General features: G+C 37.2%; 7 protein-coding genes across 8 annotated transcripts in view; 2 read left to right on the top strand and 5 right to left on the bottom strand.

Moving 5' to 3' along the window:
- The window catches only part of LOC135712944 (serine-rich adhesin for platelets), a 35,121-nt gene extending 3,195 nt beyond the window's left edge, over window positions 1-31,926 (bottom strand). Inside the window, exons 1-8 of one of the 2 annotated variants that reach the window (XM_065236042.1) lie at window positions 30,772-31,926; window positions 21,183-21,608; window positions 14,391-14,581; window positions 14,206-14,331; window positions 13,639-14,147; window positions 13,382-13,582; window positions 12,765-13,310; window positions 1-2,719 (exon numbers count right to left, since the gene is read on the bottom strand). The exon at window positions 1-2,719 is cut by the window's left edge and continues 3,195 nt beyond it. In XM_065236042.1, coding sequence (XP_065092114.1) covers window positions 1-2,719; window positions 12,765-13,310; window positions 13,382-13,582; window positions 13,639-14,147; window positions 14,206-14,331; window positions 14,391-14,581; window positions 21,183-21,285 — 4,395 coding nt within the window. In that variant the 5' untranslated portion in view covers window positions 21,286-21,608; window positions 30,772-31,926. Of the gene's footprint in view, window positions 2,720-12,764; window positions 13,311-13,381; window positions 13,583-13,638; window positions 14,148-14,205; window positions 14,332-14,390; window positions 14,582-21,182; window positions 21,609-30,558 lie in introns of both variants that reach the window. The other variant, XM_065236043.1, reaches the window with a different exon arrangement.
- A 12,893-nt stretch (window positions 31,927-44,819) lies between these two features.
- On the bottom strand, window positions 44,820-109,546 carry LOC135712940 (ABC transporter G family member 20). The gene is made up of 12 exons (XM_065236038.1): window positions 108,784-109,546; window positions 82,761-82,890; window positions 64,697-64,841; window positions 57,134-57,430; window positions 56,813-57,032; window positions 56,337-56,728; window positions 49,583-49,817; window positions 49,052-49,416; window positions 48,899-48,987; window positions 48,570-48,746; window positions 45,817-45,903; window positions 44,820-45,750 (listed from the first exon to the last, which is right to left on the bottom strand). Exons 3-12 carry the CDS (start codon window positions 64,804-64,806, stop codon window positions 45,539-45,541), a joined length of 2,184 nt encoding a protein of 727 aa, XP_065092110.1. The 5' UTR covers window positions 64,807-64,841; window positions 82,761-82,890; window positions 108,784-109,546; the 3' UTR covers window positions 44,820-45,538.
- Window positions 109,547-124,067: 14,521 nt separating this feature from the next.
- On the bottom strand, window positions 124,068-125,564 carry LOC135712936 (uncharacterized). The gene has a single exon (XM_065236034.1). The coding sequence runs from the start codon at window positions 125,562-125,564 to the stop codon at window positions 124,068-124,070; it is 1,497 nt and encodes a 498-aa protein (XP_065092106.1).
- A 5,671-nt stretch (window positions 125,565-131,235) lies between these two features.
- LOC135712941 (protein FAM50 homolog) lies at window positions 131,236-132,542 on the top strand. The gene is made up of 3 exons (XM_065236039.1): window positions 131,236-131,315; window positions 131,380-132,294; window positions 132,356-132,542. Exons 2-3 carry the CDS (start codon window positions 131,435-131,437, stop codon window positions 132,537-132,539), a joined length of 1,044 nt encoding a protein of 347 aa, XP_065092111.1. The 5' UTR covers window positions 131,236-131,315; window positions 131,380-131,434; the 3' UTR covers window positions 132,540-132,542.
- Window positions 132,543-132,909: 367 nt separating this feature from the next.
- Window positions 132,910-134,290, bottom strand: Rpn7 (regulatory particle non-ATPase 7). The gene is made up of 2 exons (XM_065236035.1): window positions 134,268-134,290; window positions 132,910-134,204 (listed from the first exon to the last, which is right to left on the bottom strand). The coding sequence occupies exon 2, from the start codon at window positions 134,173-134,175 to the stop codon at window positions 133,006-133,008; it is 1,170 nt and encodes a 389-aa protein (XP_065092107.1). The 5' UTR covers window positions 134,176-134,204; window positions 134,268-134,290; the 3' UTR covers window positions 132,910-133,005.
- Window positions 134,291-140,470: 6,180 nt separating this feature from the next.
- LOC135712939 (abscission/NoCut checkpoint regulator) lies at window positions 140,471-142,054 on the top strand. The gene is made up of 3 exons (XM_065236037.1): window positions 140,471-140,639; window positions 140,704-140,861; window positions 140,924-142,054. Exons 1-3 carry the CDS (start codon window positions 140,592-140,594, stop codon window positions 141,717-141,719), a joined length of 1,002 nt encoding a protein of 333 aa, XP_065092109.1. The 5' UTR covers window positions 140,471-140,591; the 3' UTR covers window positions 141,720-142,054.
- On the bottom strand, window positions 141,808-143,879 carry Nop56 (Nop56 ribonucleoprotein). The gene is made up of 2 exons (XM_065236036.1): window positions 143,623-143,879; window positions 141,808-143,470 (listed from the first exon to the last, which is right to left on the bottom strand). Exons 1-2 carry the CDS (start codon window positions 143,623-143,625, stop codon window positions 141,971-141,973), a joined length of 1,503 nt encoding a protein of 500 aa, XP_065092108.1. The 5' UTR covers window positions 143,626-143,879; the 3' UTR covers window positions 141,808-141,970.
- Between the last annotated feature and the right edge of the window lie 300 nt (window positions 143,880-144,179).

The raw sequence follows: 144,179 nt of genomic DNA, 5'->3' as shown, positions 1-144,179 counted from the left end.
GGTTATGTAATCATCGCCAAGTTTCAACTTTCCGTCCTCAATTCGTCGGATTATTTCATCCGTTTTAGAGCATCTCACTTCTTCTGGAATTTTTATTGTTTTCAAAATCTCAGCTTGAGCATGTTTTATAATTTTTGCTTCATCATGATCGCGTACGGAAATGTCATCAAATTTAATACTGTCAGAAGAATGACTGGATATATCTGGAGACTCAAGCTTTGGTTGCAGCAGCTCATCGATCTCATGGCGACTCTTTCGCTTTTCAGCGTTGCTTTCGGCGGCTGCTTTAAATCTGGCCAACTGTTCGTCGGTCTTTTTGATTATTTCTTCAGTCTTAGACGAACAAATGGTGGATTTCGCTTCAGGGGTCACCGAATCTTCCAATACCAATCTTGTAGGAGATTTTTTAGCTATAAACGGAGTTTCAATTTTTATGCGTGAAATTTGTTCTTCTGATTTCTTAATGATTTCCTCCGTCTTGTTAGAAGGCTTTCGATCCAGCATTACTGTGCTAGGCGCTTCGTCGACTTTAAAATCTATCAGCGACAGACGTTTTTCAAGTTTCTCCAGTACGTTTCTGTCGGTTCTGAACCGTGCTAATTGTTCTTCGGTTTTCTTGATTAGTGCATCCGTTTTAGACGGAGTGGCCGATTGTGTATCCACCACAGTAAATGCCGTTGATTTTCGTGATTCGTCTGGAGATTTTGAGCGCTCTTTAACATCTGCGTTAATTGTTTTTTTAGTTTCAATCGCTTGCAGTTTGGGTTCAACGGTTTTTTTTGACGATTTGTCAGACACTTGATCAACGGAATTTTTGGGAGTTTCTTCGGGTTTGCTGGTTACTGGTATATTTTTTTCTTCTTCTGGAGTAATTATCTCTCGGAAGTTGTCTTTTCGTACGTAGTAAGTGGGTTCCGGATCCTTGAAGCGAGCCAACTGCTCTTCAGTGCGCTTGATCACAAGATCGGTTTTAGAAATACCGAGCGAATTTGGAGACTCGTCAATAAGGCATTCATTACTAGAGGAAACACTTTTAGGTTTAGTTGAATTTTGCTGCTCTGTATCAGTCCTTAGTGGAGAAATGCTTACTTTCTCGTGGCTGGACTCATCAACTGTTGATGCAGTTTGTATCACTTCGCTTGAGAGTATATTAGTAGAAAATGTGATCAAGTGCGAGGGAGATTCAACCTTATCGATTTTAGGGATCAGTTTTACTACTTCGGTATTGACCGGTGTGGTGATCTCAGGTAAGCTTTTAGCATGAATCTTCTCCAATAACTCATTGACCTCTTGTGCTAGGTTTAGGTCAATAATTTCATCATTGTATTGTGGACTTGAGGACTTTTCATCACTTTGCACAAATTGTTCTTCTTGCTTAGAAGTTTCCGCTGTATGGCTATCATCTACCTGATTGTTTTTCCTGATTATTCGTCCCAAAATTAATGAGTTTTCTTTAATAATTTCAGACATTTTATTACTCTTATAAGCATTTATGTCCACAGATACGAGGCCTTCCGATGCGGAGCGCTTCGAAATGTCTTCAAGGTACAAATCATCTCCTTTAATGGGATCATCCATGGAAAATGACTTCTCTTTCAAAAATTTTACACGGTTTGCTAGATATTTGTCCATCTCCTCAGGAGATTCTTTGGGTGATGGAGCTATTGTATCTGCAATTTGGTATATATGTGTTTTATGAATGACCGGAGACTTTTCCGATGGAATTATTGAGAGATTGGTATTTGGTGGTAGTAAGGGAGAATCCTGTTGAAGACTACTTCTTACAGGTAGCTCTAAAACGAACGATGAAGACATTGATGATCTATTGGATACATTTGTAAAGCTATAGTTATCTAGTTTTGATGTTGCATCACTGTGGTCTAGAACACTTTCTGTAGTATTAACTAGAGATTCACTAACTTTTCGTTCCTTTATCACGTTCAGGTCCAGTTTGTTAGGCCTCTCGGCTGCGTTGATTCTTTCAAATAGCTGATTTGTAACGCCTTTTTCATCTACATTGAATGATTCTTTATCCTTCGAATCGGTGACAACGGCATCAACGGTAATTGTGTTCTCGCTAGGAATGTTGTTAAGGTAGTCTGAGTAGTCCATCATGGAAGATGGAGTTCTCAGGGGACTGATAGTAGACATACTTACGTAATGAGTAATATCAGGAATCGGAGACAGTTGACTGGTACTGGTGATAGCAATTAAGAAAGATGTATCGCGTTGAGTGCTTAGTGCTAGTTCCAATGGTTTGGTTCTAGCTTTCTCTGGACGTTCCGATAATTCTATGATTTGGCTATCTAACGTACTAATAGTGGGCTTCGTTTCAGTAGAGCTACTTTGCGTCTCAGAGTGACTCTCTTCAGCGATGTCCGGTAATGTAGCTTCAATTCGTGGTATATCAACTAGAGCAGGGAACTCAGTATAGTGAGCATCCTCGGAAGTCACAACCAATTGATCTTCGCCAGGCACTTCTTTGATACTGTCAGGTGTTAATCGTCGTTTCATCGGTGAAGCCTCCAAGGACGATGCACTAAGTAGTTGATTATCATCATCGCAAAGCGAAGTACTAGTGCTAGAGTCAGCGTCAGATTCCTCACTATATGAAGAAGATTCACTACGCCGTTTGGCTCCGACAGATGAAGATCCAGTTTCTGACAGGTTGCTGATTGCAGATGATGCACTGGATGATTTTTTGAGCTTTGGAGAGTCCCTGTAAATTTTTAAAAGTCATAATTATTATACAACATTTTGGGTGTTTACGATGAGACATTTACTTATATACTCAATTAACATTCTTGGCTAGAAATAATGAATACCACAGTGAAAATTCCTTACGCTAAATTTTGGGCTACGCTGAATTGTTGCAAACCGTTCTGAATAATCTAAGGATGCGTGGTTCAAATAATAGACGCCCACATTCATCAGGATTCAATGGATTTGTGTTGAAAGTCTTCCTAATAAAGATAACCTAAACTAACCTGATCTGGAGTGCCTCTGTGATAATTATCATGATTATGAAATGAAGCTATTTAACATTATTCAAGGCAGGCATTTGTCACCGGTAGGTTGATTATTCAAAATTTTATTTCTGCCATATCTCCGTAACCAAATGTTTTATCGAATTGAAATGCATTAGTGTTCTGTGGGAGATAGATACAATCAAAATAGAACTGGTTGCTCTCAAATTAGTTCATCCATTACTGAGGAAAGTAGGTAAGTTTTACAGTTTTGCTGCAAAATTTCGTTTTTTGGATATATCTCCAGAACCTAATATCCGATCGGGATAAAATTCAATAGGGTTACATGGAAGATAAAAACACCATAGAACCGGTTGCACTCAAATCGATTCAGTCATCGCCGTGAGTAGTTCTGTTTTACTACAAAATTCCACTTGTTTGGTCATATCTCCGGAATTAAATGTCCGCTTGGGATGATATGATAAATACAAATAAAATGGTATCAGTTGCACTCGACGCGATTCAGCCATTGTCAAGAAAGTTTTATGAGGAGCACTGATTTACTTAAAAAAAATCACATTTTTGGGCAAATCTCCGGAGCCAGATATCGGGATAAACATTTGATAAGGTTTTACAGGAGTTCAACAAACACACACTGTAACTTGTTCAACTTAAATCGGTTCGGAAGTTGCCGATAGAATTTAGTGAGTAACACGCAAGCACACACATCATACACATTGATAACAAAATTCAAGGTTGTTAGAATAGGTTGTCAAGTCAAGGTTGTTAGAATAGAACGAACGGAAAAATTGAATATTTGTTTTTTATTATGTTTTAGCTTTGAATGTTTTTTTCTTCATATCAGCGACTCCCCAAGCAGCACACTTGTCACTGAACAGTTGTGGATACGTGTATGCAACATATTTCAGTAACATTCATTGCTTGGGTCCTTACCAGTCAAGGGCAAATCCATTGTTTACGTTACACTTCAAGAAGGGAGGGTGTTGGCCTACCCCATTAGGCCAGCGCGCTCACCTTCAACGTCGGCATACATTGCGAACCAACAGCATCGAACACCACCCGGTGGCCGCTCCGAAAACGACAGAGTGACAGGTTTGAAGTACTGTCACCATTGGTGAGTAGATAAAAAGACAAAAACAACTACAACGCTTACGAAAGGTAGCCATAGAAATGTTCATAGTCAAGTGTAAATAGTGTATAAATAATTAAACTAGTGCTTAATACCTAACAGGTGTTCAATAAAAAATGAGATTTTTTTTCAGTCATATAGCTAGTAATTTTTTTTTTTATTTTCAACGAATTCAGTATTTTTTATTAAAAACATAATGTTTATTCTTCAAAAAAACGTCAATGAATATTAGAAAAGGGGCCCTGGTCAGCCGTACGACGCAACTTAGTCGCGATTCTCTCACAAGAGCGCTGGACGGCACTGAAATCATTCTCATTTTTTATTGAACACCCGTTATATCAGCTGGGATTTGATACGCGTTGCTTGCTGGTGAATTTGTGCTACAATGAACAATTGCACTAGCCGTTGATACCGGACCTACCTCTAGTAAACTACATGCTAGACTAAAACTAGATCCTGGACTAAAAAGGGATATATAAATGAAAATTATATTATGTTGAATTAAATTCAACAGCGGGAGGTGCATAGAGTTCTTTAACATGCTCAGCAATAGGTGTAGGAAGCACGCGGCAAAGGTAAAAGTGAGGGTTGATTTTTCTTCAATTTCTCGTGACATAGCTAATCCCTTGCCGAAATGGTACGGAAATAGGTTAATGATGTGATATTGTTTATAAAAGCTGAGCAGTGCGTGACATTGATCGAGTCTCTTTATCGATTTGCTCCTTTGTTAATAACTTTGCTACAAGGTCGTTTCTTTTCGTGCTTTCCGTTTAATGCGCTAGACGATAACTGCATATATCGAACAGTGCACTGCAAATGGATGAAAATGTCTTTTCGTGGTCGTGGGGATGCAGGGAGGAGGTCGATAATGAAAGTCTGTCAATGTTGCTTGGGACATTATGCAGTGTTCAGCTTGTATTATTTTCTTTGTTTTATTGCTAATATTTCGGTTTTCTCTGTTTTCCCTTTTTTGTCATTTTCTATGTCATATTACAAACCATATCCTCTCGGATGCTGAGCAGACTGTCATCTGGAAGGATTGTGAACGCTCTGAAGCTCCAGTTTGAAGACATCCCGGAGCGAGGGTCCATCATTCTTATGTCAGATGGCAGGATACGTGATCACTCATGATAAAGTACACAAATTTCTCAACATTAAAGACGGGTTGGGTCGCATAGAGAGTTCATTAGATATAAATTGCTTTGAAACACCCACATGAACGGTAACCATAAAAAGTACCTAACAACCTATTCGGGTTATCCTAACAATACATAACAAACAACATGGAGTCATTTCGCGATATGTTGATGGCCCATATAACGGATCCCGACATAACCGTTCCAGGAAACACGCAAGAGGAAAAAATCAACGTTTTCCTACATAATCTAGCGACGACAGCAGAATGGGGAGGTATTGAAACACTTATTGCCGCATCTCAAATGTGGCACAAACGGATCGACGCGACGCGGAAACATCATGCGTTTAACCAAGGAGCCGCAATCAATAGTCATAATAATCGCCTATAGGCTCTCGGTACCGACAAGGATGAATCATTAGACTGATGCAAAATTTGAAAATTTCGCTCTACAGTTTCAAAACATTTCAAATCGAATGCTGATCAACCTTCTAAAATTTGCACTAATTTTTTAAGAAACTGACAAGGCACAAATCATTTGAAGTTTCTATGGAAATTACTATAGGAAAAACAAACTTTCTATTCATTGTTTTCTAGCCTTTTCCCATTTTGCACTGTCAAAAAGTTCTATAACTATTCTTATAGCAAATTTACTCAGCTACAACTTTGCTTGTTTTTCAGCCAAACGACAAATTAAATAGTTATTAATTGTTTAAGAGATTGATAATCTTATGGCATGATTCAGCAGCTGTTTTGTGGGCAAGACTGTATTCTGCAGTGTGGCATAGTAGCCATATTTTTTGTCCTGTATTCTACGCGCCGTAAACACCAATGTTGCCTGCTTAACAGTTGATTGAGCATAATCATAAGACATCAGTGACTTGAATCATTAATAACTTTTGTTCCTTAAATTTTATCGAAAAGTGGTTTTCAACAAAGTTGTAGCGGAAATTTCCTACAAGCACAGTTATTATTTTCTATAGCAGAGTGGTATGGTGAATTGATAGATGGATATGAACGAAAAAGTTGGATTCTCCATAGTAATTTCCATATAAACTTCGAATGGTTTGTGCCAAGTCAGTTTCTTACTAAATAAGTTCAAATTTTGGAAGGCTAATCAGGACCCGGTTTGGAACTGTTTGAGCACTGTGGAGCGAAAATTTTAAATTTTGTATCAGTCTAATGAATCATGGCCGGAATCATTACGACAGTGTGGTACAAAAGTTGAATGTTAATAACATTCATCCCACCAGCACACATAGCACAACTACAAACCGAACCTTCAACGTACCTCTTAGCACTATAGAAGCATGTCAGAGAAATCCTCTCAAATAAGCTACCACAGCGGAGTGATTGAAGGACCGAACAATGACTCATCCCAACAGCTAGAAAATAATATGTTCAAATTCGCGACCTGGAACATTAGAGGATGTTCAATGAGTGAAAAACGGAACAAGTGGATGAAATACTCAAACTGGCAGCAATCCAAGAATCGAGATGTCCTAGCTGCTCGATGACAATAGAAAATTATATATGGTACAATGTCAACAACGACGATACCACGCGTCAGCGAGAAGGAGGAGGAACAGTCATAGTGATCGATAAAACAATCCATCGGGAGAATATATTCATTTCAACATATATAATGGAGAATCCGCTGCCTTAATTCACATACTTAACTTACCCAACTAATTGCAGAACAAAATAGTAATGTTTTCAACTTTTCACACCTAACCTAAATAGAACCTCGGAACATGACTTGCCCATTTACATATCTCATTTCTAGGTGATTATCGGAGACTTCAATGCTCATCTAGGTATACAATCTAGGTATACAGAGCATAAAGGATGACGATAGAAATTACATTGATCCGAACCTACTACACCAAGAATGCAACACAAACGGTTGGAATTGAAGAATCTTCTGCACTGTTTGAAGTTGAAGGAACGTATTCCAAATTACCCTCAGTACGAGTCACTTGACTTAACAGTAAAAGCGAGTCACAAATCGATCACGTGTTAATGAGCATTATGAAATACTACAAACATCCAGAGGTTAAGGCATTTGTTCATCCTACCAAGCTGAGTGACCACAAGGTGCTCATAGGAATTCAAAAAGCTAAAAATCCGAATTTAAGTTCAACTCCCGTCAGTTCAACATCTACTCGCGCTGAAGCGAAGCGTCCAAAGTTCGATGTGGATGCACGCAATAACGATGAGGAAACTAGAAAAAAGTATCAACGAGCTTTGAATGTCAACATAGGTAGAAAAAAACCTAGCAAATTGGATGAGCACCAATGAAAAATGGAAAGCATTATTGGACACCATCACAAAGGCCGCCATGTCAACGTTGCAAAAACCGCCGTCACCAATGACCCCAAGAAGAGACAAAGCATCGAAAAACTACGTTGAGGTCCATCAACAACTCCTGATGGATAGATTCATCAGCACTCTAAGGAGAGAGTGCGAAAAAGTACGAAAGGAAAAGCGGAAGGCATTCGAGCAACATTTCGACGAAAAAGTTCAACAATTCTTGGTTGAAACAACCAACGATAATGATAATAGACGGAATTAATGATGTTCCTAAAGAGTGGATGAATACTCTGCAAATCCCGATTCCCAAAATTCACAACGCTCAGTGATTACCGATGCATCACACTTTGCTCGGTGGCATATAAGTTATACGCGAGAATTTTACTTAGCAGACTGGAACAGCAGCACCAGCCATTGCCACAATACCAGATGGCATTCCAGCAGAAGCGCAGCGCTTGCGAAAAAATCTTCGTTCTACTCAGGATTCTCGACGAAAGATGGCGTAAGGGAAACCCAACCATCTTGGTATTACTGGATCTTCGACAAGTTTTTGACAGGATTGACATCTCAAAACTTCTCACGATTCTGAAATCCATGAATGTATCGGATGCGCTGATAAATCGAATCATAAAAGCCTGTATCAATAAGCTTACTTCCATTCAGGTTTGGAAACCGTACTCCGTCAATGAGGAAAAACCGAGGAATAAAACAAGGATGCCCAATCAGCCCAGTATTACTCATTATTATACTGCATCATGTTCTATCCACGTTGAAAGAATTCCTACCGGACCTGAACGTGGACGAGATAGGACGAATTGCGTTCCCGTTTATACTGGCGTACGTGGATGACCTACTGTTTATTTGCGACTCAACTGAAGATATTGAGAAGATTATCGAACTGCTGGAACCTCTCCTAGCTATAGGACTGGAAATAAATCAGGCCAAGTCAAGGGTAATTGTCAGATTTCATCAAGATAGTGATAATCGGGCCCCAGATTTGCAGCGTCAGTTCGGAAAGTACACATTAACAGTGACAACCAAGATGCGATACCTAGGGGCATATATCACCAGGAGCCTTACGAGGAAAAAAAACACAATCGAGCGCAACAAGAAGGTGTACAAGGCGTTCCACTGCCTATGCAGCTTTCTTAGGGATCATCCGTTAAGATGGAGCACTACGAATAAACTATACCACGTGCTGATTACTTCAGTGGTGAGTTACAGCATGGAGGTAGCGACATTACGGAAGCGAAACCGAAACTCCTTAAGGCGCATGGAAAACACCATGCTTACCGCTCTCAAATCGCTTAGTACTTCAGATCAGGTAGAGAGGAACGCTGATGAACGAATGAGAGACGACAATCGATCGAGAATCGGAATAACGAAGAAGAGAATCCCTGCCAATATTTTGCTGTTCGCGAGCTAGGAGGATACACAATAATTAACATAATTCGCATCGCCCAACTGAATTTCATGGGCCATGTGATAAGAAGCACTAAGCTACAAGGTCGCAGGAAAAAAGAAGGTCGGAAGACCATGGAAGACAAGCGCCAAACAAGACGTTGCTCGTAGTGGGCACTTGTTGGAGTATTGGAAGGACATTGGTAACGATAGAGGAAAATTCGAAGATGTTACCAAGTGACTATTTCATGAAATGATCCAATCAGAATACGAAGATGACGATTCCTTTTCGGATACAGACAGCGAAAATGATTTCCATATAAGCGAATTCGAAGGTTTACTGATGGGGAGGACGAAATCTTCCAAGGATTCGTTGGCGTATGAATAGTGAATGAAGAGATGAAGGATGTAAATCAGTATAACACACTACAGAATAATAACTATTAATTATAATGACTTGAAGTCACAATTTTATAAATTTAATTCTAATAACTAAATAATTAAAATAACTAATAGGGTTTTTGATCTAATTTCCGTGTTACTAAGGACAACCCGTGCTTTACCTCTCTTTTCTGAACGAATTTAAACCAAAAATGGAATATTTCTGTCAAAGATGACTTCTAAATTTATCCACCTTTCCATACGTACCGTTGGATTTGATAAAGAGTCACAAATTGTAGAGATATTGTTCAAAATCTAATACTGCTTCTTGATTCTAAATTCGTTCTACGAGTTTCAATTCCGTCCTAACGCATTGAAACGCCATTTGATTTTCTTCGTCCTACGGATAAACGTAGAAAAAGGGGATTCGCTAGGAACGCTTCTTTTGTTTTGAGAACAATGATCATAAATATTCATACAATGCGCTTTAACAGGATTTATGTTGTAGCTAATGAACTAAAGCATCGGAACAAACCTATTATTGATTTGTGCACGGTGAAATCATTGATATTATTGATCTTTTCTGATCGATAGAACGGAAATGGGCGATTACGACGAAGTAGCGCTCTACCCTAATCTCTTTCAATCTCTTTTAATTTCTCTTTCATTGGCGGTGTGATGTAATCAATGATGCGCAAACAAAACGAGGCAATTTCACACAAAACCTACCTAAACCTTTCCCTTTCTACAATCTGAGCAGCTGGTTCACCACAAGTTACCTCGCAGAACTTTTTTTTAACCCCCATGGATAAAGATGCTCGATTCGAACGAAATTCTCATACAAAAAAAAATATTTTTTACATGAGAATTTCGTTCGAAACGAAATACCAGAATAGGGGTGGCTGTGTTGCTCACTCCTCTCCCCTTCTATGGTGTATTATGGACGGTGTGAATATTCACATCGGTGACATGGCCCCTGACCCCCTTGTACATCATAAAATGAAAATGAAAATGAAATTTCTCGTGACTTAGCTAATGGATCGCCGGTTTTAGGTTTATTCTCAATTCTGACTCAATGTAATTTAAATTTTAGATTCTCATATTATTATCTCTTCAAACAGAACAAATACAGAATTTAAATCATAGTTTCGAATATTTCTTTGATTTTATCCATTAAGTCGCAATAATTTATTACCTCATTATCTTAAAAACTCTGGTAGAAATATACTTCAAATCGAACTATGTGATTAATTAAAATCCACACTAAACTGACACTTCCGTCTACATGCTCCATTGAATTGAAGTCAACGATGGCCGTTCGCAATGCATCTAATGATTTATCCTCTATATTCTAACAATTTCTACCGGTATCGGTATTTTTTTAAAGAAATCTCATCAACTGAGCTATCGTTAAAACATTAAATTTAATTTAAAAACCTTCTAAGAGGAGAACCAACCCAATGCTGAAAGTCTCTATAATAAAAGAAATTAACTAAAATTCTAAATTGGCAGAATTTCACAAAACCTCCCAAATGTTCAAAGATATTTTTAAGTTCGGGGCATTTCGTTACATTTAAATGTATTGCTTCATGGAACTTCGGGATAGAAATTCAACGCAAATTCTAGTAGCACAGTTCGAGAAACTTCATAAAACATCAAAAAAGTGCAGGAAGCTTCGTAAAGGTTCATCATACTAATCAGATGCTTAGTGAACTTCATAAAAGTTCAAGTATTTTTGGAATAGTTCAGATAACTTCTTAGGGCTTCAAAGAACTTCGTATCAGTTTTGCAGAAATCCTACTTTTCAGACCTTCCTGGAATTTCATTTAATTTCTGGGACCTACCCAGATGTTCAGGAATATTCGTACAAAATGTTGAGGTTCTTCCCGTATGTTTGAAAAAGTCCATATATGAAATCTATGAAATCTTAAGCATTAAGAGAGCTTAGCAACATATTTAACTTGGGTAAAACTATTTTCACAGAATTCCAGAAGTCTTCAAATTTGGCAACCCTGGGGCAGGTGGCAATATGTAACTACAAGGACTTGAACTTGTCATTCTCATTTGAAAGACATTGATTTACAAGTTACAAGTTCTTGTAGAATTCATTATGCTACATGAAATTTTGAAATGCATTATGAAACATTGTACCAGAAGACGCTGTTTGGTTGTTACGGCCTCATATCTTTGCATCATTTTCTGGCTAAGCCTATCTGTGCCAAATGCGTTTCCTCGGAAACGAGCAGAATCTTACTGAGTGACCAGCAATTCGGTGTTTGTCCTTTTTGCATAAAACATGCGTTCGTTACTGCCATAAAATAATTTTGAGAATTTTGTTTTATTGTAAGCCTATAACTGTGAACCAGTTTAATTATTCGCAACAAATGAATAATTTTCTAAAAAATGATAAAACTGTGTGTGTCTTCTACGAAATACATGAATCTTTCTTTCATTTGAAAATCAAAAAACGTTCGAAATGTTTATTCAGAACACCAGTGCTGCATATTGCACTATGACATAGTGGCCTAGATTTTTTGCCCTATTCGATCAAAGTCACTTACACCCCTTTCCTTCTAACCCTCACATATTTTACGGGCATAAATATTAAGTTTTCGTGGTATGCTACTGGATTTAAAGATTTGCCATCGATTCCTAGTACTGACTACTTCAAACTAGGGAAACAGGCTTTTTCAGTAACCAAACGAATCCTTGCTAACGAGGAGGCGTCACATCTAAATCTCAATTCTAGATGCTCGAAAAATCTCATACTAGCCAATCAATCTACGAAAAAAATTCTTACAATTCTCGTATCTACTTGCATCGTACAGAAAATTGTCAGAATCAACATCAATCTTCTTTCTGTCTACTCAGCGTGCGCGCAGCTAACCACACCAAAACAAAATATATCCTGCATCATAGATAAAGTTGTACCCCTCGCTTGCTAATAAGTCCTCGGGTTGGGTGGACCGAGGATCAAGCTTGCAATTGATCATTACAGCTAAAATGCTATTTTTCGTAATTATGAAACTATGAGATACTATAATCACAGACAAACAGACGTAACACTTTGAACAAGTTTTTCTTGAAAACATAGTATGTCAAAACATAAGACCTCAGTAACGGCATCTCTCTGGCTTCTCGCGGAAAACAAGAGTGCTCGCTAATTCGCAAACAATATTGCAGAAAAGTTCTATAGAATGTATAGAAACGTCAAAATGATCCGATGCCAGCGCTGCGGCGAGTAGTTCGCGGAACTGATAATATTCAAATCAACCGTTAAATTCGTGAACGAAGATACACAATGAAGTGTTACGTTTGTTTGTCTGTGCTATAATGGTAATTTTTATTTGTAAGAAGCAAGAATAGGTGGCAAAGTTTGTGCATGACATAAAAAAATTGTCAATTATGTTTTACTTACGGTTTCACAACTTCCAAATCATCTTTTGCAACTGGCTTTTTGTTTTCCTTCTTGGTATCCTTCCACTTCAAGCTACCTCTTCGCTGTTTTTCGTCCATATCTTTCCAGTGCAGTGTTTCGGTTGGTTTCGGAGACTTTGGGGCGCCTGATTTGGAAGACTTGCTAGCCTTCTGCGGTCGTAAAGGAGGCACTGCCCCTTGTGGTGGTCCGAGTCGTTTTCCTTTATTGCTGAGTATGGCACTTTTACCTACCAAAAGCTGATTGACCTGTAGCGAATTGCTGTTCTGTGGACCTGAGGTTGGTTGTCTAGCCACGGCCGCTGATAAGATGATATGTGCCTGTCGTTGTCGTTCTCTTAGCTTATCGTATTGCTTTTTCAAAAGCGATATATCGAGGTTAATCTTTTCCCTCCCTTCATTTGGCCCTTTCAAGTTTGTTGGTATACCAAGAGATGCTCTCCTGCCGGAACGTAGGCCCCAAGCAGTCGCAGTAACAGCCAAACGAGAATCCTCATCAGATTCACCTTCGTCATCCGAGTAGAATATCCTAAAAGATACAAAAATAATACTAATCTTTGTACTTCAGCTCAGCTACAACTTTTATATTATATTTTTCACCTGAGATTGGACGAGTCCTTTAGTTGACTGATGTTATGTACATGCTTTTCCCTTAACTTATGTAAATCTTGTATTGGACCTATATCTACAATTCGCTGTATTAGGCCGTTGCAGTCGATTAAATTGCCATTCACTAGTTCCGTTGATAATGCTCCCATTTTGCAGTAGAAATCGTCAGCTGTCTTCGTGACTATGATTCGGCTGTAGAATAAGAGTATAGTTTAGATTAAGTATGGATAATAAATTACACAAAGTACCCTTCTAGCAGGCCCCAAATCGCTAACGCCGTGCGTAGCAGCACATCACTGCCTTCTATCAGAATAAGATCCCAGATGCGCAGCACCGAATTGCTGGGTAGGCAAGTGCAAAACAACGTAAGGAACCATTGCATTGTAAATACATTCGTTAATGGTGGCTCGAAAGCTCCTTCTGGTCCTTGTAATTTCTGCAGGTGCCGGGCTAGCTTAGGTAAACGGGTACCTAATAGGTCTCGAAATACCGCCATGTCAGCTTGCAGCCCTCCTAATGAACCACAAAAATATCCCGGCGGAAGCAAACCTTCTATTAGCAAAATCATCACTTTGATGGAATCTGCTTCATTTTTGTCCATAACCTGCAGTATGAGTGCGCCGAGCATATTGAATCCTTGACAGTACCCTACTTCGGGGTTGAACCTGGAATATCCAAGCAAAACCCGTTTCAGCTTGGCCTGGTTGATAGTACCTGAAGGCCCAGAACATAAACTGGATCCCGTACGGTGAAGATCCTGGTGATAAATATAAAGTAAAGCTCGGTGCTCACAATTCACGAACATCTTAAGTTACCTTCACAATTTGAATTCCTAGCTCCTCATCGTCTTCGTCCCATTGATCAGTCAAATACTTCTCTCCTTCCTCATTCCAATTGATTCCCTTAGATTGAAGGTATCTGTCCGACAACGCCAACCATAGCTACAAAATGATATTTAAAGTAATATTACTGAGACCATCTTTCCATTGGCGAAAAATACCTTACGACGAAACTCAGGTGGCATACCACCAGGTAAGCGTGCCACCATTTTCATTGCGTGAAGCCACTGGTTGAAGTCGGATTGAGTATCCGGGATTCCCATCTTCTTTAGATTATGATCAGATGTTGATGTTGATGGAGGAGGTGGTGGTGGAGGTGAGATACTTAGGGGTATTTCATCGGATTCAGTTACTAGATTAAAGATGGGAAAGTTCGAAATAATTTTAAGATTACTGATTGCTTGTCATGTTTGTAAGATGCAGACTTTTATTTTATTTCTTGACCCTATTGATGGATAACAAAGTACTTGCTTGTCAGCCTCAGCACATGCAACATGATATTGTTAGGAATAATTTATTCTGGATCCATTTAAATAGAAAAGTTTGACACAATTTGCTTAAATAAATAAAAATATACGTAGGTATGATTCATAAATTAGACATACAGTTTGCAGGTTTGGAACTAAATTTCAATTTTCGCCCATAAATAGAAAAGGATAGGAATAATTTGAACACAGAACTTATTGTACTGTAGCACCCCTAGTGGTCGGTTATGGAATGTATTGACAACAGTTAATTATGAAAGAGCTCCTGCTGTAAATTTTATAACGATTCGTACTGATTTAAACAGGTTATGCCACATGGAAGACAGGAGAAGACAATTTATGTTGCCGACATCGTTGAAAATACGACGTGGTTATCTCCTCTTATCGGGAAAACGCTAAAATTTGCGAAAAAAAGTCACGGCACTAGGATATGTCCCCGGTAAGTGAAGTTCGTTTTCGCCGACAAATTCGTCTGGAAGCTGATGATCTGGCAGTAGATCTATATATGTTTATTTATTGTTTCGTCTTCGATTTAATCGTACATACTACTCTACCTATTCTTAATCCTATTTTTAAATCATTCTTAGAAATCGTCAAATCATAATGATCATAATCACACCAACGTCGTTGAAATCTGTACCGCGAAAACGACACACGGAAGTTCTACGAGAAGCTAAATAGTTCGCGCAAAGGCTGCGTACTGCAAGCCGATATGTACAAGGACTTGCACGGTAATCTTCTCACGAACGAGTGTGAGGTGATTGAGAGGTGGAAGGAGTACTATGACGAGCACCTCAACGGTGATGCAGCAGAAAACGAAGGTGGCACGGCAACAAACCTTGGGGCACGCGCAGAAGACGACATGCTTCTGGTCCCTGATCTTCAAGTAGTTGAGGAGGAGATCGGTCGGCTGAAAAACAACAAAGCAACTGGTGTAGATCAAATACCAATTTGGGAGGAGGAGATATTACCGGAGGAGTGGATGAAAGGTGTCGTATGCACAATCTACAAAAAGGGCGACAAGTTGGATTGCTGCAACTAGCGCGCGATCACACTGCTGAGCGCCGCCTACAAGGTACTCTCCCTAATTCTATGCCGCCGCCTGTCACCATTTGCAAGAGAGTTCGTTGGGCAATACCAGGCGGAATTCATGGGTGCCCGCGCTACCACGGCAGGTTCTGCAGAAATGCCGCGAATAAAACATGCCCACACATCCTTTGTTCATCAATTTCAAATCCGCATACGACACGACACGATGGATCGAGTGATGTGCGTTGTTCGAGTATCGGGGACACTCTCGAGTCCCTTTGAATCTCGAAGGGGGTTAAGGCAAGGTGATGGACTTTCATGTCTGCTATTCAACATCGCGTTAGAAGGTGTGATCAGAAGGCGGATTGGAGTTGCCATCAACGCATCAAAAACAAAATACATGAAAGGAAGAGGTTCTAGGGGAAGACAATGTTAGCCTCCCACCCCGAGTTCAGATTGACGGTGACGAAATCGGGGTGGTCGATGAGTTCGTGTATTACGGCTCACTGGTCACCGCCGAAAATGATACCAGCAGAGAAATTCAAAGACGCTTTATAGCTGGGAATCGTGCCTACTTTGGACTCCGGAGGACGCTCCAGTCGAATAAAAATCACCGCCGCACGAAGTTGACGCTGTTTAGACCGTATACGGCCACCAAACCTAGAATATGCTCTTGGAGGACCAATACAATCATGTCGAAAATTTCATGTAATTTTTATGACCACATAAATAAACAAATGCAGTAAATGCATTGTATTAATGATAATTTTGTCCTTTTTAGCAAGTAATATTACACCATATTTTCGACATGATTGTAGTGCATCCACTTTGACGTGATATCAAAATTATTTTTTTGCTGTGTAGTTAAATTAGTTTTATGTTAAGTAGTTAGGGTGTACAGTGTGCTACGAACACACTTTCTTAATTATTATTTTCTTGTAATACGTTACGCTGAGCATTCTTAACACAATAATGTTTATTTACTTTTCACGATACACACTATGAAAAATTCAGATACATTTCGACGCTCTGAGGCTGACATATACGAACGTCACTCATGACGTAAAATTGAGACATAAATATGGGAAATCCAGTTCGATCAAATGAATTTTTTTTTATATCTTTATTAAGGAGACTTTCAGCCGGTGGCTGGCTCGTCTCCGATATATCAAATGAATTACTTGGTCACGGAGCATTTAATTGTATATGGTTTTCTCAGTCTAGGGTAATCCAAACAGTCAGTTTTGCATTTCCCTTCATGTTACATGATATGTTTGTTTAAGTTTCAACTTTTACGTCAATGTTGAATTCCGTAACGTGTAAATTTTGTTTTCTAAGTGTGTAGGTAGTTGGTTTTTACAGCAGCGATGTCACATACACATATTTTTCTCTAATGATACAGATTCATTGACAAATTTCGATACAGAAATTTGAAAAAAAAAAATAGATTTACATAGATCTGCAGGTTTATACAGTTGTTTGGATTTTTTTTTAGAAAAATAAAAAAAAATATGGGTTGAGCTCAAAATACAGATGGAAAATGTGGCATCACTGTTTGATAGGTAAATTTTGCTTCACTCTCAAACACCTTTGGCTAAAAATCTCGTTAATGCGGTTTAATAGAAAAAAATCAAACACCGACTCTAAATTTCACCCGCTCTCAAAATATGAACGTAATCACAATAATTTAAGTGTATCTGGTCATTTGGGGACAGTAAGTAGAGAGGGTCTAGTATAAGAGAGAAGCTGATTCAAAACAAACTGCTTTGGCAACCTATGCCTAAGTTATTTCTAGGAACACTGCCAATGCAATCAAGATAGGCGCTGCTCGATTGGCTCTGGCTTTGACATACATACTAGTGTAAAGCATAGTTAATGATTTAATTGGCGAGGTTTTAAAAGTCTTGTAATCAATGGTTTTTATAACAGCATGAAAAAAAAAATGTGTGGTAACTTAACCTGGAGGTGACACCTATTTTGTTTCGGCTGTGACAAATCCAACTCTTAAGGCGAATCTCTAAGAAAGCCTCAAATTTCAAGAGCACACATGTAAGTATCTGCAAAACAAACAAAAGTGAATCTGGAGCTCCATGTTTGCTGTAGTGCAGCAAACAAGGAGTTAAAATTTTATCATTGCAAATTTTGTGGAGCTCAGATAGACTAGGCAGTAAAAGCACGATATTACCAAGCCGGATCATCATGTAATTCGTAATCCAGATAAAATTGTGTTATTTGAGTAGGTTTATAGAGATCATTTTTTTACAACTTTTTTTCTAGTATTTATGACACTTAACTTTACAAAACATTTTAAGTAAAAAAAAACTCGATAATATTATTAACGCTATGCTCCAGGATTTAAAGAAACATGTCATTTTGAGAACTTTTTAAATTTTAGTCACCAGTTTCTGTATATTCAAGATATTTGCAATAATATGAAAAAATCAATTTTTGGCCCATGATCACCCCGACTGGTGGTATTGTGCTTGCCATACAATATATACCAATTCATGGATCGGTCGGCATAGAAAGCTCTCATTTAATGACTGTGAAAGCGAATCTAGAACACTAAGAGCGAGTTTATTTTTATTCAGTTCCAACCTGGATTGGGTATCAAGATTGCTCTATGGTTATACAAAAGAACATTCGGTAAACAGTGGGGACTGAAACCAAAAATGATCCATGACATTTACTCGGCAATTGTGAAACCCAGGGTTACTTATGGTGCATTGGTCTGGTGACCAAAAACAAAAGAGAGTGTTGCTCAGGGAAAGTTAGAAAAACTGCAAAGGTTAGCAACTCTCTCAATAACAGGTGCAATGAGAAGTACTCCATTTATATGCTACCATTGCATCAATTTGTACAATTAGAAGCCGAAAAGTGTGTTCTAGGGATTACAAGGTCAACGAAACTCTTTTAAGGAGACCATAGAGGACATCTTAGGATTAAAAAAAAAACTGTTAGTATCAACTCTCTAGTAAGGAACAACGAAGACTGATGGAGAAAAGATACAATTTCAATCGCCTTTTTCAAGTATTTGACCCTGGGCGTAATTCATGGCAATTTGGCGGTCCGATTGTTTTTTAGACAGATGGTTCAAGATTGAACAATCAAGTGGGAGCAGGAGTAGCTGGCCCAGGGATAGACATATCGGTTCCTATGGGTAGATGGCTAACTGTGTTCCAAGCTGAAATCCAACCAATTTTAGAGTGTTCTATTATATGTTTGCGTAGAAACTATAAGAGTTCAAATATATGCATAATGTCCGACAGTCAAGGGTCGGCAACATGTACATCAAAACTTGTCTGGTAGTGTGTTCAATCACTTCAAAAATTTTCTTGTCATAATCAAGTCAACTTATATTGGGTTCCTGGTCATTGCGGGATTGATGGAAATGAATGAGCTGATGCACTAGCAAGACTCGGATCTTATCATAAGTTCATAGGGCCAGAGCCCTTTTGTGGCTTATGGGCTGCATCTTTTAGAATGGAGCAAAAAGCGTGGAAATCTTCAAAAGTGGAGGAAAACTGGAAGAACACTTATTGCTAGGCAGTCGAAGTGATTCGTCAATCCAAACATTTCTGTGACTCACAAAGTACTGGAACTTTCTTAAAAAGATCTTAGTATATACACAGATCTTATAACAGGTCATTGTCCGAGCAGTTATCACTTGAAGCTGATTGGAAAACTTCAAGATGATGTATGTCGCTTCTGTGTCATAGAAAAGGAAGACTCGGAACATTTGCTATGCCACTGTCCGACAATTATCAATAAAAGGCGTAAGATCTTCAACAAGGGGCTGATAGAACCCTTTCACATTTGGAGAACAACTCCCAGTACGGCAGTGCACTTTATTCGAAGTGTAATGCCTTGCGGGGATAATGCTATTAGTCAAAAAATGGCGATTATCCCTAATAACAGTGATACGGCATCTTGATATAGCTAAAAAAGGGAAATATATCACAATGGATTAGTAAAATGGTCGCAGTGATGAAAATACTCGACAAGGATTAAAAAAATTAAAGGGTTGTGTCCTAGACACGACCGCAGTATGACGTAAAACCACGCAAAATTGATGTTTGTCACGCATTTTTGACTACTATATTTATTATTATGAATGAGGCGGAGCAGAACGTTTCTTTTGTGCAGAATATGGAAAAAAGGATGGACTTTGGATGTTAATCCAATTGCATATATAGAGGTACCAGATATGTTTACGGTCAGTTGTTGGTGATTTACCAACATAATATCATCGGATCGGAAGCAATTGTTTTGAATTTTTTTACTTTTATTTTTACTTATAATTGTAGTTTGTTTAAAATTTATTTCCCAAAAAAAATATCGTCAAATTCATGTCTTTTTTGAGCTGACGTTATAGACGGGGGTAAGGGGAGAGGGATATTTTGCATATCCAAATTAGATACTGTTTTATATCTTTTCAGGTTCAAGCAGAATGATGTGCAACCAAGTGGTATTCGTTTATGATGACTGGGTTTGGGGAAAACGTTTAGTTCATGAAAACAGTGATAAAATTATCATTTGCCCATTTTAAAAAAGTTTTTTGATTAAAAATTGGAAAATAATTTATTTCAGCAGATTTTTTAAGTAATATTCTATCGATTGGCGTATTTGGATTTTAATTTCATCTTTAAATGACAAAGTTACAAGCGTTCAAAACCTAACACTACTTCACCACACATATTTTTTTATTTGTACCCCAGTATAGTCGGCAAAGACGTAGTTCTATGTCAAAAAAGATTGGGTCTGCATGCTTTCTGACAAACGGTAGTTTGTTTGTTTGTTTTTTAAACCTACCTCAGATTGAGTTACGGTCGTCTGAAAAATGGTTCAGAAATTAAGATAAGGGGAATTAGTTGCTTTCAAGTAATGTCAGGTTTATGGGAGTATTAACCTTTTGGAAAACAACGTGGAATCGTTTTTTTTAAGAAAAAAATATTACATTTGTACTAACTTTGTGGACTTAGAATAAGAAAAAATTAAAAGTTAAGATATACTTAATTTGTTAAAATAGTTCACCGCAAACAGCACTGTAAACCATTGTTGAAGTGCTAAAAACACTAAGTTGAACCGGAGATGAACCAGCGTTTGGTTGAAAGTGTCCTTAATAAAGATAACTAACTAACTAACTAAGTTGCACGCAAGTATAAGTTTCAATACAAGAATGATAGGCCAAGAGGCAAACAAGAAGATATTTTAAAAATGTTATGCAAATATCGTAACAAGAACATCATAAAATAAAATAGAATCAATCGTGAATAGAACATTCAATGTGTTTCAGCTTGTCCGCATGCTGATCATAACAACATGTTTTGTTTAGCTGTCATTTTAATATTATTTTTAGCTTTCATGTCTGATATCCGGTGTTAAATTTTCATACCGAATGACAACCTACCTATTCATAAAAATAATTACGGAACCAACCTTGATAGCAGTGAAGTGTAGCAGGTGTATTAGTGTCGTTTCCGTTGCTGCTAGTATTTCCACCTACAGCAAGATTTTTAAGTGTGCTAAACAGTGAACTCATGTCAGGAGAATCGAAAGTCACTGCCGTTGTTTATAGTGCGTTGAATCTGCCGAAAACAGCAACCGCTTCCAAAAGTTACTGGAAGATGATGGGAGAACTTCGAAATCCAACTGATACCGATACGTGATCCTACTATCAATTGAGCTGGGTAGGTTGTGATAATTTGGATGTGGTCACTGAAGCTCTCAGTTGTGGAGCAACTTTTCATCATCACATCGTAAATCATACCGTTATGATTTTTCACCAAAGCAGCAATGTTTATGTTCGTGCTGGTGCTGTAGAGGATTTGCTTCCATTGGAATCGTTATTTTTCACCTATGTGCCTATTTATTCGCGAAAATTTAAAATCATTCCGTAAGCGTCAATGCTGCCGAAGATAATTCAATCTTTCGTGTAACTCAATAGCAAAGTACAGATGATATGCATATGGTGCAGTAATGATGAATTATGGATTGAATGGCAGTTTGATTTGTTTTTCCCAATCATAATGATATTCAGTTATTGCAAGCTTTAAATGATATCGATGCTACATACGAAAACATAATTTAGACTTAAATGCAAAAAGAAAAAGACAATAATACATTTTCAGTTGAACTCAGAATGAAATGTTTATACAAGTTTTATTATAACCAGCGTAGACGTCTCCGGTATGGTATGCCGCGTCTTTACTAACTATTTAAACTATCGGGTGGTCCCATCATGTTGATGTAATTACCGGATCAGAAATGGTTTGTATGCACAATGTTCTCCTTATTATCGCATGGCCTACAAAAAACATTTGTAGACATCCAGAGAATATTTTTCGATTATGGTTTTGTGAGTTCAAATTTGAAACAACAAGAAGAAAAACGATGGTTATAGTGTTCTGTTGTGTCTCCCGGATGTCTGCCGTAATGGAATCAGTCTATCGACCTTCCATGTGTTCCTCTGTGCTAGAGCAAAATAAATAAGAGCCACATAGAGAAATGGGATACGGACAGCATAGAACGTGTTTCGTTTCGAGATATGACTCATCTTTTCTGTTTCCAGACAGCTTTCCTGCGGTTCAAACTTTTCAATTGCATGTGCTGTGCTTTACAATGCTTTGGTCGATATGTTTGCTCATAGTTCGGATTGCAATATTGGGTTCCAGTGGTGTCGCATTAACCTCAATATTCTTGTGCACCAACTCTCAAAAGGAATACAAATTTCAAAATATTACTAGAAATTGATACATCTCATCTGAAGAAGCATATTATATCTGTTTTGCTACCAATCAAATAGCATTAGATAAGGTAAAACAGCAAAATAGGGTTATCTTCCATTTAATTCCACTTAATTAATTTTGGTATCCATGACAGATACGTATTTCGACTACAATGTGCAGTCTTCATCAGTGCCATTCCCACTAAAGAACTTATCAAAATCTAACCCCCTTAAGTACTCATCCCCTAGGTATAAAAGTCAAGATCACAGGTATATAAATGAAACTACAATGTGTTGAATCGGAACCTACCTAACTAATTAAAACCAAAGATTTAAGTAAGCTAAAGGAGAAAAATCTATTCAACTCTCTAATAAGGAAAATCCCAAAGGCTTGGTAGCCATCATAATGAAGTAATGAAATTGGGTTGTTAGCGGAATGCTTTAATAAAACAGCAAAATAGGGTTATCTTCTATTATACCTAGGGGATGAGTACTTAAGGGGGTTAGATTTTGATAAGTTCTTTAGTGGGAATGGCACTGATGAAGACTGCACATTGTAGTCGAAATACGTATCTGTCATGGATACCAAAATTAATTAAGTGGAATTAAATGGAAGATAACCCTATTTTGCTGTTTTATTAAAGCATTCCGCTAACAACCCAATTTCATTACTTCATTAGATAAGGTGTTGAATTTTTAGTAATCAATGGAACACAGTCCTTGCTACGTTTTATGCCCAATTGATAGTTACAAGACTGACGAGATGAACTAGCCTACACAGCAAAAAATAAATTTTAATATTACATCCAAAAGGATTCACTTCATTCATGTCGAAAATTTCATGTAATTTTTATGGCCACAAAAATAAACAAATGCAGTAAAAGCAGCGTAATATCAGTTCATGCACTGTATTAATAATAATTGTGTCCTTTTTGGCAAGTAATATTACACCACATTTTTGACACGATTGAAGTGCATCCACTTTGATGTGATTTAAAAATTATTGTTTTGCTGTGTACGACTAAAAATCTCAAAAATAAAATTTAAAAAAAAAGTAACGAGATTTGGGTTGACCACCGCGGAGAAAACGCGATAGTTTTCCATGTGATTCCTATTGAGAAGATGTTTTAAAAGAAGCTTTCAAAAGAAGCGTCCTAATAAGATTCTAAAAGAAGCTTATTTTCGATGCTCATTCTAGACGCCTGCCTGTAGCTTCGCTCCTTTGACTAAAAAAGGGCAGGACAGTAAATCTGAGTAGCTGATCAGTAAAAGCGTGTTTTCCAAGGTTTAAAGAGCATTTAATTGATGTAACATAAGGTTTCCATAGTTGCCGATTTCTAATCTACATCCGTTGTTCTCTAGTTTGGAATGCTTAAGACTAGGGTTCTGATGAATGGGCAATATCAGCTCCATTGTTTTTTTTTTCCCAAAAGAATCCAATTTTGATTGACAAAGGGTCACGCATTTGGGGGTGCATCCACTCTCCGAAGGGTATAAATAGCTGGAACTAACAATTCGAATTAGTTCCTTTCCATAATGGCAAGAATGACTACTGTGTCAACACGGAACACTTTATAATTTTTCTATAGTTATGGAGTAATATGACATGTTCTAAACTAAGGGCACGTTTTATGTCCCGATCAGAGAATAAACGGTGTTCAAAGCTGGTGCACAGGTAAAAAGTGAGGCTAAGCTAAGCCGCTGCTAGATTCAAAGGGAAGATGTGCTTCATTAAAAAAAAGTACTTGCCATCTAATAAACCGCCTTTCAGTTTGAATCCTAGCCTTAAAATATGAGCCTGTGCAAAAATGGTAAAGATTTATGAAGGTTTAGAAGTCACGCAAATGAAAAACGTAAAAATGTAGCAACATTAAATAACTCAGGAATCAAATGAAACTAGTTTCAACCTGGGCAGAATAGTGCAAGTCGGAGTTTCAGGCGATTTTCACATAAAACCCCACATTTTTAAGCGCCTCTCAACTGGACAGCCCCTTATTGGTTTTTTTATAAATAACATACTCAAAGTTACATGAAAAGCAAAGTTAAACCAGCAACCCATATGAGAAAATCAAAATAAATAAATAAATAACTTGAACTCTTCGACTCCCAAACTAGAATGAAAAAGATTTTTTTTTTCAAAATAGTTTACCTCAGATTCAATGCTTATCTTTTTTCAAATATTTTCATACCGTTCTATCTTTACATTAACCTGTTGGTCACGCTACGTTCTGCTGCAGCACCAAAAAATCAGGATTTAATTTTAAAACAAAATTTTATTGATAGCTGTACTCTACGACTAGTGCAACTTAAAGTTTGTCGATTGAGCGTTCTATAAAATATGTTTATAAGCTTTTAGGGAAAAATATAAAATGGAAAATCAGTTACTTTTTACTTGCTTGCCTACCGATTCGACACAAAATTTAAAACCAAAAATTGAATTATTCATCGATATGTTATGATGAAATAAACCATGACAAACGGAAACTAAAATCCCATCCAATAAGTTAAAAAAAACATAGGAACTCTGTTTAATACCCCGTTAACATTACAGCGTATATCACGTAATATACGCTGTCTTGCAATGAGCACTCGTACATCTAGTTTTCACTGTAAATCCTATGTATGAGTGCTCATTGCAAGACAGCCTATATTACGTGATAATCTCCATGATGCTAATTGGTTCAAGTTGATCACATCCTTAGAGGGTGCATCATATCAAAATGCCAAAAAAGTAATTCGATATTTCTAATGTTTAATAGAAAATATTAGCAATTTGCTATTGCAAGCAACCAGCTGTTGAATATAGCATCTCGGTTGACCAATTCGGCTTCATACAACATAGACGAACACCCACGCCATGTAAGACAATGCATCACTCACTCATCACCGACATCACAGTGATCGTCACCGTTGTCATGGTTTTCTGATTGCTTTGTCAGCAACATGTGTTCTGTTATTATTGGTTTCTCTTCTGCTCTGTATCCTGACGGTAGCAGTGATTGAAGTGGGTATTGTTTTCTATGGATACGTTTGTGTGGGCAATTCACATTTCTTTTTGAATTAAAATACGAGATGTTGCAGACAACGCGGCTCTCTATGAACTGTAATCGTACGGTTAGTGATATCAGTGTGAAAGGCATATTGTGGTAAATTATGGGTTTGGGTCTTGCTCTAGACAGTAAAACATTTCGTGAGTTTTTTTTCAATTATAATCAGTACCTAGTCGATGTTTGGTATGTACATTGTAAGTACCTATATATCAGTGGTCTAATGGTGCAGAAAAGCCTTAAATTCTACTGTCGTGGTCTTATTATGTTTTTTTTGACAGATATTGAATGCGCGCGAATTCCAAAGCGAGAGAAAAAAGAACATCATTTAAAGAGTCCAAAATAAATGTGATAGCCTATGTTGGCAAGTTGATTAATTTTGGTTTCCTCCCTAGATATTCTACTTATTCACTACTGAGCTTTGTATCAAATTAGTTAATTTAACGGATGTATCAATCATGTCAAGATTTCGCGACAATTCTATACTACATAAGCTCAAAAGCGTTTGACGAATTGTGTATCACTTCTGCGTTAGCTCCGTAGACGTAGGCGCGTTGAATTCGACATGCACCAAAACCGCTTAAGGGACAACCTCGAATCAGTAAACCGTAAACTCATACATCTAGTTTTCACTGGAAATCCTATGTATAAGTGCTCATTGCAAGACAGCCTATATTACGTGAGAGAGCTAAACATCTTAATTCCGTAAGATACGAAAATCGCGCAAATTGCGAACACCGCGCGAGACAACCTTAGAGAAACTACACATTACTATCACTTAAAGAGTGCCACCAAAATAAATGTGATAGCCTATGTTGGCAAGTTGATTAATTTCGGTTTCCTCCCTAGATATTCTACTTATTTTACTATTGAGCTGTGTTTCAAATTCGTTATTTTACCGCACGTATTTCAAAATTTCGCGACCGTACCGAACTACATAAGCTCAAAAAAACTTTTGAAAAGCTTTACCGAATTGCGAATCACTTCTGCGTAAACTCCGTAGACGTAAGCGCGTTGAATCCGACAGGCGCATAAAGTTAAACATGCATCAATACCACATAAGGAAAGATCGATTCACGTAGGGATTAACATTGACTGCTGTTTAGAAATGTAAGTACTTGAACAAAAAGAAATAAGTTAACTCAAATGCTTTAACCGCATATATCAGAGATTTCGCGTATTGATAGAATAATATAGTAATCAAATACAATAAACTCAGGGGAAAACAACAACTACAAAAGATTAAAAGTTATTAACTGTCAAATACCTCTAATTTTACTTATTTCCTAAACTATTTCTCTCCTTGTAGATCTGCTTAATTCTATTGGTTTTCTTAATAGGAATATTTATTCTACAACTTTGAAGGTTAGTTGCCTCCCTAAACAGACCCCCATCCTAATTCTTTTGGTAATCCACCTAATGTTATTAGACTTTCTGAATTTTCTTATTCAAGTTCATTTGATGATTATGATATCTCATTAGTCTAATTTAATAGATAATTGAAATCTCCAATTCACCTAATCAATCATAACACATGCCTTATTAAGTACTTGCACTTGTGCTTGTAATCTAAAATTAAACAAATGTTGTTTGTTTGTTTAAAATTAAACAAATGTAAATGTTTCAAGTACTTTCGACTTTGACCTATATGTATTATATCTTAGTTTGACCCAAGTGACACCTTCAAGTGACTAAAATACTTCACTTTGAAGTTAGTTTCCTAGCTGATTTTTAAATTGTATAGGGTATATGCTCCAACTACGCTCACACGCTTTCACTATGGGTATGTCACAATAGAAGCACACCACAGTGGAAATCTCGAGCCATAGTTCAAACACTTATCCCAAATCAAAATGAAGCACATATAAGATTAGTTGCAATGCCATGTACAAAAATGGTGTTTAACATTGTTCCCTGAGTAAAACCTCAATGAAAACAACAACGAAAGCTTGTCACGCAAGTAGAAGGAGAACTGTTGGGCACTTTCTGAAAATTTCAATAGTATAATTCCCTTGCAAACCCAAATAAATCTATCTGCGTAAACATAAATAAAATAAGAGTGATTTGCGGCAAAACCCGCCAGTATCGCACCCAACGTCAGTGCCTATACGTAAGCGTACTACAACGCGGCTCTCAAACAAAGGAGTAACAAGTGTGATACTATCACTGCTAGACTAGATCTTTGGTTCTCTCATGCAGTGGTTTATCAGAGAGGGGAAGCTTAGTAATCCCCAACACCGCCCAAAATCCTACCGTCTCCAATACTCCACTATTAAAGCATGAAATTAAGTCCGCCCATATTTCTACATACAGTACCGGAGAAAAATATATAACATTCCGATTTTTTCCCATTCCAACCATGCAAGATTAGGCGTTATTAGATGAGTCTACATGAAGTTTGAGCAATTCTAGTTAAACGTTTTGTATGTGACTGCCCCTTTTTCACACTGTTATTTCTTGAAGTAAAAAGAACCTAATTAACTGAAATTTTGCACATTTGTAGTCAAAATATTGATGCATATCCTCAAAAGCTAAAGGTTATTGAAAAAAAATACGAGGTTATACACTTTTGTCCGGTACTGTAGATTTACCAATAATCCAACTATGGGTAAACGTATCTCAATTATTTTTTCATTTGAATGAATTTTGGTCCCGCATGGTATTGAGTAAGCATTTTTCACGTCATTCAGTGTATGGTCTATTGTCACACATAAAAAAAAGTCCAAACATTTCCGCAACTAGTTAATAACTGGTTAATTTAATGCAGGATTTTTGTTTTTAAAAATATCACCTTTCATGATGACAAGCTCCAAACCCTGAATCCAGTCCAGTATCAAATACAAATTACAATAATACCGCTTGGAGCATATCACCATTCATAACAATGAAGCATCTAATGAACATAGCCTTGCAAGTTGTCCATTCAAAAGACAGGAAAATAATAATAACGTTAACTTATCGCTTAGTAACTTCAGTGACGCAAGCCAACCTGTTACGGAAGGAGGTTGCAAAGTATGTGTTTGGTACATAAAATCTGTAAATTTCTTTTCCTGAGTGTTGCATTTTATGATCGCAGTGTGAGAGGGTTGAAAAATCGATGATTGCGACCCTCAGGAAGCAAAATTGACAGGTTTTATTTGTCAAACAGGAGTGAAACATTTCGCCAAAGGTCAATTCTCCAAATCAAATATTCGCGGAATGGGTCATATAGTCGGTGGACAATTCCAAGAAATATATTTAGCCACTCAAAATCCTCCTTGTAAAGATATTTTTTTCCGTGATTAACATTATACAATCTACAAAACCAGGATTCAAAAGATTCATGAGATTGTTTTTCCTTCTATTAGAAGCTGCATTTCTTTCTTAAAAAATTACTTCATGAAATTCAAAAACTGTAGGAAGTTTTCCCTTCTTTAAATAAGAGCAGTTCCTCCTAAATGTACTTTTCTTGTATGTAATTCTGAAACCCAGCATTTGTCTGTGTGAAACTATTACTTTTCCTTTTTTGAAAGCTGTACGCTCTTTTATAAAAATGTATTCCATCAAAATGGAAAGATTTTATGATTTTTTTTCTTCATTCAAACATCAACAGTTATTTAGAAATTTTCAATGCTAGTAATTACTTTTTCACTAGTATTTGAAAGTTGTAAATAATATTTACATTTTTTAGAAGCTGCTCGTTCATTTCTTTAAATTTCTTTCATCAACATTTACTGATTCATGATACTGTGCTTTCTTTTAAACATGAGGCGTTCTTCAAAGATTCGTTAGTTTTGTGAACACTTTTGAAAAGTTTTATTTAAAAGTTTGCTAATAAAGCTGATCCTCGTTCTTTTGATTAAATTTTGCATCCATTTAGATAGGAAATTTTCCTTCTTTTAAACATGAGTAGTTTTATCTAGTTCTATTGTTTATGTCATTTCTGACCTTGTGGATGAAACATTAATTCAGACTTCTCTGGAAAAGTGTTGGTTTTTTTTTTGCATGGCTGCAGTTATTATTTGGGTGGAATGTAGAAATACCCGAAGAAATACCCTTACTTCGCTTGGTTATTTATTCGTTGTCGACATTTCCTCTTGATTCAGCTAAGTTAGCCACTAAGGGACCATGTACTTATAACGCAAGATTTAAAAAAAATCCAACGTTGTCTTATTAGGGAGGCAGGGAATCTTAGGAATAGCTTACGAAATCATGAAGAATAACACGATGAATACCTAGGATAGAAAAATCCCTAGAAAAATGTAACGTAATAAGTACATGGTCCCTTAGTTGTTGTTAGTTTATTTTAATAAAAGAGTTCATAATTGAAATTCGGTGACATTTTGTTTCGGTAAAATGATCTATTTTGCGAAATGACCTTTGCCGATATTACCTTCGGTTAAATGACTTTCGTTGAAACGGCCTTCGGTGAAATGACCTTGGGAGAAATGACACAGCCCCATTCTGAATTATGTAAAATGAGTATTTGCAACCTTGCCGCTGGCGATAAAAACGTCTCAAAATGCAATAACTGTCGAAGAACTTGATCAAATTCGTCACTCGTACAGGAAAAAGCTCCAGGAATCGAATGGATCAGAACATGCACAGATATGTGCAATTTCAAAGCATTATTATTTGATCCCTGATATGTATTTAAATTGAACACCACACATGGTTTATGTTTATCATCACGATGAAAAGTTTCGAGACTTTTACAAAATAGGGTTTTATTTGACGAAAATCATCAAACCAAAACAAAAGATGAAACCAATTCTATTCGATAGCAGAGAACTTTTCCTGTAAAAACGACTTATTCGATCAACTGTCCGCAGCAGGAAAAGGTGTTATTTAATTTTGAGACATAGTTTTGATTTTTATCTAAGTATTTTTGTTTTATAAGTCGTCTATGCTTCAAAGCATAAATATTGTAGAATTTTGACCGCGGAACATATATAATTTTTATTCAGGACCATTGTGCATTAGAAATAAATCATTTTTATAGGCATGACAAAAGCTCAAATCAATAGAGTTCAGAAATGTTAAAAACTAAATGAAATACTACCGTCCATTGTATGCTGCTTTTGATTCCGGAATGCGACAGATGAATGATTGTTGTCTATGACGTTGATTGATACGATTGACTTCGATGAAGCTATGAGTTGATACTTGTCTGCGTCTCTTGAGGCGAATGGGTGGACGAAAATTGATGCTATTATGATAAGGGTGACTTAACGTATGTTGGGTTAGCCATAGGATTAACATAAGCACGACTAACACTTATTTTATCACTTGGATCCTGTAATATTTCTCAACCACCCTTTTTGGTTTGATCTAAATTGAGTTTGGCACTGTGAATTGTGATGATTGTTGGCGATTTTCTGTGCTAGCAGTTTGCCGAATTGGGAACAGTGGGCGTTGGGTGGTGGATGGTATAGATGGTGGTTTGTCGTTGTAAATATTACGTTCTACACATGACTTTATTTTCACGGCTCTTCCTCAGACACCTTCAGTGACACTAGTGAACGCGGCAATTTACTTATACACTGGTGCATTTTTGGAGTGACATTTTTCTCGTATCACGTATACTGTGAAAACTTCGCCACAAAGTGACAACATTCACCAATCTTCCATTCTGTCTAGAGCACAGGAAATAATTATTGCAGAATTTTCTTCGTTGCTATTTTTGAGCTACATATATAATTTAAGGACATATTTTTACATGCAATAAATTCTGCATGCATCTCCACTACCACAACTGCACAGGGATGAATGGCAATATGTAATTAGATTCCTCATTTGTTATTTGATGCAGCAACACCAATCTAATTATTTTCACAAATCGCTTTTTTCGCGTTTTTCCACTGCTAAGCGCATTCCAACACAGGACTCAATAAACACCTATTGTTAAACATAACGAAACATCCAGACAGAAGCACCTTTTCACTTGAACTCCAACTCGCTTGAGTTGTTCAAGGATCGATAATTGGTATTATATTTTCGATGAGGTAATTTTTCTCACATACTTCCCGATGCCAAAGGTTGTTTTTCGAGTTCAAGAGAGGTCGTGGAATCTTTTTCTACATGGAAATCCAACATTTTCTTCAGTTATTTCACATTGTATCCAGTTTTGCATTTTTTTTTTCTCTTCTAAATTACATACTAATAATCCAAAAGATCAAAATTGACTAGCTAGTAGTTTTTCAACAAGATTTTTTCATTTGACCAGCTTTCAATTCACTTTGCGCTATACTTTCGCCGTTACAATTGAAATTAAAACAGATTTTTTAGAAATTTATCCAGTTCACAGGAATTCCATTGTAAGCAAGTAATTTTCCTTGTAGGTTTTTCCCATTCCAGCTGTTCCAATTTACAAAGGCTCACTCTATGTTTTACGCGCAACACGGAAGAGTGAATTTTGTTCACGTCCATACCCGACCGATGTTGATGCTCTACTGACAGGAACAGGAAAATTTCCATACAGCGTCACTATACTCTGAACATGAGCCGTGAGAATGAATGTTTGATATGAGAAAAATTAGGATTGCTTTTCTCGTAAAATTTCGGCGGGAAATTAAAAGCTATTTTCGTCGAAATCGGACCAGCCACATAATTGACAGCCGGCGCCGGTGGTGTAGTGGTAAGCGTGTTTTACCCCAATTTATTACCCCAATGGGTCTGGGTTCAATCCCAGCCGAGGTCGATGGGATTTTTCTGAGGCATAAAAATATCTGGTCACGTCTTCCTTCGGAAGGGAAATAAACCCGTTGGTCCCAGCCCATGTGTGTTTGAATGGGTGCGATATCCTACGCAGGTGTGGAAGCTGCCTTCCTGCACATTCGATTGCCGTCAATGGATGGCAATCGATGTCCGTTCGTGATTGGCACTAGATTGCGGAACAGACACCGACGTTAAATAAAGGAAAGTAGAAGAAGAAGATATAAGTGACAATCATCGACGCCAGGATTAGTGGTTTTCAACATTTTTTGTTCCATGACCCACTTTTCTAAAATTGATCACCACCGTTCCCCTTCAACAAACAAGTTAGATAATTAACCATCAGGGTATCACAGGTGATCCACAACTTTTCGATCCGTCTCATGTTTTTCACATTAAATAGTCAGTACTTATTGAAACTTCTCCGTGTGCTGATTATTCTCGTCCATATCCCTAATAAACAAATACCATAATCGAACTGTATCCCGGATGGGTAAACTTTCCCACAAATGTTTTGGATGATACCCCGAACACGTCGTCAAACTCACTTTTATAATTATTTTTATTAGGGATGTGTTCTTATTTATTTGTCGTCAATCAGCGTATACTGTTTTACAATTCTTGCTTAAACGATAGTTGTTACAATTTCCCAGTGCTTGCATAACAGCTATATTTTATTATTGATGGCTAGCCAACCTCGTAAAGAAAGCGTACGTTATGTAAACGTATTCGCAATATGATATCAATTCAATTTAATTATTAATGCTAAACAAATTTCTATTCCGCAGTGAGCGAGTGGAAGCATAAACATTGCTATTTTCCTAAATCTCTGGGCTGTTAACTCTTTGAGAAATTACATCGTTTATAAAAGTAATCATTGTGAACTCTCTTCGCTTTTTGAGCTCGTCTAAATTAATTAGCATACAACGCGTTTCATAAGATAGAAGCGGAAAACTCATCCAATCTAACTTTCTACAAGCAAATAACAAGAACTGCTTTTAATTTAATTTAGTTATTTATTTCCATTTCGTCAGCCAGTGTAGACTACATACAATGATTATTGCAATGTTTACTTACATACTATGCATTAATTCTATTCTGTTTTAGCTTAGTTTGTATTTGCTGCTTGGACATAGTGATGTCAATAGTTCCGCAATGCAAATTATATAGGTGCATCATTCGATTGATTGGGCTATTTTTTGCAAAGTTTGTTCTGTACGATGTTTCTGAAAATAAATTCCGTGTTCTAAGATATCGACAAGGTGTGTGAACTGATTTGATTCCGTTTTACATGTGTTTAATGATGTGGAGCCTAAACTATGCTACAATATTCAAGAAGAGGCCTCCCATATGCTACGTAAAGTGTTTTGATTGTGTAAGGATCATTGAAGTGCAAACTAATTTTTTTTTAATGAACCTGAGCATGTTGCTTGCTTTGTTGATAATGTTATAATAGTGATCAGCAAAAGATAACTTGGAGTCGAGGATAACACCTAAGTCTCTGACTTGATAGCACCTTTGGACTGTTTTCTACACCAATAACGCTATAGAATTGCTGTTTTTAATATGTAGTTCTAACAAATGTTTCTTACACCATGTGTAGAAGACGTCAATTTCATGTTGAAATATTCGAAGATTAGGTGCTTTAGCTATCAGTTTCATATCATCAGCATATAGAGAAAAATGAAGATATTACAAAATGTGTTCTAAATCGTTGACAAATAAAATAAACAATAATGAACAAAGATGTGAACCTTGTGGCACACCAGATGTTACATTAACTATGGTAGAAAAATTGCCTGTAAATCTTAACTATTGCGTCCTCTGTGATAAGTATGACTCGATCCATTTCAGTAGACTAGGATTGAAACCTAATTTGGATATCTTAAAGAGCAAGAGAGGTATATCATCTCTGTAAAATGCTTTACTAAAATTAGTGCATAGCGTTTCTACATAATTTCCTTTATCCATTGAGTTTAAACAATATGACACAAAATGTATCAAGTTGGTAGCTGTAATTACCAACTAAGTGGTAACTGTCAATTATGCAATCATTGAAAAGCAATTAAAACACTATTTACTATGTGCATAGTAAGCTAATACACTATTGTAAAAATACTAGAGTCCAGTTAAATACAATGGAAATTCACGAGGGTGTATACGTTTAGCCGACTACGATGCACTTATACATAGCTTCATTCACTGTCTCAACAATACTAGAGTCTATTGAATTGTAATGAAGTGCACGCATTTTTTCTAATGGTTCTAAACCCCTATTAAATTTATAAATTTAAAGTAAATTGGAAATCAGCGCCTGAACGCTTTCAGCTAGTGTTTTAATCTTTGCATTGTAGCATTGCAGAAAAGCAGTGAAGCATTGCAGAAAATTCAGATCCGAACAAAAAACTGGCTGCGAATGGTAGCAATATTACCATGGACCAAGTCCAAGGGAGACGAACTAAGATGCAGAGAAGGTTTTGATTTTCAGTCGAGAGATGCGCGCGTAGATAGAAAGAAGATTTATGAAGATTTTGAAGATTTTCTGCAAAATGATGGAGCATGATGAAAGTAGATGGATCTAGAACTAAATTAGAAGCGAGAATTAGCAGTAAACTTTCGTAGATTGTTTCGATAGCTTGATACTTTTGAAGCCGGGTGTTTCAGAAAGTATGTGCCTGGTTTGATGTTGAAATAAACACATTGTTTTTCTTAAGGAGCTTAATTTTTTTTTGCGTTTAAGTGTTTTCTATAATATTATCTGCTTGTCTGTGCTATATTCATAGCTATGGTGAACATAATGTCTATTCCCGTACTGGATTTTTTGCTTTTCCTGTAAGTTGCTGCAGCTTTCTGTAAGCTGCTATAAGAAAATACGGGAACTTACATTTGCTTTTTGCTGTACTTAAACTTACAGAAAAGCAAGTACGGGAATAGACCTATAAATACTAACAACACAGACAAACAGACATAACGCATTGAATATTTTTCACTGTAAAACATCATTGCTTAAACACTACTGCCATCTAATCATAAAAATACAACAGAAGAGTAAAAAAGTAATAACTATCTTATAAACAATGTGTTCAAACTTTTGCGCGTCACTTTGTCTCATGATTCGAAAGTTCATTTTCTTTATTTCATGATTCAGAAATTCACCTTATAGCTTTATAGAAATGATAACAGAGTTCATCAGTGATACTTTCATTGATAATATTACAACTCGAGAGAAGCTATCAATGCATGAAAATACTATTACTGCGCATGCGTATGTTTTCATGGCATAAACAACAATCGATACCAAGATAACATATTTTCCGCGTTGGGAGTGAGAAGCGGCGTTTCCTGATTATGACAGCTGTCGTGGTCTAGAAAATGTTAATCAGGGTGACTGCGTAATATCCGTGCAACTATATTTTTCTTTTAGTAAAGTTTCAGCATTTTAAATATTAAAAAAGTGGGATAGGCTAGAAGTATCCGAAATTTGTACACTGGGTAATTTGAAGTAATAGCCTAAGGCACCATTACCACGGTCATTTGTGGAGTTTACATGGATTTACCTTAAACCAATTTTAGAATGATGAATCACAATTACGGGTTGAAGAATTTATGATTATATTTTATAAATTTATAAATTTATAATTTATTTTCTATGTACATATACGTTTCAGAGCTACAGCTTGAATTAAAAGATTTAAATTATTAAAGATTATTATATAACAAACCTGTACACTGTTGTACACGCGTTAGGCGGTGTCGAGTTGGTTCACGGCGAAAACAATAATGACGACAATACGGGCCAGCGGTGTTGTACGGTCACGAAAATGATGGTATTTGGACAACGGGCCACTTCTGGCCAGAAGAAAGACGTGGCCAGATAATTTTTCGCCTCAGACAAATCCCAACAACCTTGGATGGGATTCAACCCAGACACACGCATAACACTACACCAGCGGTCTTCGAGGCATCTTACACACTTAGTTTTTTCTACCGAGGTCGGCTGTGCAAATCTCGGCAAATTTTTTTTTACTGAGATCTCAGCAAACATTTAATTTGTTTCCAGAGATTTAGCTAAGCATTATCCGAAACTCAGCAATTAAATGTCACTTTTGCTGAGATCTCAGTAAAACTTATTTTTGCCGAGATTCGCACAGCCGAGCTCGGTAGAAGAAAAAAAACTAAGTGTGTATGCCCGGTTTACATACGTGCTGGTTCAGCACTGCTGTAAACTCATGTTGATAGCTGCTAAATCCTGCTTACATTGTGCTGACAATTTTTTAGTACAGTTTTGTACTCTGACACCAGCACATCAGTACCAATGTAAACCGGGCATTTTCGGTAACCCAGACGCCAGGAAGACAGCTCCCACAACTGGAACCTACCTATCGACCCATCAACTCAAGCACCTGGGACCAACGGCTTTACTTTCCTTCCGAAGAAAGACGTGATCAGATATTTTATTTCTCAGAGAATTCCGGTGGCGCCGACTGGGATTGAGCCCAGACCTTTTGGGGTGAGAGGTAAACACGCTTACCACTACACCACCGATGCATCTGTTTTTGTCATTGCACTATGTAGCATTCTACTAAATATTTGTATTTGTGTCAGGGAAAATGAGGCAGGGAGAAATTAATTAGTTTTAATCTGCTAAACTGTCTTATATAGTGACTCGACAAAAATCGAAAATCCCCAAATAAAAATATCTATCGTATCAACCAATTACCAACCATGACCAATTAAACCATAAGAAAGGCAGATAACATCCTTTTTAACAAAGTAAAAAATAGTACAAATCCGTTGAAATTAACCGCAGATATAACAAAAATAGTGAAAAGTTTGATTTTGGTTTGGTGTTCTAAAGTTAATAAAGTATATCTAGATGTAGCATCAACATAATCTGAACATTTCTCGATTACTTTTTCAAAGGGACGTATCAGCTTTTGTAAACAATGCATTTGATCGTCAATTTGACGTAACTGTTAGCTCGTCCACGCACACTTCCCCTATCTGCTGGTAGTGTTAACATCCGTGGGCGAGCTACCACTTACATCAAATCGACGATCAAATGCATTGTTTACAAAAGCTGATTCTTCTTTATGGTCGAGAATAGATTGTCCTGGTCGTCTGGCTGGCTACAATACCTCTACAAACAAAAAATTAAACCAACGATTTAATAAGTAAAAGAGGATTGTGAGTTAACGATGACTGTGATATTAGACAATAGAACATGACAATGGAATTTAATGAAAATATAATTGCATTCACTTTGAGAAAGTTAATTTTATAGATTTTAATAGTGATATAATTATTATCCTACGTAACAATATTTTTTTATGAGAGTTCTGTAGACTATGATTCAGACTTGTATAAAGCTTGCAATGTTACTTGGGATGGCAACACTGTACAGATTCATTGATAACTAAAAAAATCGCCGAAATAATTAATTAATGTTCAGTTGTTTAACTTTCGTTTAAATTTTACTGAAATCTGTTTTATTAATCTTTCGACGTGATCAGGTAATAGGATTGTAATAACACTATAGTACGTATACACACTGCAGTTTGTAATTAGTGTTGGCAGTTTTCTACGTCCTTCGACCATTTGCAATGAATTTTATAGATTTTGCCTATTAAAATAAAGATCCTCTGATTTTATGTAGGGTAAGATGGTGTAAAACGCACCTCTGGGGTTAATTCTCCCTGATAGTTTTCATAGCTTTCGATAATCAATTCATGATTTTTAAAAAGCCATTTTCCTCCAGGGATGCATTATGGACTTTTCTCCCCTAACACGTTTTTTGAGAAAAAAAAACTGGTTTAAATTCATACGTATTTTCAGGGACTTTGCCTGCTATCTCAAATTGGATTTCTGCACCGACAAATATGCCTAAATTTTAAAGAATATATTTACCTGAATCGTTGCAGGTAGTTTAACGATTTGAGTTACGTTCACTTCACAAGTACTGGATTGTAATATCTTGTAAGTTGTCACATTTGTTATGGTTGCTTTTTTTTTAAATAATCGGGGATGATATACATTGTTTAGCACATAGCATTCTCGCGTCTACGCGAAAGACGGTGCTGTAATGTGAGATATTCATAGCGCATAATGTACTATAATAACTCACTGCACTACACTCCAAAACTATGCAATTCCGATCTACGTGAAAGCTTTCGTTTTACTTTTCACGTAACATGTCTGTAGTCAAAATATGTTAGTCAACGTGAACAGTACGGTAAATTTTACGTGATTCCACTTATTTTCACGCAATGTTTACGTGATTTTACTGATTTTTTTTAAATTATGTTTTATGTTTTATGTTTTATGTTTTGTTTTATGTTTTATATGTTTTATGTTTTATGTTTTTTTATGTTTTATGTTTTATGTTTTATGTTTTATGTTTTATGTTTTATGTTTTATGTTTTATGTTTTATGTTTTATGTTTTATGTTTTATGTTTTATGTTTTATGTTTTATGTTTTATGTTTTATGTTTTATGTTTTATGTTTTATGTTTTATGTTTTATGTTTTATGTTTTATGTTTTATGTTTTATGTTTTATGTTTTATGTTTTATGTTTTATGTTTTATGTTTTATGTTTTATGTTTTATGTTTTATGTTTTATGTTTTATGTTTTATGTTTTATGTTTTATGTTTTATGTTTTATGTTTTATGTTTTATGTTTTATGTTTTATGTTTTATGTTTTATGTTTTATGTTTTATGTTTTATGTTTTATGTTTTATGTTTTATGTTTTATGTTTTATGTTTTATGTTTTATGTTTTATGTTTTATGTTTTATGTTTTATGTTTTATGTTTTATGTTTTATGTTTTATGTTTTATGTTTTATGTTTTATGTTTTATGTTTTATGTTTTATGTTTTATGTTTTATGTTTTATGTTTTATGTTTTATGTTTTATGTTTTATGTTTTATGTTTTATGTTTTATGTTTTATGTTTTATGTTTTATGTTTTATGTTTTATGTTTTATGTTTTATGTTTTATGTTTTATGTTTTATGTTTTTACGTGATATTGAAGCAACTTTACAGGGTCTAAAAAATACAAAAAAAAAAACATTTTTAGATTTTTTTTTTAATGAAACGTCAAGCATTTCTAAATTGCCATTTGAACATTTCGTTGCCTCAAATATTTGATCAGGACCATTCAGATGCAATATATGTATGCGCTGTCTTATTTAGAGTTATGATATTGAAATCTGAATAAATACAATTATTTGTGCAGTCTTCGCATGATGTAAAATAGTATAAAAATACCTTCTAGTTTATGCAGTGTTAGTGTTAGGAAATCCAAAACTGAGAGCAACTCTTCCTCTAATGACGTCGACGCCATATTGAATAACTTTTTCATTCATGTAAATCACGTAAACCCATTTCACGTAAGCACTTTGAAGCTCTAGTGATGGTATGTTTTTCAATTTTACTACCATCACGTAAAATTGAATTTGAAGTAATCGCTATTTGATTTTTCACGTAGGTTGAACGTGTATACTTTGTGGAGTGCGCATGCTTATCACATACTTTTTACGTGAAATTCCTGTAGAATCAATCACGTAAATCATATCAAAATTCCATTTGACATTGATCAGCGGTACGTGAAAATGATTGAAGTGGGGTGTTTAAGGGGCTACGTAGCATCAACGCGAAGATTTTTTGGAGTGCATTCACATAAGCAGAAATTTCTGTGCGCATCTTGTTTAATTTTGAATAATGGGCACGTCTTATTTATATGCGCACCACAGTGGATTTTTAACACGCAGAATTGACGCAGACGCAAAGGACACTTAAAAATTGAAAAAAAAAAAATCGTAAAACATCAACTGTTAGCACAAATTTTGACTTTTTCTCCACAAATAATGTTTATTGATTTTTATGCAGAAAACATATGCTTTATTCCAGCAAACAGTTTCCTATGCACAAATCACATAATAATTTTGTGTTTTCAGAAAAGTTTGCATTTTTGATAAGTTTTCAAATAAAAATGAGTCTAAAAATGGTAACCACTATGTAGCAGTCTACTAAAAAAATTAAGGGAAAATTTACTTTTTTTGTTATTGATTCAGAAATTTTAAGAGTTTTTTTTTATTCAGTGTGGATTTCATTCTCAAACATAATTGTGATTCGATTAGCAGTTTTCGTACTATGATTTATTGAAAAAATATCAAATACACACCTTGCTTCATTGCCCCAATCAAACAATCATGGAGAGTTTCATGGAACTCTGCTGAGAGGTTTTTTTTTTGTTTTTTTAGGTTTTTGGTCTAGAACTGCTTTAATTTTTGATCCACCCTTTAAAAGATAGGCTTGCATTTTATAGAATGTACCTAGCTGAATCGGTACATGAATGTTGATTTTTTGAAACACGCACAATTGTTGAGAAAATCGGGTGTAAAATATCAAAAGTACGTATTTTCATAGGCATTTGTTTTGGTTGCATTTGGTTGAAGGGTAAATTTTTTTGCCGACTAGTGCTATTATAAGTTAGAAAAGAGGACAAAAACCGAGTGTTGCCAAAATCAAATTTATTAATTCCAACGTTTTTCTTTTCTTTTCTTTTCTTTTCTTATGTAGGAAATTAGAAAATCACAGAAATCTCCATGACACAAAAATAATAGTTACCATTAAACAATATAGGGGAAATGGATGTAATGTCGGCCTAAATTTCCCTAATTTGGGCCCATACATAAATTCAGCAATCGACTAAATTTTCAATAGCGACCAAAAATATCCATTAGTACCGTCCCAATTACGCGTTCATCTAGATAAAAACGATTAAAAGCAAATTATTAGCGATGGGCCCAATTTTAGATCCATAAGCCAACATTAGAGCCATTTCCCCTATAGCTACAGATTTTCTTTTACAATCAATTGTAATAATCATTCTACGCAATTTACAATCTCTTGGTAGTATTCCCGCTTCTATATTTTTCGATGAATCAGGCTTTACAAGCTCAAAATTAAAATTTGTGTACGTTCTCAAAGAACACTAAATTTAGGACCAGGTTCTAAGGAGCAAAGTTTCAGTTGGAACGTAATAGCTACTAGTAATACTAGTAATGAAGAAGATACTACTACTACTACTACTAGTAATGAAGAAGAAAACTGTCGGATATTTACAGCGTCAGACTAGTTCGACCACGATTTTGTTGTATACACAATGGGAAACTGTACCCATCCCATTTTCCCCTTTGTTAGAATCGATATCCAATAATATAACGACATACTACACCACAGTTCTGTAACCATTCATAATATTGATGATTGTAAACTTCAATTCTTAACTACAATCGTGATTTTATTTTGACCAATACATGCTTGGAAAGGGTTGGAATGCGTGGGTGAAATAGGTTGAAGTTGTTTCAGTGAATGGATACGTTAAATATTTCTTTGTATTGCTAGGTTGCTATGGATTGATGAATATTGTCCTGTTTGTTTGGTTTCGAACAACCGATCGTAGTAGCTAGGTAAATTTATATAGGAGACGAAAAGGAATTTTCCAATCTTTTGAACGACCAGTTCCCCTCGGAAACCCAAACAAACAACATCTAGACCAAAAGAAGAACGGTGCCTCTCTGAGCTCCGCAGAGCCAAAAAATCGAATGTGGTGGGAAATGGATAGCGAGAATCAAAAAATCAGTCAACACGAAATCACCCAGTCGGACATCTACAAGGATTTGAGTATTCCGAAGCATTTCGAAAGCCCTTGTGAGTTGTTGTTTATAATTGCGATGAGATTGGTCTATTTATATGTGATTATATCATTTCGACAGATCTTTTTAAAGGCTACGGGAGCCAGAAGGATAATCCGAACCCAATTTATCGAACATCGAACTCTGATTACGGATACTATCCTCCTTGTCCACATACTGTTCCCCATAAGTAAGCAACAATTCGAGACGGTACATTCATTTATTATAACTAATTCGATTTTCTTCTTTGTTTTTATCAAATATAAGGTACTTCCCAAAATCGCACAAGTTTACCGGTCATCTTCATCAATGCGGAATGTTCCGTAATTTCTCCTTGAACACGGCTATGGATCGTCCTTACTGCGATTTTTATTGAAATCGATTGTTGGACTCACCTACATTCCATTTTTTCCAACATTTTCGAATCATAAATAAACGTATAGCTGTGTGAAACTAAACACACTGTTTTATTTGTATTGTACCCAATATAAAACTGTTTCTGTTTTTTAAAGGCTTCAATGAGCGAAATTCATTTCATTACAAGATATTATGAGTGGAAAAATTAGCGTAGCGGGAACCGACATTTTTTTGTTGTTCGTTATATATAACGCGTTTGCTGTAGCTTTGTCGAGCCGATATTCATTGTTTAGATTACAAAATTACTTAAAACTAACGTTAGTAAAGCGGGGGTTGATTACTCGTGGCTATCTCGATATTAGGGGTAACAAATTGTAAATGGATAGCAGGGTAAGGATTGAGAACACAAGGTTTGGAGAGCAATGTGCTTTTGATCTCAAACTAAGCGACATACTGATGAAAAAGACAGACATGGGGGTACACCGATGGGCAGCTAACAACTTGGGAGAACACAAGATGACACTAACTACAAAATCCTTAAATCTATCCGTTTTAAAAACACATAAATTATATTCCAATGGTCGAGATCTCGGTTGTTTTCCTCGGGCCCTGAGGTATACGGATAACTCGGATCTAGAAACACAATGGAGGGTGAATGACCAAAGCACGTGGTCGATCTCGTGATAACCACTACCACAAGCGCACAAATGCATGAGCCTCGACATGACATGTATAAAGTCACGGCTCATGTTCAATTGAGAAAAAGTCCTCAAAGGTGATTTGTCGATCAAAGATATAGACTTTCATAGCGCCCACTCAAGCCAACGAGTTCGCTTTCTCGTAATTTGGAATAGAGCAATGAGATGGGACCTAGACTAAAGTGATGGTATAAGAGCAGCTAGATAAAGTACTCAATTTGGCTCGGATTTCGGTCAGGAAATAAGAGGAGTGCTTTATCGTCCTCATTGAACGAATAGCCTCCAACGAGCTAAGGCTATCCGTAAAAATGAAATATTTATCAGAGGGTAGTGAGGAAATTTGCTCTAATATTTTTTATATCACGTCAAAGTGGATGCACTTCAATCGTGTCAAAAATATGGTGTGATAATACTTGCCAAAAAGGACAAAATTATCATGAGTACAGTACATAAACTGACATTACGCTGCTTTTACTGCATTTGTTTATTTTTGTGACCATAAAAATTACATGAGGTTTGGAGGTTTGGATGTAATATTAAAATTATTTTTTTACTGTGTACTGCGTAGAATATGGCTGCTAGTTCCGGAACCTATACGGCAAAGGGTTTTTTTTTCTCCTGTTGATATAAGGCGCTATGAAATTCGTTGAATACTCCAAATCCAGTGGAAGCGTTTATAGCTGACCCATCTGTGAAAAAACTCCTATTTTTACTGACATGGTGGTACTTGTTTGCAAACATTAAGGAGACAACCATCGACCGATGGTGATCTGGTATTCCACGGATTTCTTGCAACATGGTCAGAGCAAAATTTAAAGAGGAACTATAAAAGTCTGGGAGGCAAACACGATTGGAATTGTACGAAGAAGGGCCAATCTTCAGCGACATGTAATCGTAATAGAGACTCATGAATCTTGTTTGAGGATTTCTGTCGAGCAGCTTCTCAAAGTTTTCTATTACCAAAGGGGGTCATTACTTCACAACGGATAAGAAACCGGAAGGACAGTTCCGCGAAGCAATCTGTGGAGAACACCCGCGAGTACTTCGTGGCTCATCGTATGCGTCGAGTGCATAAAGCCAAGCGCGATTCGGAGGCAACGGTATTGAACCCGTTGCAGCTTCAGGATGTGTGTTTTTGTCGCGGATTGAAAGCAGACGCTCCCCGAGCAAAGCTGGAGATCAAATTGAAATCAAAATTTGCTGTTATGATGTAACTAATTACTCCAGTTGATCTCATTTTGGTTGACTTAACGGTTAACACAGCATAAATGAGAGCAAAATTTTACACTGTGAATCAAACGGAAAACTAATCTGGCTTTCAATAAAATCAATTTGATTACTGATTTTGCATTCATAATGTTTAACTGAATACGGGCGTGGCGTAAATGGTTAGTATCCATGCTTCTCACGCTGAAAGAGTTAAGCTCAAATTTCACCCCGGCCAAGTCATGAATGACGTAAAATGTGTAAAACAAAACAAATAAACAATAATCGTTAGTTCAACGGTAGATAAACTTGAATTAAATTTCAAACAAGACGTTAACAGCAAAACTTCAAGTTAAGTTGCTTTCATTTAAAAAGTTTTGACTGCATAATGAAAGCACAATATGATACCAGACTTATGTCGCGACAATTGAAATCAAAATGAGTTTTCATTATGATAGGAACTGCAAACATTAATATCGATTTGCTTTCATTTTGTTAACCGACTTTGCTCGGGTCCGTACTCTAGAACCGACAAGATGGTTGTTCGGTACAACCTGATCAGATCTTCTTGAGATAGTACAAAATATGCTGTTATATTTTTTATTAGGTTTATAAGGATTTTCTTCTGAATATTGGAAAGAAACTTCGTTGAGGTTATTCGTTTATTGAAAAATATTAGATCTTCAGTTTTATACAAAAGCATAAAATATAAAAGACACTGTAGTTAAAAGGATTTTGGCTGTTTCCGTAGACCTACTGGTATTTGTTTTAAAACTGTTTCCCAACTTAACCACACTACTAGAATGTTCCCTATGGATTGTAATCCAGTAAACACATATAGCGTGTCAAAATCCCAATGACACCATATCGTGATCCATTGTTGCATCTTCGCTTTGAGGTTTGCTTGTTGCTCTGCAAGTATGCATCACAAAAATAAATTACTTTCATCACAATACAAAGCTACTATTATTCGCATTCATCCTTTATTGCAAAATAATATCTTAAAAAATTTCGGTATTATAAATAACAGACTTTCAGAATATACCTTACGTAAAAGCTATCACATCGGTAGCAGCGTTGATTGCGTTGCTACACTTATTTTAGAGAGATTGTATAAAAGTGATGGTACTCATTTGATGAATTTCTTACTTTTCAACGCGCTGACCAATTAGAAGCCTTATTGACCTGAAACATCCAATTTCTTGCAAGCAATCTCCAATCTAAGCATGTTTTTTGCATCTTCTCGATTGAACAACCAATCGTGTAACTGCAATTCCTATGTAGTACCTATTTACAGAGCTAACAAAAGAAACAACTAACTAAAATGCTATTCATTGAGCGGAAAGGTTATGGGCAGTTTGGACCCTCTATTTCTTGATTTTCAATCCGATAAAGCAGAGTAACAGTAGACTCATTATCCAGATACCAATTGCTCCATAGCCCATATAGACCTGGGAGTTTGTGATACTCCATCCTTTGGAAAGCACGTTACGCACTGCCATCGAAGGCACCGTAAAAGGGAAACAGTATGCCACGTATTGCAGATAATGAGGCATACCTTCCAAGGGCCATAGAATTCCTAAAATACAGTAGAAATAAAAATGTAGATCAATAACTTTTTTAACAGGAGCTCACAGATTCTTACCGCACATGATGATCATTGGATAGAAGCTACCTGTCGCCATAAAGTTAGCCGTAGAGTGTGCGTCGCAAAATATGGAAATTAATAACCCTAAATAAAAGTATAGAATAACATTCAGTATAGTATTGTAAAGTTAAGGGAAAGTTATAGTACAATATGAAGCTATGACATTTTGGGGAATGATTCAAGCATTCACATTAGATTATATATAGTAGAATTCTCGATTTTTTTTTGTATAAATCAGTATTAAGAAACTGCTGTAATATATAATTCAATGCATTTCTGGGCTAAGGTGTACGGAATTTCTTTTATATCGGCTGATTTTTTTTATATGACCTTATCATATTCACTTTTACACTACGTTCAGACTTTAGTTGATATTACGTAACATTATGCAATGTGACAAATTTTCACTGGAAATCATGTGTTTGACTTTTAATATCAAAATAGCCTGTGTACACAGATAAAAATTCTGAATTTTAATTGTGATGTAAACATTCATTGACGTAAACTTGTATTTAATTTCATGCAACCGAGCAACTGGTAAACAATCTTGTTTACAAAGATGGGCTTTTGTATACAATATTTGCTACATTGCATGAAATGTCTCAGAACTTTACATGATTTATAATGTAAACTTATATGATATGTGACGCTCCATTTATGTGCATCATATTGAACAGGAATTTACACTACTTTTTCGAACTGTGTAACGTAATATCGATGTATTGATATGTATAATATATATATATATATAATAATGTAATAATAATCTGAATGTTATATTACTCACTTTTACACCGTTCGAAAAATTCATGTAAATTTCTGCGAGATATAGCGCACATAAAATTAACGCCAGATATGGCATAACTTTACGCAATATTTCGTGTAAATTTAAGCGTCATATCGCATAAATTAGCAATATTGTATGCGAGCTTGTAAACGATTCCACTGTTTATGCCAAGAATAGCTCAAAATTAAACGAAGGGAGATTTTACGCGATAGTTAAAATTCTGAATTTTTTCTGTGTAGTAAAAATCTGGCATTAACTACATGTGTGTATACTACCCATAATCGCATAGCAGTCTCATCTTTGCTTGATTTCATTTTCAAATGGAATCGATATGCGATTATGGTAGCATATTTCAACAAAATATGCATGCTTGTTATCAAATGGTATATAACTTCCATCTAATAGCGGATTTGTTTATTATTTTAGTTTCAACCTGCATCGGTATCAAGGTTTTAAGGTCTGCTTGTTGTCTGACAAAAGATAGGTCGATCATTTGTTTTTTTTTAATCTGGCGTGAGTCGAGGTTTGCACTGACATAAACTTCTGGTTCGCATGGGTTGGAACTGAACCTGACGAATAAACAAATTCGCCATAAGAGGCAGTGATAAATCCCAATGTAATGTATATGAGGTAACGTCTACGTCTATATCTCTTGTACAATATTTTACACGATTTTTACACGAAATGGAACGTTTCTACTACAGATGACTTTCTAAATGTATTTACCTTTCCATATGTAGGATAGTGAACTATTTCGGCCTAATCGCCCATTTTGGGCTTATCGAGCAAGCCGTTAACAAGTCAATTTTGTTCGATGCTTCGCTACCGAACGAAGTCAATAAGAGCGCGTGATTTGAATGTTTGTGCCCATTATTCTCAAAAACAAAAGACGCGCACCGACCGAATAAATTTTTCATCCGACTTTTGATTCTGTCACAGCTCAGTGTTCGGATTTTGATTAATGGTTTGTTTTTTTTCTAATAGTTTTGAGTAATTTTAAGTTCCTGACATGGACAATACGGATAAAACATAGAAAAAACTATATGAAGTGACTGTGATACGAAGCGTATTGTGAAATGATAATTTTATGTTGACCGTTAAAGTTTCTCTAATGCTTAGGTGTACACAGCAAAAAAATAATTTTGATATCACATCAAAGTGGATGCACTACAATCATGTCGAAAATTTCATGTAATTTTTATGACCACATAAATAAACAAATGCAGTAAAAGCAGCGTAATGTCAGTTCATGCATTCTATTAATGATAATTTTGTCCTTTTTAGCAAGTAATATTACACCATATTTTCGACATGATTGTAGTGCATCCACTTTGACGTGATATCAAAATTATTTTTTTGCTGTGTATGGATTTCGGTCCAACACGGTAGTCCTTCCAAACAAGTATCGAAACATTTAATTTTTTTTTGTGGCACTGGCTGCGAAAATTCTAACACGAGCTTTTGACGCTAGAAGCAGCTTTTGGTGCTCCTCGGAGATGAAATTTGTTCTCTGTTATTAGATATGAGAGACTGTGGAGACGTGTTCCATTCGATTTGCTTTTGAGTCTTAAGATGGCCAATGCAATGTTCTGGTGTATACCGTATGCTTATTTTGCATCGATTGTCTGTAAATCAATTCACAGCAAAAAATAAATTTTAATATTACATCCAAGAGAATTCACTTCAATCATGTTGAAAATCTCATGTAATTTTTATGGCCACATAAACAAATACAGCAAAAGCAGCATAATGTCAGTTCATGCACTGTATTAATGATAATTTTGTCCTTTTTGGCAAGTAATATTACACCATATTTTTGACACGATTGAAGTGTATCCACTTTGATGTGATATCAATTTTTTTTTGTGTTCTCCTTAACGTAAAAAATGCATCTAAATTGTGTATATGCTGTATCTGGTTTCCTTTTGTCATTGTTTCAATGTTGTATGAATCGCGTACTTACCATACAGCATTCCAGCGAAGCCCAGAAGCATCAGCAGACCGACAACCGTGATGTTGCTGCCGTGATTCTGTGCGTCGAATATGAACGTAGCCAGAAGAATAATTTCAATGCATTGGATTAGCATAATCGACGTTTGCGTAATTATATGTGCTAACAGCAACTCGAGGGCCGTGATACCTGGCGTTGGTTGTTGTACATGTGACGACGGGAAAGCAAATTGTAGCATTTATTAGAAAATTATTTTTCATCTAACGATGTGAGGCGTGTGTGCTAGTATAAATTACACATGGATCATGTACATATGTAATTTGCAACTATCTCAGACCTACCTGCTACTAATGTTCTATCCCATACTCCCTCTAGTCGATCGGTGATAAATATCGTCGCGGTGATGAGGGTGGCAAGAAAGAAGATCATTCTAAAAAAGAAACCATTGCCGTTAATAACATTTTCGTTAGTTTCGAACATTTTTCAAAACATACGTCATTACCACTCCTGGTGCCATAAAATCAGTAAACTGATCGTTGAATGTACCGTACAAGGGATCCTCAAACTTGATTGGGATGTTTGCCAACTGCTTCGGAAGATGACAATCGGTCATTACTCCCTCGGCGAACTCCTTGTATGTATCAATTAGTTTCTTTTCGAGAAAGAATGTCACCTGTTGATCCGATTTGTCTAGATAAACCTTGATTTCTGAAGTGTGGAAGGATCCGGCGTCCGCATCTCGCACGTTGTCTCTCACGTCTTGCAATGACTCAGTGAAGTTGTCGGCAAAATAAATGAATCCCCAAATTTTCCCATTCCTGGCTGCCTTATAAGCCTCGTCGTATGTATCGTAATACTCCTGTAAAGAATCGTTAAAATCAATCTGATAAAGACCTCAGTTGCGCTTTGCGTAGATTCGCAAGCGTGATACGTGAAGCAAACTTCATAGTTCCGAGTATGAGATTTCTGCTGCTTCGCGCATAATTTGAGCTTCGAATTCAAACGTATTCGAAACGTAACCAAACCTGTATCGCAACACTCCGATTCAGATGATCCAGAAACCGGCAGGAAACTTTGTATAACTCGCAATCGTAATCGTCATGATAGAATGTAGTAGTCAGGGACCTGTTGAAGCACTCCTGTATGTTGTTAACCTCGTCGTTGACAATGCCCAGTCGAAGATCTTTTGGATCACCACCTATCGCTACATAAAAACTTACCAACTGAAATATGGGGTAAAGGAACAGAAAAACCATTCCACTGCAAGAATATTGGCAGAAAAGGAGATAAGTGTGTGTGTAAATTTTCAACGGATATGGCAGGATATGAAGGGATAGCATAATGGAACGGATGCAAGCTGATTCCGATGAATTACCGAAGGATGAAAAGGTAGAAAGTATGACAAATGATGTTGTCCTCGGCTACGGTCCAGGCACTGATTGAGAAGGTAAAAGTTGTCCACATACGATGTCAGTCTACTGTCTATATTCAAAAAAAAAACCGCCACCTTCGGCTAATTATCTTTCCAGCTTACGGTAGTACAATTCATACTACAATTTATTGTAAAATTACAAAGACGCCAATTTGAAAAAATTACATCATCCAAAATGGCTGTTTTTGTAAAAATGTTATGAGATTGGCCCATAACACACAATTATGCAAAGTTTTTTTTGCAAATCAGAGAAGGTCGAGTTTTCCGATTCATCATTCGCCGTGGAATGCTCAAATTCCTGCAATTTTGCTAAAACTTGCAAGAAATTTAGAGAAGAACTGTTTTGAATTACTTAATGAGTCTTTTATAATACATATGTTAAACATTAATGCAGTAATCGATACAAGCCTTGTATCGTGTCCGCTGTGAGCATTGCTTGCTGCTGCTGCTGTTCAAGTAACGTACAGAATATCGGAGGAGAAAGCATTTTTCATAACGTTAAAGTCAAATTAATCTTTGTTATGCATTGACGCATAAATCTAAAGATTGAATAGCTATGTGGATTAAAATTACAGTGAAGGTTCGATTATTAATTTATCATTGGTGCAGGGGAAATGCGGAAAAGTAAGTGTGTAATCTGGGAGAAATTTGCTGTAAAATAGTGTCTCAACATGTGCACAGGAGTACACAGTATACTTAGACGAGAAAATGTAAACTTTCACTTTGGATTAATTTCCTCTTATTGAGACGGGATGTCTTATTTAAGATTGAGGGGCACCAGAGGAAGGCCCGGTTGCAGCCAGAAAAGCAAAAAGAGGACGGAAAAGAGAGCGGCAGCAAATCGTACGGTGGAGTGGTGGCTGGAGGGGCTTCGCTGGATAACAACGATAAGGAAACAGAGAAACAGAGGTGGTGTTGCTTGCGGAACATATAGTGAACACGGGCCGAAGAACAGTGAAGAGAAAGTAAACTGTACCCAGAAACAACACCCAAGTAACATTTTTTTTTGTTTTATTGAAGTTTTATAGCAGTTGTTATAACCAAACTATAAAACCTTCACTGACGACCACATTGCTTTAACAACCTCCTGTTTTTTGCTTTCTTTTGATTTGTTTTTCGTCGATCTTGTTTTCCGTATTGAGTACCAATGCTACCGACGCCAGGGAGGCAGCAGCTCCCACACCTGGACCTTACCTATCGACCCATGAACTCATAGACCGGGCACCATTGGCTTTACTTCCCAAAGGAATACGTGATCAGAGATTTTGTGCCTCAGATTGTGATTGAACCCAGGCCTTATAGTTTTAGGTTTTATGTCAGTTTTATCACACTCTACACGTGGTTGTTAAAAATTAAAGCATAAAACCTCCTCCTGGTCGAAAAGTTTTAACAACCTTTTGATGACTATCATAAAACTATATTACAACCGCATAAATCGCTCCTGAAGAAGTTGATAAAACATCTTCATTCCTTCATTCGTTAAGTTATATTTAAGTTCTACCTATAGCTAGGTTTGCTAGTAAGAAATGCTTTCAATACAAGGTTTAAACCCGTGATGCCAATACTGGCCATCTCCAACCGGATTTAGTGAAACTATCTGCGTTGTTTTAAGAAGGGTTCGTGGATCCTTCGGAAGTGTATCAGAAAGCCGCTTGTTCAATATTTTTAAGAGCTCCTTATGTTATATGAGGGAGCGCATAACTGTAGAGTTAGGGCCGGAGGTTCATATTGGCGATCGTCTCATCTATATCGTGTTCAAAGGCACTGAAGGGGTTTTCATATCATGTATCTGAATTGATTTTTTTTTTTTTTTTTTTTATATTCATTACAATTTTCATAGTATTTTTTGTTATTGTTGTAGTATATTTCTTATCTATGGATCTTAGGCCTCTGATAAAGATGATAGTTGTAATGAGGCTTTAATGAAGGTATAAGAGTGCTTCAAGTTTTATATCTGTCATGAAAAGTATGCCATAAAACATAATTGCATGTTTTGTTCTTGAGTTATATACAGAACCACTATGAAGTCTAAGTTTTAATTTAGTAGTCATAAAACAGTTTTATAGACGACTTCTCGGTCTGATTTTATGACAACCACACACAACCGTAATACAACCACAGGCTTCAAGGGATGCTATGATAAAACAATGATAAAACAAATATAAATCTTCCAAGCATTTAGATTGTTACTTGGGCAGCAACTAGTATTTAAGCATCCGAGTACCGTGTATTACTACTATAAATGTTTAATATCAGGCTGGAGAAAAAGTGGATAAAGGACGACGAGGAGGCAAGCGGTTGGTGCTGCAAAGAGAAATATAATTGAAGAATACGGGACATACGTGAACGAGAGAAAGCACAAACCAGTGCTGAGTTTTGTCATCGCGCGATATTGACAAAATTGTTCTTCACGTAGTCACTGACAGACTTCATCCTTAAAAAAACCTTCATCAAAATGTCATTCATTTTTCGTCAATGACAAAGATTCACCTGGAAACAAAAAGTATAATTTCGTGCATTTTGTGTCACATTATTGTTATCCAAGCAGTTCAGAACGTAGATGCTTGCTCACATTAACGGCTCCATGCAATTGTGTTGCTCAAGTCATTTAATTTCGTTATAAATTTAGTTAATTGAAAAATCTACACATGTTCGTCACTGATAGCATTGTCATTGACAATTGACATGGTTTGCCTTGACTATGACTGTTAGCTCAAATGAGTGACCAAAGTAGAATTGTCAATATCACCGTGTATTGTCGAGATTTTTCAGCACTGGCACAAACCAAGTCGCCTCCCACGAAAAATAAGAAGAGCTCATAATGATCGCCTAGATTATTTTTTTCTTTCTCGAGATTATTCGATGTTACTCGACTCCGTGGATTGTTTTTTAAGACTTTTGGATTAAGTCGTTTTCGTTTTTGCTACACTACACCGATGTAGTGTAAGCAGCAATAAGCGCGAGTCATTGACAGCTCATCATCATTAAATTATCAAATTTTGTTTGTAAACAAAGATGCAACCAATAGCTACATCCTATTTTTTTTCGGTGTTCGGCGGTGTAGCGTCGGTGTAGACCACTGCATTAAATAAACGAACTGGAAAATATCACGAATTAAGGGATAAGTCTTTGACTTTGTGATGCCGATTCATGGGATCTGTTATTGATTGGTTTTTCCCCAAACCGATTCTAATTAGTCACCTTATCGAGGCCACCTGGAATAGGGTTGAAAATTACCGATCCAGTCTTAGGCACCAAAGGTCTCATTGTTGTATTCTCGTGTGAGTTAAGTTAGTGTATGATATATTCTCAAGTTATGTTATGGCCATTTCTGGGTGTGATCAAACTGATCATGGCTATCGAGTATCCTATTATTCTATGTTTATTATGTAGCATAATATTTGGGTTCAAACTAGGTGGTAATCACTTATTTGTGTGTACCCCGAACATGTCCAGATGTGGCCAATTTATTTCTGGTCACTCAATATGACGCTAATGACCTTGTCTATGTTGCATTATGTGTTTTATTTTCTTGGCCTTTCTTCTACTAGCTCTAGTATTAAGAAACATTGTAAAATGTATGATGAATTTCAGCTCCGCAAAGCTTCCGCATTTGAACCTAGATAAATAAATGAGTTGTAAAAAGATTACCTATATTTCGTTCAATTTGGAATTTTGTAAATTCCAGTTAAAGGCCAGGCGTAGAAAATGTGGCGCTGGTCAGATGAACCAGAGAACAAATCCAAAAACATGTAATACAATTCAATGGGTGGCTTATACCATTATTCACATATATAATAGTGCTAGGGTAGGTGACCGGTTTGGCTATACGTTTCTATTATGCTGTGTTCCAATTATGGAAAAAATGTTCCAAAAATTTGGAACACAACATAAAAGGACTGTATAGCTGTATCTGGTACAAGACAGCAAAAGAAAAAATGTTTTTATTTTTCAGCAAACCATAGCTAACAGAAATCACGTGCACATGTTATAAAATGTTTCTTTCATAAGTCTCATTTAAGGCAAGCCACATATTGAGAATAGTATGATAATTATAGTAAATGTACATTGACTTGTATCGCGTTTTGTATAGTAAATTATTGAACAAGCGTAGAGGAAGCTACTTTATATCGCATAACGATACAAGCTGGAAACAACACATCAATTAGCATTTTTATCTTTATCAAAGATGCAGAATCAAAACTAGTAAAATAAAAAGCTTGTGGATTTATAGAAGCACAATCGCAATTAAATGGCATAGTAACGGATTTATGCAAACATTGCATGTCACAATTCTAACCGACTTCAACTATTGGCGGGGTTGTTTGATCAATCAACTATACATAGAACAAACTTTTCAGTTTATGATAGTAGACGATTTGTTCATTCGTGATACGTTCAGAGTAATTAAAACAACAGTGTAGGAAACGACGCGTTATCTCACGATACTCATTCGTGTACTCGGTGTATTGTAATTAGTGATTGGGTAAGCCGTGTCCGTGATATCTTGTGTGGAACAGTTTGTAACGCAACATTACGCAAAATATCAGCGCTGATTATAGAATTTGGATTTTCCTGTACTTGTCCAATGTCTCTATGCAAACATTTCATGTTGTTATACTTTCTTAGCCATGGCTCTTATGCCTCCACTGGACACCAACCCTCAACTTATAGCTAAAATTCATTTATTATTCAGTTCCAACCAGGATCGGGTATCAAAGATTGGGTCTGTCAGTTTTATCGTTTGTTTTTAAAATCTACCTCAGGTTGAGGATCGCACTGAAAAAATTTCGGTTTCGACAGTGCCGTCGCAGTGGCTTAATAGAACCAACAATCAATACGAAACTAACGATTTTAAATTGGCTCACTACTTGACTAGCCTATTGGTCCCAAGCAAACGATTAACGTACCCCATTCTAGTCAAAATTCTAGTACTACACAATGTTTGTTGTGATTCGCTATGAAAGTTTGACAGATAAAATGAGGGGTTAGTCGATTTTCCTATGTTTCGAGGGGTGAATCGATAAGCTTGGGACCGAAGAGAGTACCAGAACTGAGCCAAAAAGTTGAGCACGTTTCTTCGGGACCTTCTGGTCTTAGAGTTACCTCTATGATAGAACCTAGGATATGTTTGAATTCACTTCCCTTTTCAACCCTTTGTGGTTTTTATTTAACGTACAGAGGGACACAGAACATTTTTCAAACAATCAAAACATCTTGCGTGAGATCCAATTAGGAATGGTATTGGACCTTAGTCCTACAAGAATCTACTTGTCTATCCTATATATATATATATATATATATATATATATATATATATATATATATATATATATATATAGCATTCTTCAAAATCAATTTATTTGTCTAAACATTTTCTCGAGATTTCAAATTACAAAGTTTCTTGAAGATTACATGTCTTATCAAAATATATAAATCTGAAAATGATTTTTCCAAGACAGACATTTACAGAGTTCAATTCAACTATTAAAACGGTTTAAGATCCATAATCGCGTAGCCAACTTACTTGGTTCACGGTCTAGAATGTCAGTTGTTGTCTGTTGTCTGTTGTCATTCTAACAACATCAATAGGCATCAACGATAGTAGAGCTCAGTATTCGAGATTCCGTTATGGAGCCACCAAGTACGAATTACATACCGCAGGCTTCTATATATAAGGCCCTGCAGATTTTAATAGTATGTCGAAAACATATTATTAAGTTAAATTGAAAAATCGAGGTTTGATGAGGTGGTTTTGGGGGTTGAAGTTGCACCCCTGTACCGAATTCGATGCCACTGGGCTAGAACTGGCAACGCCGATAAAAAAAAACGAATTAGCTATTAGTGTTATTTGATTGGGTACTTCCAAAGTTGTTAATTGAGATAATTGTTGGTCAATTTAAACATTTTCATCAGAACCCAGCTATGATTGAGATTTGTTAAAGCATAGGTAAAACCATTTTTGCGTTCTTGTAAGTTAATATTGTATAGAAAAATCTCAAAAATGTCACACATGATAAAGCATGGTCCTACTTTGTCACTAAATCACATTTAATATGAATACGAAAAAGTAAGTCATTTGCCTGAAATTGTCCCAGTCCAATATAAAATATCTGTAAAGACGAAGTTTCTGTTGTATCGTAGTTATCTGCTGCCTAAAAGTGGTGGAATGAAAAGCATTTTATTTTATAAAGCTGGTCAGTGTTATGCATTGGGTGTCCATATAACGTTAGTATGGCAGTCAATTTTCGATGGGTTCGGTTCAATTGTCAAGTAAATGAATAGGTACCTATACTCTGTCTGCCTGTGCTAGCGATGATAATTATCATTCAAAGAGACATACTTACGCAGGTTGCCGGATCATTTGTAGGAAGTTCTTCGAAAGCAATGCGTTCATTCTTCGTTTCGTCGTAAAGCTTAAAAACTCTTTTATAGTTTTCGTAATCGGTTTCCTACTTTCCTCGTACAAACTTTTACTCATCTCTTTCTTTTCATCGTTTGGAGACGACAGTGGCGGGATGGATTTTTTGATATCAGAACCAACGTCCTCTATTCCGTCTATGGATTTTATACTACGTAATGTGTGTGTCTGATGAGTAGTTTGATCGGCCTCTTCTGATGGACCATGTTTTTGGCAAAGGGTTAGGAAGGCATCTTCCAGATTTGTACAATTAAAAAGCTCCATAATATTTACAGGCGTGTCTTCCGCCAGCAGAATACCATTTCGCATTAAACCAATCTGAAAAGGGTAATTGTTAAAAAATTAACCTACGAACAGCTCATGGTGCGAAACAATGTTTCATAATTCCTTTCATAATCTTACACAAGAAGCTTGTCTTGCTTCCTCTATATAGTGCGTAGTTATAATCACAGCCAATTTGCTTGTACTTGTTGTATCGACTAAATAGTGCCATATTCTTTCCCGTAATAGCGGGTCAAGACCAACTGTCGGTTCGTCCAAGATCAACAGTTCTGGTTCATGAACCATGGCAGCAGCGAAAGAAACTCGTCTCTGTTGACCTCCACTACAATTTCCGATGTGTCTGAAACAAGGTTATAAAGAATGTGCTTTGTGAGTATCTTCTACTCTCATCTCTGTCACGACCCGTCTCTGTCGCGAGTGTTGGCGTTTTCTTATTTTTACCGATCATCGCATGGTAGCTCCAGCAGTTCTTTGAGAAGTTTATATCGTTCTCGTATTTTCTCTGTTGACATGCCGTATATGCGTCCAAAGTAATAAATCGTTTCTTTGATTGAGAATTCATCCACAAGGGCAATTTCTTGCGGCATATAGCCAATTCTTGGTCCCGGTACTCCCGATCCAGGCGTTCCAGGTGTGCCTCCAAGTACACTAATTTCACCGCTGTTCAAAAATTTTCGACCCACTATACACGAGAGTAGTGTTGTTTTGCCACATCCTGAAGCTCCCAGCAATCCATATCTGTAACGGAAACAAAACAAGTGTATTGTATTTATCTGAAATTAAATCTCATCTTTGGGTTCTTTATTTTATCCGGTATGTTGTACCAAATCAAGAATGCCATGACAACCATAAACTTGATTGAAACCCAAAAATACAATACGGAAGATTTTCAATTTGATCAAAGGTCACTTTATTGACAAGGGAGTTTTAATTTATGTCATTTTTTTCCAATCTAAATAATGGATTTTCCACGTTAGAAAATACCAACAAAATAATTTATTTCGTTCGAGCCAGATTGCATATTTGCAGGGAAGATATTATTTTGGCAATCGTGAGAAGCACACTCGCAGAGAAGATATTTATATTATTTATATTTATATTATTATTTTTATTATTGTCACTTTAAATAACACTCTTGCATCATTCGTGACTTGTCTGGGGTGAGATTTGAACTCATGGCTTTTTCGTGAGATGTTAAGCAATACGCCAGGGCCGTGCAGAAGCTTGATAAATATTAATATATTTCGAATATTTCGCTGCCTGGATTATTGCAGTGGCAGATGAAAACGAAACCTTGGCCAAACCAGAGCTACAAAATATCAACATACAGCAATTCTATAGCAAAACGATATTTTTTTTTTCCTTTGGTTTGTTTTTTCCGTCGATCTTGTTTTCCGTGCTGAGCACCAATGCTAGGCGACGTGCCAGGAAGGCAGCTCCCACACCTGGACCCTACCTATCGACCCATCAACTCATGAACCGGGGACCAACGGCTTTACTTCCCATCCGAAGGAAGGCGTGATCAGAGATGTTATGCCTCAGAACATCCCGGCGGCGCCGACTGGGATTGAATCCAGGCCTACTGGGGTGAGAGGTAATCACGCTTACCACTACACCACCGGCGCCGTTTGGAAAACGATATTTTTTTTTTTTTTACGACAATTTCCACCAAAAATCGATTTTTTTTTCCAAAGAATGACTTGTTTTTTTAAATTTATAACTTTTGAACCACTGGGCCGATTTCAAAGAACAAAATATCAAATAAAAGGTGAATAAAAATACATATTAAGCAAAAATGTAGTTACATACAAAATTGGGATTTTGAAAAACATTGATTGTATTTGTTTTTTTTTATGGTTTGAAGACAGAGGGCGCAATTTGATTTTTATTTTTTTTTTTTTTTATTTGTTTTCCGTACTGAACACCAATGCTAGCGACGCCAGGGAGGCAGCTCCCACACCTGAACCCTACCTATCGACCCATCCACTCATGAACCGGTATCAACGAAGGAAGGCGTGATCAGAGATGTTATGCCTCAGAACATCCCGGCGGCGCCGACTGGGATTGAACCCGGGCCTGCTGGGGTGAGAGGTAATCACTGATATTCTTTTTTATATATTTTTTTTAATAAAAAAATAGACTTTTATATTTAGTATTATAAGCTCCGCGTCTTGCGCTTTTCAGGTTGTATGAATGTATTAAATGATGTATATTAAAGTATTATTGATTCTTTACGTAAGTAATTGAAAAGTATTTTCAACTTCTTTATGATAAGCCGTGTTGCTTGGGATATCTTGAATTGGAGGTTTTGCGCTTCTTATGGTTATTGTTTATGGGTATTACATTTAAAAACAAAAAATTATTTACGACCGGCTCCGCCGCACTGTGCAGGAATGAACATAGGAACTCAACTCAAGACACTACAACTTCCCATTTCATTCCTTCATTAGACGTCGATCTCTGTTCCGAAATCTAGTGCCAATCACCGACGGACATCGATTGCCATCCATTGACGGCAATCGAATGTGCAGGAAGGCAGCTTCCACACCCGCGTAGGATATCCCACCCATTCAACACTCATGGGTCGGAACCAACGGCTTTATTTCCCTTCCGAAGGAAGACGTGACCAGAGATTTTTATGCCACAGTAAAATCCCACCGATCTCGGTTGGGATTGAACCCAGACCCATTAGAGTGAGAAAGCAGTCACGAATACCACTACACCACATGCGCCAGCAGAAAACTACCCATAGGAAAAAATGGAATTGGTTCATCTGAAATCGGTACAATTAATTCAATACTACGGTAAAGTGTGTGACTCAAGCACTCGTAAAAGCAGTCGTTGACTATTTTTAACGCGTCAAAGTATATTACTCAAATACATATTCTTCCACGTTTTCGATACATACAATTATTAAAGTGTCTGCTTGTTAATTTTTTATTATGGGCCTGGAATTAAGCCAACGTCCTTGTATTGGCTGAGCAAATACTCAGTGAACTGACGTAAAAAGCTGTATCAAATTGAACCCATACTAACTTCAAAACGCAATAAATTCTAGTTTAATTGCACTGCACCAGGTACAATCAAGGTACGCATTTGTGTTATTTTTATTGCATTTACTTACGATATGGTTGTTTAATGCCTTCGTAAATTATCTCAATGATCGATATCCGACAGTTTCTATCGATTGAAAATAATCAAATTACGATTTAAGATGATTTAAGATCCCACTAGCTCTTCATCCAATATTTATCGCCTTGTGCTATGTTCAGACTGCATGGTTATGAAATGTTAAAATAATTGTTATTAATTAAAAAAAGACATCAAGAGAGCCTTATAACAAGTAATAACTCTTCTCCTTCAACATAGCATTAACGATGTTCGTTTCAAAATGCTTATAAATACCATTTCAAAGCTACCGTATACATCGGGAAGGAAATTGCAAGAAACCGGCCCGAAAAAGACGTGATTGGCTTAAAGATAACATCATTTTATCGTTCAGCGCGCATGAACTTAACGAAAGAGGAATGAGAGTGAAAACGACCATGACATTGAATTCGAATATACCAGTTTTTTCGGTTTCTCTGTATGATGTGTTGTGTGCATACATTCGATATTGAAAGAAGCTCAAAAAAGTGGCATTTGAATTAATTTGATTTGTTGGTAATTGCTATGGTTTCTACTTCTTCTCTGGCTATTACGTCCAACTGGAACATCACGTTGGCTCCAAATAAATGTTCTTTGGGTACATTCTGAAAGTTAAATCTGGTCAATTGAATCAGAATTATTTTGACAAATTTAGATTATTCCTATCAACACCAAAATTGAAGTTACTTCTCTACAATAAAGAAAAAAAAATCGAGATTATTCATTAGATATTTTGTTTTCCTTGATTTGTTATCCGTCGATCTTGTTTTCCGTACTGAATACCAATACCAGGGAGGCAGCTCCCACACCTGGACCCTACGTATCGACCCATCAACTCATGGACCGGGGACCAATTTACTTCCGCGTGATAAGAGATAGTATGCCTCAGAAAATCCCGACGACGCCGACTGGGATTGAACCCAGGAAGTCATGCTTAACACTACACCGCTGGCGCCGCTATTTAATATGGTATTTTATGACACAGTACTTTTAAGCATGAATTGAAAATAACGAAACAGTGAAATTGCACTATCATGAACTACAGTGCTTGATAGAGTTTGATTAGTATATATTTATGGATTCCTATCATCAATTGCAATAAATATGTAATATTAAATATAGTAGAGCTATGAGCATTGGTGCTTCTGCTTGGATCCTACATTGCTATGAATGTGAAATGAGCGATCGTTTAGCATGCCATGCTAAAGAGCGCAGATTCGATTTCCGGTCCTGACTACGATCTGATCAGAATTGAGGTTTTTGTGGAAAAGGGATGTCTAAAATATATCAAAAATTTCATGCTGTCCCTTTCACATTATGCTTAAACAAATCTTGGAGCTCCAAAATTATTAAATTCATCGCCAAGTTATCGTGAAAATCTGCGATAAATTCTCAAAAACACGTTGACTATGCCGATAGTGCGTCATAAAAGTGAGTGATAACGATAAGTATAGATTATGTGGAGTTTATTGCCCTTCCGAAACGTTTGACTAGTGAAAATTTAAATTCAAACCCTATTTATACATGAATAAATTGTCTGGTGAACATGCTTATATATTTTGGACAGGGAGCACTAGGAATAATCTTTATTTTAAATTGTCATCTGATTTGAACACGAGGATGAACATTGACGCATTTTAAATGCATTTGACACGTGAAATCTATTTCAGTTAGCGAACACCGTTCGCTAAGTAAAAAGTAAACATGTTAGCCTACGTCTAGCAGATAGCTTCGATTGAACAAAATTATGAATTCTCATGTGATTTAAGGTGATGCATGATGCGTTTTGGTTCAAGTCAGAAACTGGTCCTTCCCCCGGGGTTCCCGAAACATAATTAAGTACTATTGAACTATGTTTTGAATTTTCATGTGACTTGAGGTGTCATATAATACATTTTGGTCCAAGTCAGAAACTGGTCATTTCCTCGGGGCATTTGGAACATGTACGTAAGTGACCGATGTAGTCCTAGGCACTTGATATAACTACCATTGAAACTGATTTTGGATTCTTATGTGATTTGAGGAGTCACATCATGGGTTTTGGTCCAAGTCAGAAACTGATCATTTCCCCGGGGGTAGCCGCAACATATCCGGAAGTAACCGAAATGGTCCTGGGCACTTGATATTATGACTAACATTGGGACATTTACTTTTAATTTGATATTTATATCACAGGAATCATAGAACAGTTTAAGTTCACTTACAAGAGTAGCGAAGGTCACCAATGGGTCGAGTGATGCCCTCAGGTTCGTTGCAGAAATACAGTTTGGCCGTGTTTTCGAGGAGCATGGTGGCGAATGTTTTTGTTTACTGAGCAGAAGTTCGTGGGTTTCATTCCTGGCTCAAAGATCGTAAATATTTTTCGCATGAATTTTGAAAAACAATTCATTATATCAATACCACGATCGCATCACTTATCAACGTGAACCCTGATCCAACTAACTCTACCTACTAACAAAATCTCCCCTTCTGTGATCTTTATGTGGACACAGAGGTAAACGCGGTTCGCAAAACAACAAAGATCGATAAAACATTCCTCCCTCACTCCCAGCTGATTGCAAGGACGTGACCGGACCCGCTATTGATTTTTAAAATATGAAGTCACTAAAACTAAAACTAAGCTGTATCACATTGAAACGTTGGGAGTAAGATAAATCGTTTTTCTCGCATAAAGACTGCAATTCCGAGAAAATTTCCCTCCGAACCGTAGCAAATCCTAAAAAAAACTAAGATATGCTTGATGGTATATTTGAGCGTTTTTAAGGCTTGAGCCAGCTGAGTTCGATTCCCGGTCTGGCCTAGCAATTTTTGGAGCATAGAGTATGATTTTACTTACCACACAATACTTCCTAATTTTTTTTCAGGGCTGGCCTAGCATTTAATTTCAGGGCTAATCAGTAGTTTTAGGCCATTTTGGAGATTTGAAGGCTATTTTAGTTTTATTTTCAGGTCATTTTGGAGGCATTTAAAAGCCAAACTAGCTGCCAGAAAACAAAAAAAACTATGCCATTTTTACATTTTTTGAACACTTTAAGGTTCATTTTGACGTTTCAATGGGAGTTGTCGTTTTCAAGATCATAATGAGAGTTGACTGACCATTTTGGCAATTTTAAGGCATTTTTGGTGTTTTAAAGGTTATTATTTATAGGGTTACAGGCAGGGTTGCTTCCACTCACTTGCTATAAAAACATATTTTTCGGAATTATGCAATCATTAGATGATATAATGATATGTTGCACTTGTAAGTAACGAGACGAGAGCTTAAAGTACGTGTTTGACTCATAAAACCTGCCAATTTTGCTTTCAGAGTGTCACAATAAGCGATCTTATGATTCGTGAGCGTTCACTCAGAGTGAACACTCACGAGTCGTAACATTGATGATTGTGACGCACTGAAAGCAATATTGACCGATTTTATGTGTCAAACACATACTTCACGTCCTCATCTTGTAACTTACAAGTACTAATTATCGATATACCATCTCATGATTTCATAATTCTGACAAACATTTTTTTATAGCAAGTGAGTGGAAGTAACCCTGGTTACAGGTAGTATTTTAACACCTTTTTAGTTCGTTTTTAGACCGTGCTCTTCTTATTAGTTTAAAAATTACTCTGTCCTTTTTATAATACTCTTGCGTTTCGATAAATCTTTCATAGTTTTTAGCTCATTTTCACATATTTATGGCCGTCTTTGTACTGATGTGGCGTTTTATCACAAATGTTGTTGCTTTTTCTCTTTTTAAACTTGTTAGGAATGCTTATCAACTTTGGCATTTTTAAGCCGTTTCAATGCCATTCTATTCTTGTGTATGAAGTAAAGGCTTTGTTTCCGTTTTAAAGCTCTTTTTGAGTTGTTCAAGTAAATTTGCCGCTAAAATCAATTTCATGTAAAAAAAAGTTCAAACATTTTATTAAAATTTCTGAAAATCTCCGTTATGACAAGCTTCTAAATCTGCACATAGAATGACATAGATAGAGCTTGGTATTAGATCTACATCTTCAATGTACAAAACTCTTTAAGGTATTTCCTTGTAGAGTTCTTTTTCTTATCACACTTTGCAATTACAACACCAAAAATCTCATGATTTATAAAGTTCTGTAAATCTTTTTTAAATTTATTTAATTTATTTGATAAGGCTTAATCCAATTAACTTTACAGAGCCGAGGATCCGTGTTCAATATACTTAAAACTATAGTACTAAGGTAGAACACAATAAACACTTTATCTTCCGCTATCCAATGAGTCTCCTCCATCAGAACTGGAGCCGCTTCCAGTGGTTTGATTGTATGGCAGTATCGCCAACGGGTGCAGAGCGCTTCCATTGCAGAAATGGACGCAAAACGTGGTCAGCACTCACACACTCATCACGAAACGGTTGCTTTCCAAAGTCGACGACGCATCGACCGAAACTACTGCTAATGAAAATCAATGAGGAGAACCACATAATAAATAGTTGCTGTCGAGTAAACAGACTATCGCGTGACACACATCGAGAGTGGTTTGCTTCTGTCGACAGCCGAGTGAACACTGATTCTATAAATCTGTAAATCTATAAGACATTGCTAGCTTCTCTGGAGCAAACAACAAGTAGTAGTTTCAGTTACGTGAATGCTCAAAAACCTTAATATGTTAACATGCGGAATTGCAACGTGTAATGCGAAAAAGGACACTACAAGGAATAACCTTAATGCGATATATTCATAAATAAGTAATGGCGCCGGTCACGTCATCGTGATATTTTGAGGAGAGAATGGATGCTTAGCTCGACAGTCGTTGTTTATAGATAACGATACACTTACCTTTCTATCTCTCCTAATTATAATTAACAGAAAATTTTCAAACTGTGTACTTACATTGATCCTCTAGTAACACTCATATTCAGGTGATTCAACACTATCTTTTTGTTGGGATCTTTTGCTTTTCCATAGTATTTGTAGCCCGAATGAACTTCCACTGCAGTCATTTTGAAGCTTTTGTGTTGATATCACCAAGTATTTGCTGTAATGAATCAGAGAAAATAATATTAATTCTTATACCAATTCACATCTAGGGGAAGGAGTGGAATAGTGAACAAGTGGGGCATGGTGAGCATCCTGTACTTTTGCCTAAAATATATAATTTTTCAAAACAAATCAATTACATAGTTGTTAATGAAAATATCGAAATAAATTTAAAAATAGTTCTGCCTTCAGCTCATAGTGTTGATAATACAGTTCTTTTCCGTTTTTCGCAACACGACCTCATTATTTCTACATAATTTGTTTTGTTTGTAGTAGGTGTTCATCAGAAGTACATAAAAGAGTTTAACATGTAAAAACTACAAGTTTTTAACAATTTTAGTGAAAACTATATATATTACACTGCCTCAGGTATTTTGTAGCCCCAGGACCGGGGAAGGTGAACCCCATCAACACAATAAAGGGTGTTACTATCAAAATTTGGTTAAACAAGAATGCGTGTAAATTGTTTAAATTTTTTATTAAAAAAAAAAAATATATCCATTTTTCAATTAGTATAAAATACAGAAAAAAAAAATAATCAGCTAAACTTCCGGTTGACCGAATCCAAAGTACCTGGCCTTTCGTTTAACTATTGCCATCAGATTCTGTACAGCCACCTCGTCCACTTTGTTCGCCGCAAAACACCAGTTTGCCTAGCTTCTTGTTTCCAACAGTTGTTTGGATCTTCTTCAGGTTTCACTTGATGATGGCCCAATATTTTCCGATGGGTGGAGCTCTGGCGTGTTGGGATAGTTCTTGTCCGTGGGTACAACCTGCGCGTTATTGGCGGCATACCACTAAATTGCCTTTTTCCGTAATGGCAGGATGCCTAATCCGGTCTAAACAGCACGGAACAATCGGTTGCTTCAGGAAAGGCAACAGACGTTTTCCAGACACTCGTTCACGTAAATTTTCTGGTTGACGGTCCCGATTGCAATGGAAATGTCCCTTTTCAAGCCACAATTACAGATAGTCTGCTAAACCAGATATTTCTTAGTGACCTGCCACCTTTCCCCTTGCAGTTGCCGTATAAAACTCCTTCCGTTTGAAGTCTGCGGCGTTGCTCCTCTTGCTGGGACGCCATTTTGATAACTGAAGCGCAAATGTCAAAATCAAAATACAGTGCACGTACAAACCTACAAAATGAGGGGTGTTCAGGTTTTTAAATTCTCTATTAAAAGAAATGTGTCTTCCGCAATTTTTTTGCAGTAGCTGGATTTTTCAGCTCGACAGCATGTAATTTTGTCTAATATGCTCATTGTGATAAGAGTATTTTTTTTTATATTTTGAGCCTGCGACTAGTTCATCTCTTCTACCATTCTACCAGGAAAACAATCTCAGTCAAGTGAATGATAAGAAAATGCTGCGGCATCAAGATATTCTCCGCTGAACTATTTTGGGTGTTACTGGAGCTTTCGGTATGTGCGCGCGCGCGTGTGTTTGTTTGTTTGTGTGTGTGTGTGTGTGTGTGTGTGTGTGTGTGTGTGTGTGTGTGTGTGTGTGTGTGTGTGTGTGTGTGTGTGTGTGTGTTTTTTTTTTTTTTTTTTTTTTTTTTTTTTATAGTAAGGTTTAGGAAAGCTTCAAGAAGCCTGGCCTGTAGTGAAGGTGGCACGGTGTGGTATCCACTAGTTGCCTAGTGCAGCTCCACTAAAACCCATTCCTTACTCTCTCCTCTGCCTGGATCCCCCCGGGACCACTGTGAAGCGACTACTTCGGGGGGTGGCTGTGCTCATGCACTTGTCGTACTCTCAGCGCTAGCTGGCGTTGCTAGATCGCTGCTCTTCTCTCCATTTACGCTGCAGCTCTGACATAATCTGTGTGACTGCCCTGCTGACGGCATTCCAAGAGTCCTCCTCTCGACACATTTCATCGACGACATTCTCCACGTTAAGGACGGGCATCTCCGTTCGCACTGCCTCGAACCTTGGACAGTCAAAGACCACATGCTCCGGCGTTTCATCGACGTTGCCACACTCCGGACAGAGGGGTGACGCTGCGTGTCCGAACCGATGCAGGTATTTCCTGAAGCAGCCGTGGCCAGACAGGAACTGCGTTAGGTGGAAATTGACTTCTCCGTGTTTTCTGTTCACCCAGGTCGAAAGAATCGGTATTAGTCTATGTGTCCATCTACCGTTCTCCGTCGTGTTCCACTCCTGTTGCCACTTAGCCAATGACTCCACTCTCACAACTTTCCGTACTCTTCCGGCTTCTCTCTGCCTGTAGCACTCACTGTCCTCCGCCAGGGTGATGCCGATAGGGATCATACCGGCGATAACGCATACTGCTTCCGACGAGATGGTTCTGTACGCACTCACGACTCGCATGGCCATGAGCCGGAACGTACTGCTCAGTTTCCTTTGGTTCTGCTTCGTTTCCAGCGCTGGAACCCAGGCTGGACCTCCATATCTCAGTATCGATGATGACACGCTGGCCAGAAGACGCCTCTTGCTACTGCTGGGACCAGCGTTGTTCGGCATGATTCTAGCTATCGCGTTGATGGCCTTCGAAGCCTTCTCACAGGCATATTCGACGTGGCTGTTGAAGTTTAGCCGGTCATCGATCATCACTCCCAGGTATTTTAACACACGCTTCGAGGCTATGGTGTGCTCCCCGACGGTGATTTCCGCCCGCTGTACCGCTTTACAGTTACTGACCAATAACACTTCCGTTTTGTGGTGGGCTATTTGCAGCTTCGCTCCTTTCATCCAGTTACCAATCATGTCGATTGCCTCGGTTGACAACACTTCCACCTCTTCCAGCGTCTCGCCTGTTACCGTCAAGACGACGTCGTCCGCAAAGCCAACGATCTCAACTCCTTTGGGCAGTTTCAGCGTTAGCACGCCGTTGTACATCCCGTTCCAGAGCGTTGGACCAAGGATGGAGCCTTGTGGAACTCCCGCTGTGATCCTAATCGATCTCTGTCCCATGTCTGTCTCGTAGACCAGAACCCGGTTCTGGAAATAACTCCTCAGGATCCTGCACAGGTAGTCAGGGACCCTCATTCTATGCAGTGCTTCGGCGATGGCCTCCCAGCTGGCGCTGTTGAACGCATTCTTGACGTCGATCGTTATCATGGCGCAATATCGATATCCTCTCCGCTTCTGTTTGGACGCCTTCTCAGCTCTCTCGACCACTGTCCGAATTGCATCCACCGTCGATCTCCCTTTCCGGAATCCGAACTGCCTCTCCGACAATCCGTGCTCACTCTCCGTGTATTTCGTCAGCCTGTTTAGGATGATCCTCTCCAAGAGTTTTCCGAGTGTATCCAGCAGGCATATAGGCCTGTATGATGCTGGATCCCCCGGCGGTTTTCCTGGTTTCGGCATGTGTGTGTGTGTGTGTGTGTGTGTGTGTGTGTGTGTGTGTGTGTTTGTGTGTGTGTGTGTGTGTGTGTGTGTGTGTGTGTGTGTGTGTGTGTGTGTGTGTGTGTGTGTGTGTGCGTGTGTGTGCGGTTTAGTAAGGTTTAGGAAAGCTTCAAGAAGCCTGGCCTGTAGTGAAGTTGGCACGGTGTGGTATCCACTATTTGCCTAGTGCAGCTCCACTAAAACCCATTCCTTACTCTCTCCTCTGCCTGGATCCCCCCGGGACCACTGTGAAGCGACTACATCGGGGGGTGACTGTGCTCATGAACTTGTCGTACTCTCAGCGCTAGCTGGCGTTGCTAGATCGCTGCTCTTCTCACCATTTACGCTGCAGCTCCGACATAATCTGCGTGACTGCCCTGCTGACGGCATTCTAAGTGCCCTCCTCTCGACACATTTCAACGACGACATTCTCCATGTTAAGGGCGGGCATCTCCGTTCGCACTGCCTCGAACCTTGGACAGTCGAAGACCACATGCTCCGGCGTTTCATCGACGTTGCCACACTCCGGACAGAGGGGTGACGCTGCGTGTCCGAACCGATGCAGGTATTTCCTGAAGCAGCCGTGGCCAGACAGGAACTGCGTTAGGTGTAAATTGACTTCTCCGTGTTTTCTGTTCACCCAGGTCGAAAGAATCGGTATTAGTCTATGTGTCCATCTACCGTTCTCCGTCGTGTTCCACTCCTGTTGCCACTTAGCCAATGACTCCACTCTCACAACTTTCCGTACTCTTCCGGCTTCTCTCCGCCTGTAACACTCACTGGAGGGTAGTGAACATATGTATTATATGGCTTAGTACGTAGTACATCTTTACTAAGATGGAAGTGATTCGTTTTTTTTTTCTTGCTTTTCCAGCTTTGGTTCAAATAGCTTAATCTATTGATCTAGACTGAATACTTTCAGCCCATCGATAGTGAAATCGCGTAGAATCCACATTGTAAAGATTCCCTATTTTCAGCTTTTCAGTCTTCATTCAGACTGGATCTTTTGATTTAAATTATTTAAATTTTCTTCCAGCTCTTCGATAACTGAACATCATTAGATTTATACTGTAATGATTCACTTTTACAGCTTTTATCCTGGTTTTGTCTGTTGATTTGATTTGTTTGAATTGGTTTTCAGCTCTTTGGTGTTGGCAGTCGCGGGCGGACAATTTTGCTCATGCTCATGCTCTAAGTTTATTTTCAGCTTTTCGATGATGGAACGTCTTCAGTTTTATATTATAATGATCGACCATTTTGTTTAGGCTTCAGGCAAATCCAAGTATGACACTGATTCATTTAAAGAGATGGTCGCATCACTTATCAAGGTGAATCCTGATCCAACGAACCCAACTTTCTAACAAAATCTCCTTTCCAGTGCCTTTTGTTGGAGTGCAGAGGTAAACACGGCCCACAAACAACAAAGGTCAGTCTAATATTCCTTCCCTACTCCCACCTGATTACAAGGACGTGGCCGGCGCCGTTATTGATCTACAAGATATGGAGTCACTGAACCTTGTACAATGAGAATGGACGGTCACTCCAAGCCCCATTCAGTTGATCATTGTACAATTTCACTGATTCTGATCAATCACGGAGTAGCAACCATTGATATGTGCAGTCAGTCTAAGCTAAGCTAAGCTACCAGGAAAACAATCTCAGTCAAAAATTACATTTGCTAGTAAAAGACGACGTCCAAGGAAAATTTACACTCTGATGTTGGGAATACCAACTATTATTATTAGCTGAAACAGTGATAAGTAAGCTTATATGTATATCGTTTTGTATTACAGAAGCTTTAACACATTTTAGGTCGTTCGTGGCTTGTCCGGGAATGAAATTTGAACTTTATTGTGAGAGGCATGGATGCTAACAACTATGCCGGGCATTGGCTAATGGTTAATGATAAAATTCAATCTGTATCTGTCTGTTTCATTTCTATGTGAAATAAAAGTGCTATCCATAGCTTAGGGACTGTTCATAAACTACGAATACTGATTTTGAGAGTTTATAGACCCCTCCCCCCGCGTTGAAAATCGTCCATACATTTTTTTGGAACAACTTTGACGAAGATTTAAAATTCATTTGTGCAAAAAGTTACTAAACTTGTACTAAAGGCCAAAAGCTCTTTGCATACCTACAGCCTAAAGAAAAACTATAATAATATTTTGTAAACAAGCTGAACCGATTTGCAGTCTTCGACAAAGTTGTTTTGCATTGTATTCTCAATCTAAGTCTCCGGTTTGGCAAAAATTTATCATTGTTAGAATTTTCGACACGCAAATGAAAAGTTTTGTTCCGTTCACCATACATTTTGCCATACAAATTTTAAAGTTCTCCCGCAGTTCCAGATCGTAACCAAATTTCAAATGGCAAATACACATCGAAAAAAATAGTGGGAATCATGAGATTGAAATCCACCATATAAACTTAACTCACCCTTATGTACATAAAAGAATAATATTATTGTATAAACAAAATGTAATGTTTAATACAAATCCAAATATCTAAACCTCTGAGCTATTTTAAGGAATATATAGCGGAAATGGATGTAATGTCAGCCTAAATGCCCATAATTTGGGCCCATACATAAATTCAGCAATCGACTAAATTTTCAATAGCGACCAAAAATATCCATTAGTACCGTCCCGATGACGCGTTCATTTAGATAAAATTGATAAATAGCAGATTTTTAGCGATGGGCCCAATCTTAGATCTATATTCCAACATTAGAGCTTTCTGAGAAAAAAAAAATCATTCAGAAAATATTTTTTTCAAATTTCATATGAGATTTGAAAATGTATGATGTTTGAAAATGTACAACTTTTAGTACTGTGGTGGTCTGAACAGAATATCGGTATTTATCAGTATGAAAAACAAAAACAAAATTTATTTTGGTCCTCGATCATTTATAGCTGAAAATAGGAAGGAATACCAATTTATCGGTAGTTCGCGCAAATTCAAATCATAATAAAATTCGTTCAAATTTGGCACAGATATTAGGAACCTCCATACAGATCTAAGAGCAGTGAGGAGCAGATGGAGCAGATCCTATAATGTACAATCAACATGACACAAATATAAGAGTAACTATAGTATATATAAAATACGTCTGTGGTGATAAGCTCTATACATATTATTTAAAATTTATATGAACCGTAGACATTCGTAAATCCTCTCCATCCTCTAAAGTGTGTTCTCGTGATTTATAAAAAAAATGTACATTAGGGCAGGTGAGCAAGTTTTGGAACTAGTCGGTATGCATCATTAGTTTTCACGTTTTATTAAATAGAAACCCCCATATTGTGAAGTAACTTATATTATTGAGTTGAATTTTACACCATTACAAATATTGAAACGATGTGAAATCCGTTAAATATGTATCACAATAATCCTTATAATTGATTTTAAAGTTCTAGCTATTCCGAGATGTACGCTCTGAAGAAACAAATCGATGGATAGATTTTATGATTGAAATGGGATTCTTCAATTTTCATGAACCTTGGCACCAATGCAATATCCACTTCACTCATTTCTATTTTTGCGCGCTTTTTTCGTCCGTATTTTTGATCGTGTGATCTCAAAATACATCTAAATTAAGTGTATTTATAAAAATCAGAAAAAATAAAATAAAATATGCTGGTATTGGAATTTTTGTGCTCATCCAAAATGAGAGAAATTCTAAAAAATATGAATATGGTTAGAAGTGTTGGTGCAACGCTGTCTTGATTTTGCAAATAAAACATTCAGTTAGTTATTTTAGCGGGGAATTTCGACCATTCACCCCTAAATATTTCAAGCAGGGCTACAATGATTTGCATATTTTATTTATTGAGAACCATTTTTAAGTCGAGTATTATTCAATATATAGCTATGCTGTGGTGTAACCACAGACAAACAGACATAACACAGTGAATATTTATTACTGTAAGCATCATCGCCATCTGTAGATTACACTGTTAAGGGCCACGCACAAAGGATCCGTTTGCGTTCCGTTGACGTAAATTTGACAGATATCGCATGGGTTAATTGACAAATTAGGGCAGAAGCTGTTTACGTTTGATGAAGCACCAACGTTAGACCCCATTCCCCTTTGTAGTATATTTTTCTACATGGCTGATTACCCTACGTCAGTGCTACGTTATTTATGCATCTAACTTTTACGCAAACGCAACGCAACCAGATCCTTTGTGCGTGGCCCTTTACTGGCAGTACGCTCAATATATAGTCGTCTTCTTCTTCTTCTTCTTCTTCTTCTTCTTCTTCTTTCTGACTATCACTTGCTCCCACCTAAGTGTTTAAAGGATAGATATTAATTAGGTGTTTCATGCTGCTTCTGACAGCACTTACCATTAAAAGATCGTATGGGCTAGTGGAAAATCGATTTGAGAATGTACAACGAAATTCACTTATAATTAAAAATATATATTATTTCTACATAATGTCACTATTACTAAAAAGAACAAAATGACGAAATTTTCACACCACTCGAATCAAGGTTTCTAGAGAAATCGATGATTTTTCGAAAACCTCCATACCGCAAAACTGGTTTATCCACCACTGGTGGGCTGACATAGGTCGGATTTGATGGTGGAAACTATTACTGAATTGAAAGCTTTCTATGCCAAACAAAGCAGGAATATTGTGTGGCAAGTCGAGAAAATGTCCAACCCGAAAGATTATCCATACTGAATCGGGAATCGAACCCGCCGCTATAGATGGCGGTAGTAATTAAACGCTTAATGTAGTTGATTATTAGTGCCATGGGTGATATTACCAACCAAGTAAAATATAAGCTAACTGTTAAATGCGTGCTCGGTGAACAAGAGAAAAGTGTTAGGTCAGGTTTTCGGTGGAGGTACCTTTTCTAAAATATTCAATCTTCGCATTCTTTCCATTAATCCGGTTCTATGTATATAACACTTTGCGTTCTCATCTTGTTTGCCCGTGTCTTTGACATCTAATCCAATCCAAACCACACGTTTCATATGAATGCTCGATCAACGCTTGATGAGTGTCGTAGTTTGCCGCTCAAATGCAACATTAGACTCCCAATGTGGAAACAATGAATTAAGAGCACATGTTGAAATTCCTTCAAACATGGCTGACCACCGCTATCATCGAGTTAAACGAAGTCGTATGGTCAGACAGAGTAATTCCACGAGCAATTCGCAGCGCAATCTTCGTCATCTCCAGGTGATGCTGCAAGACGACGAGGTGCGCACGCGATGCTCGACGACGGCGTGGCGTGTGCCTATCCCAACGTTTGCCGGTTGTAAAGCCAGCATGCTGCTTGCTCAGACCACCGATATGTGGTCATCCGTTCGTATTTCGTGTTTCTATGTGTATAAGCCACTGATACAGCTAGATGCAAAAACGACAGCCGAGGGGGCAGCGGAGACAAAATTGAATAATATTATTTTCTCGGCGTGGTACGAATGAGATAATATCCCAGTAGGTAAAAGCTGGTAAAAGCAAAAGTGCTCCAATGACTTACTTTTGCTAGAAGACATTCGAAGAAAGTGTTACAACGACCGCTGCTTGAACGCATATGCATACAGTGTTTTTCAGCATATTCAGCGGACTGTGAATATAGGACGTAAACAAAACAAATGACTTCAATGCCTCGTAGAGTTCAAGCATCATCTCGTTTACATTCGATTCGAACGTCTCGGTTGGAGCTTGGAGCCGGTGCAATGTTGGAATGATTTGACTTGGCTATTTAAATGGTTTGTGATGAAGAAAGTTGAATGAAATCATGATGTAGGTAGTAGCAGTTGGTACCTAGTGTGAAAGAATGAGTCGGCGCGTTTTAGGCTCATTATTCACGTCTGTCTCTTCAAGTGAGCCTAAAATAAGGTCAACTGCACCGTCGTCGTAGTTCTCTCATTTTAAATAAACGCCTGGTTTGCGAAAATGTGTATTATGTCAGAGACGTTTTTTGCCTGATGTGGTATTTACCCACGGTGAGGCACACACATCAGCAGAGCTAAGTGAGTAATAATAACAATCATAGAGCGAATTCAAGTTTACCGTAAACATTTGCACAACACAGGCAGAGGTGTGAACGGACGAAGCAATATGCGTAGCAAATTAGTACTGACTGACAGGGTGCAGCATTGTGAATAATTAAACTGACCTTGACTTCAGGAACACCATAAACTTCGAGCAACTTTTCAGACGTTGCAGCGGCCGTCTTTCAAACCTGGGGCCTCATTGGGGAATTCGAAAAGAATCGTTTTTAGTATGCACGCTTGTATGAAAACAGTCGTTTCGACTTGGTTACATTATGTGGCCCCTGTATTCCCAACTAAGCTTGGCACGTGCATCGTGAACGGGAAATCATGGAATCTATGGAGCGTATTGTTTGTTCTTTTTTTTATAATAGTGAACACAAAGGTGAGAATGTTAGACCTCGTAATATCAGCCCTTTGTGAGACGGGATCGAATAACAACAATTTTGGAAAAACTAGACTTGGTGGGGTACATTTAAACATCTCCGATAAAATCTCTGGGGCTGTTCATAGACTACGTAAACCGTATTTGAGTGGTATTATACCCCCCTCTCTTAGCTCAGTCGGTAAAGGCGCAGCTACAAAGCAAGACCATGCTGGATGTGACTGGGTTCGATTCCCGGTCCGGTCTAGGAATTTTTCGGGTTGGAAAATTTCTCGACTCCCTGGGCATAGAGTATGATTGTACTTACCACACAATTATACTAATGCAAAAATGGTAGCAGGCATCGAAAGCTCTCAATTAATAACTGTGGAAGTGCACCTAGAACACTAAGTTGAGAGCACGCAATAAACTAACATGCCATAAGCAGTAATCTTGAAATGCGAAGAAAAAGAAGTATACCCCCCCCCCCCTTGTATGAACCGTTGACACTCGCCAATACTCCCTCCTAAAGTATATGTTTTACGAGCAGCTCCTTACACGCAACCGTGAAATGTAAGATTCTATTACAGATTTGCATGAAAACTATGCAAAATTTACAATTTTTCGTGGCATGAACGGACTCTGTCACTTTTGACTCGAGCTTAAGACTTTGCACATAGTCTCCCAACCTGTGGGGACATTTTTTTTTTCCTCTGTTCGGGACATAAAATCACTGCGACCAGTAATTTGATCTATTGTAGTATATCCCGTGTCCTTAGTTTAGTGCATGTCGCATAACGCCATCACTATTGAAAAATGATGAAGTATTCGGTTTTGATACAGTTGTCATTTTTGTCTTCATCGCAAGGAATCGATTCTAATTGAAAGGTCCCGCTATTTATACCCTTCTCAGCGTGTCAGTCAAAATTGGATTTTTTAGCGACAAAAATAAGGAATGACACCGATAATGACCATGCATCAGAACCCTTCCAAGTAACATTTTGGTTTATAAGGGTTTTGTAGACCATGATTTAGACTGGTAGAATGCTATAAAACCTCGATAAAAAACTTGCAATGTTGCTTGGGCTACTATGCTACCTGACTTATAACGAATATACGTTGTATACGAGTACCTCGAATACAACGTATGACTCGTCTAATTTTGCATAGCATTTGCAATGTCAGGACTAGGAATCGGTGGTAGATCTTACATTAGTAACATTTTGAAATGTTATTTGCGATGTTCGGCTACAACATGTATTTTGCATGATTTCATATAACAAAAAAAATCATACTTACTCTACTAAAATACTACATACTCTAAAAAACGGGTACCGTGATACACCGAAATCCAGACGCTTACACACTTAATCTAACTCGGTAAAATCTCCAACAGCATCGGGATTTACTTTTGCTGATATCTCTGCAAAATATGTGTTTGTTAGCTGAGATCTCAGCAAAATTTTATGTGTTAGCTGAGTCTCGGCAATTGTTTTACCGAATCTCAGCAAAATAAATTGCAGAACTACTCTACTCGGTGAAAAAATTTAAGTGTGTAGTACATAAATACGGACACTTTTAAAGGATAATTATCAACAAACTAACATTAGTTCTGTTCCCGTACTTTCTTATTTACTTTTGTTGTAGGTTGCTGCAGCTTTCTGTAAGTTGCTGTAAGAAAATAATATGGTACAGCAAGTACGGGAACATGCTTTTACTTTTTGCTATACATAATCTTACAGAAAAGCAAGTACGGGGACAGACCTATTTTCAGCTTTATAAGGTAACTAATGCAACGTCGTGCAGTAAAGCAGTTGCAAATATAGCTACCAGCAGAAGCTAGCAAAGTAGGTTTGGATAGCGATAACTCAACTTTTTCTCAGCCATCATTCAATTTGTAATTCACACTGAATAACAGTAGCCAATGTCACTTCTTTGCACATATCAATCAACTTTCAACTTGAAGCTGCAAAACAAAGCCGATAAAACGAGTATATTACTCATTTGATGGCTTCTACACAACCACTACACGGAACAACCCACCGAATAAATGGAGAAATTACTTTAGTCGAGAAAAGTAATCCATGTGTACTATTATAAAGCCTCTACTCACAGATCTCGTTGTAGAAAGGCATGTAGATATAAATACGTTAGTTCTAGGCGTAGCGAACGTGGTAGTGTTGAGGTTTTCCATTGCGGTCGTCTAGAGTTCGAGTCCGCCTTTCAAGTGCGCAAACAGCCAAACAGCAGAATAACAGTTAATGGATATGCAATGTCTCAACAGCCAAAAGTCTACTTTGTGTAGCAACCAATGATCAAAGTATCAATAAAATCGAAGAGAGTCATGTCATGACTAATCCTCTATAAACCGTTTTATTAATTTTGATAAATTTGTGGAAGACAAATCTTTACGGGGTTGTTCATAAACCACTTCGATATTTTAGGAAGGCAGTAATCCACGGCCCTTTTTTTCGGAAGCTTGTATGGTAAATTGTTTACCCAGGGCTAAACAATCCTTTTCCCGATAAGAGCTGTAGAGGGTCACTACCTAGAATTGAACCCACGAAAAACTGCTTGTTGAGCAGACAGCTACCATTAAAAAGTCAAGCCCATCAGTTGAAAAAAAAAACAATATAAAATTAAGAGAAGCTCTGCATCAATTGTAGCCAAAATTCTGGGTACAATTATATGGTGATGGATCATTAGGTCGAATCCCATCAGGTCTAGCCCCATTATTTTAATAGTTTTTCGCTTTTCATCAAACGGCCCATTATTTTTCGCATTATTTTAAAAAATAAACTTTTAGCATATTGTGTTTAGAAAGTTTTGGGCCTGCCCAACATACGGCCTCGCAACGGGTTTGGGAAAAAAAATCTGCGCTTCCGGCCGCGAGTTGTGCTATTCTCGTTCATCTTTGTCGGACAGGAACTTGGAATCATGTTTGCGGATCTCGGTGACAGGTTCTAAGATCAATATGGAACGAGTTGGAGAGCAGCCAACAATTTCAGTGTTGGAACACCCTCTAAAAGTGTGCCCCTTTGTCAGTCAAAAACGGATTCCTTAGCAAAAAAAAATCTAGCAATAACACCATGCATCAGAATCCTAGTATTAACCACTTCAAACTAGAGATCAGTGAATAAAAGATTAGGAATCACGTAGATGAAAAATAACTACCTAACTCATTTTTTCCTTGTTTCAAAATAATCATCGGTGGACAATGCCAAGTCTTGTCACTATCAACAAGACATACAGACATATTTTACATGTTTGAATTCTGCTCATTTTATTTTAGTATGCTATGATCTATTTCATTTATATCATTTAACTTTGTCAAAATTATAAGGCGAATCCAAACGATCATAGATTCTAGTATGATAATGGGGTACACTTTTAGATATACTTGGGATAAATGGGCTAGTCATGTAATGGGCAAATTTAAAATCATTAGTTTCTTATTGATTGTTGATTAGATCGAAAGATGTGTATTCAACAAATATCGTAGAGGCATAATAAGATCTCCAAATCGTCCTAGAGAATTAATCTTAAAGTTGAACATACTCAATGAAATGTTGCTCAATTTCCCGACTAAATTATGAATACGTACAGCATCATGGGATTACATATCATCACCAAAAATGTATGGGTGTGTAACAAAATATCTATATCCCCCAACACCAAACGTAAAAAGAGGCCGGTATGAGGACAAGCGTCAGAAACAACTAAACGACGCTAATATCACAAAGTTTCACCGATTCTACTGAGCTAGAATCCTCGGACACCTACCCCGACGGGCCACCGGATCTCGGACAACCCACAGAGCACCCTTAATCACACCGAAAAATAGCAGGAATTTAAATGCCCTGTCTACAGGGCATTCAAATGCTTAAATAATTTCAAAATGTGTTTGCTTATAGGAATCTCATGATTTGATGGAAGATCCTCTAACAATCCATGTGGAAGACCACGAACAACGGCAACCAAGCATCGAGCTCAACTGCCACATAACACAATTAAACGCGTTGCACTTAAACCGGAAAAAGTGAAATATGTGAGAGGTAACCTTAATTTTGCAAAAATACATACGAAGTCTTTCAGATATTCAGCAGGAACTATTTAGAAGATCATATATTCTCTCATAATATTGCGTTGCTAAGGACTTCAAAATATGAAGATCAACAATAATATTGATTTAGAAGTTCTGACGTCATTTGAAGCTTCAAATATTATCTCGTTATCGCGCATTTCACATCAAAATCGAGTAATGGGCGCGTTTTCCTTTATTAAAAATTGTGATAAAATTGCGAGTTTCCGTCTAATCGTCTTGATGTCTTTGGTAAACTTATTCATTATGATACTCAGTGCAAGCAATAAATGATCTAAAGACAGTCCGCATCGTGCTCTCTTGCCATTTAGATCTATTTGCTTTTTGCTGAAAAAACTGTCACTACTACCTAAAGCTGCAGCAAATTTAAACACCACTTTTCAGTTCTCAATATATCTGTAACTTTTCTACCTTGTTCGACTCTTATTCCTCTTCGATCCTTGTTTGGACCCTACCCGAGGTAATCCTTCTTGGATATAAATTTGGACAATTCCTCTTCGATCCTTCAGATTCTTATAGTAATCTGCTTGGAAGACGATTTGGATAAAAATTTACTACCGCCATGGCACCTAAACGCAAAAGAAAGGGGCAAACTCTTAACCCCCCTTCTGAATAAATTAATTTGAGAAATCGATTTGATTTACTCACGGATGATGAGAATGATCCATCATCCAAGAAAAATTCTAGTAAATTTTCCCGGCTTAACGCCAAGAAGGAAAAGTCGACTATCACAGAAAATGTGTCGACTACGGTGACCGCTGGTCGCATGTAACTATTTATATTTCAAGTATGCTATAATTTGAAAACTAAAATCAAATCATATGGGTCCCGTAATAAAAAATATACCATGGGCCCAAGGGTGATTAAAACGGCCCTGTCTGTAGATCATGAAGATATGAACTTCATGATGATTAAGAGAGTCAAGGATATGATGTTGGCATAGAAAGCTCTCAAATAATAACTGTGCAAGTGCATCTAGAACACTAAGTTGAGAGCCAGCAAGACGTTCGCTACAGAAGCTTAAAACGCCTAAAAGAAGAAGAATGTATCACACATGATGTTATGAGGTCCAACAATGCTCTACGGAATTGTGTCTTAAATCAGGACATCCTACAAGACAACACTTCTTACGACTTTATAATCGTCTCTGAAGCGCCCAAGGTGCTTTTCAGTCTCAGCTTTAGTAATAAAATAGCATGTAATTTTCTCAAAGTGCTCTCTCCTTCTCTCAAGTTTTCTTTCCAATAATGCAAATTTCCTTAAGGATTACAAAATGTGAGTGGAAAAAGGGTGACTGTTGAGGAAATTTATGGGATCCCTACACTGTCTATTTTCTGCATTGTTATGCAGTTTAAAAAGTGTGCATGACGTGTGTGCGACTTTATGAAATTTCTGTAGGTCGCAATCAACGAATAACTGAGAACCACTGGATCATAAATTCGAATCGATTTTTGACTCCAAAACATTGAGTAACTCTTCTGTATAAAATCATGAGCTTTTGTCTACGAAAAGATAAAACAAAAACCTATTAATTTTTTATAGCAATGCACTGTTCTACTTGTTTTATTGTAATTTGCAACTTAAACTGGACTACCCCGAAAAAAGAATGCCGTGAATAACACTGCACACTGAGTAAGATGACTGAGTTTTAAATCATAGTTGACGCATAAACTTCCTCAAAGTACACACACAAAAGAAAGATTGTTTTTCCCTTATGCGGACCATTCATAGAAAAGATGCTGACCTTAAACTTTCAAAGATATTCTCAGCGATGTACTACCGGTTTCGGTGCTACTCTGCGAAACCTTGTACGCGCTACAACATTGGATGATTCAAGGAGGCTCTCGAGATTTGCGCGTTCAGTCTGCCGAGCTGGCTGAATAATTATCCACATAGTGGTCTGCTTAAATGTTTCAAAATTATTTAGCTTGCATCCAATGGCACCTGTCTAAGCGTCATGGAATATCCCAGAAATGCTTCGGTCCTCTTTATATCATTCCAGATTCAAGAGAATCAATTTGTTTAGCGGAGACGGAGAATGAGTGACGAAGCATAACGAACATAATAACATCGGGAACGCATATGGTTGAATTTTGCAAAAGCAAATCAAAGGTGATGAGGAAAAAATCCAGCCCGTAGCGTGGGTTGTTCACCTTTTCGTGGTACGTCACAGGGCGTTACTTTTTATGCCTTGTTGATAGTGACAAGACTTAGCTTTGTCCACCGAGAATGATCTTGAAACAAGGTAAAAATGAGTTAGTTAGTCTTCATCTATGTGATTCCTAATCTTCTATGCATTGTTCTCTAGTTTGAAGTGGTTAAGACTAGGGTTCTTATGCATGGTCATTATCGGCGTCATTCCTTAATTTTGTTGCTAAGGAATTCAATTTTGATTGACAAAGGGGCGCGCCTTTGGACAGTGTTTCAACACTCCGAAGGGTATAAAGAGCGGAACCTTTCAATTAGAATCGGATCCTTTCGATAAATGCAAGAATGAAAATTGTGAAAAAAAATCAGTAGTCCTAGGGGTCCTAGGGGTTGTCAAAATTTATTCCTTATCCCTTAACTTTGACATATGAAATTTAGTTACCGAATGTTACGTGTAATAGATCAAATTGTAATCGTAGTTCCAGGGGCGGGACACGTTGACTTAATATATATTAAAAATATGTTTTGATATTTTCATTTTCTTGACTTAGACTTAAAATCAAAAGTATCCGTAGAATAAACATTGTTCATCACAAAAAGCTCTTTTTAAATACTCAAATATTTTAGTTGATATTTGGAAATATTTGGTAATGTTCTCAAATATATCTAAGTTTTTGTTTTTTTTTTCTTGATTTGTTTTCCGTCGATCTTATTTTCCGTGCTGAGCACCAATGCTACCGACGCCAGGGAGGCAGCTCTCACACCTGGACCCTGCCTATCGACCCATCAACTCATGAACCGGGGACCAACGGCTAGTAAAGAAGTAATCCCTTCCGAAGGAAGGCGTGATCAGAAATTGTATGCCTCAGAACATCCCGACGGCGCTGGGGATTGAACCCAGGCCTGCTGGGATGAGAAGTCACCACGCTTACCACTACACCACCGGCGGCGCTTTGTTTTTTGTCGTAGTTATAACTGTAGGCCATTTTTTTAGTCAAACGTTAGTGTAGTCGATTTTTCGGGATTAGGAAAGCATATGTTTTATTTTCTAATTTCTAACTCAAGGAAATCTAGGTGTGCATAAAAACGGTTAATTCATATTCTAGGTCAGCGTTTCGCAATCGGTTAGTCACAAGCTCAGGTGGGTCGCAGCAATTCAGACAATTTCACATGGTAATATTTTTTTTAATGTCATGCAAATTTTCTCTAAATTTCAAAATTGAACTGCAGTAACGATCCTTTGGTTTTATTAAGTTTTTCTTATTAAAACGACTTGAATTTCAAATTATTATATTTTGTTTAATACCGTGTTTGTTGTAGTTGCTACTCCGTTACTGATCAGAACCAGTGAAATTGCACAGTGAACCATATAGTTCGAGCTAGAGATAAGATTTCCATCTTTAATGTACAAGTTCACTGATTCATTATAATTATAAATCAGTACCGACACCAGCCACGTCCTCACGGTCTTTGGGAGAGGAAGGATGATTAGTTCAACAATCGTGGTTACTAGAGACCGAGTTTACCTCTGCATCTTCCACAATTGCCACAATAGTATAAAGTCACAAAAACAGCTTCAACACGCGGAAGCAGCGTTTAAAACAAGTCATGAAAACACTGAAATAACCTTTAAAATGCCATAACAATTCCAAGATGCACGATTTCATACAATATTTTAAATATTGCATGACAAGTCATAACTCCAATTCATGTAAATCTAAACTAACGGTAGTAATGTCTAATTAACCAACTTTGTCAAAGTTATCACCATTCTAACCCTTAGAAAGCTTTAAACTACTTACGTCACATTCCATATGTATGTAAGCAGATACTTTCTAACATCCGGAATTCATGGACAACAAATAAACCAAATCTTAGTTTTGAAAACAATGATACATAAGAAATCAATTTAAAACAGTACGTTCGTGAAGATGCCAATACTTACAATGTGTTCCTAGGAGGACTCCGCAGTGATTTGCACTTTATCTTCCGATTATGTGTTGCTACTGGTTGGTTGGTTGCATGATGAATCTCTTTTCTGTTTGCTGTACGAACTCGTTCCACACGTCGTTTATCTGTAAATAAATCGAAAATGTATTACTCCACTAATCTGTCATAGCAAAATGTGACTAATTTAAATTAGTTGACTTTGGCCCCAGCATCATTCGAATTATAAGCAGTACAACATGAAAGGATATTGCAGAATAATGTATTGACGGTACTTAAAAGATTCTTGCTTAGCGTTTCAAATCAATAGGTTTTTCAAGTACGGCAAAGCTTGCAAAATGGAAAGAAACTATAACTTTTACGCTGGCTCAGCTAATTATGGCCCTGCAGCTAGCTTAGCATTCGTTTGCAAAGTTGATATTTGCTGCCAATGTCAAATGGACCGCTCGCCAAAGCGTCATACTGAAAACAAGCCAATCAGCGCTACTAGGTACAGGTATGGAAGCATAAGTTGAACGATTCACGGCATTAGGCATCGTAATGCACCGGCTTTGGTTGAGGCTGTTTGGTTCTTGCGACAGACTGGAAACAACTTTTCACATTTAGACTGTTCTGGGTGAGTTCATTTTCACGTGCACGAAGGTGGATATTTATCAGCAACACGCCACATTACAAACCTGATCATGCGAATGAACTTTTCAAGATCATTTGCAGACACTCGAAGGACGATGGGTTTTCAATCAGTTTCTGCAATGTAGGTAGTTATGCATTACATGCACCATGAACGCATGTACGGTGCATATTTGATCACAGTGATCATTTTAAGAATAAACAACCATGAAGAATCAAGTATGAAGACAATGACAAATCTGATGCTCATGTCACGTGATGAACATGATAGACTTAAAGCAGGTACTCATAACATAAACTAATCAATCATCTATGTAGTAAAGCAATTAAATATAAAACTTTTTTTTAGAGTTGTAGATCAAAATAATTGAATCATTCTCGTTGAAACCGGCCCACTAGTTTTTTTTTTTGCAGTTTATTGGATGATTTTAATTAATATATCTTTAAAAATTACTTTAATTACTTTACAAATTACCGTTCGAAAGGGATACGTCAGGGCTTTAATTTGACATGTTTAGAATTTTCAGCGGCCATATTAAAAATAGTTGACATATTGGATGTTTTCGAAAAAAAAAGTTTTTTTTAAGCTTAGCTCCATCAATTTAAAAACTAAGCATATCATTTCAAAGCTGAGCTTTTTCCAGTAAATTACACATCAGCATTCAGCATTTATAAAGGTGTATACCAAGCGCAAGCTCGCTGATCTCACATACGCCAGATAGGTTCAAGCGGTGCACACAAATTTGACACAGATGTCGAGAACCTCATTAAAAATCAAAAGAATTATGGGGAACAGAGAGTTGTCATCCACCATGCAAACTTGATCCATCTTAAGCTGATACATGGATGTAAATTCCGCCTCTCACAAATATCCTTTGATTTTCTGGAAGTTCCTATCAGAAATAAATCAAAGAAAAAAAATCCGTATTGTAATGTATGTAGGTACTTATTTTAAATGAGAACAATATCGAACAAATAAAAATCGCGTAAAAACAGAAATAAGTGTATAAGTTTCACTTCTTACATTCAGGAAAAGTCGTGGAGGCGAACCAGCCCAAGGCTGAAAGCCTCCCTAATAAAGATAAATAATAAATAATAATAATTCAGGAAAAAACGATCTTGAATGCTTGTTGCGTCAAGCGAACGCAGAATGTCGAGAGATCATGGCACCAAGATAGCATGCATTTTCGCGTACAAAACGCACGGATTTTTTGGTTTATTCAACAGATAATTAAAAAAAGCAAAAAATTATTGATTGAATTTCTGATCAATTTTTGATTGGATTGTTTAGAATTAAAATCCATCCGCTGTTGACAGAGTTATAACTGCAGTCCATGGTCAAAACCTGACCACTTTTCGTAACACGGTCGATTTTGCTTCTTTTTTTAATTGCACCCCCAATATGTTGCCGAAAGACGTAATGCTACGTACAAAAATGTTCTACACCCCCTGATAACATATTTCGATACATACTTCATATGGAAGGCGTGAGCCTAAGCTATCGATAGGTGGGTGTTTTAATCATGTATAAGTGCTTTTCTTGCGAATCTTAATTTTAAGTGAACTTTTTATTTATATAAATATTGTGATTTATTGCTGAAAACCGATGCGCTTTTTTTTTAATTTGGAATGGTGAATTTGGATTAAATACATGAAAAAATGACACCTATACACTTTTTCACTCAGTTTATTTATTCTCGAATCGGTTCAGATTTTCAAAACTCGTAGTTCAAACAATGACTAACACATTTGCCGAAGATCAGTTACTTTTATTGAGATATGCGCCATTAAACCAAAAGCGCCAGCCCATGTTAAAAACAGCTAAAACATTCAAAGAGCGGTTATCTCACCTAAATACATGACTCTGGATGTTGGCATGTGGAGAATATAAACTTTTATTTTTTAGTGGTAATCAAACAAAATGCTCATATAAAGTCAAGAATGAATATCTCCATCAGTGTTGGTAAAATATCAAAAAATCAAATGTCACCAATACCAAAAATCACGCATTCATAGAGACAAATGAACAAGCAATCAACTGCGGATGATATTGCAGGCTGTGATATCGGTGCTATATATATGAAGGTAACAAAACTTTCCAACTACAATTCTAACCAAACCATCTTCTTCTTCTTCTTCTTCTTCTTATTTCCTTTATTTATCATCGGTCTCTATTCCGCAATCTAGTGCCAATCACCGACGGACATCGATTGCCATCCATTGACGGCAATCGAATGTGCAGGAAGGCAGCTTCCACACCTGCGTAGGATATCGCACCCATTCAAACACACATGGGCCGGGACCAACGGCTTTACTTCCCTTCCGAAGGAAGACGTGACCAGAGATTTTTATGCCTCAGAAGAATACCACTGACCTCAGCTGGGAATGAACCCAGACCCATTGGGGTGAGAAAGCAGTCACGCTGCCCCGTTACGTGGGTAGATCATCTTTTCGTGGTACGTTACGGTATGTAAGATCTACCACCAATTCCTAGTCAAGACTACTTCAAACTAGGGGAACAGGATTTTTCAGTAATCAAAGGAACACATCTTAGTCCTTGCTACTTTTTATTCCTTGTTGATAGTGATAAGTCCTCGGGTTGCCTGGACCGAGGATGATCTTGAAACAAGGAAAAAATGAGTTAGTTAGTCTTCTTCTATGTGATTCCTAATATTCTATTCGTTGTTCCCTAGTTTGAAATTGTTTAAGACTAGGTTTCTTTTTGTGTCGAGTCAACTATCAGCTTGATTTTAACATGTTGTGAATAGTCTCGCAATATCAAAGAGCTTGTAAAATCAATATCAAGCATGATATTTTGTTCCAATATCACGCGTGATATTAAGACCGTAAGAGAGCGTGAAAATATAATTTGATTGATGATTTTACCAACACTGGGTGTCCATAATACTAATTTTAATTTTAATGCTGTTTTGAGCAAGGCTATTCCTTATAGTTCAAACTACATGTGCTAAAATTCTGAGTTTAATCGAGATTCCTGAACCAATTATAAGTCCGAAAGAGTATAGAAATGTCACTTCTCCTAGTACATTTCATCAAACATCCCCATGTCGTTTTTCATCCGAATGAGCTGAAATTGTCACACGGCGAATGAGAACGACTCAAATTTGAGTTTAGTTCACTCATAATCGCCAAAAGTGCAGGAACTCAGCGATGAGTAAAATTTGTCTCATGGTTTCCTGTGGAAAACCTAAAAAATCTGCCGGAAAATGAGGAAATTGACGAAAATTTTATTCAGTCTCCTAGTAGTACCAATAGACTGAATGAATGCAATCTTTACTTTTCTCAAATTCAGGAATTTCTCCCTGGAAAATCCTGGAAAAACCTGGGAAAACATGAGGCAAATTAACTCATCGCTGAGTTCCTGCACTTTTGGCGATTATGAGTGAACTAAACTCAAATTTGAGTCGTTCTCATTCGCCGTGCAGAGAGTGGTTTTCTCACCTAATGGCACAAATCTGAGGGTTGGCCCGTTGAAAAAATGATAAAAAATTCTCCTATATAAATGTGGGCCAGTCTAGTTGGGACCCATCGGTGGATCGATCGTGGACTGTCCTGATATGGGTCACAAGTCCTTATAAGTTATTAGCTCAAGCTATTGGCGGCTGATATTTTAAATTATTATTGAGATGCCGAAATTTTCAATCAATTTAATAGAAAGAATTTAAATCATTTTTATACTAAATCAATCCTCTTAACGAAACATTTCTTTTCTAAAAAATCCTAAAATATGTCGACTTTTCAATATTATTTAGAACTATCAATGTCATATTTTCAATTCATGAACATTTTAGAGCTGTTTTATCATATAATTTGGCGCTCTTATACCACCTTGATGATTTCATAATCATTAAAACGTATTTGAGCAATTTTGGAAATGTTAGGTTGTTTAGGCGTTTCTAAACCTACTTTTTAAACATTTTTATTCTATAATTTTTATGACCGTTTTTCTAAACCAATTTAGCATTTTAAAACTATTTTGACCGTTCTTGCCCATTTAAACGCTTCACAACGGCACAACTTATCGAACTCCGTTTAGGATCATAGGTAATCAAATGGCATTTCAAGTGGAAATTTACAAGACATGCTGACAACACGTATGGTATCATACAATCCGAAAGTTTAAAAATGGATAAGCATGCGAAAGTACTAAATCTCGGTTGTTTTTAGTTTTATGCGTTTTAATTTTATCCTAAGCTAGGGGATTGTCCTGCGTATTTACATTTGTTACGTACCTATAGGAAAACCATTGACATTTTACGGTCGCCTCTCTTTCAATTAACGTCTGAAGTGCTGATGGCCGATGATGTATCGTATCGGGCATAGACATTGCTCACATTATTAGCACAAGGTATCTTCGGTCACCCAACCGTTTGAGTTTTGTTGTTTGCAATCACGGTACCTTATATAAGATGCACGTATACGCAATTGATGTTTCATTTTCATGGCCATCGCAAACAGAGAACCGCGCAATACAGGTAGTAATTAGTTGGACTTCTCTTTGGGCTGTCACCAAAAGTGTCATTCAAAATGGCTTAACCGGACCGTCCCATCACCATTAGTGACAATTAAGCAATCAGTTCCCGATGAGTTTCGTTAATGCTGAAATTTGTGACCGATGTGCAGACGGGACGATTGGGTCTGTTGATTGACTTTATCACGGTCAATCTGAATCCGTCACAATACGGTGAGTTTGTAATGAGGAAATCAGCAGCGCATGGGAGTTCAAATGGTCATTAAATAATGTGTATCAGATATGTAATTGTTAAAAAAAAATGTTTTCTCATGTTATGGTGCAGAAAATAGATTATTGTTTGATGTCAAAAAAGTAGGCCACATATTTTCCCAATTGCCAAGTTAAATTTAACTCGTATTTGAATTGACGGAGTGAAAGTTATCCACAACCCTGCTATCTGAGACTGGTTATTTTTGTAAAAATAAAAAGGTTAAATTTTGTCAACCGTCAATCATCAAAAAGCATATTTTGAAACTATTTCTTACATTTACATTTCTTTACATTAGTTATCGTAATGCAGCGAATACAGGACGGATTAACACGGACATTTAATTTAATATTAAATATGGTGACGATGGTACCACATACATACATTCCAGTTATGACAATGAACTCCCTTACAACGGTTTAAGTTGGACAATTTGTCTTTAAGATAATTAAGTTTACACATTTTTAATCATATTCGTAGATTAGGTTACAGTTACAGACATAATTTTCCTAAACAGTTTGCAGTTGCTTCACAGCGATATAAATGTGAAAAAGCTTAGGCGTCCACCTCTTTTTTTTTCACCTTGAGTCTTCACAAGTATTCCCAGCGTTCAAGAGTCCATGAATAATCATCAAAGCATCCTTTTACACTAGCAACCTTGCAGTACGATGCTATAATATTTTTTCAGTAAAGTCATACATTTCAAGGAAACTTCCGACAGAAAACTTACTACTAATTCAAAGCTCCTTCCAAATAAGCATCAACATTCAATTTTTTTTTTCGTCAATATATAATTTGGTCAGTTAATAAATGCAGTGTCTCTTAAATTCCGAAAGTTTTGTTGCACGCTTGATGAGTCTAGGCATTGAATTGAAAACATTTACACCTTTGAAAAACAAAGAATTTTGTGAAGCACATGACAAGAAATGTGGTGTTCTTATATCCAGCCTTTCTAGTATCATATTTATGCAAATCACTTCCTCTTTCAATTAGATCACAAAAATATAGCACGTCCTTCGTTTATTGGCATGATGCCAAATCCGGCCAGAAGATCGTCGGACCGTCGTGAGCCTTCAGGAGAGGGAGAAGCCGCTTTTGGAGAAACTCTTCCAAATACACCTGTCCATTCATGGTGCTTGCGGTAACGAAAGGTGTTCTCCGCTTTCCGCAAGTACAAATCGCTTGGCAAATTAAGAACTTCTTGGTGAACTTCGACATCGTCTGTGTCCGGAGGTTCCCGGGAGCATCACACTTATCCTTGGCAGTCACATACGGGTTTCCTGGAATCTGGTTGAAGTCCGCCTTCACATATGTCTCGTAATCCATTACGCAGCAGTGTGGTTTCGTTGACTTCTGGTCGTACAACTTCCGGGCACGGATTTTTGCGACCGTATTCTGTTTCTCGTCACGGTTTGGGGACTTCTGAACCTTAAGCGTACGTAGTTCAGCTCGAGTTTTGGTATTCTGCACGAATGTCTTGCTCACATGCAACTTTTTAGCCACATTTCGAACTGAGGCGTTCGGTTTCCGTTCAAAGGTCTCAACTACGGGTTTGTGATCGTTCTCTTAGACCTGACGCCTTTTTTTTTCCGGATTTTCGTTTTCGATCAACAGTCAGAAGTTCTTCGAACCGTTTTATGATACCAAAAACCGTGGAATTCACGATTCCCAACTTTTGTCCGATGACACGATGCGGCAGATCCTTATTCCCTAAGTACTCGTGTAAAACTTGTTCACGCACGCACTGTTCTTTCGTCGCCATTTTGCGCACCTGATGAAATGAGTATAAACAATACACATTGAACTGGTATGTATGCGGATTTTAAACGGTGCATCCAACATCTTACAAATACAAAATATGGTTATAATAAAATATACCGAATAATAAAATTTTAGCTGTAATGAGCAATTGCAAGCCTGAGCCATAGATGGCGCAAAAATTTCACTGAATTATCTGATATTCTGTAGATTTGACGCCTTCGGAAAAGTCGTTTATCTTTCAAAAAAAAAAATAAACAACTATTCTCAAAGATCCAAAATTCCACATAGTGGTTTCGAGTAATTGGAAGATCAAAATTCAAATTGGTTATAGAAATGTTGAAATGGCGCTTAAATAGTTTTTCGCTCTGCTTCGTTATTTTGAATACAACCACGAAGGTTGTATTTTTTCCTGATGCTCAAAATTGCTAGGGTTTAATCGCTTTGAAATACCGGAACTTTTAAGTTGATCATGTTAATAAATTGTAGTTTTTACAAAGAAAATTAACACTTAACAAAAGCGGTATCAAAAACTTTTTGATTGGATTACTATTGAATCGGTTCGGCAAATATCGTAAATCATACCACCGTGTAAGCGGAAGCTAATCGCCAAAATAAAAAAAAAAATCTGAAAAGTTTTGACTTTTCAAAAAATATTGGAATAGGATATTAAAAATCCAAGGTTTTTCCTTAGATTCCTGAAATAATTTAAATGTAAACATCTTTTTATCTCATCATGAAAAATAATTTGAATCCAAACAAAACTGAATGGTCGATTATTGTGGTTTTTAAGTCCAACTTTGTGCCCTGATGACTTAGAAAAAATGTTTGTACACTTCAAGTTTCTTAAAAAATAAATAAAAATAAACTGATTTTTTAGACACGGAGATGAACTAACGTCTGACTTAAATTTTCCTTAATAAAGATAACCAACTGATTTTTTTTTAGGTTTTTTACATCTTTTTACAATATTTTTAGAGAAAATAAATCGTTACTTTTTGTTCGGGTCTGTAAGCAAGCATCTTTAAATAATCCCTGAAATGATATTGGGAACTTTTAATAATTGATTGAGTGGTAGGAAAATGCAGATTAATTTAAAAAAAGTTTTTTGTTGTTGCAAAAATGGATTCTAAATTAAATGACGGATCTAGACAATCCATAAATTACGGCACGTATTTAGGAGGTATTTTAATCCTCAACTAGGAATTAAACTCACATGAAAGTATTTCAAATTTAGAGAAAAATGTTTTAATGTTAGTAAGACTGCTTTATGAAATATCACATTCTAACAGGGTCGGCATCAATGTATCAATGCATCAATGGCAACTCACACTGGAAGTCGTGGGTTTAAATCTCTTCCCTGGACAAAGTCACCAAGGACAACAAAAACGGTTCATGTGACTACAGACAACTCTTCATATCTCAATTTGCTATATCTCAATTTCTTTTTAAAGAGTTACTTCTTCATATTTCAATCTCTATCTTTTAATGGCTAAAAGAAAGCCAAAATAAATAATTTGTAGACCACTGTTGTCGCGAAAAACGGATCTAAAATTATGAATGTACACAGCAAAAAATTAATTTTAATTTCAAATCAAAGTGGATGCAGTTCAATCATGTCGAAAATATGGTGTAATATTGCTTGCCAAAAAGGACAAAATTATCATTAATATAGTGCATGAACTGACATTACGCTGCTTTTACTGAATTTGTTTATTTTTGTGGCTTTAAAAATTACATGAGATTTTCTACATGATTGAAGTGGTTCCTCTTGGATGTAACATTAAAAATATTTTTTTGCTGTGTACGTTTCTTTAATTGAATTATAATATCTGACGTTGTCGAATGAATATCAGTTCTTGTATAAATGAATTAAGGTCCATTATTCAAGCATATTTTTTTAAGGCTTAGCATAAATCCGGCTCAGAAAGGAAGTGGAATGAAGTTTCCCATAAAAAACTACTTTTAAGAATTGATGCTACTTAATTTTTAAAGACGGAACATAAAACCAAAGCACAAAGCAGATGAATTTAATTTTTCGTGAAAACGAGTACTTTTGTTAATTTCGCAAACACTGTAGTACGTGTAACATAAAATCTGAGTTTATAATTTAGATACAACGAGGCAATTTCTATAAAATTAATTTTCAAACAAACTTCGACTTTGACAACCAGTGCAATTAATAGTTGGGGAGGGGAAATGATTACGTGACGATATTTTCAAAGGAGGTTGAGAAATTGTGACAATATATAAGAGGGGCGCATAATTTTGGAAAATTTTGCATGACAAAATTAACTTCCTTACCTTGGAACTTAGTTAGAGAAAACTATGTAGAACAATTTTTTTTGAACCCCTATGCAAAAAGTAATTAGTTTTTAGTATAGGCCTAGTGCTCCGCACTTACCTACAGGCAAATTATATATGCTTGTGGGTATGCGTGGAGCACTTGGCCTAAAGTTAGAAGTCAGTTACTTGTTGCACAGAAGTCGAATCAATTTCGCAAAGATCGCACTTCAATAAAGTTGGTCTACATAGTATTCCAAATATATGTCTCAGTTGTGTCTGGCGATTAGGCCATAGGTCATTAGGCCGAAAACCATTAGGCCTAATGGTCATTAGGTGAAAGTCAGATCTCGGAAAACTGCGAAGAAAGTAGTCCCAACAGAATATTGATAGTTATCGGTATGAAAAAACAGAAAATCGAAATTATTTTTGTCCTCAATTATATATTGGTATGGAGCTAGAAAATGTGTTGAAATTGTATTATTGTATTGTTACAGTGGCACCGGTGATGTAGTGGTAAGCATGATTAACTTTTAACCCCAGCAGGCCTGGATTCAATCCCAGTCGGTGCCGCCGGGATGTTCTGAGGCATAAAATCTCTGCTCACGCCTTCCTTTGGAAGGAAAGTAAAGCTGTTGGTACCCAGTTCATGAGTTGATGGGTCGATAGGTAGGGTCCAAGTGTGGGATCTTCTTCCCTGGCGTCGGTAGCATTGGTGAAAACAAATCAAGGAAAACAATTGTATTGTTACATTTTAATTATCGGTAATTATACTTGTTCATATGTATTTGTACGTAGAGAGCAGTTATGGGGCTATACTTCAAGCAGGATTAAGTTTTATTACAAATGTTGGCTGATATCAGGTCAATTCGATTCCGATGTAACCAAACATTTGAATGGTCTTTTATGGAGGTCTGGATTGATTATAAACTCAACTGGAACCTCTTACGCTGTACTACTTATAAGAAAAGAATCACCGATGACATAATCAACTCGGGAACAACTTGACAACTCCAATATATTGCCAGTGTACCTCGACAATTTGGTGCTGGTGGTTCTGTCAAACTCACAAATTTATGAAGTGCAAGTTTAAAATCATCCGGAACATAAATTTGTGGGACACGAGACGTCCGACGTAAAAATTAACATTAGTGACATACGAAGTCCAGTGATGCCAGCGAAATATATCGTTTTGATTTTCAGTCGTATGCACAATACAAAATTAGTTTTCGAAACAATTTTTAGTATTTTATTGCCATTTGATTAGGGGAATTTACGTATTCTCGTCAATCTAAGCAGCTTCCGCACTTCTAGTAGCATTTTCTCAGTGTCACGCACACATATGACGTGTCTGTTTGTTTACATTCATCTGCTGCTAGCTATTCTATCCATTCCAATCAACAAAACTGTCCAAAACGGTTTGAAAACGTTTTTAAGGCGCTCCAAACTTCTCAGGTGAGTGTGACTATTGTCGGCAGCCTCTTTTACTTCGGCAACCTTTCCGTTTAAACTGCGTGTTAACCAGCTGTTCTATTATCGGCAACTCGAAATCAGCCGTATTTTGATGTGCTTATGTTTCTTTTGAAGAAACACCTAGCATAACAGGTTTGCTCAGTCGTAAAAATGTATTAAGATTGAAGCTGAAAGACTAAGGAATCGTTTAAATACATTCAGCGAAGTGTTTTGGTGAGAAAATACATCGAAATTAACGTTTAAATTGTGGTTGCCGAAAACAGTCGATGGCTGCCGAAGCCATCATTTACCCTATATGTATAAGAAAACGAACCTTCATCAATCGGTTTCAAGTCGTATGGATTTATAACATTTCACCACGAAAATCATAAATTCACTCTTTTCATTTAGCATTTTTGTCTGTTTTTTCACAAAGTTGGTTTCACACAGAGAAATGCTGTTGCGGCGGTGAAGGATAATCCCTTTTTTTACTTTGTGTGACGACATCTTCTATTTACAAGTGGGTACGTGAAATTAAGGTCTGCCACCTTGTCGAGGGTTTGCCTAACTTCTTTACTATATATCATGTTGAATTTTAATGGGATAGTTCCGAAACTAGTACACCTTGATGGACACATTTCCGTTCAAGTCCGCCATCAACACATACATTTATTGAATTTCCAGGGACGCAATGTACAGTTGACCGTTGCTATTTATTTAAACTTTATTAAAGTTACTCTCCATAATGATCTCGAATATCTCCAAAAATGATAATCACAAACAGTCTTCAATGCCTATATTGATGCATAAATACAATACAATAGATCATGGTTTGACTAACGAGCAATTTCGACATGCAGCCAATTTGTGTTGGGTATACATCATTATGTGGACTAGTGCCATAACTGGCACACTAACTCTATTTCTGATAATTGTTATCAATTAAGTACACAACATTTTCTAAAAATATCTAAAACCTTCTAAAATATAGGCATAGCTGTTTTTTCTACTGTTTATTTTTGGATGTGGTTTTGTATTCCACTGGGTCTCACAAAAAATCACTACACTATCAAAAAGTATTTCTTGACCATGTGGTGGATGTTAAACTGCCATTGATAAATGAAATCTCACTTGCCCCAATTACAACAAAGCTTTCAACAATTTCACCGTCTGCATCTTCTAAATACTCCCGTGCTCGACGTTGACGCTATTCAATGAGACCAACGTAAATAATAGAGGAAACCTTTGTGAAACTTACGCTAGCAAAACTGATACGGGTAGGAACTTTTATGGCTATTGACGATTGTGAGTAAATAATTCAGTGGCAGAGGAAAAAAAATGTCAGATCGTTTCTCGTTGCCTTGGTGCCCCGACAACAGAATGCAGGCAAATTAGAAAACTTGTTCCGAAGTGGGTCGACTGCAGCACGATGGACTATATCTATTTTGAAATAGATATGAACGAAAAGTGGAAATCCCAATTATCTGCATCAACCTGGTCTAATGAAATTAATTTCCGGAATTTTCGAACCGTTCATACTGCACTTGGAAACCAGTTTGTGGTTATAAAGACTTTGATTCGTTTTGATGAACGATTTATTTTTCTTATGAGAACTGAAGACTGCATCGATTGTTGAATTGATTATAAATAAATTGATCATATTATGTTTTCAAAGGTTGACATTGATAATTTCGATTAAATTAGTTTAATAAGATCAAGGATTATTAACTGAATTATGGAAAAAAAAATATGATAAATAAGCTAGTATAAGGTATGATACATATATTATGTTACACTATAAAAGGGAGAGATGTGTAAGATTTTTTTGACAAGCAATGCATTGGGTAAACGTGACGAAAGAGGGGAGTGGAATAAATTTTCCCTCATTTTAGTGCGACATAATCATTGTACACCATACAAAATAATCCGTTATAAATAACTTCGTCAAGAGGGTAAAAGTCTACATGAGGAAAGATTATTGATTTGTATAGCTGTATTTTACTGATAATATTCAAATCGTTTTTCAGTCGACATAGAATTCCATACTTCTTGACAATTTTCTTGTGACCGCTCATCAAGCAATAAGAATACATAACATTATATACATCTATTTATTTAACAGGTTATTTCTCGTCATGCATGACATCATTGAGATGAGATTGGATTTCAATTTTACTTTTTAGTCCTGTTAGTTATACATACTATTTTATTTATTTTTTCATTCTTGAAAAATATCAAGTATCAATCGAGCTAAAAATATGTATTTGCATAATATAACCTTGAAATTTCAGTGTTAAATCCACAACATATTGGGAGCTCAGGAGCAGGCATGGAAAATCATTTACATTCATTTCATGCATTCATTTACATTCATTTGCCTCTAACTTTAGTCATCAACAGCATTTTGCAAAATGATGAATAGAGCTTTAGTAGGTTTTGTTAATAGCTACAAATACATTCACTGAAAAACAGTAGTGGCTTCTGTTCGCTCTGGTTCGTCATGCATAAGAGATACGGATTTGAAATGTTAACAAAACTTGTAGTTAATACCAAAACCTACACAAACTCCATACACCATTTTGCGGAATTCTGTTGATGAAAACAGTTAGGGGCAATTGAATGTAAATGAATGCACGAAATGAATGCAAATGATTTTCCATGCCTGCTCAGGAGACATAGAGCTGCATCTTATTGCATGTAAAATATGTATTATTTTCATTGCAGAGTCTCAACTAATTTATCCATATAAATTTATTTTCATTATTTCATATTTAATGTTCTGATATATTTCATTTCTCTATTACATAAACTGTCATTATATAAATAAATACTGGGTTGGGAGGAAGCATCATTGTATCATTCAACTGACGATGGTATGATTGACAGCCGGATTCTAGGAGGGAATAAACATTTTCTTTATCCTACCGATTCGATTATGGTGGTTTGAATTCTACTCCAACAGTTTCAGTTGACGCACCCTTTTTAACAAACCATCCTGTAGGAAGCTCAATAAGTATTGCGAATTTGTTGTTCGATTTGTTGGATCGTATCGTTGAAAGCATATTCTTAAATTCCCGTGGATTTCACGTAAGTGCCTCTGCTCTTACGTAAGTGCTCTTCGATAGACCAAAACTACAAATCAATGACTTTTTGTTATTGATTCTATGTTTACTAGTAATGTGGGTTTTCATAGATTGTAAAAAAAAAAGTAAAAAAAACCTAAAAGTTCAATTTGAATTTTTCTCTATTTTTTATAATTTATCTTATTTAATTTATACAATGTTTTGCAACATCATTGCATTACCGATTATGAAAATACTCTAAATATACTCAAATACGGCATTCTAGACCCTGAAAGATGAATACAATGACCAGAACTCTCAACTCTCACGTTGAGAAAATTGCCAAGAAGTTTGAAATTCTATGTCGACTGAAAAACGATTTAACAATTGCCAGTAAAATGCAGCTATACAAATCAATCGTCTCTCCTCATCTTTTGCCCTTCCATTTTATTTCTGGCCAATGAAACAAAAAAATATGGAGATTACAACGCTTCCAGAATAAAATAATGCGTTTGATTTTAAGATGTAATAGATTCATTTCCTCAACATTGATGCTAGATGCCTTAAAATGGTTGTCGGTGAAGCAAAGAATTGCATATTTGACTATGGTTTTCATTTTTAAAGTAGTTCAAGATTTGCTGCCTCAATATTTGTGAAATCTAATTGAAAGAGGAAGTGACTTTCATAGATATAATACTAGAAACGTGGATAAAATAACAACACAACATTACTTGATTTTTTTTCAATTAAATTCCTAGACATATCAAGCGTACAGCAACACTTACATAATTTAGAAGACACTGCATTTCACACATTAAAAACGTGTTTTGAACAGTTATCTATTATATTTTTTTATGAATTGACAAATTATGAATATTGACGAAATTATCAATAACGGACTTTTTAATAATTATTGCAGCACTGCAAAAACTATTTTGATCGCCAGGATGGTGATGATGGATTTTTGTCATTTGATTTTATATTAATAAAACAATGTAAAAAGTATTTGAGCCTCGTGCACGAATTACAGGTATTACTGATTTTAACATTTGAAAAAAAAAATCGAATTTTGAAGTTTGTTTGGAAGATACCTTGAGTTAGTAGTAAGTTTTCTGTCTGCATGTCGGGGGTTCGTGAGCATTCCTGACATTGCTGAAAGTTATGATAGCATCATATGGCGGGGTTGCTAGTGTACTAGAATGCTTTGTTGATTATTCATGAACTCTTGATCGCTGGGAATTCAGGTGACCAATTGTGAATATTTGAGGTGGACAATTGAGAATTGTTGAGGTAATTTATATCTGAAACTGTAACCAGTTCGTATTTGTTTGCTAATCTTGTTAAGATGTCATATTTAATTATCTTAAAGATAAATCGTCCAGCTCAAAACTTTGTAGGGATAAAAGGTGGGAATATCATCATCATATATCTTTCTTTTTGCTCAATGAATGTATACTGGGAAAAGCCCGGAAAGTGACATAATCGTTAATTTAATGTAACATATTTTTTGGATCTATTTTGATTGTAATTGTTCGAAACAATATAGGTGTTTCTCTTTTGTGTGTTTATAACTGGAAGTTGTTGAAAAACATTCCTTTTACCTTTTGCATGATTACCAATATCAAATCATAATCTTTACGAACGATAATTCAAATGGTAGAACTATTCCATAAATGGTTTTTATGATACCCCAAACACATCGTTAAGCAAAACAACCATAAAGATTTTTTTAGGAATTACTCAAAAGTATTTTATTATGACAGTTTGGAAAAGCATTAATTTGGTCCGAAATAGTAATTAAATGGTAGCCATCATCAATATGTTGTTAAAAAAAAAGTCATTATATTCAAACTTTTCTGATTTCGAACTTTTTGCCAACTCCTATGTGCGACGATGCAATTTAGAAAAGGAGAAACTCTAAGCCTGGTGAGCAGTCCTCTGAACTCACATTGGATGACTCTGGAAACTCTTCAGCATCGTGCGAGGCTTGGACATGTTTACACTCTTAAAAATTATCGCCGACTTAGGTGATTTTTACCGAAATCTGAACAACTGAACTGTTCGGTAAAATTCATGCAATTCAGTTCAAATGCTTTTCAGCTACTTTGAAACTAAATCTCCACTAAAATGACTAGATTTGATAATTTAAACAAGGTTGAACATGTTTTAAAAAATATTTTCAAATTCAATAGCATTTAAAATGAAGGTCAAAGTTTTACCGAACATTCAGCTGTTCTGATTTCGGTAAAATTTACCGAACACGGAACCAAAATCTTAGTGTGTAGGCATTCGTGTTTTCGTCGGAATTGACGCTCTCTTAAGAGAAAGTGGAAGACAATACTTTTGCAGAACCTGGATTTCCGATTTTATCAAGGAGACGTAGAGAGGAAAATTACCTCTGCAAAGGTGCCCATTTCCATCATATCGAGCAGAAACATCAAATAGGGTTAAGTCTAATTTTTGTCATACTAAGCACATCCCACAGGGTACGATGGGATAAGACGGCCACCCAAAGCTTGAAGTAAAATTTAAGCAAAGCTGTATTAAAATTTCCGTGATAAATTTAGATCTTTAGAGTAAATACTTTCCCTAATTACATTGATTTTCAGATTCTTGTTTTATCACGAACCAAAAAAAAGACCGAATGATGAAAATAAAATCATGCGTATTTATTTTAAAGGTTACTGTTTTAGATAAAATTGCACAGTAAGCCACAGGGGTTAGAGAACAGTCGTACAGAATTTTCTCAATATGTGGAGCTAATATGCAAGTAAACTTCCTGTATAAAATATATCTTGAGATCTTTACGTTATAAAAAATGTCTGCCTTCTGGAAAGTTGTTCAGGAGACCAATGTCTTCTAATTTGTGGGCTGGTAAGTTCACAATTATCTCACTTCACAGCAAAAAATAAGGAATTTAACATCACATGTAAAACAAAACCATTTTAAAATTACATCGCTTTAAACTATGTTTGAAATCAATTTTGCATTAAAAATCATACAGTCAACTGTGAATGTTAACCGTATTACCGGAATGATTAATTTTTAATTGCATTTTTGAAGTTTAGATTGTATGCATCCATTTTGTAAATTCACCGCTCATGTCGAGGTAGGAAGCGAATCAAGTTAATCGACAAATGGAGATATAACGTATTCAAAAATTGATCGAGAAATGTGTCACTGTGATATTCTATTCTTACGCATCTAATTGAATATATCGATACACCTGCCAGGCAAGTTATGTCCAACGACTGGATTTCCATTAAAATAGACATCGTACTTATTTCTGCAGCTACTTACTTTCGAAATAAATGTAGATAGTCATCTACCAAACTTCGATGATTAATCAGTAGGTACGCAATCTCACTTACCTACGGTTGGCTTTGAAATAATCATTTAAGCTAAATCTGTAGCGTTTACGGTTCACAGAGCAAGTTTTGCAGTTGTAACCTTGACGAATCAAATGATCGGAATAATTCGTGAAAAAATGTATACGCGAGATACACTATGTAAAACAAGTTTCATTTCTGTAAGTGGTCAGTTTTTGTTGTTGCTGCGTACACCCAATAAACGCGATTGATTCAATTTGATGGAATACATCCATATGTTAGTCAGTGCATGTGATCGTTCACAAAGCTTAATTTGTTTTCAAGTACAGCGATGAACACCACCTTTACCTACTGCCGCTACAGGGCAGCATCAACGGACGAGCGGCGACGGTGCGTTTGGTGTGGTGGTACCTTCATCCATATTGGAACCAATCAAAATACAGAAACCACATGGCGCGATGGAAGGACTGAAAACCGGCTGAACCGATGAATTGAAGTTTGTTTCCAATGTTGTTAACCTACTTTTACTGTGTCATGAACTAGCGACTAAACCTGAGCCACATGACCTTCAAAAATGCATAGCAAATTATTCGGTGAGGAATGCGGGGATCATTTGAAGAAACTATGATGTATATTTTAGTCACAGAACAACTTCGACTTAACTTTACGGAGCAGACAAACTCAACTAGAGATGTTTTTATTAGAAATTAGAATTAAAGGATTGATTGCACCTTTATCTGCATGCTGATTTGGTAAGCCACGAAACAATGTCAATTTAAGATATTGTATTCAAGATACAGACTCAGCAACCAAACATCACTTCCAGAATTAAGTAAAACTTATTGCTCAGTGTCATCAAGATTTGCTAAACCAAAATAAGTGCCACTTTTATAAAGTACTTCGTATGACTTTATGTTTGATTGGAATTAAAGCGTTCGTTAGCTTTATTTTAATAAATTGAATTTCAAATTTTAATTTTGGTTTTTGGAGAAAACAAAAATCTGTGTTGGTCTAGGTATATATTTCCATGTACAGGTATACCTCGATATAACGTAGCTGTCACTTTTGGCTTTGGATGGGGGATTGTTACGTTATATCGAGATATACCAGTACTTCCAAATGATTCTCTTCAACTTCTTCTTAGGTACAATCTCGATGCAATCGACGGTTGTTGAGTTATATTTTTTTAAGTATGTGTGACAACCAAATAAAATAGAATACCAGATGAGAAAAAAATACCGTAGAACGGAGGGAAGTTGATCATTGTTTACCCATAAACCTGAATATTTTTCTAACTATATGAAATATCTGTGCTCTCCAACAAATACCTCGCAAACCTGCAAATGCTACTCTAATGTATGAATGTAGTTTTTAAATTGCATGTTCAGTTTATTTTAAAGAGTTTAAATTAAATTTATAATGCAAAATACCAGTTCTACTTGATTTGTGTTCGCTGAAGACGAATCTGGTGCTTAAATTTCTACAAAAGCTGCTATTTGTTAAAAAGCTGCATATTTTGTCGCAAAATATATAAAAAAATATGCCTTGTAGGCAATTATTATCACTTGTTATTATTATTTATTGTATGAGTTGTAGATACTGAACGTCAAATATCAGGTGGTCATTGTATATGATATATCAGCAGATGAAAGTATAGAGTTGACAATTCCGTTAGAGTACGCCATTGTACAAAAATTGTAGATAGAGAGTAGAAAGCGAGCAAATGTCAATTTCGAAGAAGGCACGAATCGGGTTGATCATCTCCTCTACCAAACTCCCCTGTTGAGGAGGAACGGTGAGCGGTTTCTCTCCCCACCACCACTGGCAAAATAGATGATCGCCGATTTTCTCACGTACTTTCGATGTGCGGAAACTGTTCTATCGATTGTTTCACACTCAAGTCGTCATCTGACGTAAGCATCTAGTCGATAGGTTTGTAAAGTGCAGCTATTGTTGCCTCAACCATGTGCTGTAAATTATTATCAGTTTTTCACATAAAATCATTCACCGGACACAGCACCAGAATAAGTGCTGATTATGATCTGATTTTGAGGGACAATTAAAAGTTGCTTATTTTATCGCTTTCATAAAATTGTACATTTAGAGCAGTAAAATGTAACATTTCAAAAGTACTACTGAATACTACTTAATGAAATACTAGAAACAAATATTTCATTACAATACCATAAAAAAGGATTGTCGGGAAACTAAAATTGAAAGAAGTAGTGACTTCACCTCAATGATCAACTTCATCCCGTTTTACGGTATTAAGAATGAAATAAATATCCACTTACTATTTTGAAACCTGGCGTTATCAATTAGAAAAGTATGATAATTTTAATAGTTTACCTAAGGCGTAGCAATCTCCACTATGGTATTGGTCTCTTGACCTGGTAATCTCTTGACCATGTTGAAAGTTTCATCTCAATCGAAGAAAACCGTTCAAAATGTTGGATTTATCTGGAAGTTTTGTACTGAAATTGCTCTACATCAGTGTTTTTATAGGTAGCAATCCACTGGGTAGTTGCCCGTAGCTAAATCACCCTGTTTTAGGATACTTGTTTGTTATATTAGGTACTAGCTAAAATTTTGAAAGTTCAATGAAGACTTCTAGGAGTGGAATTTGCAGAATCTATGTTTAAACTTTACAATTCGTTTTACGTTTAAACTGAAAAAAAATTGTACAGACATTTTGAACAAAAATGACTGCCTTTTAAGTCCGTTCCTACCTGGAATGTTTCAAACAATCGCATTTTTTATTGCATATCAGAAACGTAAGATTATTTTCCCAAAATTTCAAATTGATCCGATAAGAATTTACGAAGTTATGCGACGTTGAAGAGTACCATGTCCATGATACCGGGAATATAACTTAAAACTTTAAATGCGATTATCTCGAAAACTCATTTTCAAAATATGTGTCCGTGATAGCTCAAATTCAAAACATCCTATTTGATCAGTTGTTTTTAATATTGTTTAGAACTGTTTATTAAAGGCCTTGATCGCTCGTATTTCGGATTTCGGATCGTTCTTTTTTAACTTAACTTAAGGGGGTATTCCCAATCTTTTGCCTTTTTTCGGCCTGTTTTTCAATTAATTTTTTTTTCAAGGAAAATGAATAGTAATGCGCCTAACTCTTTGGGATTCTTGTTTATGGAACATTAAAGTTTACAAATAATTTTTTTTCGACATAAAAAAGACATTATTGACGTCACAAAATGGCGGCAAACAGACCCTTGTTCGCCGCAAACGCCTGGACGGGCGAAGACTTTTCTCTGGAACGGCTTCATCTGAAACAGATTTCGTGATGAAATTAATAATCTGCATAAGATTCTCTGGAGCTTCTCCCGTTGGCAGCAAAAAATCTTGCAAATTAACAAAATGGCGGCCATATGAAAAAAACAGGCGATTTTTAGCCCGCTTTTTTGCAGCTTTAAGAAGCACCTTATGTTAAATGTTAATATTTTTGGCTGAAAGTGGGAGAAGCTCCAAAGAATTTAATAAGGAACAAAATGCGCAAAGATTCAAGTCAATATCTCTTATAGTTTCTGAGAAAAATCTTCGCCCGATAAAAAAAATGTGGTTTCGAGAAAAACGCGTTTAAAGTTTTGACTTTAGTTAAAACCATTTGGGGGTTCTTACCATTAGTCAGCTATGCCTGGACACCGAATTCGCTGATCGGAAAACGGCTTGGGGGGATGAAAGTATATAGTCTAAAGTACAAAAAAACGTGAAAAAAAAATTTGATTTTTTGAAAAAAAAGATCGGGAATACCCTCTTAAGCTTTACAAAAATGGTTCTGAACTTAGATTATTGTTATGTGTTTGTGATGTAGTTTTTCTTTTGCTATTGGGAGTGTGTCTGTTAAGTTGTTGTGTTTCAAGTGTCTGCATAATTCTGGTATAACCCACTACTCAGCTACCCACGAAAACACCCGCTAGGTAAAATTAAAGAAAAACAGATAACACCAACAACCGTTCTAGAGGGAAACATCAGCCCAAGGGCCACAACCACAATATGTTATAACACAACATTGCCGCAATAGACATTCCCGAAAACAAAAAAAGCACAGACAACACGACAGGCTAAAAGTATTTAGACAAGAACAATTATTTTTTTTATAAGTAGTTTTAAAATCATCAAAAAGGAAATTAAAAATTATAGATCCCTGATGATAAATCCGGACCAAAACGTCGGAACAAGAACATTGTAGTTCGAAAGATCAATACAAATTAATTCAGTCGTAGATCAGTAAGCTAAATATGTTATCTACCAACTCTGTAAAAAGAATATGTGGATTTAGAGTGATTTTGTTGCATTTTGACTTAGTTTCATGCTTAAAAAGCACATTTGTCTACATTATTTGTTTTACGACGATTTTTTGCCATTAAGGTTGTGATGGATGAAACCCACTGCACTACACAGTCAGGAAGAGCGGCTATCAGATTAACAAAACAAAGTAGCATTGCTTTTCGAGCTGCGAAAAAAAAATATTGTTGTAAATTTTATAACTTAAGAAAATAAACATAGCTGAGGGACAAGCTAAACTATTTTTAACTTTTTGTTTTGATAGTGAAGAGATGCGTGTTGGAATATATTATACTGTTAAAAATAAACACAGTGATTATTCATTTCCTTTAAGAGTTACGCCTTCCGTTTCAACTTACCCCGCATTTCAACTTGCCCTGGTGTACACTAAATATTTTTGTATGAAAGTTGAGGTTTTTTTAAAACTGCATTCCTTCAGAATATCAATTCAAGTTTAAGAAGATAGTTGATAACGCTATCTTAGCCAGCACTAATAGGACCTTGTACATTTAGTTTTGTTTGAAACAGATCAACATCTAGCATTGTTAAGAGCGTATATTAAAAACTACAAAAAATATATTTGATTGTATTATTTTTTCACACGTTTCATATATATCGTGTATGCCAGTTTTTTTTTGCCAGTGTCTCCTAATTCTGATATCTATACATGGCATTTTATCAACAATAAAATATGCTTAAGGAGCAGTCAATAGAATTTAATTTAGTTTCAAGTTTGTGAGAAATAAGCATTTCATAAATAGGAATATGTAAGCGTTGTCAAGTCAATTGAGGTAATTTAAAGTTTAACAAATTAACAAAATTAGCGAAGTTCAATCATTTTGGGTCCAGCTGTGAGAGCTGCCTCTCTGGCATCGGTAGCATTGGTACTCAGTACGGAAAACAAGATCGACGAAAAACAAATCAACAAAATAAAAATCATTTTGATACTTGTGATTCTCTTAGTGCATAGTGAGGTTCACCAAATCTCAATTTTTTATTTGGATCGGTCCACAAACAACATAATTAAAACTGTTTATAAATGCATTGCCTGAAAAACAACTACTCTTAGAGTTAAGTGTCCAAATAATACTATTTACTATTCTTAGCTAAAGGGATGGGGGTAGTATTTTTTTTTTTGTAATTGAGAATTAATCAGAACGTAATTAAGCCATGCCAAATGCTACTAAGCCGACTGGGATTCAGCTGAACGGGGCACTAAGTCAAATGGGTAATTTGACTGAAATTGATACTTCAGTTATAGTTTGGTATGTATCGTCCAAAACATATTTCACAAACATATAATAAAAAAGCATTCTCACCAACAATTTCGATGCCAGTATATTTCAGAACCTTAGGGTTTGTTTTAAGTTGTACACTCATGATTTTTCTATACTTGAATTCTATGTTTTTCCTGACTCTGCAGGACACACTGCATTTGCATTTCGTTGACGTAAATTTGACAAATAACCCATGCGTTTACCACGCACACACAAACGCAACGTTTTGCGTGGCCCTTGAATATATTTGTTTAATTTTCGTTTCTGATATTTTCATGGCTTGATTTTCCTTATCATTTCCATTGAAACCCTTCAGTGGAATTCTTTTGAATTTCTTAAAGAATTAACGTAGATTTCATAGTTGCACTAGAATAAAGGGGTTTCAAGGAATCCTATCCAACGAGCTCATACAGATGATTGATTTGGCAGACGGAAAATCGTAACAAACTTCGACTTTTATAAAAGAATTCCATGACTTGAAAAAAAAAACTAGATCTAGATCAATATTTGATGTTTTCCATTGTATAGTGTAGTGTCGTATAGTGTCCCATGTTAATTAAAATCAAACTAAATTAACCAAATAGCTAGATAAACATTTCAAAATGTCCTATCTGCATTGATCGATTCTCTTAATCGACTTTCTCTTTCGCTAATAACTCAACATCAAAAGCATTTCCTGCTGTGTTCAATGTTCTAAGCGCAAAATAATAACTTCTGCTATAAAACTTTGTGGCAAAATAGCACGAAATGTGTTTACGTAGGCGTGGTTATCGAAAGAGAAAGTCGATGAAGAGAATCTATCAAAGTACATAGGACCTTTTGAAATGTTCATCGAGATAGAAAACACGCTTATCGTGGCAAAAAACAAAATTTAACGACAAACGGTAGACAGTTTTACCCTTGAAAAAAGCCATAATAAACGGCCAAAACGTCGGACAAAGCATACCTGACCGTTTGGATTACCCTAGACTGAGAAATCCATAAAATGAAATCTCCTTACATACCAGTCTAACAACCTATTAAAGCTTTATGAATTACATACACCCACTTTGGGGGAGCGAGCGATAGTGTTAAGAAGAGAGGAGGAATCTAAAGACAAGTGATCGATCTAGACGTAAAATCCATACTTTTCGAGATTCCGAACAACGCTCGGGATGTGAAGAGTGGCCTCGGAAAGAGAACCCTCTTCATAAAAAGTTATTAAAAAGAAGTCTATAGAAGGGAGGTTGCATAGTGAAAATGCACCGTTTTAGCTTTAAATTTAAAAGATATTTTTCACTTGATATAAATTCACTATAAATGTTCTTACATTGTGGAAAAAAAATAAAAATGTAGCAAATTTTTTTCGTCGTTACTGGATTAAAGTGAAATTTAAGGCGTGCATGCACATCCTGAAAAGCTACAGCCATTGAACATTTTTGGAGAGAGAAAAAGCACATTTGCCCAGTATTGTACATCAAGATCAGATAATAGGTTCCTATCTTCAGCAAAAACGTTAAAAACCAAGTGTGATGATTCCTAACTTATCAAAACCAACACGTAGCTTTTGTGCATCTGAGAAAAAAATCCAAAGACTGCTGTCAAGAATGTTATATACATGCTATAACTACCTAATGAGAGATTTTTAGATTGAATTGATTCTTATTAAGGAGGATTTGTCAACCTGAGCAACAATTTTTATTTTTGCTCAACTTTGACAAAAGTTTGCTTCTTCAAATGTACTGAAGCTAGAAAATCATTTCGTAAAAATTTTGTACGAAATATTAATTCTGGAAAAACTTGTTTGTGCGTTAGTCCGTTGTAAGAACTGCCATTACACTTGTTGTAAGAGAAAAAAATCAGAGAATGTAAGAAATCCACACCCACACTTAATGTTCATGCCATTTGTTTTGCATGAGCTTGTCAAATAAATTATTATTATTATTATTATTATTTTTATTATTATTATTATTATTATTATTATTATTATTATTATTATTATTATTATTATTATTATTATTATTATTATTGTTATTATTATTATTATTATTATTATTATTATTATTATTATTATTATTATTGTTATTATTATTATTATTATTATTATTATTATTATTATTATTATTATTATTATTATTATTATTATTATTTTTATTATTATTATTATTATTATTATTACAGTCCATTTGACTTGTTATAATCAATGAAACACTTAAATCTAAATGTAGTCACTCATTAAAAATTAAAAATTGGCCGACAGCAAACGATGACGAAATCCGGTTGATGTCAAAGTCAAATAGGTTAGATACTTCGTTGAATTGATGAATCATGGCGACAAAGGAACTGTGTACTACTTCATGTAGCAAGGCTCAAGGACAGAGTGTTCAGGCAGGAGCATACAGATTAATTTTGGCCAGTAACTCAGTAACATCATATTCTGCGAGCAAGACTTAGACTATATATCAAACACAAATATACCGGTAATTTCTAGAAAACACTTCAGTAAAAAAAGACTAATACACGTATAAAAGTTGCTCAATAGTAATTTAGGTTGCAGAAACAGATTCACACAAACTAAAATGAATGCTCATGTCACAAAAACTTGTCACCTCTAGTGTTCGTAGCTGGCAATTTGTCACGGTAGAGCAAAATTTAAAAACCGCTGAAACAGGTACAACTCTGCGGAATACAAAAACAGTTTGCTGACCTTTATGCAGCTGAACAAAACACAGAACGTACATACCCCGCTCTTTTGGCAATAGAGCGCGTTATTAATTTCGCTCGTCTCTAAATCCAAAGACTCTCACCGAGACTAGTTTCCTTCAATGCGGAGTTAACTCATTGAGCCGTCAAACGAAAGCAAAATCGGTTTTTCCTCCTTTATTGTTTCTCTTGCATCTTCGAAATTCCACCTTGAACAACACTTTCAGAAAACTTCATTTTTATCTTCCAACCTTATTCGCCTTTGTAGTGTGTCTGCTGCTGTTGCATCACACCGCAAGGCCGTCCAGTTTCGGATCAGCAGTCATGCCATAGAGTAGCCCCAAGAACGTGGAATAAAGAGTTAAAACATGATTGGATTCATTCACCTTTCACGCGCGTATGGGGGGTTTGATTGAGGGATAACCGTTGTTAGATTAGACATTTTCTGTGAGTTTCTCTCAGACCATCTGGAACCAAGAATGCGAATATTCAACTTACTAATTTTTAACGCTTCTAGTCAATGATGCGCGTCGCGTGCTATCTGTCGACAGAAGATAAAGAGGCAGCGTGGTCCAAATTCAGGTGGGCAACAGTGATGGTGTAAGCTAAGGTGCTAAATAGGTATATCCAAAATGCTGCAACCACAAGACAGCAATCTTTCAGTATGTGTGTCTATTAAGCGTGTCACAGAAATCGGATGAATTGGCTGAATTATTCTCACTTTTGCAGATTGTATTTACACACCACTAACACCATTTCTTATAACTTGAACAATTATTATGTAATTGATCTCGCGTTGAAATAAGTTTATATCCAACAGATCACGTTTGTGTTCCAAAAAATATATAGGTATGTTTTACAATCCACGCTATTATTATTATTTTTATTTTTTCGTTAGATTTATACACTGATTCGCCTTGACGGTTTATGCACACCTTTACCACATTTTTTTTCTTTTCTTCACGTCGTTAATTTCGTGCAGTTTCACAATCACTGAACACTTATGGAGAAAAAAAAGTTGTCGATTTCGTTATTTATTAATCACAACTGGTCGCAACCGTTAGAACTTTTCTTATAACAGTCAAGCACTCACAGAGTAACAACGACAACACCAGATCAAGTTGTTGATTTAAAAGATCCAAGATTGAAATAATACATAAAGTATTGCACGCGCGCTACAAAAAGAGCAGGCACATCAAACCAAGGAGCAACTATCGCGAGCTAGAAAGGCACACCTGATCGTTTCGAACGCAGTGTTAAGACTGAGACTGAGAAATTGTGGCCTGGTGCTGTACAGCTTAGCAATAGCATAGAGTTGGCTCATTATACTTCGAGCTATTTTTCAGATTTTTTCTCAGCTGAGCAGCATATGTATGTACACAGACATAATTACCAACTCTTGTCACTGCAATACACTACCGATCGAAATAAGTAGTACAATCTAGAACACAGTGATGGGACCATATTCTGGAAAGTTCGAGCATTTTTATGATTTAAATTTTACTTTGAACGATTTAAATTAAGAATGTCAGTGAAACTTTGTGTTACAATCTATAATAGCCGAAAAAATGTTACATTGAAGGGAAAAAAAAACTCTAGCTCAAGTTCCCAATTCTGCGCACCTACAGTGGTGGCCTTTAAATTAGCACAATAGACCGATTTCACACAAACTAGACAACTTTGGCATGTTGCAACTATGTTTTGTTATGATCAATTGAGCTGAAATTTTGACACAGAACTACAAATATGCTGAATTTTGCGTGTACGTAATATCAATTTTTTCGGAAGCACTTGCCGGAAATTGACGGGCTGGTTGAAAATGGCCAACTAATTAGCACATTTATAATTGGAAATTTCCGAAGTGTTATAGTTTTAAAATGTTCAACCATATTGCCAATAAACGACGGCGTGCTTAAGAAAGTTTTTTACGATATGGTCAAAAATTTCCAAAATAATAGACTGTCTAATATGTCATCATTATTTTGAACCGCTTACAAACGAACTTAATCAAACTGCATTGAACATAACTGTTGATTTTTCCAGACCCTGTGTAGCTTAATTATTTATTATTATTTTTGGATAGAAATAGGACCAAGACTAATTTAACTTACCAGTTGTGGCAAATACTTCCATTTTTCTACTAGTTTCCACTTTGAAAATTGTAAAATGTAAACTATGATACACATTTTGGCAAAAATTCAACTTCAAAACCGATTTTCGACCTTTTTTCAGCAATCATTTTTTAAAATGGTTTTTGTATTAAGTATGAAACTGAAGATTAAATGAGTTTTAATATACTAAAACGTATGTTTTTTTTTTCCTTTTTTATTGATTTTTCAGTACGCAGACCAAAGAGACCCTAGCTTTTTATAGTTTTTTTTTTAAGCTCATACTTTTTATTTATCATATCAAAAATCCAGGAAAACATTTTTCCCTTTTTGAGGTATATTTTTTGAAAATATTAAGTTTTATGTTTTTGCCTCAAAACAACCATGCGTCTCCATTAGTTCGAAAAGACTGAACTTTCATGTGTTGATTGATTTCCTTCATTTAGGAGATTTTCAACCGCAGGCTGGTTCAACTCCGAAATATTTTGTTTTACTTCTTTTAATATGAAAGTAGTACATCTTCAAGCCTTGTCAGTAAAGTCATAATATATATTGCCAAATAGGAGGTGGCAGGTTCGATTACCGATGCGATCTTATGTTTATTGGGAATTAGTTAGATATTTCCTGACAATATGTGGAAATTAAAATTTAACACCAGCAAACCATTGAATTCATTGGTTTTTTTTATTAAGTTCATGAAATAAAATAAAACTAGCCTCTTATTTCTCATTTATACATTGTGTATTGCTTTATTCTACGTAACCGTAACATTTAACATTTCTAGAGATAATTTTACAGTTTTACACGTGTTTCTTCTTCCGAAAACGAAAATCGTTTTACAATAATATAATTTTCCGGAGTTCCGGAAATATGTTTTAGACGAGTATGACGAGTTTTGATTTTCCTATCCACTGCTTTATAATCTGATTCTGAAAAAAAACTCGTAGTGTACTTTTGAATCTGGCTCAGAAATTTGCCGTTGTCATGAGATGCCCTTGTAAACTTGCTCTTGCAGCGTTTGGTTTGCAAAACTCCTCCCAATGCATCACATGAACATGTAGCATGTAGTGGAAAAATTCCACTCCACATTAAGACTGAAGTTTTGTTTCCATATGGCACAAATTAAAAATATTCATCTTATTTTTGCAATGGATGCCTGATCCATTGGAGAAATAGTGTTAATTAATTAATCATTGGAGAAATTAGTTTACTATAAATTTTGCCTCAGGGTTGTTCGCTGATGAGACAGGCATTTCCGCTAAAGAAAAAATTCTTCGTGTGATTTACAGCAGATTGCAGAAAAGTTTAGATATTGTCTATTCTTATTTTTTTTAATGGAAGATTTCTCCCAACGCTTTTCAAAACTCAACTTATAATATTTACACATTACCTAGTAGTAGTCACATAGTCACTATGAGCGGAGTTCCTAATTCTTGGCCAAGTCAAGTGAAATATCTTGGATTAGCACTTGAAAAAAAAAATTTAAAGATCATATTGAGGGCATTCAATCCAAATGTAAAAAAAAAATATAAAATTTGTGTATCCTCTTATAAACAGGAAATCCAAACTTTTCCTGAAAAATAAACTTCTAATATTTAAACAAGTTTTTAGACCGACCCTGCTTTATGCTGCGCCAATATGGTCTAAAGGGTTGTCCAAAAGGGATTTCCTAACTTTGACAGTTCATTACGGCCATATTGTTGAAGCTTTAAGTGAAAAACTAGCTGTCATTTATTCAGTGTGTCTTGCCAAATTACCATGGAGATTTATAGCAATTTAGGGCCACCCACATTAGATCCGTTTGCGTTGCGTTGACGTTAATTTGACAGTTAGACAATAGATTTAGCTGTCATATTATCGCAACGCGTCCGATCCGGATCTCATGTGCGTGGGCCTTTACAGCGTCCAACAGCACGTGCAAAGATAAAATTGTTTTATCAAAGTAAGTGTTCTTTGCGAGCAACGTTCGCCAAGACCGAGAGCGCAATGTGGTGAACAAATTCGAGGAAACTGGTTTGGTGAACGCTCAACCACCACCCGTACGTCAACAACGCATGGTCTGCCGAGAATATCGCCACTGTACGCGAAAGTGTGCATGAGAACCAGCGGCAGCCGATTCCGCGCCGTGCACAAGAACTGGGCCTCTCGAGGGCTTCAACTTGGCGAATTCTGCGTAGAGACTTGGGTCTGCACCCATACAAGATCGAATGGACCCAGGAGCTCAAGCTTAACGATTTTATACGGTGCCGTGTGTTCGCTGATTGGGTTTTGCATCAGTTGAAAGCAGACTCCGATTTTGCCCGAAAAATCTTCTGGATGAACGGGTATGTGAACAAGCAGAATTGTTGAATTTGGGACAAGGCCACACCACACGCAATCTACCAAGTGGCAATGCATCCCCAGAAAGTCAATGTTTGGTGTGCATTTTAGGCTGGAGGCGTCATCGTTCCGTACTCTTTTGAAAACGACGCTGGTGAGGCCATCACCGTTAACGGAGAGCGCTACAGGTTAATGATTACCGACTTCTTCTGGCCAAAAGTGGACGATATGGATGTAAACGACATGTGGTTCCAACAGGACGGTGCAACGTGCCACAGAGCGCACGAAACAATCGATATTCTGCATGAGCTATTTTCGGGCATGGTTATTTCGCGCGGAGGCGATTTCACTGGCCACCAAGATTGTGTGATTAAACCCCGCTAGACTTTTTCTGGTGGGGTTATGTTAAGTCGCAGGTATATGCCAATAAGCTGCAAACCACCGATGCCCTCAAAGACAGCATTACTCAAGCCATCAACGAGATTTAACCCGATTTGTACGCCAGAGTCATGGAAAATTGGACATCTCGGCGGCCATTTGAACGATGTCATATTCCATACATAATGGTATTGATAAGCCTTCCAATCGAAAAATAAATCTCGTCAATATCTCACACACAGTTTGTTTTATTCAACAAGACAGGAAACGCTTAATGGAAAACCCTTTAGTTGTTGCACTACCAGGTATTTAAAAGGGCTATCTAGAAAAAAAAAGAAAAAAAGAACCTAAGATCAAATGAGTTTTAATATGCAACCACATAAAAAAACTTTTTTATGGATTTCACAGTGACGAGATTAAAGAGACCCTAGTGTTTTAAATTTTATTTCTAGAGATCATACCTTTTACTTATCATATCAAATATTCAGGAAGGCGTTTTTTTCGTCTATGGGATATATTTTTTTGAAAATACTATGTCATATATTTTTGCCTCAAAAGAACTATGCGTTTCCTTTGGTTCGAAGTGACTAAACAAGCATGCGTTTTTATTAATTTAAAATTACCTAGGACACAATAACTCTTTTTAAAATGAAAGTAGTACAATTATCAATCAAAATCGCAGAATTCATAATATCATTATAACTTATAATCTATGATTTCGCAAAACTTTTTCAATTTTAGCGGAGGCATATTTAGGTCTATCATTTCACAGTCTTGTCATGATATGTATTGCCAAGCAGGAGGCGGCAGGTTGGATTTTCGATTCGTTCTTATTTTTATTGGGTAGGGTTACGGTATGTAATGTGGGTCTAGTCCTTTCATTCGGCCTATCACGCAAATAAATAATTAATTAAGGAATATTACACAAAAAATAAGGAAAATATTGATCACTGATGATTGATAAATGTGTACCACACACAAATCAATTTATATCACAACATTTCAATACATTTTCAGCTCTCGTAAGTAATAAAACTGGTTGAGAATATCACTCTGTTCGGAGTTTTTAGCCGCCATGACTTCTAAGGTTAAGATGGGAAGGTTGCACTGACGATCATCAAATGGCCTGATTATGGCATTTATTGAATGGAATTACCTGATAATACACACTAGACGTAAAACTCACAGTTACTGTTTGAATATTTTATGTTTATTTTAATTGTTTAACAACGTTTTCACAAGTAAATCATGGACCCAACTTTAGGGACACATTTCTTTTCTATGTTCCTAACTTTGGCCCATGAAATTCATTTGACAGCATATAGCAATAAGAGTAACGTCAACAATGTGGTTTGCATTTGGATGATAAGGAACGAACAGGAAGGGAGATTTTTTCTGCCAAATCTGTATAATGAACATCACAATGTTTTGATTTAGATATTCTGCGGTCGAAAGACGATAAGCGAAATTTTTAATTTTTAATTTTTAACTTGAGTGATTTAATGTAGTTTTCGTAAAATTTTCTCTAAGAAATGTTTTGAGGAATGAAGAGTATTAAGTTAACAGTGATAGTGATAAAAAAAAATACATAAGAAAACGTTACCAAGAGCGTTTTTTTTTGAGAATCAAACAGGATAGGACGAAGTTGCATCCATAAATAGACCCAATTTGGGGACAATAGACCGATATTACATACATTTCCCTGGTGAGTTTTTGTCTTAAAAAAAGTAAGTTTTTCAACTTTTTGCGGTTCCTGATAGCAAACGACATGATAAGCATATCTAAGCATACCATTTAGCAGTAGAATATCGTTTGCAGGTAAATTAATTGATGAGTTATGATTAAAAACGTAATCTATGGCTGCATATTAGACCGAGGTTAGGGACGTATACCCTATTAATTAAAGATTTTCTGACAATATGTGGAAATTAATATTTGACACTAGCAAATCAAGGAGTTGAAACAAAGAAAATTCATTGCGTCATGCAAGTCCAAGTTCATGCTATAAAATAAAACTCGCCTTTTAATTCTTATGCATGCATTTTGTATAGCTTTATTATTCTTCAGAAAACGAAAATCGTTTTACAAAAATATGATTTTCATTTTCAGACTTAAAATTCCGATTGGGTTCCGGAAATGTTTATTACACGAGTATAGCGGGTTTTTATTTTCCTATCCATTGTCCATTGTCGATCCTCCCCCATCTGAGAAAAAGTGGATCTTTTTCAGGCCAGTCAACTTGCTTTTTAAGTCTGTTTTTAAGAAGTTTAAAACTATAAATAATCGAACTGCAACGTGAATAATTTTCTGAAAAATCACAAATTTCAATACACTCTTGTTTTCTTGTTGTTCAAACGTATCGAAAAATTCTTGTGTTTCTTTTTCCACCAGACCCATCATGCACCGCCATTGTAATGATTCAATAGACCGTCACAAAGAATTGTAATGAGTTCTGAAGAGTAAGATTGTATTCCTGGGCATTGTTCACATTTTATCAACGAACACTGTTCGTTAGGGCTTTTTCAAAGAATTTATAAAAATAAAATATTTTAACATTCTGATGATAAATGCATAAATGATGATACGGTATGCGTACCACTGCCACAATGCAGTGCTTAAGACGATTGCTCGCAAACATAGAAAACTCGATTTTTATTGCGGGATATTGTTCTTTAAAAATAGAATATGCTGGTTGTTTCCACATCAAATATGGCTTCTGAGCACAATAATTGATTATAGTTCTTTGAAAGAATCATTTGTATGGCAATTTTATAGAACATGATTTTTTATTAGACTGAAGTATTGTTATCGCCCAAAAAATAATACGAAAATATTTTATTAAAATAAAACGATCATGGGTAGGATAGAGAAATACCGTTGCTGCGGCTCAGCTCTGGTACTATCTTCGGTTCCAAGCTAATCGATGCACCGCTCGAAACATAGGAAAATCCACGAACCGCTCATTTCATGTCAAACTTTCATAGATTCACCTTGTAACAAAAAGGGGTCGCCCATTAATTATGTCACACATTTAGGGGGGAGGTGGGGTTTTGAAAACTGTGACGAGCCATACAAAAAAAAATTAAGGTCCATACAAAAAATGTGACAAAGGGGGGAGGGGGGTTGAAAATGGGCCAAATTTGTGTGACATAATTAATCGACCATCCCAGAGTCAGTGTCAACATTTCAAAGGGGCGTAATTGCAGCTATAAACAATGACTATAGTCGTCGATTTTTCGCGAATAAAAGCTTACACATGGAAATTAATTATATCAACAGGTAGAGAAGTGTTTCCTCTATCAGCTAGCATTATTAATTTGGAAAGGTAAGCTTTTATTTGCGAGAAATCAACGACTAAAACAATTGTTCACAAAAGCAATTACGCCCCTTTGAAATGTTAGCACTGAAGTGTAATTTCGGGCATTCTGAGTCACATTTTTGTTTTCACACATACTTTTTTTTTATAAAACACCCCGCACATACATTTTATAAACAACACATAAACGTCATGTGCAATACATATACCAAGTATGTGTATTTCAAATGAACATCATGTGTGGTGGCAGATAGCAAAACATATGTGTGGATACACATACAAAAAAAAACCTGCTGGGCCACGGAAAGCCAAGTTCAAAATGGTGATCATTGGCTCTTTTTGGGAATATTTTACTAGAAAATATTGTTTTATCTGAAGCTGTTATCATAATTTGAAGGTAAATATGATGAAGTTCCCTAGAAAAATATGAGTAATTATATATTTTGTTTTAGTTCAGTAGGCAGCAACAGTTTGTGGCATTACATGCTTGATATGCGATTTCTTTTTCACCGCACTATACGAGCAAGACCAACCCAGAAAAAGGCTAGATGGGGATGGCAGTGAATGGATATCCTGGTTTACCGGTCTGTGAATATGTTCTGCATTCCAGCGCTTTCGTTGGTTGAGCACGGCGGCTTGGACAACTTGTAAGTTTTGGGATGATTTTTATGATTAGAGTTGCTAGCCTTGGATTCAATTCTATTTTCAGTTGTCGTCGAACGTTCTTTTTACACCCATTTCACTAGAGTTTACCACACTTTGAAACGTTTCTGTTACGATTGTAGTGACGGAGAATAAATATATCATGGTGCATTGGATTTGTAGTTTTATTTGTATAAAATGGAACACCAGCCTGAATATTTCAAAATAATATAAACAATAATACATATAAACCTACTAATGAAACTCATCTGACACTATCCATAATGGCCATGTGTGACCACTAGACTGACGCAAAATTTGAAATTTTCGCTCCACAGTGTTCAAACGGTTTCACATCGGGTCCTGATTAGCCTCAGAAAGTTTAAACTCTTTTGATAAAAAACTGACTTGGCACAAACCATTTGAAGTTTATATGGAAATTACTATGGGAAAACAAAACCTTTTGTTCATTGTCTTTTAGCCTTTTTACATATTGTACTGTTAACAAATTCAATTGCTATTCTTATGGGAATTTTTATCAGCTACAACTTTGCAGAAAAACGTCAAATGAAATAGTTATTAATTGTTTAAGATATTGATAATCTTATGGCAAGATTAAGCAACTGTATTGTGGGCAACACTGTATTCTGCAGTGTGACATATAGTAGCCATGATTTTTGTCCTCTATTCTACGCGCTATAAACACCAATGTTGCCTGCTGAACAGTTGATTGAGCACAATCATAAGACATCAGTGACATGAATCATTAATAACTTTTGTTCCTTACATTTGATCGAAAACTGGTCTTCAACAAAGTTGTAACTGAGAAAGTTTTCAACAAGCTCAGCTATCATTTTCTAAAATAGAATGAACTGGTGAATTTTGAAATATTTAGATATGAATCGAAATTATGGTTTCTCCATAGTAATTCCCATATAAACTTCAAATGGTTTGTGCCAAGTCAGTTTCTCACTAAATGAGCTCAAATTTTTGGAGGCTAATCAGGGCCCAATTCAGAACCGTTTGAGCACTGTGGAGCGAACATTTCAAAATTTACATCAGTCTAGTGACCACACATAAAATTTATTGCAGGCAGAATGGAAGGTTTGTATGTGTCACACACATAAATTTCATTTGTGTAATCAAATTGCAAAAATCTTTGTGTGTGACACTGTTACGTTAGTATTCTAAGAGGTATGAAGAAAATAAGTTCAGTGTGTAAGCCAGACACAAGGAATTAAAATGAAGTATTTTCATCGAGTGTGAATCACCGGAACGTCGTGCTGCAGGGGCGTCTCGCTTGAAACATCAACAAGGAACCGAGGGGGACGACTCTATCTACGCTGCAGGAAAGATTGTGTTGTGTTGTTGCTAGCTGCTCGCACGCTGAGTAGATACAAAGAAGATTGATGACGATTCTGAAGATTTCCTGCAAAAAGATGATGCGCGATGCAAGTAGATGCGAGAAATGCAAGAAGATTTTACGAAGGTTGATTCGCTAGTGTGAGATTTTTTAAGTATCTAAAATTGAGATTCAGATGTGTCGCCCCCCTCGCAAGGAACAAAGATTCGCTTGCAGTTTGACAGGTGCTGGTATTTCCGCCACAAACACACTAACAAGCAGAACGAAAGCAACGAAACATCATCGACAGAGTAGTTCGTGTCCGGGGCTGAAGTCGAAAGGTCGTCGAACGATTGGTGCGGAGTAAGTGGCAGCAGCCGGTCGGCAATCAAGGAAGTTGGTGAGGTCTGGTGGCAGCGGTGAGTTACATCGTGAAAACATAATCACGCGACGTGTCGCAGCGCGAGTGAGAAAAAATCCAAGATACGCGACGGGTGACGAGAAGACCCTGAATTTTCCTGTCACGCACGTGACAGTCTGGTACCGGCCATCTTACAACACCAGGTAAGATCCCGAAAGTTGCCACACGAGGTGAATTTAAAGTGAATCTCGCATTCCGATCACAGGTCTGCCAAAATCCCACGAGCACTTTGTAATCGATCCATCCCACGTCCAGCGAAGAACTATCCGCATCCGCAATCCGCCGCACGGACAACATCGAACAAGCCACAAGCCGTCAAGAAACCCATTACACGAGACAAAAGAGCCTTCTCAGGAAGTAAGACTCCATCGTGCTGTTCTGCATTACTCGGACTACACAGAAAAAAAGTTGTTGAATATAACATCCAAACTGCTGCAACCAGGTCAATCCATCGGTTGTGTAATATAACGTTATACCACAGACAAACAGACATAACACATTGAATATTTTTTATTGTAAAACATCGTCGCTAAAACAGTACCGCCATCTGTTGAGTACACTGTGGTGGGTAGTACGCTGAACAGATGGCGGTAGTGTGTACACGTCAAACGCAAGGGAATTGACTATGCGCGCCACAGGTGGCAGTACTACCAACTGAGATACTTTTAAATTGACCGTTAAATGCTTGTTCGATGAACAACTTGTGAGTGTTATGTCTGTTTGTCTGTGGTTGTACGATGTACATCGATTTTGCGAACAAAATTACATCCATTGATGTTATATTGTATCTGCTTTTTGCTATTACATCATTATTTCATACATCAGCTTGAATTACATTGATCGATATTACATTTTTTTTTTGCTGTGTAACGGTATTCGTCCGTAGGGCACTTTTTTTCATTTAATTCACAGCTAAGGAGATTTCATTTATTGACGTATCGTGAAGCGGCACGGACACCGACACGCACGGTTAACGCATACCCGCACCGAATCGGGTTCTTGAATGGCGAGCGGTGGCGTGCAGTTGCAGCTGGAAACGGTACCATCTGGAGCGGGCGTCCTCGCGCAAGCAGATCTTTGACAACATCCCGGCGATTGGTACGCCGCATGAAGGGACCTTCGCGAGTGATCATCGGAAGAGGAAGGTGGCTGGTCGAACAGCGTCCCGAGACGCCCAAGAGAAGCGAGAAGCAGCAGTTTCGGATGGTGATAGCCATTTGGATCAGCACAGTGGGGTTGACGCGTCAGCCCAATATGCCAACGGTCCGTGAGTAGAAAAGTTGAATGTGATAGCATATAAAAGAACATTAGGCAGATTAGGGACAGGCAAATTGTTGGTGCAGCAATCAAATAAAGAGGCATGTACACAGCAAAAAAAATGTAATATCGATCAATGTAATTCACGCTGATGTATGAAATAATGATGTAATAGCAAAAAGCAGATACAATATTACATCAATGGATGTAATTTTGTTCGCAAAATCGATGTACATCGTACAACGTTATATTACACAACCGATGGATTGACCTGGTTGCAGCAGTTTGGATGTAATATTCAACAACTTTTTTTCTGTGTACTTAAAACCATACTTAATACTTTGTTGGCGTATTACTTGCATGTTAGCCGGTTTGACGGATGCACAAATCCCCGCAGAGGTCGTTATTGCAATAACACATAAACGAAATATGAACAATTTCCTCAGTGAAGTAGCTCAGGACGTACATGCTTGTTCTCTTTAACGGCTCCATGTAATTGTTTTGTTCACTGACAATTGACATGGTTTGCATTGACGGTGACTGTTAGCTCAAATGAGTGATAAACAGGGTTGCCAAAAGGAAATGTGTGTTTTTGTTCAAAAAATTGTTTTTTTTCATCTCAGTTTTTGTCCAGAAAATCTGTGATGATATCTGCGTTGATAATTTATTAATTGAATCCTTAAAAAATGTCAGTTGGATAGTGATTGAACAATTTTTCTGACAGAGACAAAAAATAGATACAAATATATGTATCATAAATTGGCAAAAAAGAATACCTCTGACAGTTCTCATTCTTTTTTCATTCCGCAAAAAAACATGCATATATATATGTAAAAATTTGTGATGATAAAATTTCACTGAAGTGAAAATAATGTGTTGTTATTAAACATCTCAAGTTTAATTTATTAAATGTTTGATCATATTTTAAAAAAATCTGTGTAATCTGTTAAAATCCTAGAAATCTGTAATCTGTGAATACAGAATCTTGGTTTTAAAAACTCTGAAAAATCTGTAGAAATACAGATTTATCTGTAGTTTTGGTAACCCTGGTGACCAATGCAGAATTTTGAATATCGCCGTGTATTGTTGAGATTTTGCATCACTGGGTACCTTAATAAAACATTACCGTAAACGAACGATAACCCATATGATTGAACTTTTCCACAAATGGTTTGGGTGATACCCCGAACACGTCGTTAAGCAAAATAACCATACAATTTTTATTAGGACTGACAAGTTTGCCAAATCATGTATCCGGTCGACGTTGTTCATTTGTCAACTTGTCAATCCCAACATAGTTTTGCACTTTGTCCCATGAGTACGTTTAGTTTTGACCTGGGAGGGAGAAGCAGATAGCACACACGGAATTCATTGTATACTTCAAGAGAAAATTTTCATTATGTCGTAAGTAACATTCGCACCAATCCGAGGAAAATAAAGTTTTGTTTTGATGACCGAAAAGTTATTCCTATTTCCAAGTAAACACATATAATCTCATAGTGATAGCTATTTTTAACATATTTAGTAGGGTTTTAATCATACAAATGCAAATCGCTAGCTTTCATGCTAAAAAATACTGGTTTTTGAGTCAAAAGTTATTGTTCGGATCAAAGAAAAACAAAACCGTTTTTTTTGTAAATCAACCGTAAATAAAGTTGTTGTTCCTCCTGCAAACAACCTTTCTTCTACCTAGACCGCTCTGAAATGTTCTTTCCGCCTATCTGTGAGTCGTCTGCTTGCCGTTCCGTGTTTTGTAACCTCCACTAACCTAAATTTGTCCACAAACTTTCTACAAAATGCCCAAAGCACAGAATACTAAAAAAACTCACTTTTAAGCACTTTCTAATCGATACTATATTGTTTGTGATTTTCTACCTTCCGTTCTTTGACAGATTATCTTCTATTCATCTATCTATCCTCCTCTCTTCAATCCGTCACTTCATCTGTCATACTACTTACTACCTCATCGTCCAAATTCACTGCAGCGATGGAGGAGGGCAACGGCCAGTGTTGCCAGAACATTCCCCGGCCCGTAACTCTGTCCGGGAAGCCACATCCGGCTCAGGGTTACCCTCTGCTATCTCCATCACGGCCAGTTTCGCTGTCGCTCGTTTGTACCTTCCGGCATTGGTACGCACCCATGCTTGACGGACCCTGCCGTCGCCGGATACGATGATCTCTTCCACCATTCCGCGGATCCAGCACTTCCGGTTGGCACCCTCCACGACGTAAACTAAATCTCCTGCTCGCAACGGTCTTGCCTCACCGAACCACTTCGTTCTTTGGTTCAACGACGGCACATACTCCTTAATCCACCGCTCCCACATCACGCTGGCCAACTGCTGCGAACGCTGAAACGCATCCCGAAGGGCCACTGCCGGATGGGGAGGTAGACAGATACTACCAGGCTGGTTCGCTGACGCTCCCCGCAAGAAATGATTCGGGGTGAGCGCTTCTGCTTCGTCGGACTGCTGCGACACGTAGGTGAGCGGACGGGAGTTGATAATGTCCTCCGCTTCAACGATGGCTGTCTGCAGTATCTCGTCCGTTAGTCGCCTTCCATCATCAAGCGCTGTCAGCGCTTCCTTCACTGAGCGGACTAAGCGCTCCCAGACGCCTCCCATGTGAGGTGCGGCGGGGGGATTGAACGTCCACTTCGTTCTCGCGTTCGTTAGCTGGTCTGCACAGTCATCTCTAATGCCCTGTACAGCCTCCACCACTTCCTTACTAGCTCCACGTAGGTTTGTCCCGTTGTCCGAGAAGAATTCGATCGGCCAGCCCCGGCGACCAATAAACCGATATATCGCCATCAAACACGACTGGGTGGTCAGCCCATGTGCCACTTCCAAATGAACCGCACGTGTTACCATACAGGTAAACAGCGCAATCCACCTCTTCTCTGATCTACGTCCTACGGTCACATCGAACGGTCCCATATAATCGACCCCGACGTAGCTGAAAGCACGTAGATTCGGTGTGACCCGCTGTACTGGCAGCGGAGCCATCCTACACACAAAAAATTATCGTTAGTAAAATTGAAAAATCCATTGGTAGAATTAAAAGTTTCCGTTGGTTCTTTTTGGTAGAAAGTCTTTAGCTTTCAAAACAAAAGTCAGCTAACTGTTAATTCGAAAGTAACTCGTTTTTTACTTTTAAAAGTAGAAACTTTCAAATCGAATTGTAGAACTGTCAATATGAAAACCTATTTTTTTAAATAGACTTATGAAAGGATTTAATTTAAAAGATGGGCAGTTTTATCGCAATGATTTATGTTTTCATTTCAAATATGAATTCTTTTTAATTCAGTTGCTTTTTACTTTGAAAGAAATAAAGCATAGAAATATTTAATTTGATATATTTTAGTTTATTTATATGATGCTGACTGAAAGGGCACGGCATTATGGAACTTCAAAGCATGGGAAGCGTATTACGCAAATATACAGTTGGCTGAACAGCTGGTGATGGTGATGGTGGGAGTAGCCTTCCTTTCCGGCAATTCTGACGAGGCTGCTGAAAATCAAAACACATCAATTAGGAAAATCGGAACCAAGCAAACTCTTCGAAAATTTCATCATCTTACCTCCAAATCCCGCAGCTGGAGGATCCTTCCAATCCTTCCACTTCATAGCGTCACCACGAATGTCTCCATCTTATTATTTGTATCTTACAGAAGAGAAACAAGCGCACCGGTGGATGAAAATGTGGAAAAGTTCAAGAAACTGCTGCTGCTCATGCTAATTCTCACAGCTGTTTTTGTTTTGTTTGTTTGTTTCGCATGTCCAATTTGGCGGGAAACACAGGTCCAGTACTGTCAAACACATCGCAAGGAAGAGATTTTTTGACAATTTTACAACTTTTATTCTAAAAAATAGACTTTTAAAATTACAAGCCGAAAGTGAAAGAAACACTTTTAAATCAAAAAAAATATTTTACATTTGAAAAATTTCATAGTTGAAACTACGAAATTTGGGAAACTTTTAATTTGATCATGCATTATTCTTAAAGCAACAATTTTTGTTTTTTGTGTGTAGGAACTTCAGGACGACAACGATTCACCTTGCACCATACGCAGGACGCTGATACCTTCCTGACTACTGCATCTATGTGCGGGATGTAATACATCTGCCGCAACTCGTTCTTCACTGCTTGACGGTACCCGTGGGCACTCTTCTCATGGTAGTGCTGAACTATCAGCCTCGTGATCCGATGGTCATCCGGCAGAATCACCGGAAATCGCAGATCGAATGGCAGAAATTCCGCTCGCTCCACTCTACCCTCCATCCGGATCAGTCCATTCTCGTCGATCAGCGGAGTCAGCTTGTATAGCGGACTAGACTTTTCGATCCACTGGCTCACCGGACGATCCTTGTTTCTCGTTAACACTTTCAGTTCGTCGATGAAGCTCTCCGACTGCGCCACTTTCAGCAGACACTGCTCCGCTTTCTCGTACTCCTTTTGCTGCAACGGAACTCTGACCGATGCAATGGTTCTCGACTTCCGTGCTTTCTTTTGTCCGCTTGTCGCTCTTAGCGTCTCAATCGGCAGCTTTTCAATCCTTCGCTTACAGTTCGACACGAAACGGAACACGCACGCCATCGTTCGGACCAACACTGTCCACTTCGAGAAACGGTTTACGTCCACAAAAACCGCAGGCACCTTCACGTCATGTAATAGGAGGTGAATCCGGAGCTCCTCCATCGTGTTCGCTGGTGGCATTTCCTTTTCTGGCCACTCCTGCTCACTCTTGTACAAAAACGCTGGTCCTCGCGCCCACGTGCTGTCAGTATGCATTTCGGGTTCCTTGCCCCACTTCGTTAGTTGGTCTGCCACGTTTAGTCTTGACGGCACCCAACGCCTGTCCGTCAACTTCGTTAGGCTGAGTATCTCGCCGATCCGAAACCCGACGAACTGTTTATACCTTCGCTGGTCAGATCGAATCCATGAGAGCACTACGTTTGCGTCGATCCAATACACCACCCGGTCAATTGTAAAGCTATGACTCTCGAACACCATTCGTGATAGACGTGCTCCTAAAACGGCCGCTAGAAGCTCCAGTCGCGGTATTGAGATCTGTTTTAACGGTGCCACTTTGGCACGACTCATGACCAGCGCACACTGCACTTTACCTCGTACAGTTGCCCGAAAATACGCCACGCTTCCGTACGCCGCCTCGCCTGCATCAGCGAATACATGCAGCTGTATGTCCGTAACTTCATCTGATCTGGCATTTCCGAAATAACTCCGCGGTAGCTGGAACGATCCGATGTTCTTCATCATTTGTATCCATCGCCGCCATTTTTCGAAGGAAATCTGATTGATTTTCGTATCCCAATCACAGCCGGTCCGCCAGAGATCTTGGATCAGCATTTTTCCAAGTATAGTAACCGGAGTGAGGAATCCCACTGGGTCGAATTGCGCCATCACGTAACTGAGGATAATCCGCTTCGTAGGATACTCTTCGCCACCGATAACCATAAAGGATTCCGCTTTCGACATAGTTGCGAAACAGAATACGTCTTCCATCGGCTTCCAAACTATGCCCAGCACATGCTCATACTCGGCGTCTTTATCCCGGGAAAAATGAACTGCTCCATTTGCACTGCGATCTTCGAGTTCCTCTAGGAATGCCTCCGAGTTAGACACCCAGTTTCGTATATGGAATCCACCCTGCGAGTGGATGTACTTCACCTCCTTGGCCCTTCGTATCGCTTATTCGACGGTATCTACGCTGTCATAGTAATCGTCCACATAATGTTTCTTAATGATCGCTGCCGCTGCTTCTGGATACTGCTCTGCGAACTGTCCCGCGTTCAGATTTTTTACATATTGGGCGGAGCAAGGCGAACACGTGGCGCCGAATGTTGCCACGTCCATCACGTATCCTTGAGGTGCTCCACTTTCATCCGTCCCGAACAGAAATCGTAGTGCTTGCTTGTCTTCACACCGAATATTCATCTGGTGGTACATTTCCTGAATGTCGCCTCCGAATGCAATTCGACCTTCCCGGAAACAGCAAACAACTTTCGGAAGGGGAACCAACATGTCCGGACCTTTCACCAATTCCGAGTTCAACGACACTCCTCCAACTGATGCAGCCGCATCCCACACCATGCGCACTTTACCAGGTTTCTTCGGATTTAGCACCACATTCAACGGAAGATACCACACCACCGAGCTTGGAGTATCTGCTAGTTCTTCTGCAGTTATCTTGTGTGCATAGCCCTTGGTCTGATAGTCCTCAATCTGCTGACATACCTTCTGTTTCAACGCAGGATCTTTCCCAAGCTTTCGCTCAAGCACTCGCATCCTTCGAACGGCCATCGGGTAGCTGTCCGGAAATCGCCGTTCATCTTCACGCCACAATAGGCCCGTTTCGAAACGATTACCTACCCTTTTTGTCGTCGCTTGTAGGATCTCGCGAGCCCTTTTCTCCTCAATTGGTTCTGGGGGTGCGTATGATGCTGCTGCAGTTTCATCCAGCACGTACTGATTTCGGATCATGTCATGCAGTTCCTGGTTACTCACTGGTGTGACACAATGCAGATTCAGGTAAGTATGGACACGCGGCTTCCGTTTCTCCGATCCGTAAATCGTCCATCCGATTTTCGACCGCACAGCGATTGGTTCGTTCGGTTCCCCGACCCGTGACTCCAACGGCGCGAACAGATGGAGATTGTCCAATCCGATTAGAATCGTTGGAAGTCCAGACGGAAAATCTCTCACCGGCACTCCAACAAGATGCGGATAACGGTTCACCATCTCAGCGTATCGTACATTCTGTTGTGAGGACTGCAACTCGGACACCGTTCGTGTGTTGAACAACGAAAACTTCTCCTTGGAGCCCTTCGCCGACATCATCATCTCTACACTACGCGATTCGTTCTCAAAACGGTTGATGTTTCCGGTCCACGTGACTATGAGTGGTTCAAGCGTTCCTTCTGCCTTCAGCCGTTTGGCCACCCCATCGTCCACCCACGTAGCAGACGACCCTTCGTCCAGAAATGCAACAGTGTCGTACTGTCGCTTACCGACATATAGCGTCACCGACATCATCCGGAAAATCACCGTGCAGTCTGATTTGGCTTTCTGCAATTGAACAGATTCTTCCACCCGATGCAATAGAGGATGGTGATTGCCTTGGCAGTTCCGCGCCATACACCGGATTTTCGAAAAACAACGATTTCCACCGTGCTTGTTAAGACAGACTCCACACAGTTTCTGCTTGTCCACTTCCCTTAGTCGTTGCGCAATGTTCATCTGCTTGAACTCTTCGCAGCTCTTGATCATGTGATCCGTCCGTTTACAAATCCATCAAGGACGGCTGACCACCTCTCTGCGTAGTTCTTCGCTCTGCTTCTGCTCAGAGTCGTGCACATGCACAAACTCCTTCTTTCTAGGATTCTCTCGCCCATGCGACGCTCGCTCGTTCACCGACAGCGTAGAAAACTCCGTCACCTCGGACACGTCGGATACTATTTCAGTCATGAAATCCGTGAACATCCTCAGCGGACTATCTTCCTTTCCTCGCTTGTACCGCACCCAATCCAGTTTGTAACTCGGTGGTAACTTGTCAACCAACTCCTGTACCAGCATCGGGTTATTAAGATGATCGTTGAGTCGCGCAGCCTCAAGATGGTCGCACAACTGCTTCACCGTAATCTCAAATTTAACGAACATCTCCAGTCGATCAGCTCTCGGCGCTGGAGCGTTCCTCACTTTCGTCAGCATTTGGCCAGCGTGATGTGGGAGCGGTGGATTAAGGAGTATGTACCGTCGTTGAACCAAAGAACGAAGTGGTTCGGTGAGGCAAGACCGTTGCGAGCAGGAGATTTAGTTTACGTCGTGGAGGGTGCCAACCGGAAGTGCTGGATCCGCGGAATGGTGGAAGAGATCATCGTATCCGGCGACGGCAGGGTCCGTCAAGCATGGGTGCGTACCAATGCCGGAAGGTACAAACGAGCGACAGCGAAACTGGCCGTGATGGAGATAGCAGAGGGTAACCCTGAGCCGGATGTGGCTTCCCGGACAGAGTTACGGGCCGGGGAATGTTCTGGCAACACTGGCCGTTGCCCTCCTCCATCGCTGCAGTGAATTTGGACGATGAGGTAGTAAGTAGTATGACAGATGAAGTGACGGATTGAAGAGAGGAGGATAGATAGATGAATAGAAGATAATCTGTCAAAGAACGGAAGGTAGAAAATCACAAACAATACAGTATCGATTAGAAAGTGCTTAAAAGTGAGTTTTTTTAGTATTCTGTGCTTTGGGCATTTTGTAGAAAGTTTGTGATTTTCTACCTTCCGTTCTTTGACTTTGATCCGAACAGTTATTATACGTCGTTTGGTGGCCCCTATTGTTACTTAAGTCAAAGTGTATTTAGCAGGATATTCGGGAGAATTATCAATTACGTCTCCTTACGTGCAGCCCATTCATCATTTTAGGACTATTGAAATCATCTTAGCAACAAACAGTTCGATTTATTCACTTTAATAATGAGAAAGCAAAACGACGAACGTACCCTTTTCACGGGTTTCTCAGCGCTGTTACTTAAGTCAAACGGCATCTCCATAGAAATTGGGTGACTTAAGTAACATCGAAAACTATTTTGATCGGAAGGTGATTACGTCAAAAAGCAATTTGACTGGCAAATAAATTTAAAAATGGGATTTGATCCTATATTCGGACAGTATATAGTGTAATAGCAGGAGAATCGATTGACACTGATAGCTCGACTTTGTTTACCTTTGTTACATTCGACGTAATGAAAATTTGCTCTTGACTTGTTCTTCTTGTCATGAAAATTTGTGCCGTTGAAATCAAATCAAAATAGGCGTAGCAAAATAGCGTGTTTTGCTTTGAGCGTGTAGTGATTGTTTGAGATTGTTCAGAGCAACCGTAACGGCCGTTGTCATTTGCGCGACTAATTTAACAGCGCACAGCGCTCTCATTTTAATTTAGACACTCTTCTCAACACCGGTCGCTGCTATCGCGGTTATCAATTTATTCGCCTTTGTCCGTACCGGTAGTGAGCATTTTGACATTTCTACGAATAGCAACCTTTCTCCCGCGCTGCTAAATTTGGTAGCGCGCTTCTCACCGAGAAGCCGACTGCTATTTTAGTTACTCGTATGGCAACCCCCGATACGGTAGGTGCGCTATGATGAGGGCAGCTATAATGAATTTAGCAGCCTACCGTTACGGTTGCTCTCAGTGTGCAGTGAGAAACTGTACTTTTCTGTTTGGTATTTTACTATGCCACTAGACGTTTTGACAAAACCTTGGCTAATGGTATCTTTCAATGTTGATTTGTGTGTATTTTGAATGAATTAAAAAGAAACGGTGTCCCATTGAATAAAATAGCTGGAAACGACAGTTTGTCACAAATTACTTTACGCAAGATTTCAATACCGCCTTGTGCATTCTTGTTCAACTGTAAGAAAACCATTATAAAATTGCTTGACTCCAAATGACAGTTCGTGACGTTCCATTTTTCTCTCTTTGCGACTCTCCCTCAGGTTTTGACCAGCCCAGTGGCAGACGCGTAGGCAACATGTTATACCGTGACAGCGGGCCCAGCACAGCAAAATAAACGATTTGAGCCCGAGACATGCTGCCTACTGTCAAACGCTGCTGTTGGTATTGGCGTTGACGGTGACTCTGTAGCTCTTTACTCCACTATGAGAAAATCCATAAGCAAACGTCAGACTGCGCGTGAAACATGGCGGACTTTGTACTATCTAGAAATACTCAGAGGGAGAGATGGGCGGAGAGAATGTTTTGAGCCAAATGAACTGTCAAAATCTGAGCCAATCGAACATTCCAATTAGAAATTTTCCGAGGATTTTTTATTCTTACTAGAATAAATTTGAGAGTATTGCAATCGAACAGAAATTCAATCACCTTTATGTTTTGTGTGCTTCTCAAATTCAACTAGTTTTTGGAACCAAAAACAATATTCTAACTCTATTGATTAATTTATTGATCTTCGTTGGTTAATAAATGGCAACAAGAAATGTGCAAAATATTGCAATGCAATCAATTATTATTTTGCACGTAAATCGAATCAAAAATAAAAGTCATTTGAAATGCTAGCTTCTAGTAAGGGTTGCAAGATAATTTAGGAACAAATCCGCTGCCGAATTGTATTTTGTTTTCTCCGCCTATCTCTCCCTCTGAGTATTTCTAGTACTATCCTTTCACTTCACCGAAAATTACCATAAAAAACTGTCTTTGCTGGAAGAGCAAATTTTTCGACGGTGACGTCAACGCCAATACCCTAATAAAAAATAACCATAAACGAACGATAACCCAAATCATTGAACTATTCCACAAATGGTTTGGATGATACCCAGAACACGTCGTTAACCATACAATTTTTATTAGGGTAGGCCTTGTCACTGGCGTGGTTTTGACCGATGTTTTGACCGATCTAAGTGGATCCTACTAAAATTTGGGTAGTTTTGAAATTGCGTGTACAAAAAAAAAAGCAAGTGCGGGAACAGACCTAATTTTTCCTTGAATTTTTATCTTCGTTCGATGCTCACAAAACCAGTGGGCTGTGGTAGGGTGCCTCGACACTAATCTGCCAAATTCATAAAAATACCATTATATTATTATTAAAAGTTAATAATCAGTTTTTTTTATTGTTAAGATCCCCTTTTTTACTGTAAATTTCTCATATACCATGATTTTATGGTAATCAACAAAAATATCCAATATTTTTACAGTAAATATCATGGTTACAATGACAATGAAAGTCATTTGATTTTTATACGGCTATATATTATATAATATTAAAATACAATTAAATATATTAATGAAACTAATTAATATAATAAAAAAAAACCATAACACATATTTTTGTGCGAGTTTTTAAAATTATGGGTTTTTTTTACTATATTAATTAGATTCATTCATGTATTTAATTGTATTTTAATATTATTTCATTTAAACCAATCGAAATTTAACTCGCGAGCAAACAATTTGAAGCATACATGTTTTATGTAGGTAGCTGATTGTGTTAATTGAATTTAAGGTGTATGACAGAAATGGGTTCTATATGACGAAGTTGTACTATACCCTAATGTTTTGTAGAAGTTTTGACATACAATTTTCGTAATATTTACGTCGTGATTTACCTGTGCGTGCTCGAAATTCTTTGAATAATCACGGAATATCTAAGAATTTTTAACATACTATATATTTCGTTTACTGTGCAAGTGCAGTACAAGGCTTCACCTGTTTTAGGTTGGTTAAATTACAAATTAGGTTAACACAAAACGATTATTCAACGACACATCACTGTTTTCAGGTGGAGGATAATATTTTAATTGATTGTTTCTGGATCCAGCTACGGAATATTCACGATGGCTTACTATAAGGGAGCTGCCAGTGAGGGTGGCCGTGCTATGCAGCTGATGAAGAAACGCGAGATAGCTCAGCAGGAAATTGAATTCCGTAAAAAGAAAATAGAGGAAGATTTAAAAGTCAGTAACATTGAAAACAAGTTTGCTACTCATTATGATGCCGTGGAGCAGCAGCTCAAGACCTCGACCATTGGTCTGGTCACGCTTGATGAGATGAAACAGAAACAGGAGGACATAGTCCGAGAACGTGAGAAAAAACTTGCCCAGAAAAAGGAGGAAAAAGACCGTGAGAAACTCAAAGCTTTGGAAGCCAAGCAAGCAGAAAAGGACCGGCAAAGGAAACAAATTCAAGCACTCTCCTTCAACCCTGAGGAGGACGAAGAAGAAGAAGCGGATGAAGAACAAGAGAAACCTCTGGATATCAAGCCTCGAAAGTGGCAAACCGAGGAAGACGGTGAACCACGAATTAAGAAAATTAAGAAAAACCCTGATGTAGATACTTCATTTTTGCCGGATAGAGAACGTGAGGAAACGGATAACAAATTAAGGGAGGAACTCCGCCAGGAATGGGCCATGAAACAAGCAACACTTAAAGATCAGGAGATTTCCATCACCTTCAGCTATTGGGATGGATCCGGACATAGAAAATGTGTCACAATGAAGAAGGGTAATTCAATTTACCAATTTTTACAGAAATGTCTTGAAATGCTACGTAAAGAGTTCAGTGAACTGAAGACGGTGATGGCAGATCAGCTGATGTACGTAAAGGAAGATTTGATCCTTCCTCATCATTACACCTTCTACGATTTCATCGTCACGAAAGCCCGTGGTAAAAGTGGTCCTTTGTTCAATTTTGATGTGTATGTATTAGAATTAAATTGCACTGATTTGAGTAACATACAACCGTTTTCACTTTTACAGTAAAGACGACATTCGTATGATAAGCGATGCCACCGTAGAGAAGGAAGAATCTCACGCCGGTAAAGTATTACTGCGATCGTGGTACGAGAGAAATAAGCACATTTTTCCCGCATCCCGATGGGAACCGTACGATCCAACAAAAGTGTACGATAAATATACTATTAAAGACAAGTGTAAGAAATAATTCTAAATAAATGCTAAACTAATTTTAAATCACTTTAATGTTAATCATGCAACGATATCCTTATTGTGTTGTTCACAGTCCAATTAATACAAGCCGGACAATGAATTAGGTCCGAAGTAACAATTGATCGATTCTCTTCATTGAATAACTTAGCAACATAATCGTTTCTTACCTAATTGCCGTATTGCTTCTTTTATCGAACTGTGTGTTGAAAATAGCTTTAAATGTATATACATAACTGTGGGGATGCAAAGAGAAAATCGACAAAGAGAATCTGTCATTTTACTTACGAACTAATAATTTATTCATTGTTCGGTTTGAATAATTCTATATTCCAAATTTTTTTAATGCATATTCTTCATGATTAAACTTTAATCACAAGTACATACAAGAAAGTTTATTTCAAATTAAGAATACAATGAGTAGCGATTAATTGTATAAAGATAAGTGTGCAATTTCAGCCTTTCTAAATATTGATGACTCTACTGAGCTTCTGCACACGGTTCAGCAAAATATCGCCTTGCTTGATGGTGGCCTGATACTGCCAGTTCTTGCTATCTGGACGATTAGTTTCAACGATTCCTCCCACACGGTCTACTTTACAGTGCAAACGGCCAGCAGCGATGAATCTCGACAACTCAGCATCGATGTAATCCACGTTAACTCCGAATGCGTCCGCCATGTACTGCAAGGTAAGCGAGCGGTACGACTCCAACAGCTGAGTGTAGGCAAGAATTCTCATCTCTCGGACGTAGAACCGATAATGAGGATGGAAAAGCACATCCTTCCGAAGAAATGTTTCAACAAGCGCGAGATTTTTGAAAAAGTCAGAATAATGACAATTGTACAACGAGAATAGATAATCCTTCACGTCCGACAGTTGATGCAGCACTTCCTGTATTTCGGATCCCTTAACTACCTTATCTCTTAGCTCATTGCGCGGAAGGCTTATCATGCTCACATAAACAGTGTAGCGCACAAACGAAGCATAATCCATCAGCTCATAGCTGGTAAAAGTGCTCACAGTGTCCAAGAAGAAATTTGCAGCAGCCTTGAAATCCCGGATCGCTACACAGTATGCACCTTGGTAAACCTTGAGCCGATTACGGCGATCCCAATCACCACCTTCCTCGATCAAGGTTTTCGCCTTCTCGATATTCCTTGTGATCAAATCGTGATCCAAATAGAACAGGCCAATACGAATGTTATGGAAAACTATGTCCAACCTATGTCCGAGTGAAACAGTCTTGTCATAGGTCTTCCTGAATGCCGAAATAGACCCTTCCTTATCGCCAATTCGGCACAAGAACTCGGACTTTTTCAGATTAGCCTCCCTCACTTCCATCTCGCCAAGGTTTTTCTCAGCATCATCAATAACAGCATCCAACTCTTCCAGCTTCTTCCGGTTAACTTCCTTCATATCGGCCAGTAGCTTTTGATCGACCGTCCATGCCAAATCTTTGCATACTTCCTCGTACCACGAAGCCATGTTGTCCGCCTTGATGGCAGCCATCAGTTTTTCCGCTAGTGCCTTGTCCTGGTTATGTTCCGGCAGACTCAGCAAAAACTTGATTTGAGCAAGCTCCAATTTTGGGTTCTTTTCCAGACCCTGTTCTTCAAGGTTTTCGATCGGCATATTTGAAGTTCGATGTTGAGCCTGACGATCTGCAATATTAGGTTGGAGACTATCCAAAATGTTTGCAATGAATGTTATTTGAAAAACTTTACCTAAAATTGAAAACTGCAACTCGTCTGTTTGCAAATCTCACGAAAATAAGCAATGTCATCCGAACACTGATGATAGTTTAGTTTTGTTATGTTGCCAGCCTTGATAGTCCAATGCTAAAAATATGGAGGATACGTACAATTAATAAAATCAAGGTACACACAGAAAAAAAGTTGTTGAATATTACATCCAAAGCCAAACAGCTCCACAGAGGTCATTCGATTGTGTAATATTACAAACCGGTGGAAACTAACGATTTTAAATTGGCTCACTACGTGACAAGCCTATTGGTCTCAAGTACATCTATAAGTGTACCCCATTTTAGTCGAAATTCTACTTATAGTACTACACTATCACCCCTATTCTGTATTTCGTTTCGAACGAAATTCTCATACAAAAAAATTATTTTTTGTATGAGAATTTCGTTCGAAACGAAATACAGAATAGTATATTTGTTTTGATTCGCTATGAAAGTTTGACAGACAAAATGAGGGGTTCGTGGATTTTCCCTGCTCAAAAAATCTCACACTAGCGAATGAATCTTCAAAAAATCTTCTTTCATATCTCGCATCTACTTGCATCGCATATTTTCTTTTTGCAGGAATTCCTCGAGGAAATCTTCAGAATCACCATCAATCTTCTTTCTATCCACTCAGCGTGCTCGCAACTAACCACAGCAAAACACGATTTTTCCTGCATCGTAGATAGAGTCGCCCTATGGTCGCTATATTCATAGTCTGGCGGATAGATTCTCGGGAACCAATTGAGCTGTCAAACAGCGGAACCAATCGAGCAAATCACGACCAACAACAGAAAAGAGCACATCAGCTATTGCGAACAAAACTTCGGAAACCCCTTTCTCGTTACTCTAGGCCGCCTCCGCAAACTAACACCATCTTTGGGTTGGGGAAAGTTTCCCCTATCCGATGATGCTGGTAATTTGCGTTCGATTGGCGAGGAAAGAATAACAAACGTTTTGTTTACAAAAGTTGATAGTACCTTTTCAATTGGCCTCTTTAATTTTAAAAAATGTATCGTTTTTTATACATCACCTGAAAGAGCTTCGTTTTCTGAGCACAGCGATATTTTTTTCGAACCCACACACTTTCATCTCGATTTTTAAATCAAGATTTAAAGCAAAATAATAACTTCACTGTTTGACACTAAACTAACAAACTGACAGCTCGCTCCCATACAAAGTGACACAGAGGGGCGCTAATAAGGTGATTTTTGCAAATGTAATCGCGCTTATTTAAAATAGTTCCAGTGTACCAAAATTGATGAAATTTTGGGTTTGGGTTCCATTTTTAATGCAGATTACGACTACGCATTTACCTCAATACGCTTAAAGGATTGTGCTACATTTCCCCGAATGTCACTTCCCCGAACGTCATTTCCCCGAACGCCATTTCCCCGAATCCCATACAAACATATACCCCGTTTCCCCGAATGCCATTTCCCCGAATGCCATTTCCCGAATGTAATTTCCTCGAATGAAATCCAAAAAATTATAAAATTCCTTGACCGTACTACATTTCTTAGGTTGGTTACGAGAGCATTAAGAAGACATCTTTGAATATTGCAACAATTAACCATAAAAGAACAGCTCATAATTAAAAGAAGGGAAAATCTCTGTTCAAAGTAAGCCAATGGGGCGAGAGTTTTAGTGAGGCAGCGGCAGTACCAGAAGTGGAAGTGTAAAAATTGGAAATATATTTTTAGGAGATTTTCCCTCCTTTTATACGTGAGCAGTTCTTTCGAGAACTTTGGCAAAACTAATATCGATGATTTGACAGATTGCTAATATTATTTTAGGTGATTTTCCCTTCTTTTTAAATTTATTTAGGAGATTTTCAGTCGTAGGCCATATTTTTTCCTCCTTTTATAAATGTTTTTTTCGAAAACTTTATCAAAACTTGTGAGATTGACGGTTTGACAAATTGGTAATGTATTTTGAGGAAATTTTTCCTTCTTTTATAAACGAGCAGTTCTTCCGAGAACTTAGACAATATGTGAGGTCGATGGATTTAAAAATGGATAACATAGTTTTACGAGATTGTTTCTTTTATAAATTCAAATCGAGGAATTTGGCAAAACTTGTGAGATATATTATTTGACAAATGAATCGAGGAATGCTGTGAGTTTTACACTCACAACTACTGACAGCATAGCGCCACTTTCTATGGACGAAAAGTTAAACCGCAAAATAATGTATGCAGATTTCAACATTTTTATTAAATTATCGTTTGTGGAGGCGAAACGAGAAAAAAAAAATATTTTGTAGTGGTGTTGCGCCATAATATAAGCCACCACCTTTTTTTTAGAAAGGGCCAATAAAAATTTAATAAAATAAACATTTTCCGGTTTTCTGCGTACAAAACAAATCGCCATAACTTCTGTTTATTACTGTCACCTGTTGAAATTTGGTTGCAATAATTTCCGAAACAAGTTTTGCTAAATTTCCCGAAAGAACTGCTTATGTAAAAAAGTAGGAATAAAAATATTTTACCATTTTGTCAAACCATCGATCTCACAGGTTTTTCCAAAGTTCTCGAAAGAACTGCTCGTAAATAAAAGAAGGCGAAATCTCCAAAGGAAATACAAGGTTTGCATCAGTACCATCAACAGGAAAATATTCAACACAAAATAAATAATAAAATATATGAATATCTCAACGGCGTTCCAAGAAACAAATCAAATAATGATGAATAATAAATGAACTGAAAACAAGCATACTGGTTTTGGATTATTATTCTATATATAAAAATGAAAATGCTTTTAACGGTTCAATACATTAATATAGAGGAAAGAGGGTCATAGTGAGCATCCTATGCTTTGGCAATGGGTTTCTAGCTACTCGAAGCAAATTAATTGGTAGTTGGGTTAATCTCATAAAACTTCCATTTGCATGGTTTGAAATTTAATCTGGTTTGCAATCTGCTCACTATGCTCAAAATATAGTAAGAAAATTGCCATGAATAAGTGTTGGAAATTTCCTAACTTTTTTTTCGGGGATATGGCATTCGGGGGAAATGGCACATTCGGGGAAACGGCATTCGGGGAAATGGGTATTCGGGGAAATGGCGTTCGGGGAAGTGACATTCGGGGAAACGACATTCGGGGAAACGACATTCGGGGAAATGTTGCACAATCCGCTTAAAGAACCCAAATTGTTAGTCTACATTATATTGAATTGGTTCCGCTTTTTGATAGATCGGATTTCTATTCGCCAGACTATTAATATAGCGACTAAGTCGCCCCCTCGGATTCTCCTATGTTTCGAGAGGTGCATCGATTAACTTGGGAACGAAGAGATTACCAAAGCTGAGCAAAACATTTGAGCACGGTTCTTCGGAACCTTTTGGTCTTATCAGGGTGTGTGTGTGTGTGTGTGTGTGTGTGTGTGTGTGTGTGTGAAAATCTCTACAAATTTCATTCAGAGAATTTTGATATGGGGACCATGGGACATATGCAAGTCTTTATTATGCACTATGTATTATTATTGTTGTTCTTACAGAAAATGCTTAAACACATATGCATTGAGTGGCCATTCAATTCTTACACTTAAGTCCATTTAGCCACCCCCCATGCAGGGTTGCTTCCACTCACTTGCTATAGATGAGTGATTTTCGGAGTTTTGAATTCGTTAGATGTTGTAATGGAGATTTGTGTTGTTGGATGCGGGAGGAGATTGGAGGGCGGGTGTTTGACGCATAGAGCCTGTCAATTTCGCTTTCAGAGTGTCGCAGTCAGCGGTTTTATGATTCGTGAGCGCTAGCGATTCGTAGAATCGTTGATTGTGACTGCAAGTGGATTTGGCGGGTTTTGTGTGTCGGATGCTTGCTTTTTGGCCTCTTCTTGCGTCTAACGTGTGCAGAGTATCATTATAGCGTCTAATGGTTTTGAGATTCCTGGTTGCGTGAAATATATTTGTGAGAATATCTTTTTCAGATTTTAGTAGTCACGTTTTGTTTGTATTTTATTTCATTCATGTAATTATCGTAAATAATAGTTATTCAAGATTCTATAACATTCCCCAGAATGCACCATTCCCCAGAAAAACAATCCCCAGAATATACCATTCACTAGAAAAGCATTCCCCAGAATGTACCATTCCCCAGAAAAGATGATGAAATTAGTAATTTTCACTTCTCTTTTTTTTTACTTGTTTACTATTCTTGTTTTCGTTCGAACTGTATTTTCCATCCAAAAAAAAAATTGTATTGAAAATACGGTTCTAACGAAAACAAGAATAGGGGTGACTATGTTTACTTTTATGGAACTATGTATTTATGAATTCCAAACCATTTTTTAGCTCTTTATAAAATGACAACCTTCAAATTTTCGAGCACTTCGTTCATCATTTAATAAGTCAAAGCGTCTATTATGCAATCCAATCCAACCAGTCAGAAACTGTTACACCTTATCGAAGAATTGTTCGACCTGAGTTGAAGAATTTCTCGTGATAGATTAAAAAATCGGCGCATGGAACGTTGAACTACCGATTACAAATTTATAACATTATTCCACTCGTTATTATCCCAAATGGTCATTACCCTGAATCCCTTGCGAAAAGCTATTGATTATATATTTTCCTTACATATTAAAAGAAGGGAATATTCCCTTCTTTATCATACACCCAATGAGTTAATTATTTTCTCTTTTATATATTCAAAGAAAGGAATATGTATTGATAAAATTATGTTCAAAATTTACTACTAGATCATTACTTTATTGGTGAGAAGTTTCTAATAAGCCCTCTCAGTTCCTCTGTATACAGAACAAATCTGATACTGTAATCAGAATTGCTTAGTCTGCATGAAGCAGCCGATTTCATCAAGGAAGTTCTATTAACAACCAAGAATTAATCGTTTGAGGCATACTGAAGCATTAAGAAGGTGATATGTGTCACTATAGGAAATCATCATCGTTGCAAATATAAAGAAATTAAATATAACCCTTTGCTTCAGTACCGTCAACCTCCATGTCCATGGGGAAGGTTATTTTCAACCGCAACATATTATCAGCAAAAAACTGTCGGTGCGAAGCATTCTATTTTACTACAAATGCGGTTGAAAACAATCGAAGAAAATGGTTCGTGTCCACAGTCGCATACCGCCCATACCGCATGGTAGATTCAAACATTTTAACGATTACTATCATCCGAAAATCCCAACTACGGTTAATGGTTGGTACTTTCTAGTGAATACAATAAGAATTGTCGTAATTTCAAGTATTTTATGAAATATTTAAAATAAACATAGTTTTCTTGCATGAATTACTACACAATTATGCTCAGTGTATAGTGTATATTATTCTAATCAGGTGCGAAATCTGCGAGGAAATCTGCAATAATTAAATTGAGTTGAGTTTCACTCCTTTTTGAGTAACCTCTAATGAGCGTGCACCTGATGATGACTCAACCGTGTAAGTACACGCTATTTCAAAACTCCCCAAATTTAGGTATAATCCACCCAGAATCTCAAAACTGAACCTACCCAAAAATGGGTAAACTATGTTGGGAGTGACAAGTTGACAAATTAACAACGTCGATCGGATTCATGTCGATGTTGTTCATTTGTCAACTTGTAACTCCCAACACAGTTTACCCATTTTTGGGTAGGTTCAGTTTTAACCGATCTGGGTTGATTCTAACCAAATTTAGGTAGTTTTGAAATAGCGTGTATCAGAATCGCCTGCACGGTAATCTCAAAAAAACTCATTTTTGAATGAAAACGGGACTACCCACAAAATGAGTAAAATTTTACACATTTATGAGTAATTACTAGTACAAAAATGAATAAATTTTATGCATTTATGAGTACCAGATACTCATAAAATGTGTAAAAAATACACACATTTTAGGTGTAGTCCCGTTTTAGCCGAATATGCATACTTTATAGTCAAAATTGAGTCCTTTATAGTCATTTTTGCGTATTTTGCGGTTTCCGTGTGATCGTCATCAGTATAATTCAGTGTCAACATTTCAAAGGGGCGTAATTGCATTTGTAAACAATGGCTTTAGCCGTCGATTTCTCGTGAATAAAAACTTACTCATGAAGAATCATAACACCAGCAGGTAAAGGAATGTTTCCTTTACTAGCTAGCATTGTTAATTGTAAGGGATGGGCTTTGATTTGCGAGAAATCGATAGCTGAAACCATTTTTTACAAAAGAAATTACGCCCCTTTGAAATGTTGGCACTGATATAGCGAAAATTAATGTTTACTCATAAAAGTACACAACTTGAAAAACTAACTAACGAGAACGTTTTAGCCGTCCATAAGGACACAATAAAGTAAAAAAAAAAAAAACGAGAAATATTCATGGCTTGTAACGGTTGTACTAAGGCGTTTGGTTTGTTTTTGAGAGAGGTAAATGTAAAAATGTAGGTACGTGTATATTCTTATTTATTTTAAACGTTATCGTGTCTTCCAGAATGGATGTCCTTCGTGTAAATATTCTTTCTGTTCCAAGTGCTTGAAATTTCGTATGAAAATCGATGGCAAAAATAAAGATGTTTGTCTGCGCTGCTATGAGTTTTCTAAATCAAGGAACGACCCAAACACGAATAAAGGCTCAAAAAAGTTATCGAGGTTTGCAGTTAAAAAATTAACTACTTCAAAAGGTGGATTATTTTCATTCTAATCATTTGCAGCGACACTTCTATCCTGGATGTGCCTGTAGAATCTTCCCAAATAATAGTGGACATTATTAGACCAGTAACGGTGCCAGAACATACAACAGATGACGATGCTATGATTCGAGAACGACTTGCTGCGTTGAAGCAGAAAGATGACAGTAATCAACAGGTACCAGAAGCATCGACTTCAGCTGGAACTAGTCTTATCGATATAGAGAAAAGGCTGGCTGCCCTAAAAGGGGTGGAGTACAAGGACTACGCGGAGGCAAATAAAAAAATTCTACTGCAAAAAGATAACCGTAGCGAAGAGGAACAGATAAAAGATTTGATGACACAGTTTGCGCAGGAACAGGACATTCACGATTCAATGGGTAATTATCGGTTGGCAGCCATCGATGATATCGAAAAACGTTTAGCTGCATTGAAAGGTGGTTCAACCGATGATAAAGCAAAAATGGAAGGAAACCAGCAGCTGCCGGATTCGGATGAAGAAAGCGAAGAAACCGAAGATGAAGCTGCAAAGAAATTGGCTGTCCGATTCTTGGAAGAAGCAGCTATCGATTGCAAGAAAAACTCACAGGAAGATGAAGACGAATTGAACAATCTCGACATTCCTACTCCTTTGGATCCATCAGAAACAGAAGAACTACCATGGTGTACTATTTGCAATGAGGATGCCATCATTCGTTGTGTAAGCTGTGGAGGAGACTTGTTCTGTCGTGGATGTTTTAAAGAATGTCACGACGACGACGAAGACTACCGGAAGCACGAAACCAAACCGTTCAAACCCATCACGAAAGGAGGAAGCTAATATTCACCTGATGTGATAGTTCTGTTAATTAATTTTTGATTTTCTAAAAAATAATAGAGGATTTTCGGATGGATTATAATAACTACAATTATTGTTTTATATAGGTAGTTACTCTATTCTCGAGGAAGCAGGAAATTAATAGCTAAATTTAAATGTAATGCTTGTATCTGCATTGAAGTAACACATACAGAAAGAAAATATACCAAATGAAAAAGAAATATTGTACTTATACGATACCTTCACAAAACATCTTACTCCTCTGTGGGTTTATTTTTGTTCTTCTTCTTTTTCTTCTTCTTAGGTTCGGCTTCAACTTCTGGTTCTGCCTCTACGAGTGTGCCATTAGCATTGTCAGTTTCGTTGAGTGTTTCATCGCCATTAGCATCGTCGTCGTCCTCACGTTTGCGTTTCTTATCCTTCTTCTTCTTCTTTTTCTTGGCACTTTGCTGAGTGACACTGACCTGAGCCGCGGCTTCGATCGCTTCCTTCATGACTTCTGCGTTCTTGCGAGGGGCTTCACCAGATTCATAAAATTTAAGCCGATCTTCCACTTGCTGCTTCAATGCTTCGCCAAAAACACTATTGGGATTCTCGGTGAAACAATCGATACGGGATGCGATCGAGCACTTGTTGGCTAGGAACCGCGAAATACGACCCTTGTTCTTAGCGTTCGCCCTTCCGATGAAAGACGAGTTGAACAGCAAACCATACTTTGGGGTGTTACTCTTGGTTTTCAAAGCTCTGAACAAGGCTTTTTCTGCGCCCAAAATTTGCACCGTCGATGCGGGATACTTGGCCAAATTAGTAAGACTGCCTGCCTTAGAGATAAGTCTTGCTCCAACTTGATCGCCAATCAAGGACTGCAAGTTTGGTGCCACGTTAGTCATTTTTGAGTGAAGATATTCTGACAACTGGTGTCGATATTCCGACAGATTCACTACTCGCTTGGCAAACATTTCAATGTTGAGTAAATCAATTACAGAAATGTCCATTCCCATTGACATTTTGGAGGCGTCAATAATAGCTTGAGCTTTCTCCGAATCCATCACGATTTCCTCCAGGCCTTCCAAACTATCCTGCGAAAGGGACTTACGATCTTTGACGAAATGGGCCAATTTGGCAAACAGATAATTATCAGGTACAATTTTCACCAGCTCTGGGAAGTGGTACGAATACCACTCTCTGATCCTCATCGAAAATGTATTAATATCTTTGTCCAACTGATCTAGCAGGGCAATAGATTGAATGATCATGTTATCCGACCGATGAACGTTGAACTTGACCTTGCAACGGGAGTAGCTATGGCCAAGACCCAGCTGAGCGACCCCAGCGCTCTTATCGGAGAATCCTTTCACCAGCTTCGGAAAATGGTGGCGAACTCCACGTAGGATCTCTGGAACTGCTCCGATATGCGAACACTGGATCTTCAATGCTTCCGATAGAGCCGCACCTAATTTCGGATCCGCAACACCAAGGGTGAATTTGTTAGACTTGGACGCTTTAGGTAGGACACTGTCCAAGAAAACAGATAAATCGTCGGGTACAATTCCTTCCGAGATGGCATTGACATTTTCTAATGCAGCAACGGCGGTCTTGAAGGGAGAGAATCCCAACAATTTTACGATCGAGTTAAAACGGGACAAATCTGTTACTGATTGTTCCACCTGCGGAAGTAGCATCGAAATCTCCTCAAACTCCTTAACGCTAAACACAGCATAGCCGGCAGCGTGTTCGTAGAGTATGTACAAAGCCTAGAATTGTAAATAATGATTGAGGTTATGCATGGTTCTTTTATCCGGATCGATTATTCCAATGTATATTTAGGATTAATAAAAAAAAAACCCAACAATACAGGAATGAGACAAGAATATAAACCATATTCATCTTATAATAACCAAATTACCATTATTGCAGCGTTATTCAGCAGCAGCCGTAATGGATTGTACAGCACGTCCCCAAACACTGCTTAGTTGTCGATATCGTGTTAACCACTTTACATTCAATTGTTCAAATATATTTTTAATTAGTGCATACTTTAGTCACTTCGTCCACTGATGTCCAAACTCAATTGGAAACGATTATTGAAATTTGTGACCTGGACTATCCGGAACAAGCACGGTCAACAACACATTTTCAGAAAAACACACGACCGAGTGTCCGTTTTCTGAACTTGACGCTTGACATCTGTGTTTTGATCAGAGCTGCCAGGTGGTTTTATAAAAAATCTGTATCCACTCTATTAAAAAATCTGTATTTTCTGTATTGACGATTTTTTTTCTTAATTAATCATGTTTTGTTGTTTTACAAATACAGTGCATACAAAATAACCATAAAAAGTGCTTAACCACCTATTCGGGCTACCGTACTAACCATACGGGATATAATTGCGCCATTTGTGATATCGTCCGTACTTATTTATAAGAGTGATATGAAGCCGTTTGAAAATGTATGGAGATTTTA

This window comes from Ochlerotatus camptorhynchus, unplaced genomic scaffold (genome assembly GCF_037179485.1).
Source record: "Ochlerotatus camptorhynchus isolate MF236.1 unplaced genomic scaffold, CSIRO-AGI_Acam_v1.1 ptg000521l, whole genome shotgun sequence".
Classification (NCBI taxonomy): Eukaryota; Metazoa; Arthropoda; class Insecta; order Diptera; family Culicidae; genus Ochlerotatus; species Ochlerotatus camptorhynchus.
The sequence above is the reverse complement of the archived record's forward strand: the minus strand, read 5'-3'. Positions and strand labels throughout refer to the sequence as shown.

Excerpts from the sequence above, each read along its gene's own strand:
- LOC135712940 (XM_065236038.1), bottom strand. The coding sequence starts at position 64,806 with ATGACTGCAGTGGAAGTTCATTCGGGCTACAAATACTATGGAAAAGCA. Across the intron at positions 57,033-57,133 it reads GAGCTACCATGCGATGATCG|ACACATCGGAAATTGTAGTG; the intron begins GTAAAAATAAGA and ends ACCTTGTTTCAG. Across the intron at positions 48,988-49,051 it reads GCACCAGGAGTGGTAATGAC|AATGATCTTCTTTCTTGCCA; the intron begins GTATGTTTTGAA and ends TTTCTTTTTTAG.
- Rpn7 (XM_065236035.1), bottom strand. The coding sequence starts at position 134,175 with ATGCCGATCGAAAACCTTGAAGAACAGGGTCTGGAAAAGAACCCAAAA.
- LOC135712941 (XM_065236039.1), top strand. The coding sequence starts at position 131,435 with ATGGCTTACTATAAGGGAGCTGCCAGTGAGGGTGGCCGTGCTATGCAG. Across the intron at positions 132,295-132,355 it reads CCTTTGTTCAATTTTGATGT|TAAAGACGACATTCGTATGA; the intron begins GTATGTATTAGA and ends TCACTTTTACAG.
- LOC135712936 (XM_065236034.1), bottom strand. The coding sequence starts at position 125,564 with ATGTCGAAAGCGGAATCCTTTATGGTTATCGGTGGCGAAGAGTATCCT.
- LOC135712939 (XM_065236037.1), top strand. The coding sequence starts at position 140,592 with ATGGCTTGTAACGGTTGTACTAAGGCGTTTGGTTTGTTTTTGAGAGAG. Across the intron at positions 140,640-140,703 it reads TTGGTTTGTTTTTGAGAGAG|AATGGATGTCCTTCGTGTAA; the intron begins GTAAATGTAAAA and ends CGTGTCTTCCAG. Across the intron at positions 140,862-140,923 it reads GGCTCAAAAAAGTTATCGAG|CGACACTTCTATCCTGGATG; the intron begins GTTTGCAGTTAA and ends AATCATTTGCAG.